At 41.1% G+C, this 144,179-nt stretch overlaps 5 protein-coding genes across 21 annotated transcripts; 2 read left to right on the top strand and 3 right to left on the bottom strand.

Moving 5' to 3' along the window:
• Window positions 1-33: 33 nt before the first annotated feature.
• ZNF260 (zinc finger protein 260) lies at window positions 34-17,010 on the bottom strand. 2 transcript variants are annotated; one of them, XM_030820059.1, is made up of 3 exons: window positions 16,883-17,010; window positions 13,557-13,773; window positions 34-4,272 (listed from the first exon to the last, which is right to left on the bottom strand). In XM_030820059.1, the coding sequence occupies exon 3, from the start codon at window positions 3,878-3,880 to the stop codon at window positions 2,585-2,587; it is 1,296 nt and encodes a 431-aa protein (XP_030675919.1). In that variant the 5' UTR covers window positions 3,881-4,272; window positions 13,557-13,773; window positions 16,883-17,010; the 3' UTR covers window positions 34-2,584. The 2 variants fall into 2 exon arrangements, with proteins under 2 accessions (XP_030675919.1, XP_030675920.1); XM_030820060.1 differs by lacking the exon at window positions 13,557-13,773 and having other exon boundaries at window positions 16,883-16,963.
• Window positions 17,011-35,803: 18,793 nt separating this feature from the next.
• On the bottom strand, window positions 35,804-95,773 carry ZNF529 (zinc finger protein 529). 3 transcript variants are annotated; one of them, XM_012499932.2, is made up of 5 exons: window positions 95,623-95,773; window positions 78,987-79,073; window positions 45,835-45,928; window positions 44,716-44,842; window positions 35,804-37,897 (listed from the first exon to the last, which is right to left on the bottom strand). In XM_012499932.2, exons 3-5 carry the CDS (start codon window positions 45,886-45,888, stop codon window positions 36,441-36,443), a joined length of 1,638 nt encoding a protein of 545 aa, XP_012355386.1. In that variant the 5' UTR covers window positions 45,889-45,928; window positions 78,987-79,073; window positions 95,623-95,773; the 3' UTR covers window positions 35,804-36,440. The 3 variants fall into 3 exon arrangements, with proteins under 3 accessions (XP_012355386.1, XP_003259837.1, XP_030675916.1); XM_003259789.4 differs by lacking the exons at window positions 78,987-79,073; window positions 95,623-95,773 and adding exons at window positions 61,672-61,731; window positions 62,471-62,626; XM_030820056.1 differs by lacking the exons at window positions 78,987-79,073; window positions 95,623-95,773 and adding an exon at window positions 61,672-61,811.
• LOC105738331 lies at window positions 66,537-84,109 on the top strand. 6 transcript variants are annotated; one of them, XR_004031947.1, is made up of 3 exons: window positions 66,537-66,578; window positions 67,149-67,230; window positions 83,226-84,105. XR_004031947.1 is itself a non-coding variant. In XM_030820057.1 (3 exons), exons 1-3 carry the CDS (start codon window positions 67,107-67,109, stop codon window positions 83,929-83,931), a joined length of 303 nt encoding a protein of 100 aa, XP_030675917.1. In that variant the 5' UTR covers window positions 67,067-67,106; the 3' UTR covers window positions 83,932-84,109. The 6 variants fall into 6 exon arrangements, 1 of the variants encoding a protein (XP_030675917.1); XM_030820057.1 differs by lacking the exon at window positions 66,537-66,578 and having other exon boundaries at window positions 67,067-67,230; window positions 83,243-83,328; window positions 83,839-84,109; XR_004031950.1 differs by lacking the exons at window positions 66,537-66,578; window positions 67,149-67,230 and having other exon boundaries at window positions 82,809-83,328; window positions 83,553-83,696; window positions 83,839-84,109.
• Window positions 95,774-95,809: 36 nt separating the features above from the next.
• ZNF382 (zinc finger protein 382) lies at window positions 95,810-123,017 on the top strand. 9 transcript variants are annotated; one of them, XM_030820055.1, is made up of 7 exons: window positions 95,812-96,219; window positions 98,018-98,088; window positions 100,091-100,124; window positions 100,550-100,676; window positions 101,285-101,377; window positions 114,971-116,387; window positions 120,766-121,100. In XM_030820055.1, the coding sequence occupies exons 4-7, from the start codon at window positions 100,643-100,645 to the stop codon at window positions 120,821-120,823; spliced, it is 1,602 nt and encodes a 533-aa protein (XP_030675915.1). In that variant the 5' UTR covers window positions 95,812-96,219; window positions 98,018-98,088; window positions 100,091-100,124; window positions 100,550-100,642; the 3' UTR covers window positions 120,824-121,100. The 9 variants fall into 9 exon arrangements, 6 of the variants coding, with proteins under 6 accessions (XP_030675912.1, XP_030675914.1, XP_030675915.1 ...); XM_030820050.1 differs by having other exon boundaries at window positions 100,525-100,676; XM_030820052.1 differs by lacking the exon at window positions 100,091-100,124 and having other exon boundaries at window positions 95,810-96,219.
• A 4,431-nt stretch (window positions 123,018-127,448) lies between these two features.
• On the bottom strand, window positions 127,449-129,071 carry ZNF461 (zinc finger protein 461). Its single transcript, XM_030821841.1, has one exon. It carries the CDS (start codon window positions 128,976-128,978, stop codon window positions 127,671-127,673), a length of 1,308 nt encoding a protein of 435 aa, XP_030677701.1. The 5' UTR covers window positions 128,979-129,071; the 3' UTR covers window positions 127,449-127,670.
• Between the last annotated feature and the right edge of the window lie 15,108 nt (window positions 129,072-144,179).

The raw sequence follows: 144,179 nt of genomic DNA, 5'->3' as shown, positions 1-144,179 counted from the left end.
CAAAGCGGGTGGATCACCTGAGGTCGGGAATTCGAGACCAGCCTGGCCAACATGGTGAAACTCTGTCTCTACTAAAAATACAAAATTAGCCGGGCATGGTGGCGCATGCCTGTAACCCCCCTACTCAGGAGGCTGAGGCAGGAGAACCACTTGAACATGGGAGGCGGAGGTTGCAGTGAGCCAAGATTGTGCCATTCCACTGCAGCCTGGGCAACAAGAACAAAACTCCGTCTCAAAAAAAAAAAAAAAAAAACATTAGTAGCTTTCTCTGTCAATTTATTGTGGAAAGAAATCAAGTAAACAGAAATTCTCAAAAACATTTGCTTCAAATAAAAGAACACTGTTTAGGTGGAAGATCTCCTTTTTCAGCACTATCTTCCCAAGGTAACAAGGGGGTTGCGATTGACTTGGGTGTGTCTGACATAATTGAGAAAGACATTTAGTCTGCAGGTTAAAAGTGAAGATGAAATCCAGGAGTTAATGTTTTACTCAATGGCTTATAAAAAAAATTTAAGAGTGACACAGTTTTCTTATTTTAAAAGTGGCTAATTTCTAATGCTAATACTGGTTATGCAGAGTATTAAAATTTCTGATAAATGTTTTAGTAAAAACTAATTCTCTCCATGTCTGTGCATATATTATTTAATAATATGATCCTTAAATGTATGTGATCCAACCAACCTGTGGCAAATCATAACCTCTAAGATTATATACAGATTACAACTACATACAGATTATGTAAAATTTACTCTTGTGACACGTTAGTTTAATTGCATTTAAGTTGCCACCCCAATTAAAAATTATTTCATATTTTAAAGATATGATTTTAGAAATATCTTCTATAGAATATTAGTATCTGACTAGGAATGTAAGTCCATTATGTTTCATGTACAGCTTCCTCACTCCTATCTGGACTTTTTAATTTTCAGAAGTTTAAGGAAATAAATAGCATGAATGATAGAATGAACACAAATATTACCACCACCCAGAATTAACATTTCCTTATGTTTACTTAGAATGTTTCTTTTCAATAAGAAATAGATACAAAATTGAAGTATCCTTTAACTACCATGCTTGGTAACATTTCCCCTCCACCTCCTTTCTTCCTAGAGGTAACCACTCCACTTTTGGGAATTGAGTACATACATATCCTTTCAATCCATTCTTTAGTTTTACATCATTTATCCATAACCAATTCTTAGTACGAGGGCTGGTTAGTGTTGATTTTATTGAAATTCACAAAAGCATCATTACAATATGTTCATCATTTTTCTTCACTCTAATTTTTTAAATATTTCTGTTAATATATAGACTTAATTTGTCACTTAACTGCTAGAGAGTACTCTATTATGTTACTATATCACATTTTATTCATCTATTTCACAAGAGACAGCATTTGTTTCCAAACTTCTGGCTACTATAACTCATGGTGCAATGAATTATACAGCTACACACCAGTACATGACTCCCTGTGTTCATGTTTCTTGGGTATATGCATATATATAGTAGTTCCCCCTTATCCACAGCTTTGCTTTCCATGGTTTCAGTTACCTGTGGTCACCACAGTTCATAAATAGTTGAGAACAGTACAATAAGGTATTCTGAGAGAAAGATCATATTCACATAACTTTTATGATTACAGTATATTGTTATAATTGTTCCATATTATGTTTATTATTGTTTTAAATCTCTTGCTGTGTCTAATCTGTAAACTAAATTTTATCATAGGTATGTATATATAAGAAAAAAACATAGACATAGAGTTTGGTCCTATCTGGGTTTCAGGTATCCACTGGGGGTCTTAGAGTCCATCCCTTGCAGAAAATAGGGGACTACCATACTCAAGAGTGGAACTACTGGGTATTCTGGAATGTTTTAGAAATTCTTCCCTGCCCTAAGGTTTTAAAAACATCTTCTTTAACACTGTTATATTATTAAGTATTGCTTTTTGCATTTTAGTCTTCGGTACTTCAAGAATTCATAATAAAAATATTTTATCATAGGATGATGGGAGAGATTATTTTTCCATATGAAGAGTCAATTAATTTTTAAATAATCCATGATTTCCCCACCAATCTGGGATACCATCTCTATCAATTACCAATTCCCCATATATTCATGCACATATTTCTGAATTCAATATTCTGTCTCAGTCTGTTTTATGACTGCTTCAACAACAAATAATGTTGATAATTCTAGTTTTACAAGTCATATATGTAGCAAAACATCACAAAAATGATAATTTTGTCTCTTAATTTCAAATCCTCATACATCTCATATCTATTTCTTATGCATCTGTAGGCCTTCCAGGAACACATTAAGTAGCGTCCATGACTAGATCCTAACTTTAACGAGAATACTCCTAGAAGTACAGCATCGATAATGCTTGTTGTGGGAGTTTTGGGGGTATGGGTTTTCTTTATACTATAATACTTATTAAACATCATAGTATTTAAGTTTTGAATTGCTGCTGAAGGACTTCCCACATTCATGTCACTTTAATGTAAAATGAATTTTCCAAATACACTATTAAGTGTAAAATCTGCTGAACGTTTTGCTAAATCCAAGGCATTCATAGAGAACTTTAATGAGTATGAATTCTCTGGTGTCTAATGTGATGTGACTTTTGGCTGAAAGCTTTCCCACATTCACTACACTGATAGGGTTTTTCACCAGTATGGATTCTCATGTGCAGAGCAAGGGTTGAGAACTGAGAAAAGGCTTTCCCACATTCATTACAACCATAGGGTTTCTCACCTGTATGGCTTCTCATATGCACAGTAAGAGATGAGCTTTGACAGAAGGCTTTCCCACAGACCTTACACTCATAAGGCTTATCACCCGTATGAATTCTCACATGTACAATAAGTGACGTGATTCGAGAGAAGGCTTTTCCACATTTATTACATTCATAGGGTTTCTCTCCTGTATGAATATTGTGATGTTTAATGAGGTATTGCTTCTGCCTGAAGATTGTTCCACATTCATTACATTTGTAGGGTTTCTCTCCAATATGAATTTTCTCATGCTCAGTGAGATTTGATTTGCCACTGAAGGCTTTCCCACATTCCTTACATGTATAAGGTTTCTCTCCTGTGTGACTTCTCTGGTGTCTAATGAGGCTTGACTTCTGAATGAAAGCTTTCCCACACCCTTTACATTCATAAGGTTTCTCTCCAGTATGGATTCTCTGATGTATAATAAGGTTTTCCTTCTGGCTAAAAGCTTTTCCACACTCACTACATTTAAAGGGCTTCTTTCCAGTATGGATATTCTGATGTTTAATGAGGTATTGCTTCTGGCTGAAGGCTCTTCCACACTGATTACATTCAAATGGTTTTTCTCCAGTATGAATTTTCTCATGCTCAGTGAGATATGCTTTGCCGTTAAAGGCTTTGCCACATTCCTTACAAGCATAGGGTTTGGTTCCTGTATGGTTTTTCTGGTGTCTGATGATGGTTGGCATCTGAATAGAAACTTTTTCACATTCATAAGGTTTCTCTCCAGTGTGATGTTTCTGATGAGAAAGGAAGTTTTCCTTCTGGCTGAAGGCTTTTCCACATTTATTACATTTGTATGCCTTCTTTCCTGTGTGACTTCTAAGGTGTAGAGTGAGGGATGAAACTCGAGAGCACACTTTACCACATTCAGTGCATTCATGAGATTTCTCTCCAGTATGCATTTTCTTATGCTCTATGAGGTTTTGCTTCAGGCTAAAGGTTTTTCTACATTCATTACATTCATAAGGTTTCTCTCCAGTATGAATTTGATCATGCTGAAGGAGATCTGATTCATGCTGAAGACTTTCCAACATGCCTATCATGCATGTGAATTTAATCAGGAGATTTCCCTCATAATAAGGATGAAAGCTTTCCCACATTCACAAAATTCATATGGTGTATTTTCAATATTAATTCTCGGGTATCTAATGAAGTTAAATTTATGATGGAAGACTTTTCTCACATTGATTACCCTGAGATGAGATGATTACAAAAAGGGATAAAATGTAACATTCTCTTTATATTCTTAATGTTTCTTATACAGCTTCTCTCATATTTAGGTATAAATTGTGTGTAAATTATGTTTCAAACTCTTTTAAACTGAGTCCCATACACAGAAGGGTAGTCTTGAAGAATCAGTGACTGTGTTCAGAGGAAATACTTTATTTCCTAAATTTTCCCTCAGTCCGTATTTTCACAGAGAAAGATGAGACTTAACTTACAAGTCTTTCATGTTGTGTCTTTATCTGTTTATAAACTTCCCAGGCTTCTTCTAAAAGGAAGTACAAAAAAATCATCATTGAAAAAGAGTTAATATAATATATAGTGCCTAGCATGTAATAAGCATCCAATAAATTAGGTTATCATTATCATCAACATAACATCACTAACACTTTTGAAGTTTCCCAATATTAATATAATTTCAGAAATGTGTTACTATAAAATAGATTCTTTTTTTTTTCTGAGACGGAATTTCGCTCTTGTTGCCCAGGCTGGAGGGCAATGGTGTGATTTTGGCTCACCACAACCTCCGCCTTTTGGGTTCAAGCAATTCTCCTGCCTCAGCCTCCCGAGTAGCTGGGATTACAGGAGCCCGCCACCATGCCTGGCTAATTTTTGTATTTTTAGTAGAGACGAGGTTTCTCCACGTGGGCCAGGCCGGTCTCGAACTCCCGACTTCGGGTGATCCACCCGCCTCAGCCTCCCAAAGTGCTGGGATTACAGACATGAGCCACTGTGCACGGCTGTAAAATAGATTCTTTATCCAAGCCTAGTCTCATTATAAAATAAAGTTCAAATACAAATAACATTCCCAGGTATGTGTAATTTTAACTGCTTTTAAATGTAACGCAGCACACTTCATAAATCAGTAAAATGAAAGAAAACAAGGCTAGGTATGGTGGTTCACACCTATAATCCCAGCACTTTGGAAGGGTGAGGCAGGAAAATTGCTTGAGGCCAGGAGTTTGAGAGCAGCCTTGGTAACATAGCCAGACTCCCATCTCTATAAAAAATTTAAAAACTAGCCAGGCATGGTGCCTATAGTCCTAGCTACTAAGGAGACTGAGGTGGGCAGAATGCTTAAGCCCAGGATTTCAGGGCTGCAATAAGCTATGATTGTGCCAGTGTCTGGGTGACAGTGCAAGACTCGATCTTTTATTTTATTTTTTTGAGTCGGAGTCTTGCTCTGTCACCTAGGCTGGAGTGCAGTGGCACGATCTCGGCTCACTGCAAGCTCTGCCTCCTGGATTCACACCATTCTCCTGCCTCAGCCTCCCGAGTAGCTGGGACTACAGGCACCCACCACCATGCCCTGCTAATTTTTTGCATTTTTAGTAGAGACGGGATTTCACCATGTTGGCCAGGATGGTCTCGATTCCTGACCTTGTGATCTGCCCGCCTTGGCCTCCCAAAGTGCTGGGATTACAGGCGTGAGCCACTGCACCCAGCTGACTTGGTCTTTAAAACATAAAGAATAGGTGAGAAACAGGATGAAAGGACAAATACTTAAAAGACTGGGAGTGCATAGGAAGACAGGGCAAAAATAAAATGAACAGAAAAGTTTAAATAAGGTGCTTATTTCTATGTCTTCCTGCAACACCATTAAAATGACAGTAAAAGGGTGAAGAGGGACACATAAGAACTAAAAGGTTAAGAAGATATCAGTAGACAAAAAGTATTAGGAGGACTAGGGATAGTGGCTCATTCCTGTAATCCCAGCAGTTTGGGAGGCCAAAGCAGGAGGACTGCTTGAGGCCAGGAGTTTGAGATAAGCCTAAGCAGTACAGCAAGGCTTTATCTCTACAAAAATTTAAAAAATTAGGTAAGTGCGGTAGCATACACCTGTAGTCTTAGTTACTTGGGAGGTTGAAGTAGGAGGATCGCTTGAGCCCAGGAGTTAGAGGCTACAGTATGCTATGATCATGCCATTGTAATCCAGCCTGGGTGACAGAGTATGACCTTGTCTCTAAAAAAAAAAAAGTATTAGGAAATTTTGGGAAGAAAGTAAATAGAGAATTGTAAATTAACAGCAGAACTGAGTGGTTTAAAGAAAAGCCAGCAGATGTGGGTGCCACCTTCACAGGTCTGTAACACAGATATTGACAGGCTCTATTAGTGGAGAAACTGGGCAAGAGTGGAAGGCAGGGCTTACAAAATGACTGTGAAAGGACCAGCTAATGCCCTGAACTCTCCTAGCTGGAGAGAAATGTGAAGTTTATCATCCAGACAAAACCAAGAGGCTCCAAATTTAGTGATGACCAGCAAAGTAATGAGAGCATCCTAGTAAGAGAAGAATGAGTAAAAGTTTATACGTGTAACAGAGGCTCTTCTACTGTTAGATTCCGAGAATGCTGGTGGTTGCTAGGTGTCAGATGATGGAATAATTATTTTCTTTTTTCTTTCTTTTTTTTTTTTGGGACGGAGTCTCGCTCTGTTGCCCAGGCTGGAGTGCAGTGGCACGATCTCGGCTCACTGTAACCTCTGCCTCCCGGGTTGAAGAGATTCTCCTGCATCAGCTGCCCGAGTAGCTGGGATTACAGGCACCTGCCACCGCGCCCGGCTAATTTTTTAATTTTTAGTTAGAGACGGGGCTTCGCCATGTTGGCCAGGCTGGTCTTGAACTCCTGATCTCACGATCCACCCGCCTTGGCCTCCCAAAGTACTGGGAATACAGGCATGAGCCACTGCACCTGGCCCAGAAGAATTATTTTCTGAAAAAATGAGAAGACCATGAGAACACCTACAGATGCTAACATTTGGAATCATCTAACGAAACACATCTATATTACTGATTGATGCACAGTGAAAACCACCATTTTACAAGCCCCGCTTATGTACACAAATTAATGTAGAGCTAAAGATCAGAAAACATTTGATGAAAGCCCTAACATCAAAGCCAGATCAAACAAAATACAAGGTAAACAGCAGAAAAACTCACCCATATAACACTACAATTAATATCATGGAAAGTTAGGAGATTACTATTATCACTGCAATGAAATATTAACAGTGTTCTATAAAGAGGTGTTTTTAGAAATAAACAATATTAAATTGATCTTAAAAATTCAGTATGTTGGGGAAAGAAAGTCTAGAAAATCTCCTAGAATAAAAAAACGAAGAATGGAAGAAGGGAGAAAGAAAGAGTGTAATGACTGGAACATTAGTGGGTTAGTGGAAGAATCTAGAAGGTCCAACATCTACTAAAGAAGTTCCAAAGAAAGTATGAAGAAAAATGAATACAGGACATTTTCAAAGAGCTAATAAAGAACACTTCCCAGAATTACAAATCATGAGTCTACATACTTAACAGGCCCATTGAGTACAATGAACATTCCATTTAAAAAGATCCCAGCGAAAGCACATCAATACAAAATTTCAGCTAGGGATAAAAAGAGGATCCTAGTTTGAGACCAGCCTGTGCAACACAGTGTGATCCTGTCTCCACTAAAAATAAAAAAGATTATCTGGGTGTGGTGGCATATACCTGTACTCCCTCCTACTTGGGGAGGCTGAGATGGTAGGATGGCTTGAGCCCAGGAGAGTGAGCTACGATTATGCTACTGAACTCCAGCTTGGGCAAGAGTGAGACCTTGTCTTAAAAGAAAAAAAAAAAAAAAAAAATCCTAAATGTTCCAAAACATTATTTATCATTTAAAAGGAAATAAAAGAAAAAGACATACCACATCAAAAAGGCATCAGATTGCAAGACAATGGATAATCCTAACCATAAGTTACTTCCAACCTAGACTTCTAGGTTTTACAGTTCTGTTTGAAAGCTTGGGAAGAATCAAAATGCAAAAATGGGAAACTAAGCAAACAAAACAAAGAAGCGAATATTAATTAAAAGAAAAGCAAAAGGTTACACAAGAAATCAAACAGAATCATGGCAAATCATTTGGTTTACCAGTCTACAATGCTTACAATGTTATAGTTATGTAAATGCTTACAACTGCTTTAATAAAAAAGCAGTGATCTTACTAGTATCAGAAGTCAGAAGGGGAAGTATGGGTATAACATACTGGGGGTAACATTTCAGAATCCCGTTAGTAACCGAGAAAACAACCACTCTCAACCTCTGAATTCAAATCCATAAAATACAATATAAAGAAAAATGTATACACATTTATAACATATTTTATTAATCAGTTTATCCTATATCTTGAAAATAGATTATAAACCACCTTTTTAAATGCCCAAAGAACATTCTCAAAATCAGCCCATATAGTAGCCTATTCCACAAAGTAGTAAAGGATGGACAAAATACTCTGACCAAAAAAACAAAAAACCCAACACATAGAAATGACAAACAAAAACAAAACCTTTCACTTGTAAATTTCAAAATCTATTGGTTTGAACAAACCCTTTGGCCAGGGAAAATTAATGCTTGGAGAATGAAGTTTTAGCATAAAAGCTTACATCATTTTAAAAAAAGTAATAAAATAAGCACTCAAAGTAATTAACATAAGAAAAAGTAAATATAAGAAAAACAGACTGGGCGCGGTGACTCACGCCTGTAATCCCAGCACTTTGGGAGGCTGAGGTGTGCAGATCACTTGAGGTTAGGAGCTCGAGACCAGCCTGGCCAACATGGTGAAACCCCATCTCTACTAAAAATACAAAATTAGCCGGGTGTGGTGTTGTGCGCCTGTAATCCCAGCTACTCGGGAGGCTGAGGCAGGAGAATTGCTTGAACCCGGGAGGAGGAAGTTGCAGTGAGCCAATATTGTGCCACTGCACTCCAGCCTGGGCAACAGAGTAAGACTCTGTCTCAAAAAAAAAAAAAAAAAAAGAAAAGAAAAGAAAAACAGAAAATTAGTAAAAATAGGAAAAAGAAATTAATGTATTACAAACAGAAAAAGAGAAATAATAAATTCATGAGTGGATTCTTAGGGAAAAACTTAAAAGAAGTAAGAGTAAAAGAGAAAAAGATATTTGGAAATAACTATAGATAGAAAATCTGGACAGTACAGACTATTTTGTTAAACCCCATGCAAATAGAAAACTTAGCAAGTATAACCTATGCAAACTGAAACCAGAAAAGACAGAAAACCTAAACAGAAACATAAACATGGTACAAAATAGGGCTGTGTGTGGTGGCTCACGCCTGTAATCCCAGAACTTTAGAAGGCTGAGGCAGGTGGATCATTTGAGCCCAGCAGTTCAAGACCAGCCTGGGCAGCCAGGCACGGTGGCTCACGCCTGTAATCCCAGCACTTTGGGAGGCCAAGGCAGGCAGATCACAAGGTCAGGAAATCGAGACCACTTTGGCTAACACGGTGAAACCCTGTCTGTACTAAAAATACAAAAACAAAAAAAATTAGCTAGGTGTGCTGGCAGGTGCCTGTAGTCCCAGCTACTCGGGAGGCTGAGGCAGAAGAATTACTTGAACCTGGGAGGCAGAGGTTGCAGTGAGCCAAGATAGCCCCACTGCACACCAGCCTGGGTGACAGAGCGAGATTCTGTCTCAAAAAAAAAAAAAAAAAAAAAGACCAGCCTGGCCAACACTGTGAGACCCTGTCTCTACAAACAATTTAAAAATTAGGTGGGCATACTGGCAGGCACCTGTAGTCCCAGCTGCTCACAAGGTTGAGATGGGAGGATTACTTGAGTCAGGAGTTCAAGGCTGCAGTGAGCTGTGATCATACCACTGCACTCCAGCCTGGGAGACACAGTAAGACCTTGTCTCAAAAAAAAAAAAAAAAAAAGAAAGAAAGAAGAAAAAGGAAAAAATAGAGCTCTTGCTCCTTAAAGCCCAAGGCATGGATGGCTTAGCATGTGAATTTTACCAAACTTTGATTAGATAATGGTATTATTTAAGTTTTCCAATTACTTTTTAAAAATTCATGAAAATTGGTATGATGCATAACAGATCAGGACTTATGCTACTATATTCCAAATCCAAAAGAAAATTAAAAATTACATCTCCTTTGTAATTAAAACCCTAATCCTTCACACACTTATCAGAATTGAATTTTTAACACTGTAAATGACAATGCTGAACTGAACTAGAAAACATAATCAGAATAACAAGTAAAATGGTTCTTTCAACACTTATCCCATGGTTTAAAAAATATTCTCAGGACTGGGCGCAGTGGCACATGCCTGTAATCCCAGCACTTGGGGAGGATGAAGCAGGCAGATCACTTGAAGTCAGGAGTTTGAGACCAGTCTGGCCAACATGGTGAAACTCTGTCTCTACTAAAAATACAAAAATTAGCCAGGCATGGTGGTGGGCACCTGTAAATTCCAGCTACTCAGGAGGCTGAGGCAAAAGAATCGCTTGAACCTGGGAGGCAGAGGTTGCAGTGAGCCAAGATTGTGTCACTGCACTCCAGCCTGGGTGATACAGCAAGACTCTGTCTCAAAAAATAAAATAAGGCTGGGTGTGGTGGCTCACGCCTGTAATCCCAGCACTTTGGGAGGCGGAGGCAGGCAGATCACAAGGTCAGGAGTTTGAGACCAGTCTGGCCAACATAGCGAAACCCCGTCTCTACTAAAAATACAAAAAATTAGCTAGGCATGGTGGTGGGCGCCTGTAATCCCAGCTACTTGGGAGGATGAGGCAGCAGAATCACTTGAACCTGGGAGGCAGAGCTTGCAGTGAGCCAAGATCGCACCACTGCACTCCAGCCCAGGTGACAGTGTGAGACTCCATTTCAAATAAATAAAAAAAAAATAAAATAAAATAAAAAATGCTTTCAAAATATAAGTCAAAATGCTGTAATGGCAAGCAAACTCTTAATTGTATTATGTGTAAATAGTGACCTGTTAAAACAAGGGTTGGCGCCAGGCTCGGTGGCTCACGCCTGTAATCCCAGCACTTCGGGAGGCCAACGCGAGTGGTTCACCTGAGGTCAGGAGTTCAAGACCAGCCTGGCCAACATAGTGAAACCGTGTCTCTACTAGAAATACAAAAAATTGGCTGGGCATGGTGACATGTTCCTGTAGTGCCAGCTACACAGGAGGTGGAGGCAGGAGAATTGCTTGAACCTGGGAGGTGGAGGTTGTAGTGAGCCGAGATCGCACCATTGCACTCTGGCCTGGGCAACAAGAGCGAAACTCCATCTCGAAAAATAAATAATAAAATAAAAAACAAAAACAAGAACAAAAACACCACAAGGTTGGCAAACTAAAAGAATTTTTCTGGAACATGGCCATGTTTATTTATTTTCTTGTCCATGATTACTTTCACAGAATAATGCTTGAGTTGAGTAGCTGCAATGGAGACCCTGTAGCCTACAAAGACTTAAATATTAACCATCTGGCCCTTTACAGAAAAAGCTTGCTGAACTCCTGTCCTAGAGTAGCAATTCCTCCATCTTCTATCTGGGTGAAACCAGGGTGCATTGTTGATCCAGCTCCAACCACAACCAGATAATAAAGAGAGAACCTGGGAGGAATCCATATCCTTCAGGGACCATAAGCACCAAAGTTAGCATGCAAATATTGACTATTCACCACATGAGTGTTATGTGACCAAGAAATCAATTCCTATATTCCTTAAACTGGCATTTTGAGGTTTATTATAGTCACTTAGCTTTACTGTGATTAGTACACTTTTTATTGCTTTATATATCATGAATCTGAGATGCCTAACAAATACTAATCACCAGCCTGGACCTCTCTCCTCCACAATCAATTCAAATATCCAGCTGACTACTCAACATTTCCACTTGGATGTCTAATAGTGATCTAACTTACCCTGCCCCTATTCAAACTCTTGCTCCAGCTCCCAAACCAACTCCTCTCAAATTCTTCTCATCTCTTTAAATAGCAATCTCATTCTCCTTGTTGCTCAAACGATACTTCTCTTTCAGTCAGATTACACACTTTTTACAACCTCGTAGCTTACTGGCTATTTTGGACAATCCTCACTGTGACCACCAAGGTCTAAGCCACATGTCTTGCCTGGATTATTTAACAGCCTCCTTACCAGTCTTGCTACTTTAGCTTTCACCTCTTTACAGTTCTCAACACAGCAGCAACAGTAATCTTGTCACAGTCAAATCATGTCACTGCTCTACTTGAAAGCCTTTTTGTATCCTCATAAAAACATTTAGAAGCATACAGCAGACACTGTTAACAGTGGCTGCTTCTGGGAAACAGAGGATTGAGGGCCAGAAATGAAGAGACATATCTGATTGTTTTAATTTTCTATCAAGTATACATATTAAATTTTGAGAATAGTATTATTTCTTTTTTTTTTTTGAGATGGGAGTCTCACTCTGTCACCCAGGCTGGTGTGCAGTGGTGCGATCTTGGCTCACTGCAACCTCCGCCTCCTGGGTTCAAGTGATTCTCCTGCCTCAGGCTCCTGAGTAGCAGGGATTACAGGCATGCACCACCTCGCCAGGCTAATTTTTGTATTTTTAGTAGAGACGGGATTTCACCATGTTGGTCAGGCTGGTCTCGAACTCCTGACCTCATGATCCACCTGCCGCGGCGGAATTAAGTGCTGGAATTACAGGCATGCGCCACCATGGCCAGCCATTATTATTTCTTTTTAAAATTAACAGGGAAATGAACTAATAGGAAGTCAGCACTAATCCCCAAGCCTGTAATATTGTTAAAAAGCAGGAGGTGACACAGTGTTGGCCTATGATGGCTGGAGGTAGGAAGACAATAGAAAACAAGAGTAAGGAAGTAAAATTCAATTCTGAGGAATATAACAATGGAAGGAGAAAGAATGATAGAAAGTTAAAACGTAAAGAAAAGAATCTACTTGCTAGTTTTTGAAAGTTTTTTTTATTGATACATAATAGTTGCACATAGAATGATTAATTTTTTTCATTTATTATTATTATTATTATTATTATTTTAGACAGAGTCTCACTCTGTTGCCCAGGCTGGAGTGCAGTGGCACAATCTCAGCTCACTGCAAGTTCCACCTCACAGGTTCACGCCATTCTCCCGCCTCAGCCTCCTGAGTAGCCGGAACTGCAGGCGGCCGCCACCACGCCCGGCTAATTTTGTTTTTGTATTTTTAGTAGAGACAGGGTTTCACTGTGTTAGCCAGGGTGGTCTCGATCTCCTGACCTCGTGATCTGCTGGCCTTGGCCTCCCGAAGTGCTGGGATTACAGGCGTGAGCCACCACGCCTGGCCAGAATGATTACATTTTAAAGAAAATAACTTACATGCTAGTTTTTGAAAGCTAACAGATCTATGAAGGACTGAATGCTTAACGAAATGCATCTGGGCATACAGGGAAAAGTGAAAAATGGAGAATGTTAGTGAAAGGAAGAAAAGTGAAATTGAGGCTGTAAAAAAATCACAAAATTGAGGCTGCAAATGATGTAGAATTACTGGCATCCAGAATAGATTTTAGAAGAGCGATCAGTCCTCTAGAATCTGATAAAAGGGATGCATAGATTCAGGAAGATAGTCTGGAAATGTCATTTAGGTATCTAAAGAATTCCCAGCAACAGTCACACTAAAAGACAAAGGCTAGTATGAAAATCTCAAAAACAAAACAAAACAAAAAAAAACCCCACAACTCAGAAGCTGCAAATTCTCACTGAATAACTGCAATAAGTCTTTATCTCATTCATACCTACCAGGTTCTTGCTTACTCACACAAAGAGAACCTTGTTTACATTTCTTTCTCAATCATCTGTTGCTGTTCTTAAGTGCTGACTTTAAACTTGTGAGCAGAAAAATGACACTGGACTTGGATGTTATCGTTGGGGAACAAAGCAGCATCCCAAAATTCAGGGAGAGCCCTTAGAACTCTAAGAGGTTTTGCAGCTCCTGAGGATGTACAAGGAAGCAGGCCTGTGAAAAAGAACAAAGTAATGATGACTCTTTGGCTTTGGCCTACATGTGAGCAAATGGAAAAAGAGTATTTGTACATAACTTCTCAGGCCAGATCCATTATGCCATTCAAAAGCTCTACACATTTCAATGGCCGGGCACGGGAGCTCACGTCTGTAATCTCAGCACTTTGGGAGGCCGAGGCGGGCAGATCACTTGAGGTTAGGAGTTCAAGACCTGCCTGGCCAACACGGTGAAACTCTGTCTCTACTAAAAATACAAAAATTAGCCAGGCATGGTGGTGGGCACCTGTAATCCCAGATACTCAGGAGGCTGAGGCAGGAGAATCACTTGAGGCCAGGAGGCAGAGGTTGCAGTAAGCCAAGATCACGCCACTATACTCCAGCCTAAGCGACAGTGGAGACTCCATCTCAAGGAAGGAAAAAAAAAGTTCTAAGCATTTCAAAAATGAGAAACAGAAGGGACCTTATTTTCAGAATTTAGGTTACACAGAGAAACTATGAGAGACTAAGATGCCAGAGTTATCCACAATCACAACCTGTGCAGGTTCCTTCAAGCAGGTGTCACTTGTGACCTTGCTCCTGACTGAAGTCACATTTTTGAATATAATTTTTCCTCATAACACTTTTCTCATAAATATGAAGTAACCAATCTTGAGTGATATGGAAAAAATACAGGAAATTATTCTGATGGCATTTATAGGTCAGAGCTCTAAAAAATTTAGAGGACTAGTATTTTACTTAACTAGGAGAAGTTAAATATAATAAGTGTCCTATAATAATAGTTTTCCCTTGATATCACAGGAGATTGGTTCCAGGATCACTGTGGATACCAAAATCTGCAGATGCTCAAGTCCCTTATACTTTAAATATAAAGCCAGGCACGGTGGCTCACGCATGTAATCCCAGCACTTTTGGAGGCTGAGGCAGGTGGACCACCTGAGGTCAGGAGTTCGAAACCAGGCTGGCCAAGATGGTGAAACCCTGTCTCTACTAAAAAAACAAAAATTAGCTGGGCGTGGTGGCACACACCTGTACCCCAGCTACTTGGGAGGCTGAGGCAGGAGAATCGCTTGAACCCAGGAGGTAGAGGTTGCAGTGAGCAGAGATTGTACCACTGCACTCCAGCCTGGGTGACAGAGTGAGACTCCATCTCAAAAAAATAAAAATAAAGTGAATGGGGCCGGGCGCGGTGGCTCACGCTTGTAATCCCAGCACTTTGGGAGGCCGAGGCGGGCGGATCACGAGGTCAGGAGATCGAGACCACGGTGAAACCCTGTCTCTACTAAAAAATACAAAAAATTAGCCAGGCGTGGTGGCGGGCGCCTGTAGTCCCAGCTACTCGGAGAGGCTGAGGCAGGAGAATGGCGTGAACCAGGGAGGCGGAGCTTGCAGTGAGCCGAGATTGCGCCACTGCACTCCAGCCTGGGCGACAGAGCGAGACTCCGTCTCAAAAAAAAAAAAAAAAAAGAAAAAGTGAATGGAAGTATACTTACATATAACCTATGCACATCCTCCCATATACTTTAAAATTATCTCCAGATTACTTATTATACCTAATACAATGTAAATGTCTGGTAAATAGTTGTTATACTGTATTGTTTAGGGAATCATGACAAGAAAAAAAAATCTGTACATGTACAGTACAGACACAACCATCGCAAGCTTAACAACAGTTATGATTCATGTTTGTTGAATCCGTGGAAGCAGAGCCTACAGACACAGAGGGCTGACTGTATGTTCATTCACTGATTCAGCAAACATATACATTTATGATTATGTGTGCTGAGAAACCTTAGTTTACAATTTGTAATGTGATATAACAAATGAAAGGATCAAACTTACTCAGAAGCCTTCTCTAAGATTTAAGAGCCTTAGAACATGGCTAGACAGTGCTATGAATTGCTGAAACAGGTACAGAGGGAAATAGATGGAGGCAGACTGCAGGAAGGAGCTCTTTAGACATAAAGAGCTTGAAGTTCCCTTGCAACTTCCAGGTGGACTGCACATTGGGCAATTAGATAATATGGATTAGGAGCTCAGGACAAGCCTCCAGCAGAAACAGACATTTATTAGTCATCTGTATTAGATGAAGCCATGGCAGTGTAATGTTGTTGCTGATAGGAGTACTTAGAGGTGAAAAGATGATCAAGGCCAGAAACTTAGAAACACCAATAGTTAGGGGTTAAAGCAGAAACTAAGTCCTGTCTTCTTTGTATCTTTTACTTTTTCTGTATATTTCAAAACTATTAACCCTGTTACTTTTTTATTTTATTGAAAAATATGTTAAGAATAAGTGTGACAAGATACTTGAAGATAGAATACTTCTATCTTTGTGTATAGAAGAAAAAAATTTCCCCATATTTACAAAAGGCTGGGGAAACCCTGATTAAATTAGGAGTCAGATTGCTGCCCTCATTGACGAACTAGGGAGTTTCTTGACCTCTGCGCTAAAGGTAGGACAAGTAGCTTCCCAATTCTGTGCCGTCTGCACTATTGGAAACTACCTCTTAAAGATATTCCTTAGTTCTGGGTTTCTCCAAGCAACTGCACCAAAGTTTCTCCAAAGTGTTAAGAAAAGTCAATGCCTACTGGGTGTACAGGCACCCAGTAACAAGTTTTTCGGAAATCTTTCCTCTTTAAAAAAATAGTGGAAAGGTAATGCTGATTTTGTTTTCTACTCCACAGTAGGTCTGCTTTTATATAAAAAAATCACGTTTAAAATTACTAATCCGCTCAATTCCTTAGCCTTTTCCGTTTCCTATTTTCCAGAAAACGCATCTTTATTATTTTAGAAATGAGAAAAGTGAGGCTTAGAGGTTACTACCTCACAAAGCCATCCGTCCATCCTCACAAACTTGGAACCAGTTTCTCACTAACTCTGCACCCTCAACACCCCCTCACACTCTCGGTCACCCACCCGCGAACCCACCCATACTGTACCCCTGCCCCCAGCCACACAAGCTCGGATCACCGCACATCACAGAAGGCGATTCCTCCCCTCCATGCTCCCAGCCCCGTTGCAGGCACTGCAAATCCTCCCTTCCAGCGTCCCTGGCCCGTTTCAGTGTCCAGAAACCCAAGTCCCACAGGGCCGAAACCCAACTCACCAACAGACAAAGACGACCATGGCGAGTCGGAGATTCCGCGCCTGCGCACTCCTTCGGCGGGCAGCGCTCCCAGAGGTCCCCTGGGCTGGGCCAGGCCCCGGCTCAGAACCGGACGGAATCGACAGATCTTGGCCCGTCCTCCGTGCCACTCTTTTGAGAGTAGACTACATTTCCCAGAAGGTTCAGCAGTTTGAGTCAGCTTTTCGCGCGAACTTTTCCTCCGCCGGAGCTTGTGGGACTGTCTCCCTGGCCGGGGCAGGGGTGTAAGGCCTTAGTCTTAGTTTACTCTATCCCTGGGATTGGGTAGTGGAGTGCCACAGATGTAACATCAGCTTAAATACGCTGTGCTGACTTTATGTAACAGCCACGGTGCGATACTAAGCCAGGACACCCAGGAGACTCTCAGACACGGTTCGGGAATAATGGTAATCCCTTTGGCTGGGCTCCAGCCGGGCGCCATCTTGCTCATCGCGGGCGTGGCGCTGAACTACATTTCCCAGAAGGCGCCGCGCCCTCGGCCCCTCCCCTCGCGACTCCCGCGGCTCCGTGGAGAACTGCACGCGACCCAGGTGCTGGGCTGAGAGGGTCGGCTCGGAGACTACTGGATCCGGAGGAGGTTGGAGGTGAAGCGTCTGGAATCCGGTGTGGAGGTTGAGACTGAGTATTAAGTCTGTTCAGACGGAACGGGCCGAGGAAGGGCGGTTGTGAAATTGTGATTTTGTGACTGTATGTCCTAGCACAGTGTGTGTGTGATTGTGATTGTGTGTGACACCTTGTGTACGGATGTGGGGAGGACTCTGCGGGTTTCCCGTGAGTCCCTATGTTAGGACTGTTAATGTATGACTGTGTAACGCTGTGTGAGGGTGTGGGTTAGCTGTGACTGTGTGCCCGCGGTGGGTGTGTGATTGTGACTCTGTGACCATATGTATGTTCGTCTGTGTGCTGATATAGGGAGCTTTGTACTTGTGTAGTTGTGACTGTGTGTCCTTGTGTGGGAGTATGGAGGGTGGGTGCTTGTGACTTTGTGTCCAGTGGTGGGTGTGTGACTGTGAAGCACTGGGTGTGCGTGGAGTTGAGACTGTGTTTGTGTGTCTTTGACCAAATGTCACACATAGCCATATGTGAGAGCAGAAGACAGCTCGGCCCCGTGATAGTAAAGGGGATTTTTCTATGACACTGAGTTTTGAGTTGGAAGCCCCAGTTTCCTCTGATAGCCCTCCCACGGCGGGGGAGGGGAACGCAGAGTAAGCTCTGGCCTTGTCATTTGGGCCCCAGCGGAGGTGTATTGTCTCCCTTCTCACTTCTGTCCTCCACGAGAGGTTCCCCAGAGAGGAAATAATGGTTGTGATATCTAAAAGCCATGTTTAAGGCGCCTTGAAGTTTTCTCTTTGTTCCTGAAATGCTTTATTTTTCCAAGACCTGATTTTTTTTTTTTTTGAGATGGAGTCTCGCACTGTCGCCCGGGCTGGTGTGCAGTGGCGCGATCTCGGCTCACTGCAACCTCCGCCTCCCAGGTTCAAGCGATTCTCCTTCCTCAGCCTACCGAGTAGCTAGGATTACAGGTGCCGGCCACCACATCCGGCTAATTTTTTTTTGTTGTATTTTTAGTAGAGACGGGGCTTCAGTATGTTGGCCAGGCTAGTCTCGAACTCCTAACCTCGTGATCCGTCCACCTCGGCTTTCCAAAGTGCTGGGATTACAGGCATGAGCCACTGCGCCCGGCTGATTTTTTTTTTCTTAGCAAATGCCTAAAAGGACTTACCAAGTAAGCTGGAATCTTCTGTTTCTCTTTGGAAATATCTTCCTAATTTTCTCTTATTATAGCAAATGGTTCAGTTTATCATGTATGCTTAGTTTGGTTTTACCTATATACATATGTAGATATATATGCATATACATACAAATACATACACATTTGTATATGCACATATTGAAATGTATCTCATTTTAAGTGATATTTTAACTTCCTACATAATTGAAAGCTATTTGAGAACATATTAAATCGTAGATACTGTTAATTGTTTTGCCACATGTGTGGCTAACCCAATATCCATTCCCTTCTTTATTGCTATAAAAGTCCTGATCTTGTTTGTTTGCTCTGCTTAAAGAAAAACAAACAGAAAACAAAAAACCCAAACTCTACATGTTCTAGCTTCTCCTGTTGATGTAAGTTAAAGTTCTTGGATTGGGCTTCTCAGTTTTTTTTTTTTTTTTAATGGAGTCTTCACTCAGTCACCTAGGTTGGAGTGCAGTGGCATGATCTTGGCTCACTGCAACCTCCACCTCCCGGGTTCAAGCGGTTCTCCTGCCTCAGGCTCCTGAGTAGCTGGGATTACAGGCGCCCGCCACCATGCCCGGCTAATTTTTGTATTTTTAGTAGAGAAGAGGTTTCCACCATGTTGGCCAGGCTGGTCTCGAACTCCTGACCTTAGGTGATCCGCCCGCCTAGGCCTCCCAAAGTGCTGGGGTTATAGGCGTGAGCTACTGCACCTGGCCACTCAGGTGGTTCTTTAAAGGTGTGGGGATGGGGTGGGGCAGGCTCGGTGTGCATGCATTCTTTTTCCCCTTTCTGTCTGGAATGTGGATATCGTGCTACGTGCAGAGCAGCTATCTCATAACCATGCATTTTTTTTTTTTTTTTTTTTTTTTTGAGACAGAGTCTTGCTCTGTCACCCAGTCTGGAGTGCAGTGGCGCAATCTCAGCTCACTGCAGCCTCTGCCTCCTGAGTTCAAGCGATGTTCCTGCCTCAGCCTCCTGAGTAGCTGGGACTACAGGCGTGCACCACCATGCCCGGCTAATTTTTGTAGTTCTAGAAGAGACGGGGTTTCACCATGTTGGCCAGGCTGGTCTCAAACTCCTGACCTCAGGTGATCCGCCGGCCTCGGCCTCCCAAAGTGCTGGGATTACAGGTGTGAGCCACTATGCCCGGCCATAACCATGCATTTATAATGGAAGGAAGGGGATGAGAGTTTACAATGTCATATTAAATGAAAATAGAGGATTTTAAGTTATATATGTTGTGTGAAAGCAATTTGATTAGAAGATATGTATATTCTACCTATCCATGCATGAAATGTGTAGTTGCACTTTAATTTTCTTCATTATAACTAGACTCAAGCTTGTGAAAGAAGGGACTTGTCTTTTTGTTTAGTTGTTCCATCTTCACCATTTACAATGGCTAGCACATAGTTGGCTCTCAGTAAATATTTGATTAATGAAAGAATAGTAAGTAGTTAATAAATGATAGCAGTGCTACTTAGTTTCTTCTTGGTTGCACAGAGGAAACATGCCCAGATTGCCTTAGGTTTCTGTTACTCTCTGAGATTACTCTGTGTTAACTCTACCTCTGGGGTAGGGAAGAGGTATGCCAAGGGGTATTATAAGCCAACATTCTTCAAACTGGGTATAAGTTCTTCATCATCCATAGGACTTTTGATGTTGGGCGAAAGATATTCACTGCTTTGATTATTTATTGTTTTCTTTGATTATTGTTTCTGTAAAGCATAAAATATCAATTTTTCTCACATTTAAACTTGATTATTAATTTTGATTAATACGTATTTCTTATTTATTTATTTATTTATTTATTTATTTATTTTTTGAGACAGAGTCTTGCTCTGTTGCCCATGCTGGAGTGCAGTGGCACACTCTCGGTTCACTGCAACTTCTGCCTCCCGGGTGCAAGCGTCTCCTGCCTTAGTCTCCTGAATAGCTGGGATTACAGGTGCACACCACCACGCCTGGCTAATTTTTTGTATTTTTAGTACAGACGGAGTTTCACCATGTTGGCCAGGCTGGTCTCGAACTCCTGACCTCAAGCAATCTGCCCACCTTGGCCTCCCAAAGGGCTGGGATTACAGGAGTGAGCCACCGCACCCAGCCAATTCTTTTTTTTTTTTTTTTTTTTGAGACGGAGTCTCACTCTGTCATCCAGGCTGGAGTGCTGTGGCACTGTCTCGGCTCACTGCAACCTCTGTGTCCCAGGTTCAGGTGATTCTCCTGCCTCAGCCTCCCGAGTAGCTGAGATTACAGGTGCCCACCAACACTCCTGGCTACATTTGTATTTTTAGTAGAGATGGGGTTTCGCCATATTGGCCAGGCTGGTCTTGAACTCGTGACCTCAAGTGATCTGCCTGCCTTGGCCTCCCAAAGTGCTGGGATTACAGGCATGAGTCACCGCACCTGGCCAGATTTGGATTCTTAAATGCCAATTGAGTTCTTAACAGGGAAATACTAGAAGCATTTCAGTTACATAAGGAAAGAGACAAGAATATATATCACCATTACTATTTAACTTTTTTTTTTTTTTCTTGAGATGGAGTTTTGCTCTTGTTGCCCAGGCTGGAGTGCAATGGTGCAATCTCAGCTCACCACAACCTCTGCCTCCCAGGTTCAAGTGATTCTCCTGCCTCAGCCTCCCGAGTAGCTGGGATTACAGGCTTGCGCCACCAGCCTGGCTAATTTTGTATGTGTAGCAGAGACAGGGTTTCTCCATGTTGATCAGGCTGGTCTCGAACTCCTGACCTCAGGTGGTCCACCTGCCTTGGCCTCCCAAAGTGCTGGGGTTACAGGTGTGAGCCACCATGCCTGGCCCTTAACTTCTTTTTTTTTTTTTTTTTTTTTTTTTTTAAGAGATGCTTGGCAGAGTAATTAAACAAGTAAAAAGATTTAGAGGCAAAAAAATTCTGAAAAGAGGAAATAATAATGACATTAAATGCATAATTCCATAGGAAGGATGTCTGGAAGATAAATGTTTATGTTTATATTTTTAATCACCCTCTGAACCTGAACTTGAGTTAATCAGACTCATTTATTACTAATCTTTACAAGGGCTCTATTGATCTGTTTCCAACACCATACTCTACTTCCATTCTCCTTCTGCTGTAGACACTCATTCAAAATGATTAATTTGTTGGACGTGGCGGCTCACGCCTGTAATCCCAGCACTTTGGGAGGATGAGGCAGGCGGATCACCTGAGTTCAGGAGTTTGAGACCAGCCCATCCAACATGGCGAAACCCTTGTCTCTACTAAAAATACAAAATTAGCCAAGCGTGGTTGTGCACACCTGTAATCCCAGCTACTCGGGAGGCTGAGGCAGGAGAATTGCTTGAACCTGGGAGATGGAAGTTCCCGTGATCCGAGGTCATGGCATTGCACTCCAGCCTGGATGACAGAGTGAGACTCCAACTCAAAAAAAAAAAAAAAAAAAAGATTAATTTTATCTTTATGCTTGAAAATGTTCTTACAAAACATATATTTTACATACATGTATTTAAAAAATATATATAAATAATGTCTCCTGTTCTTTTTCACTAATCACAATGTTTTTACAATTATCTGTTACTATGTAAACATTTATTTCAAGGCATTGATCACATTATCTACCTACTCTTCCAGGGAATGGACATGCAGATTGCCTCCATACCCTCCCACCACAGGAAATGCTGAAATTAATAATATCATACATATCCCTTTGTGGGCCAGTTTGAGAATTTCTTAGGCCACAGAATTTCTGGGTCATAGGATATGAGTTTACTTGACTAAGTGGTGCCAGATTCTCTCCAGATTGGTTGTACCAGTACAGACTACCACCAGTATGGAATGAGTTTCCATATCCCACATCTGCATGAACACAGCACTGTGTAGCTCTCTCATAGTTATCAGTCTAAAAGGTATAAAGTAGTATTTCTTTGTAGTATCAATGTGCATTTCTCTGATTGCAAGTGATTTTGAATATCTTTTATGCTTGTTAGCTTTTTCAGCTTCTTGTTTGTAAATTGCCTTTTGTGCCTTTTGTTAAAATGTAATTGGGATTAGTCTTTTTCTTGTTAATTTGCAAATGTTTCTTACGTTTTCTAGATATTAACTCTGACAGTTTTAGACTCTGCTGATATCCTCTTATGTATTGTTTAATATACTTTTTATTAAACAGAAATACTTATTTTAATATTATGTGTTCGTGTATATTTATGTGGCTTATGGTATTATTATTTAAGAAACACTTTTCTGGCTGGGCACGGTGGCTTACGCCTGTAATCCCAGCACTTTGGGAGGCCAAGGCGGGAGGATCACCTGAGGTCAGGAGTTCGAGACCAGCCTGGCCAATATGGTGAAACCCCATCTCTACTAAAAATACAAAAATTAATTGGGCGTGGTGGCGGGCGCCTATAATCCCAGCTACTCAGGAGGTTGAGTCAGGAGAATTTCTTGAACCTGGGACATGGAGGCTGTAGTGAGCCAAGATCGTGCCACTGTACTCCAGCCTGGGCAACACGAGCAAAACTCTGTCTCAAAAAAAAAAAAAAAAAAAGAAAAAAGAAACATTTTTCTTCTCTAAGGTCACGAAGAAATTCTTCTACATTTTTGTCTCTTGACCTTGTAGTTCTACCTTACACAGTTAGGTCTTTAACCTATTCCAGAGTAAAATTTTGTATTTAAAAAAAAAAAACTATTCTCCCATAATTGTCTCTTTCAGCCCTTCTCTGTGAGATGGTATTTTTTCCTGCCTCTGGATGAAATGTCTGTCAAGTGTCATTATAGTCATTCTTAAGTAATAAAAAATCCAGTAGACAAGATCAGCCTTAATTTGCTAAATGAAATACCTGGTATATTACAATGATTAGTACTCTAAACTGTTTAAAATTAAGACTTCTTCCTACAACTGAATCTTAGGTAAAAATGGACACCTGCCTGAGGGAAGGAATATGTGAGCAGCTTCCATTTCCCCTCCATGGTCTTCTCAGCTTCCTCCAACAGTAGATTGTTAGGCCTCCCTAAAGTAGGAGAAGAGGAAGGGGAAGGAAGAAAGGTAAGAGACAGGAAAGCTCTTACTTAACTGGTATTGTTATAATCAGTGTTTGGTTCTCTCCTGCCTTCATGGATAGTCAAAGCTGACCCTTTTTCTTATTGTTAGGTGTTTTCCCAGGTTTCTAAGCTAATACCTTGCTGCAGATCTTCAACTGCAGGGGAGGCCATGTTGCCAGAACATCGTGTTTACAGAGGCCACTTAAAATCCTTACGTTAACCCTAGGCATACTGTGGTCATCCTTTTCTGGTGGGTCACATTGACCCTCCAGAAGTTCTCTAGAACAGGATCCGAGATCTCCTGAGGTCAGCTCACTCCATATGGTCCATATCCTGTCACCACGTAGGAATTAAGTTCCTATCTCTGTTTCTCCTAAATGCCAGGAAAAAAGGTAAAGTTCTCCTAAGAACTCTCTTAACACACTCCCCTTTGGATCTTAGAGGGACTGGGATGGATCGGGTCCACTTGCTTGGTTTGATTAGAGGAGGAAACACTCACCTCCTTTCCTCAAGGTGCTGAAAACACACCCACAGCTCTTCCCAAAAATAGTCCCACCTCACAAAAAGTCCTCTTAGCCTCCCCAGCCTCTCACGTGTCCTTGAGGTATGTTGAACTGTAGCAAAAATTGTTTATAGCCAGTTTCTTTTAATTTTAATTTTTTAAAATATGGTCGGCTGGGTGCAGTGGCTCATGCCTGTAACCCCAGCAATTTGGGAGGCCCGGGCGTGCGAATCACCTGAGGTCAGGAGTTCGAGACCAGCCTGACCAACATGGAGAAACCCCGTCTCTACTAAAAATACAAAATTAACCAGGCATGGTGGCACATGCTTGTAATCCCAGCTACTCAGGAGGCTGAGGCAGGAGAATTGCTTGAACCCCAGAGGCGGCAGTTGCGGCAAGCTGAGATCGTGCCATTGCATTCCAGCCTGGGCAACAAGTCTTAAAAAAAAGAAAAAAGGAAAAAAAAAGATAGGGTCTTGCTCTGTACTCCAGGCAACCTTGGCTCACTGCAGCCTCAACCTCCTGGACTCAAGTAGTCCTCCCACCTCAGCCTCCTCAGTAGCTGGGACTACAAGCACATGCCACCACAGCTAGCTAATTTTTATAGTTTTTTCCTAGACGGCACCAGGCCTAGAAAGCAATTTTAAACAATGAGAAATTTCAAGAAAGTGGCTGGATATAAAATATGCCAAAATAGTATACATAATGTATACAATATACATATATATATATGAAAACAACAAATAGAAGATTCAATTGAAAAAGTTGTAAAAGACCCCAGCAATGATAGACATAAAAATATAAGTTACTAAGGAATGCAATTAGCAAGAATTGGTATAACCTTATGAAGAGAACTTGAATATGGAGGGACTAATCAGAAAACAAGTGAAAAAGCATAGTATAGGATGCCTCAAACTCCCAAGGGTTTAAAACTTAATTTGTAATAATTTAATGTGATCCCAATCTGGTAATTATTTTATTAATAAATTAATAATTATTTTTTAAAGACAAGTTAATTCTGAAGTTCATGTGGAAAAGTCAGTATGGCAGAATAGCCAGGAAAATTCTGAAAATGAGTAATTCAGAACATTTACTCTACCATATGTTTAAACATAAAATAATAGCCTTGGCTGGGTGTGGCGGTTTATACCTGTAATCACTAAAAGCACTTCGAGAGGCTGAGGTGGACAGATCACTTAAGCCCAGGGGTTTGAGACCAGCCTGGGCAACATAATGAAACACCATCTCTACAAAAAATACAGAAATTAGCTGGGTATGTTGACACATGCATATAGTTTCAGCCATCCTCCCAAATGCTTTGGGAGGCTGAGGCAGGAGGATGGCTTGAGCCTGGGAGGTCAAGACTGCAGTGAGCTGTGATTGTACTACTGAACTTCACCCTGGGTGACAGACTGAGACCCTGTCTCAAAATAAAATAAATAAAATAAAAGTCTTAAAATAGCATGGTTCTGACAGATGAGCAGACGGATCAGTGGAGCGGAATAGAAACTCCAGACCCAGTAGGTAGTGCAGTATTCTTCATATGATAAAGACAGCATTTCTAATTAGGGGCACACATGGATTTAGTACTTCGTTTATAATATACAACTGTATATTGTAACCACTGTGGAGGGAAAGAATATAGGTCCTTAACATTTCATATCTATTATTCCAAGTGAATCAGAGATTCAAATGTGAAAGATGAAATCATAAAAGTTCTTGAAATAATGTGGAAAAAATGTTAGCCTCAGGACATGGAAATCATTCTAAGTCTTAACACAAATCCTAGAACCCATAATTGAAAATAACAATAAATTAATTTTTTTCTTGGCAAAAACTATTAATGCTAAAACTCCAAAAGAAAATTGATAGCCTAGGAAAACTTACCTGCAACATATATCCCAGAAAAAGTTAGTTTTAATGAAATGAAAGTACTGCATGTCTAATAAAGAGGAAAAATAATCAAAAAGAAAATGAGCAAGGGATACAGAGATGGTTCATAGAAAAGGAACAAAAAATGGCTTTTTGGTATGCATGTTTTCATCTGTTTGGACAGTCATAACAAAATATCACAGACTGAGTAGCTTAAAAAACATAAATTTATTTTCTTATAGTTTTGAAGGCTGGAAGTTCAAGATAAGGGTGCCAGTAGGATTGATTTCTGGTGAAGGGCTGTCTTTCTGGCTTGTAGATGGCCACTTGCTTTTTGTGTCTTGACATGGCTGTTGTTCTGTGTGTGGGAGGAGAGAGAAATCTCTGGTGTCTCTTTCTCTTCTTGTAAGAACACTATCAGATTAGGTTCCCACACTTATGACTTTCATTTAACCTTAATATCTCCTTAAAGGTTCTATCTCCAAATCTAGTCCCTTCAGTCATTAGGGCTTTAACATGAAATACAGGTAGACACATTTCAGTGTATAATAATGTGAAAAGATAATTATCCTTGCTGATAAGAATAAAATGTAAATTAAACCTACAATTTTTACCTAGTAAAAGTTTAACGTGAACTAGATTTTTTCAGATGTAAGGCCAGGCACGGTGACTCATGCCTGTAATCCCAGCACTTTGGGAGGCCGAGGTAGGCAGATCATTTGAGGTCAGGAGTTCAAGACCAACCTGACCAACATGGTGAAACCCTGTCTATAGTAAAAATACAAAAATTAGCCAGGCGTGGTAGCATGTGCCTGTAGTCCCAGCTACTCAGGAGGCTGAGGCAGGAGAATCACTTGAATCCAGGAAGGGAGGTTGCAGGGGGCCGAGATCATGCCACTGCATTCCAGCCACCTTTTTTTTTTCCCAATAGTGATATGCTTAGGATCTGTGTACCCGCCCAAATCTCATGTCAAATTGTAATCCCCAATATTGGAGGTGAGGCCTGGTGGGAGGTGATTGGATCATGGGGTCAGATTTCCTCCTCGGTGCTGCTTTCATGATATTGAGTGAATGTTCGTGAGATTTAGTTGTTTAAAAGTGTGTGGCACCTCCCTGCTCTGTCTTCTTCCTGCTTTGGCCATGAAAGATGTGCCTGCTTTCCCTTCACCTTCTGCCATGATTTTAAGTTTCGTGAGGCCTCCCCAGCCATGCTTCCTGTCGCGCCGTGAGCCAATTAAATCTCTTTTCTTTATAAATTACCCAGTCTCAGGTATTTATAGCAGCATGAAGAATGAACTAATACAAATAGCTTTTGAGGTACATGTGGTTTTTGGTTATGTGGATGAATTATATAGTGGTAAAGTTTAAGATTTTAACTTTTTAAGGCCGGGCGCAGTGGCTCACGCCTGTAATCCCAGTACTTTGGGAGGCCGAGGCGGGCGGATCACAAGGTCAGGAGATCGAGACCATCCTGGCTAACACGGTGAAACCCCGTCTCTACTAAAAATACCAAAAATTAGCCGGGCGTGGTGGCGGACGCCTATAGTCCCAGCTACTCGGGAGGCTGAGGCAGGAGAATGGTGTGAACCCAGGAGGTGGAGCTTGCAGTGAGCCATAATCATGCTACTGCACTCCAGCCTGGGTGACAGAGTGAGACTCCATCTCAAAAAAAAAAAAGATTTTAACTTTTTAAGAAACTGCCAAGTTAGAAACTTAAAGAAACTAGAAAAGAGCAACTAAATCCAAAGCAAGCAAAAGAAAAACAATAAAGATCACAATGGAAATCAAAGAAATAGAAAACATTAAGACACATACTAGAAAATGTCTGAAACCAAAAGGTAGTTATTTGAAAAGATCAACAAACTTGATAAGGAAAAAACACAAATTACCAAAATCAGAAATGAAAGAAGGGAAATCACTATCAAAAACCTACAAAAATTAAAACTTTATGTTAACAAATCAGGCAAATTAGATAAAAGGGAAACATTTCTGATAAGTCATAAACTACGAGAACCAACTCTAGAAGAAATTTCAAAACTTGAATAGACCTATAACTAAAAAAGGACTTTATTAAAATTTTTAATGAATAGTCCATAAATAGAAATCTATAAAATATTTAAAGAAAAAAATAATACCAATACTTCACAAATTCAGGAAACAGACAAGGAGAAAGAAACAATTCTGAAGTCATACTATGAGGCCAGTATTAAGCCTATACCAAAGGCAGATTTTAAATATCAAAAGAAAGACTGGGTGCAGTGCCTCATGCCTGTAATCCCAGCATGTTGGGAGGCCGCGGCAGGCGGATCACAAGATCAGGAGTTCGTGACCAGCCTGGCCAACGTGGCAAAACCCCACCTCTACTAAAAATAGAAAAATTAGCCGGGCATGGTGGCTTGCGACTGTAGTCCCAGCTACTCAGGAGGCTGAGGCAGGAGAATCACTTGAACCCAGGAGGCGGAGATTGCAGTGAGCTGAGATGGTGCCACTCCAGCCTGGGCGACAGAGAGACTCCATCTCAAAATAAATAAATAAAATAATATAAAAATGAGCTGGGTGTGGTGGCTGGTCCTGTAATTCCAGCTACATGGGAGGCTGAGGCAGGAGAATTGCTTGAACCCAGGAGGTGGAAGTTGTAGTGAGCCAAAATCGCACCATGCACTCCAGCCTGGGTGACAAGAGCAAGACTCCATCTTAAAAAAAGTTAAAGAAATAAAATAATAAAATAAATAAATATCAATAGAAAAACTGCAGACCATGAACTACAGGCTCTCATGAACACAGACACAAAAATCCTGAACATGGCTGGGCACAGTGGCTCACACTTGTTATCCCAGCACCTTGCGAGGCCAAGGCAGGCGGATTGCTTGAGCCCACGAGTTTGAGACCAGACTGGGACCCATGGTGAAACCCTGTATCTACAAAAAGTAAAAAACTAGCCAGGCATGGTGGCGTGACTGTAGTACCAGCTACTCAAGAGGCTGAGGTGAGAGCATCATCTGAACCCATGGAGGTTGAGGCTACAGCGAACCACAATCGCACCACTGTACTCTGGTCTTGGCAGCAGTGTGAGACCTTGTCTCAAAAAAGAAAAAAATCCTTAAACAACAACAACAACAAAAAACTGAAAAAAAGCATCTAACAGAATCCCAAACCCATTGATAATATAAGCTCTCAACATACAAATAAGTTGAAAATAGATGATTTCAATAGACACAAAAAATTATTTGATACAGTCCCACATACATGCATGATTTAAAACTTTTGAAATGCTAGGAATAGAACTAGGAAAATAAAGGAGTTTCCTCATCCTGATGGAAGGTATTGTTATCAGTCAGGCTTGAATAAGACAAGCAGAGTCAATAAGAGATATATACATACTGTATCTGTATATTAAGAGATTTATTAGAGGGGATTGGCTTGTGCAATTATGGGGGTTGGTTAAGCAGTCTCTGTAAGGCTGTATCTCTCTGATGCTACAGCTTAAAGTCCAGGCATGGTACCTGGAGTCCTAGCTACTCAGGAGACTAAGTCAAGAGGGATTGCTTGAGCCCAGGAGGTTGAAGATGCAGTGAGCTGTGGTTGTGCCACTGCATTCCAGCCTGGGCAACAGGGTGAGACCCTGTCTCTAAAAATATAATAACGAAGTAAAAATAAATAATGTATAGGTGGGAACTGAACAATGAGAACTCATGGACACAGGAAGGGGAACATCACACTCCGGGGACTGTTGTGGGGTGGGGGAAGGGGGAGGGACAGCATTAGGAGATATACCTAATGCTAAATGACGAGTTAATGGGTGCAGCAAAACAACATGGCACATGGATACATATGTAACAAAGCTGCACATTGTGCACATGTACCCTAAAACCTAAAGTATAATAATAAAAAAAAAAATAAAATAAAAAAAAAGAAAATAAATAAATAATGTAAATGTTTCATGCAGAAATGAAAAGATACTAGAAAGTAACACAAAGCTACAGGAAGAAATAAAGAACACTGGTAAAGAGAACTACATAACTATGTATTTACATAGGTAAATACAAAAGCCAGCAATATTGTATTTTTGGCATGTATTCCTGTCTTCTTCCTGTATGACTTAAAAGAAAAATGTAGCTGGGCACGGTGGCTCATCCTGTAATCTCAGCACTTTGGTAGGCCAAGGTGGACGGATCACTTGAACGCAGGAGTTCCAAGACCAGCCTGGAGAAACATGGTGAAACCCTCTCTCTACAAAAAATACAAAAATTAGCTGGGTGTGGTAGCAGGCACCTGTTGTCCCAGCTACTCGGGAGGCTGAGGCAGGAGAGTCGCTTGAACCCAGGAGGCAGAGGTTGCAATGAACTGAGATCGCGCCATTGCACTCCAGCCCAGGCGAGACTCCCATCTAAAAAAAAAAAAAAAAAGGTAAATGCATAAAACAGTAATTATAAGTCTCTGTAAATGGGCACACAATGTGTAAAGATGTAATTCCTGTCAATAATAATATAAATGGGGAAGGACAGAGATGTATAGGACCAGAATTTTTGTAAACTATTGAAGCTAAGATAGTATTAATTCGAAGTAGAATATGTGTTAACTCCAGGGCAAACACTGAGAAAATGAATACAAAATGTACAGAAAATAAAGGAACCAAAATGATACAGTAAAATAAATTCTAGCCAGGCATGGTGGCTCCTGCCTGTAAGCACCTTGGGAGGCTGAGGCGGGTGGATCACCTGAGGTCGGGAGTTTGAGACCAGCCTGACCAACACAGAAAAACCCTGTCTCTATTGAAAATACAACATTAGCCGGCCATGGTGGCACATGCCTGTAATCCCAGCTACTCAGGAGGCTGAGGCAGGAGAATCGCTTGAACCTGGGAGGCGGAGGTTGCTGCGACCTGAGATTGCGCCATTGCACTCCAGCCTGGGCAACAAGAGCGAAACACCATCTCACAAAAAAAAAAAAAAAAAAAAAAATTCCATTAAACACAAAAGGTGGCAATATTGGGAGAATTAAGAAACAGAAAGAGACATACACAAAACAAATTAAAATATGGCAGAAGTTAGTCCTTCTTTACAAGCAATTAATTTAAATGTATATTGATTAAACTCTCCAATTAAAAGGCAGATATTACCAGATGGATTAAAAAAAAATGATCCAACTATATGCTGTCCACAAGAGACTCAGTAGAAATCCAAAAGTGTAAATAGGTTGAAAGTGAGAGGAGTGGACAAAGATTCCATGCAAATAATTAAGCAAAAGAGAGGTAGGGTGGCTATGCTAGTATCAAACAAAATAGACTTTAAGTCAAAAATTTTTACAAGGGACAAAAAAAGGCATTATATATTGATAAAACGGTCAGTGCATCAAAAGATATAATAGTTATAAGCACAAACACACCAAACAGAGCCCCAAAAGAAGTGAAGCAAACACTACAAAAAGTTGCAGGCAAAAAAAAAGTTCTACAGTAGTTGGAGTCTTCAATACTTCACATTCAATAATGGATGGAACATCTACACAGAAGATCAAGAAGGAAATAGAGGACTGGAAGATTATCAACTAACAACACCTAACATGTACACAATGCTCTACTCCAAAACAGCAAAATACACATTTCCTCATTTTTCCCCAGTGTGGTTATGTTAAGAATTTCCCAAATCTTCACATTTTAGTTTCTTATTGCTTAAGAATTCCTCCTTCAATTCATCTCTCTCCTTTCCTGTTTTATATGCGCAATAAAGAGAACCCAAGCCACAAGTTCAATAATTAGAAATCTCCACTGCTATTCAGTTTTCATTGGTTGGAAGCGCTACCTTCCACAAAACACTAGAACATGATTCAGCCAAGTTCCTTGCTACAATAAACTATTCCTCATTTCTGAGACTAAACTATTATGGCCTTAAATGTCCATATTTCTACCAACATTTTGTTCGTGATTGTTTCTTTAACATGAATACCGTTCATGACAGTATTCTTTAAAATGGAAGCTTTCTCTCCAGTGGTCCTATTTTTTTTTTGAGTCCTCCCCAGAATCATTTTTACATCCATATTTCTAGCATCCACCCTTAGAATTCTTCCAGCCTATTTGCCCACCACCCAGTTCCAAAGCTTGGACTTGCACATTTTTAGGTTATTTGTTATAGCAGCACCCCACTTCTCAGTACCAACAACTGCCTTAGTTTGCTTAGGGTGGTGTAAGAAAATGCCATAGACTGTGAGGCTTAAATACAGATATTTATTTTCTCACTGTTCTAATTAAAATAGGGATTAGCAGGTTTAGTTCCTGGTAAGGGCTATCTTGGCTTCTCCTTGTGTCCTCATGTGGACTTTCCTTTGTGTGTTAGCATAGGGAGAGACATCTCTCCTTCCTCTTCTCATAAGATCACCATTTCTGTCAAATTAGAATCACATTCTTATGTCCTCATTGCCCTATATCCAAATACAATCACAATGCAGGTTAAGGGATGAATTCTGGCAAGTTGGAGTGGGGAGGGGGATGGACGCAGTGGGTTATATAACTCCAGAAATCTCAGTCACGGGCTCTTTACCTGTCCCTAACATACATATATTAGTCGCCATTAAATAGAATTATAATTCCTTCACTGGACATATAAAATTTAACGGTGCAGGACAGCAGAAAACAGGATGAGACTGCAATATCCTATCCTATCGAATATGAGAATAAAGCTCCTATGCAGGCTAGAGAAAAGTCAGAAAGAATAAAGGGGCAAATGAAAATGGAAAGAATGGTGAAGTTTTATATTTTTGAGTAAAAATAGTAAAAACCAAACTAATACCACCAACAATAATTATATTATGGTTTCGAGTAAGTGTGAAATGCCATAAGTTCATAACAAAGTTAAATGAAAAATGTTAATATGATAAAAATATAGCTGTAACTACAAATAAGGAAAACATAATAGGGATACATTTTATTCATTAATTTATTATTTGTTAATGACTTCAAAAAAGTAAAAGCCAAGACACAAGGATATTTTGTTTCTCTCACTAATTTTAATGTCTGTATACAAGGTTTAGATATTTAATTTTAATTTAAGCTGGAAGGACAAAAACACACACAAAGAAATATAGGACAAGTTCTCTTGGAGAACTATACCCAAAAGAGGAACATTAGCACTGATGGTAACTCAGGATAAAAAGGTAGAATGAGATCCAAGAGTAAATTAGCTGTGTTGTCACATAAATAGAATTTAGTTAGAAACAGAGCTACTACTCTATTTCAAAGGTATGAAATAGCAAATATCCTGACAAAAAGGTTAACATACTCTTGTTCTTACTGTATAGGACATGAAACAACAACCAATTACATATCTTTTAAAACTACCTGAATAAGCAATACTTACATAAAACATAGCTCAATATATCAGATGAGAAAATGGCTTAATACTGGTAATCATTCACACCTTTATAGAGTGCATAAATTCTGGGAAAGACACCAGTTTCAAAAATTAAAATGTAATGAATGACAGTGACATAAATTTATCGGAAAATAATAGTAAAATTTTCTTATGAAAATCAAATAACCAGCCAGGCATTGTGGCTCACACCTGTAATCCCAGCACTTTGGGAGACCGAGGCGGGGGGATCACGAGGTCAGGAAATCAAGACTGTCTTGGCCAATATGGTGAAACTCTGTCTCTACTAAAATACAATTAGCTGGGCGTGGTGGTGCGTGCCTGTAATCCCAGCTACTTGGCAGGCTGAGGCAGGGAAATCGCTTGAACCTGGGAGGTGGAGGTTGCAGTGAGCTGAGATGACGCCACTGCATTCCAGCCTGGCGACAGAGCAAGGCTCTATCTCAAAATAAATAAATAAATAAATCCAATAGCCAGGCTGGGTGCGGTGGCTCATGCCTGTAATCCCAGCACTTTGGGAGGCTGAGGCGGGCAGATCACCTGAGGTCGGGAGTTTGAGACCAGACTGACCAACATGGAGAAATCCCGTCTCTACTAAAAATACAAAATTAGCTGGGCATGGTGGCACATGCCTGTAATCCCAGCTACTCGGGAGGCTGAGCAGGAGAATAGCTTGAACCTGGAAGGCAGAGGTTGAGGTGAGCCAAGATTGTGCCACTGCACTCCAGCCTGGGCAACAAGAGCAAAACTCTGTCTCAAAAAAAAAAAAAAAAAAAAAAAATCTAATAACCAGTGGCTCGTGATCTCATTGACTGCATAACCAAGTCAGCAGTCCTAAGAGAGAGATGATTTTGGAGTTAAATGAGATTAGTTAAACCAAAGAAGGTCTGCTGATTGTTGAAATGCCCAAACCTAGTAAGGCAACTCTGAGAGGGAATAAAAAGAAAAATAATGGTAATAGATTAAAAATCAATTGAAGCCATGTTAATATATAGTTGTAAATCCCCTTAATGCAAGTTCAATGGTTATTTTTTCTCCCCTTTTAAAGGTGTTTGACAAATTTAAGAGTGATAATTTAAGAGAATGATAAATTTTAAGAGACTTACTGGGTGAGTAGTTTTATCAAATATTTAAGAGTTCTCTTCATTTGGATCCTGGTTGGTACAGCCTGCAGGTAAAAAGACTGCTTAAAGGAACTGGTTATATTCCAATATAACACACATACACACTATATATGTGTATATATATAGTGCCCAGTATATAGTGTATATACTATATACACATAGAGTGTGTGTATATAGTGTTATATAGTGCATGTGTGAGTATAGTATACATCACATACTATATACACATAGTATATGTGATATATATAGTATACATCACACATACATTATATACACTATATGTGAAGGGGTGGGTTGCCCCTCCACACCTGTGGGTGTTTCTCATTAGGTGGAAGGAGAGACTTGGAAAAGAAAGAGACACAGAGACAAAGTATAGAGAAAGAAAAAGGGGCCCAGGGGACCAGCGTGCAGCATACGGAGGATCCACGCCGGCACCAGCCTCTGAGTTCCCTTAGTATTTATTGATCATTATCAGGTGTGGCAGGATAATAGGATAACAGTGGAGAGAAGGTCAGAAGGTAAACAGGTGAACAAATGTCTCTGCATCATAAACAAGGTTAAGAAAAAAGTACTGTGCTTTTGATGTGCATATCATAAACATCTCAATGCCTTAAGGAGCAGTATTGCTGCCAGCATGTCCCACCTCCAGCCCTAAGGCGGTTTTCCCCTATCTCAGTAGATGCAATATACAATTGGGCTTTACACCGAGACATTCCATTGCCCAGGGAGGAGTAGGAGACAGATGCCTTCCTCTTATCTCAGCTGCAAAGAGGCATTCCTTCCTCTTTTACTAATCCTCCTCAGCACAGACCTTTTACGGGTGTCGGGCTGGGGGATGGCCAGGTCTTTCCCTTCCCACGAGGCCATATTTCAGACTATCACATGGGGAGAAACCTTGGACAATACCTGGCTTTCCTAGGCAGAGGTCCCTGCGGCCTTCTGCAGTGTGTTGTGTCTCTGGGTACTTGAGATTAGGAGTGGTTTGAGATGAGGGAGTGGTGATGACTCTTAACAAGCATGTTGCCTTCAAGCATTTGTTTAACGAAGCACACCCTGCACAGTCCTTAATCCATTTCACTCTGAGTTGATACAGCACATGTTTCAGGGAGCACAGGGTTGGCGGTAGGGTTACAGATTAACAGCATCTCAAGGCAGAAGAATTTGTCTTAGTACAGAGCAAAATGGAGTCTCCTATGTCTACTTCTTTCTACACAGACACAGTAACAATCTGATCTCTCTTTTCCCCACAATATGTATATATACACTATATGTATATAGTGTGTGTGTGTTATGGTGGAATATAACCAGTTCCTATGTATGTGTTTTTTTTGGGGGAATATGTTGTATCAAAATAAAGTAGAAATTTAAAGAGAAGTCAACAATTTGATGAAAATGGAAAGGAGATCACACTTCTATCATTCAAAATGAAACAAGAACATTACACAAAATGATGAGCTGTTAAGACTGTAAAAATACATTGTATCTGACTAGGAGTTCTAACTCTCTGGAGGAAAATAAGTAAGTATAGATATCACAAGCAAAGAATTACAATGCAGAAAAGATACTGAAGTAATATTACAATTAAAAAACTGAATAGTCAAAAGAGCAATAATACAAACATCAAAAGCTATTGTAAACAAAACATGCCAGGATGAGAAACTCATGAAAAAAACTCTTTTTAACATAAAAAGGAGAAATATTTGGCAACATCTAACAAAGCTATAAGTATATATCAGCTATGACTAAGCAATTCTACGTCTACATACAGAATGACCATGAAGTCTAAAAACAGACTTTAAAAGAGGGAGATACTGAATTGCCTTGATTACCTATTAAATCCATCCACAGTATTTTCCTGTGAAAATCAGAAAAAACCACTTTATACATTTATTTCAGTCAAATAATTTCTCACCAGTGTAAATTTTCGGTTGGCAAGTAAGATGCCCAACAACACTAAAGGAATTCCCACATTCCTTACATTCATAGGGTTTATCACCAGTATGAATGCGCTGATGTTTGGTAAAGGACGAACTATGTCTAAAGGCCTTCCCACATGCCTTGCATTCATAGGGTTTTTCTCCAGTATGAATTCTCTGATGTTCTGTAAGGGCTGAACTATGTCTAAAGGCCTTCCCACATACCTTACATTCATAAGGTTTCTCACCACTATGAATTCTTTGATGTTGAATAAGGGCTGACGTAAGTCTAAAGAACTTTCCACACTCCTTACATTCATAAGGTTTTTGACCACTGTGAATTCTTTCATGTCGAGTAAGTTCACTACCTACTCCAAATGCTTTCTCACATTCTTTACATTTATAGGGTTTTTCACCAGTATGAATCCTCTGATGTCTAGTCAGGGATGAACTATTTCTAAAGACCTTTCCACATGCTTTGCATTCATAGGGTTTCTTACCAGTATGAATTCTCTGATGACGAGCAAGTTCTCTACATACTCCAAAAGCCTTCCCACATTCCTTACATGTATAAGGTTTCTCACCAGTGTGAATTCTCTGATGTTCAATGAGCTGTGAACTAATTCTAAAAACCTTCTCACAGTGCATACATTTGTAGGGTTTCTCACCAGTATGAATTCTCTGATGTTCAGTAAGCTGTGAATGAAATCTGAAGTCCTTGCCACATTCCATACATTTGTAAGTTTTCTCATCAGTATGGATTTTCTGATGTCGAGTAAGTTGTGCATGCACTCTAAAGGATTTCCCACAGAATGAGCATTCAAAGTGTTTCTCACCATCATGAACTCTTTGAAGTGGAGTAACTTCTCCAACTCTTTCAAAGGTCCTTCTGTATTCCTTACATTTATAGAACTTCTCATTACGAATTTTCTGGTATACATTAAGGTCTTTGTAAAAACTACATGTATTCCCATATTCCATATATTTACAAGGTTTCACACCAGTATGAATATTCAGTTGTAACATATTGGAGTTACCTATCCCAAAGGTTTTCCAACATTGATTACATTCATAGTTTTTTCCACCAGTATATATTTTCTGATATTCATCAAACTCTAAGTCACAGCTGAAGACCTTCTCATATTCCTTGTATTCATAGGGCTTCTCACTGTCATGACTTCTCTGAGGTAAAGTAAGAGATTCATGAGTTTTGTAACTGGGCACATTTTCAGAGATGATTTTCATTTGACTGAAATATCCCACTTCAGGTCCTTGTACTTCAATCTTGCTTTTGCTTTGCCAGTCATTTTTCAAAATGGAACTTTCAAGGCCATGTAACTTGCTATTTTCCATTACCTCACACTGAGAACCAGTGTTTTTAATAATATCTTTTCCTATGGATAAATGCTTAGTCTCATTCCTGGACTCCAAATCTGAAAGAAAGGAAAAAAATAATTTTCATGTACTACAAAAATAAGTTATAGAAAGAAGAGACAATTTAAGAATAATTCACCATATACATGAATTGGTTAAAATACTGTTATGAAAGATAAAGAGAGCTCACAGAGTAACAGCAGAACATAAACATTATGAGGATTGTGATAAAGGTAAAAGATTAAGTCAGTGGATCTGAAATTTGTGTGTTGGTCATCACCTGGTAAGCTCATTGGTTAAACGGAATCAAAATCTGTAGATGTAGAACTAGTCACTAGCATCTTGTAGAGGTAATGCTAATGCAGATCAAAATTTGATAATCCATATATACCAACACTTTCGTGGTTTTCCTCCCCAAAAATAAACTTTACCGAGGATAATAACAAGGTGCGGTTTGTAAGACCTCATTTTGCCCAGGCATGTTGGCTCACGCCTGTAATTCTAGTACTTTGGGAGGGCAAGGTGGGTGGGTTACCTGAGCTCAGAACTTTGAGACCAGCCTGGGCAACATAGTGAAACCTGCCTCTACTAAAATACAAACAGCCGGGCATGATGGCATGCATCTGTAGTCCCAGCTACTCAGGAGGCTGAGGCACAAGCATGGCTTGAACCCTGGAGGTGGAGGCTGCAGGGAGCTGAGATCACACCACTGCACTCTAGCCTGGGCAGCGGAGTGAAAGTCTGTTTCAAAAAAAAAAAACACCTCATTTTAACCCATTCTCCTAATCATTTTTCACCTCCTAGATCGAAACAAATTTCCTATCATTTAGAGCTATCCACAGGACATTTCATTTCACATAAATGGTCTCTTTGTATGCCAGCTTCTTTTCTTTGTTAAGGTCTCAAGATATCCTCAGAAAGGGTATATTAGTTGACCCTAAATAACTTCATTTCTGTTTCTAATCCCGTATCTAGTGCCTTACCCTCATATATTTTTTTTCAGTTGTGTATTCAGTACTTTTCTCTTACACCATTTACTTCCTTATTCCTTAAATTCCACAAGGACAAATGTAATAAATTTTCATGTGCCAATCTATAACAAGCCCTAAGGACATAGTATATGATAATTAGAGGAAAAGTAGATCACTATATGAATGAATCTAAATAAAAATAAAAGCATATAAACAAAGATAAGTCACTAGGAAACAATAATTATCAAAATAATTATGTAACTATAAGAATAATGCCAGTTATCCGGGCGGATCACGAGGTCAGGAGATCGAGACCACGGTGAAACCCCGTCTCTACTAAAAATACAAAAAAATTAGCTGGGCGTGGTGGCGGGCGCCTGTAGTCCCAGCTACTTGGAGAGGCTGAGGCAGGAGAATGGCGTGAACCCGGGAGGCGGAGCTTGCAGTGAGCCGAGATTGCGCCACTGCACTCCAGCCTGGGCGACAGAGTGAGACTCCGTCTCAAAAAAAAAAAAAAAAAAAAAAAAAGAATAATTCCAGTTATCAATGCCTCCCAACCCTCACATTGTATTAGTGATTACATGTGTATATTTATAATACAGTAAGATACATAAATATGGCAAACATTCATATGTATTTATTTTCCAACTGCTTCTCCACCTACACATATTGCCCACCAGTATTGCTTATTCCCTCCTATGCAGAGCCACGATTGACATGTGGAATGAAGACATACGATCAAGATGAGATGTGTTATTTACTTCTCTTCAACAGCATATTTACATTTACTCCACTGTCCTCCTAAAACTTTCGTCTATTTCTTTTTTTTTTTTTTTTTTTGAGACGGAGTCTCGCTCTGTCACCCAGCCTGGAGTGCAGTGGCGCAATCTCGGCTCACTGCAAGCTGTGCCTCCCAGGTTCGTGCCATTCTCCCACCTTCGTCTATTTCTTTTATGTTCTTTTACAGATATTCCTTTCCATTTTCTTATAGTGAAAGTCAACTAATGCTGTACTTTCCAAAAATATATTTCAGATATTAAGGAGCATATGCTAACAGAATCATATGAAGAATGTGGTCTAGGTAGACAAGATTGGAAGGCACTTTGTAGCAAAGGATTTTATGGACATCATCTGGAGGCCAACAATGAGAGAAGAGAATGCCTGAGGAAAACTCAGAGCAACACATAAACACTGCATGATAAAGGGCAAGAATAATTTTCTGTGACTTAATTATGTATAAGATGAAATAATGCAGGCATCAATATCTGACAACAACATTAAAACCAGAGTTGAGTGCCAGTATCAGTAAATCAAAAGAAGTTTCAGTTAGAAATAAAGCTCTCTACTAGGCTGGGTGCAGTGGCTGTAACATCTGTAATCCCAGCATTTTGAGAGGCCAAGGTGGGCGGATCACTTGAGGTCAGTAGTTTGAGAACAGCCTGGCCAACATGGCGAAATCCCGTCTCTACTAAAAATACAAAAAAACTTAGCTGGGCCTGGTGGCACATGCCCGTAATTCCAGCTACTTGGGAGGCTGAGGCAGGAGAATCGTTCAAACCTGGGAGACAGAGGTTGCAGTGAGCTGAGATTGCGCCACCGCACTCCAGGCTGGGCAACAGAATGAGACTATGTCTTTAAAAAAAAAAAAAAAGAAGAAGAAAAAGAAGCTCGCTATTAAATAACTGTTGAGTCAATGTGGAAATGTAACTGAAATCACAAAGTTTGTAGAGAACCATGATGTTGAAAACATTTCTAACTGACATCTATGGAACGCAAATACATTTGTCTCATAAAAAGTAAAAACTTAAATGCTTTTTTTTTAAAAAAGAAAAAGTAAAAATAACCAATGTATATATCCTACTAAAGACAAAACAGTGACCTAAAGAAAAGGTGAGAAATTAGCAATCACAATGTGATAAAAACATACACAAAATGTTATTAAGACTCCTATGCTAATAAAGCTGAAAATGCAGACTAATGAATGAATTTCTTGGTAAAGGGATATTTAAAACCAACCCAAAAAGCAACAATAGTTGGAAAAAAACCAAATTCCTGGAATGAGATAAAATTTTCAAACACTCACTCCATGAAACAGAAAAATCATAACCATGCCTTATTGTCTTTGTTATTGAAACAAACCAGATAATAAGCCAGGAATCCTAGAACAAAGACCTGAATCATGATCTGGACCAGGGGAGGTATGAGATGTAACCTGTAATGTTTTGCCAGAAAGAAAAAAGTTTTACAACAGTGGGTCACATCAAAGGGACACAAAAATAGCTTGAGAGAGCTAAAGTGCCACCATTTTGACAATACAAGAGTTAAATGGGAAAAAAGTTTATGTACTGAAACATGCTAAACTAAACAAAACCAGAAAAATGCACTCATATCCAATTCAATGCTAGGTCTGGGATAGGGAGGGTATGGAATGAGCCTTGGATAAGCTTTTGACAAAAAGTGAGAATAAATTCAAAGATTAAAGGATAAAGCCAAAGCGCACAGAAATCACCATAAGAAACATGGTATCAGTATATCAAAATTTCATCCAATATTCATACAGCTGGACATCGAAAATCAGACTCTGGTGGGCTAATGTATACTGAAACAATAAAATCAATAAACATAATGAGACTTAATAGAAGGTATGAAAATTTCTAGTGCAACATTTGAGGTGGCTACTTACAGTAATATAAAAGACATGTAATTAAAAAAGCCTCTTTGCCTTTCCTACTAGAATTACAAAAGTTTACCAAAGAACATGACAGCAACTAATATATAAACGGAATGACAAATTGAAACAAACTGATTCCAATGAGGACTTCCAATTGCAAAAACATTAGGTGAATCACTGAAAAGGAACTGTATATCTATAAAATGCCAAATTAAGACCAGACAGATTGGTTTCTGACCACACTGTCTGAATTAGCTCTTTCTCCATCATACTGTATCCCTTTATTCTTACACATATCACTATATATATTCTCTACTTATCTGTTTACTTGTTTATTATACATCTCAAGAACTAGTATGTCAATTCCAGGAGAGCAGAGTCTGTATTGGTCTTGTTCACCATTGTACTGATATCTGTCTCAATATAGACACTGAATAAATATTGAGAATATGAATGAGCACTTTTTTTTTGGTCAATATATACATACGTAAGTCTAAATACAAGATGAACTGGAAAACAGTTGGTGGCATTGAAGATCTTAATTTCCTCCAAGTGCCAGGCTTTTGTTTCTTTTTAAAAAAAAAACAAAAAAAACAAAAACAAAAACACAGTCTGGGCTGGGTGCAGTGGCTCACACCTGTAATCCCACCACTTTGGGAGGCCGAGGCGGGCAGATCACGAGGCCAGGAGATCGAGACCATCCTGGCTAACACGGTGATACCCTGTCTCTACTAAAAATACAAAAAATTAGCTGGGTGTGGTGGCGTGCGCCTGTAGTCCCAGCTACTTGGGAGGCTGAGACAGAATGGCATGAACCCAGGAGACAGAGGTTGCAGCGAGCTGAGATTGCACCACTGCACTCCAGCCTGGGTGACAGAGTGAGACTCTGTCTCAACAAAATAAATAAATAAAATAAAACAACAACAACAACAACAGCATCAAAATAAAAACAACAGCATCAAAATAAAAATCAAAATAAAAAAATAAAAAAAGGTTTTATTTTTGAAGGGATTTTCCCAACGGAATCACAGGGGCTAATCTCCCTCCTGGACCAGATGGGCTTTGTGCTTTGGCAATGACTTTCTATCACTCATTGGCCATCACTCACCTGGCCCTGTCTTCTTTCACATCCCATAAACTCTATAGAGCAACTTCCCTTCCTCCAGTAAGGTGATCCCAATTGGATTAGAAATGGAAGACTGCTTACAACAAAGAAATGTAACAACGTATTTTTTTATTATAGCCAATTTTTAAAATACAGCTTTGAGAACTGGCTAAAGTTTTTTTTTTTTGAGACGGAGTCTCGCTCTGTTGCCGAGAATTGGCTAAAGTTTTACTAAATAAAATCAAAATTATATTGATAAAGATGTCAGAAAAGAGAAATGTGAGGGAACTGGAAAAACATTCACCTTAGAGTAACCACAGAATTATCAAATATAAAGAGACTAGACAGGTAAAGAAAGCTCTTATGTTATTTAAACCCATACTAATTCTTTGTCTGGAGAAGCAGTATAACAGTTAAAAAATACTGTCTTTGGTGCCAGATTGCCTGAGTAGAAAGCCTACCTCTGCAATTAAGTGGCTGTGTAGCCTTGCAGAAGTACCTAAATACTCTCTGTTGTAAGCAGCCTCTTCTGTACAACAATAATACAAATAGCACTTATATCACAGAGTTATTGTACGAATTAAACAAGTCTTTTTTTATGAGATGGAGTCTTGCCCTGTTGCCCAGGCTGGAGTGCAGTGGTGCCATCTCGGCTCACTGCAACCTCCACCTCCTGAGTTCAAGCGGGTTCAAGCAATTCTCCTGCCTCAGCCTCCTGAGTAGCTGGGACTACAGGCACATGCCACCATGCCTGGCTAATTTTTTTGTATTTTAGTAGAGATGGGGTTTCACCGTGTTGCCCAGGCTGGTCGCGAACTCCTGAGCTCAGGCAATCCACCCATCTCAGCCTCCCAAAGTGCTGGCATTACAGGCGCGAGCCACCGCGCCCAGCCAAGAGTCAGTTATGTAAAGTGCTTAGGACGGGGCCAAGTAGAAGGCAAGAACTATGGAAGCTGAGAGGAAAGTTAGTAACTTTCTGAGCTATTAAAAGGTCCTTGGTGAAATACTAATTTAATGTTAAATGCAAAGTTCTTTAGCCATAAAGCAGGTGGGAGGAAATGAATATGAACTCTTTATCAATCCATCAATATATAAATGGTAGAGATTCTTTTAACGATCATAACAAATCAGGACACACAGTATGTTAAAAGTTCTCCCAGACGGCAGGTAAGAATATAAAGTATTTATAGCAATTCTGACCTCAAACACAATGTACAGGTTGTACATGCCTAATCTACAATCTGAAATTCAGCTACAAAATCCTAAACTTTTTGGGCACTGACATGATGCTACAAGTGAAATACACATAACTACTTAACACAAACTTTGTTTCATGAATGAACGAAACTATTAAAAACATTGTATAAAATTACCTTCAGACTATGTGTATAAAGTGTACATGAAACATAAATGAATTTTGTGTTTCAATTTGGGTTCCATCCCTAAGATGTCTCATTATGTATATGCAGATATTCCAAAATCTGAAAAAAAATCCCAAATCCAAAACACTCTCATCCCAAGTATTTTGGATAAGGGATACTCAACCTGTAATGTCTCAGTGATATGCTATATGTGTCCCATAAGTCAAATCTAGCTTCTTGGTATCAAAGAAGGTAGAAATTATACGAAGGGCCTGAGAAGGTAAGAATATCATGAAGAATGTTAAAGACTAATGGAGATGTCATTTGCAACACGACAATACTGAAAGCATGTGTTTGAAATCAGAAGTTCACCTAGTTTCTTAAAACATAGCCTTGAGGCCGGCGCAGTGGCTCACGCCTGTAATCCCAGCACCTTGGGAGGCCAATGTGGGCGAATGACAAGGTCAGGAGTTCAAGACCAGCCTGGCCAACATGGTGAAACCCTGTCTCTACTAAAAATACAAAAAATTAGATGGGCATAGTGGCGGGCACTTGTAATCCCAGCTACTCGGGAGGCTGAGGCAGGAGAATCGCTTGAACTCGGGAGGCAGAGGTTGCAGTGAGCCAAGATCATGCCACTGCAGCCCAGCCTGGGTGACAGAGTGAGACTCCATCTCAAAAACAAAACAAAACATAGCCTTGAGTTCACTGAGTATCAGCTGATAGTCTAGAGAGTATATTCTAAGTTATTTGAGGCAGATAAATTTACCCAGTGAGAGTAAGTTGCTGTAGTTCTCCATCATCACATCCCAGTATAAGTTCCTCTGAGCAGAATCCAGATATTCCCATTCCTCCTGAGAGAAGTTGATGACCACATCCCTGAGTGTCACCAGTTCCTGAAACAACAAACCCGTACATTACAGGTAAAATTTAAGGAAATATTTTTGAGAAAAAGACAAGAGGAATTGCCTTATAGCAAGGGGATTGGACAGTAAACAAGGAGGCCAAAAGAAGACTGTGACATGGGAAGTAAGGAAATTAGTGCTTCCAAACCAGACTATCATCTTTCAAGACTCCCTCTGATCCACTGAAATCTTTGTGCATACTTATGGGATCTCTTATTTAGCCAACCATGTCTGGAAATTAATAACCAGTTTACAAATTAAAAGAAGTACTATATACAAGCATATTTCATGCTATGTGCCTGCCTCATGAATCATCAATAAAGGTAAGTTTCTACACTGTCATTCCCCTGTACAGGAGAAAAATATCTAACTTTGAAAATGGGGTATGAACAAAATTAAAGATTTCTTGTAGCTCCAAGTTCATTACTATGTGACATATTATTTCACATTATATAATAAGAATTATTACTTCTAGCGATAAAGTTTTTAGTAAGTGTTTTTTAGTGGCTACAGAGTAGTTTTCTTGTTAAAAATATAATAGCCTTAATTATTTTCCCACGTTTAGGTTAGACAAGGTTGTCTCCAATTCTGCGTCTACAATCATCATCATTTTGTATGACTTGAGGCCATTCAACATCAAATCCAATCTACCTGGAAACTCAAGTCTGTGGAGAAGGTCAGAGTATGCCCAATTATCAAACAGATCCATCTGCTTTTTCCCTATCCAAGAATATGACAAGGAAAAGTCTAGGGATTCAACTTTTGCTTTATATCTGCTCTTGACAAAGGACTGAACACATAGGATTGTTGAACATTCTTTGGGGAATAGAGGCACACAGGAGGGACACTGTGCTGTTAGACTCCAGCCCTTACTAGAAAGTGAAGAAGTATGGGGTTGTGGTACAGGTTCTTTGACAGAGGTGTTTGGTAGGAAGAATCAGAAAAAGGAAATATCACAAAGAAAAGAGAAATAGTTAACTTACATGGTCCATGGTTAGAATTGTAAAGAATTGGTCAGGGAATTCCACTTCTGGCATGACAGCATGAGGAGCTCCATGGACATGATCCCCAATGAAACTGTAAAAATTATTTTTTAAGAAAGAACCACCATTTAAAGTCTCTGGAAATGGTGCTAGGAATGTACAGCAAATGAAGAAACATTAGTTTAAGAAAATCTCAAAAAACATGTTAAGAACTCTGAGAGTCTAGACTCCGTGAACCAAACCTGAGCCCCTCCATTGTCCATTCTATCTTGGTGACAAAGACTCCACTCCAGACAGGATAGCCAAGGGCACGGGGCTTCTTCACCACTTTTCAACCCTTGCCCCAGTCGGATATCTATCTTCCTAGGTGGGGTAAGACATCATCACTTTTCACTCTGCCCCAGTTACCTGTTGCACAGCTGAAGAATGAGGACTCCCTTCCTCTGCCTAGCCCCAAAACATGAAATATAGGCTTTAACTTGGATGTGGTACTGCTGAGCATACTGAGGTTCCAACTGTTGTGTCCTGGCTTCCGGGGCAGGTGTTCCATGCCCAAACAGGCAAGCCAGGGAGACCTGGCTGCTGCCCCATCTGCCATCTACCAAGCACTCAGCTCCTAAAGCAGGGGAATCACTCAGAGAGATGCATGCCATTGTCCCTACCTCCAGCACTAGAATGGTGGCTCTGAGATTTTGTCCAGGGGGAGAAGTAGGCCATAGAACAGAGAGTTCTGTATTGCTCCTCAAAGGAACTGAATTGACTTGCAACAGAATGTGGAGAAGTTTAAACCTAAGGGCAATGTCAAAAACTGAAAGTTTTGGTGAAGGGCAATTGGGAGGAGGTTGATAGATTAGAGATGTATGTTATACTGTAGGGTGGTTTGTTTGCCAGACAGAAACTGATAGACACCTGGGAAGACATTCTATTGTCAGAACAAATCTCAAACACTGACCTCAAAAAAGCCCCAGTTTGATTACATTAGCCTGTGAAGCAATGTATACTCCAGGGCACTTATGAAAGCAATACTGCCATTAAATTGCAATTAGTGGTGCTTAACAGCTGGGGGTGGTCAGGGAGCTGTTCAAAGACACCCTGTCAAAACCACTATCATCTAATGCTGTCTGTAAAAGTAGGCAAGGCTGTACTCCCAATGAGCAACATCAGAGATTTTATAACATGGTGGGAATAGACTTCACTAAAATAATCCAGAGAGTCCTTTCTCATGCTGCTATAAGGATATACCCAAGACTAGGTAATTTACAAAGGAAAGAGGCTTAATTGACTCACAGTTCTGTGTGGCTGGGGAGGCCTCAGGAAACTTATAATCATGGCAGAAGGCACCTCTTCACAGGGTGGTAGGAGAGAGAATGAGAGCCGAGCTAAGGGGGAAGCCCCTTATAAAACCATCAGCTCTTGTGAGAACTCACTCACTATTACAGGAGCAGTATGGGGGAAATCACCCTCATGATTAAATTATCTCCACCTGGTCCTGTCCTTGACATGTGGGGATTATTACAATTCAAGGTGAGTTTTGGGTGGAGATACAAGAGCCAAACCACATCACAGTCACTAAGCAAGGAAATAAACAAGTACCAATAACAAGCCCTGAGGCAGAGGGTGTGGACAAAAGTACTGGAGTTCCAACAATTGTCTATAATGTCCACTTTCCACAAACAAAAGACAGGCAAAGAAACAGGAAAGTATGATTTACACACTGGAAAAGAAGCCCACAACAGAAACTGCTTGTGAGAGCAACCAGATTTAACAGGCAAAGACTTAAAATTATAAACAGGCAAAGACTTCAAATTATACATTATAATACATATTCAAGTAGACAAAGGAAACCATAAAAAAGTAAATGAAGGTATGATCATAATGTTGCATCAAAAGGAGAATATCAACAGAGATAAAATTATTAAAAATAGACATGGAAATTCTGAAGTTACAAAGTATAATAACTGAAATGAAATTTTCACTAGAAGGACTCAATAGTAGATATGAACTGGCAGAAGTATTAGCAAAGTTGAAGATAGATTAATAGCAATGGTGTAATCTGATGAACAGAGAGAAAACAAGACAAATTAACATTTCAGAGAAATATGGGACCCCATTAAGCACACTGATATAAACAGGAGTACCAGAAGAAAGGTGAGAGAGGAAAAAGAAGGATTTGAAATTTACAAAGAGATAATGGATTTAAAATTCCCAAATTTATTGAAAAACATCAAACTGCACATCCAGGAAGCTCAACAAACACCAAGTAGGATAAATGCATAGAGATCCAAACATAGATGCATCATTATAAAAGCACTGAAATCCAAAGAAAGAAATGGAGAAAATCTTGAAAGCAATAAAAGGAAACTGCAGGCTAGAAGTGAAACTAATACAAAAGTATTAACTGCTGATTTCTCATCAGAAAAAAATGAAGGCCAGAAGGCAGTGGGATGATATATACAAAGTACTCACACAAACAAAATCCTTCAACCCAGAATCCTAAATCCATCAACATGTAAAAAAATGAAGCGACCCCCTACCTCACATCACTTACAAAAATTAACTCAAAATGGATTAAAGTCTTAAATATAAGGCCTGAAACTATAAAAATCCTCGAAGAAAACATAGTGAAGCTCTTGACATTGGTCTTGCGATGATTTTTAAAAATATAACACCAAAAGCACCGGAAACAAAAGCAAAAACAAAGAAATGGGACCAAATAAAATTAAAAAGCTTCTACAAAATAAAGGAAACAATTTAAAAAGTGAAATTACATTCTACAGCATGGGAGAAAATATGTGCAAATTACATATCTGACAAGGGGTTAATATCTAAATACACAAGAAATTCATTCAACTCAATAGCAAAAAAAAAAAAAAATCCAATTAAAAAATGAGCAAAGAACCTGATAGACATTTTTGCAAAGAAGATATACAAATGGTCAACAGGTATATAAAAAGGTGCTCAATATCACTAAACATCAGGGAAATGCAAATCAAAACCACAATGAAATATCACCTCACACCTGATAGGACTGCTGTTATCAAAAAGACAAGAAAGAAAAAAATGTTGACAAGGATATGGAAAAAAGGAAAGCCTGGCACACTGTCAGGGATGTAAATTGGTACAGTCCTTCTGAAAAAGAGTATGGAGGTTCCTCAAAAACTTAAAAATAGGACAACCATACAATCCAGCAATCCTGCTTCTGGCTATACAGTCAAAAGAAATGAAGTCAAGAACTTTTCTCCCCCTGCACCGAGACGGAGTCTTGCTCTTTCACCCACGGTGGAGTGCAGTGCCACAATCTCGGTTCACTGCAACCTCCGCCTCCCGGGTTCAAGCAATTCTACTGTCTCAGCCTCCTGAGTAGCTCGGATTACAAGCGTGTGGCACCATGCCTGGCTGTTTTGTATTTTTAGTAGAGACGGGGTTTCACCATGTTGGCAGGCTGGTCTCAAACTCCTGAGCTCGTGATCCACCCACCTTGGCCTCCCAAAGTGCTGGAATTACAGGCATGAGCCACCACACATGGCCAAAGTCAGTAACTTGAAGAGACATTTGCAGTCCTTTTCATGGCCGCATTATTCATAATAACCAAGGTATGGAAACCTAAGTGTCCATCAATGGATAAAAGTGTTTGTATGTGTGTGTATACATACACGTATGTGTCAATTATACATCAGTAAAACAGAGTGGGGTGGTTATCCTTATGCAACCTTATGTATAAGGTTATCCTTATACAAATCCATATGAAAAAACAAAGAGAAGCAGCTGGGTGCGTTGGCTCACACCTGTAATTCCAGCACTTTGAGAGGCTGAGGCGGGAGGATCACCTGAGGTTGGGAGTTCGAGACCAGCCTGATCAACGTGGAGAAATCTGGTCTCTACTAAAAATAAAAAATTAGCCAGGTGTGGTGATGCATGCCTGTAATCCCAGTTACTCGGGAGGCTAAGGCAGAAGAATCACATGAACCCGGGAGGCAGAGGTTGCGGTGAGCCGAGATCACGCCATTGCACTCCAGCCTGGGCAACAAGAGTGAAACTCCGTCTCAAAAAAAAAAAAAAAAGAAAAGAAAGGCAATTTTATGTAATTATAAAAGACAGTATACATATATATCTCTTCTCTTAACTGATATACAAATTTTATGAAACATGAGTATTTATGTATTATTGGGCCCATAACATACAGAAATGTAATATATTTGCTAATAACAACACAAAGAAGGCTGCTCCTCCCATCACAGGCCCACAGTGCAAGGGCCTTGAAGGCAGGATGGTTTCAAGGGAAGGGCCTAGAACACTCATGGAACTTTGTGGCTTGCTGCCCGGGGCTGCCTCAAGTCTCTGCTCCCCACATCCCGGCACAGTGCTCCTTGGCTGCCATAGTTGTGGCTCCAGTAGGCCCAGGTGCAGTTTGGTCCCTGCTCTGGACGGCAAAGTAGTGAACCTTAGCATCCACATGGTGCTGATTTTGCAAGTGTGCAGAGTGCACAAGATGTGGAAGCATGGCATCCTTCAAAGAGATTTCTTTCTTTTTTTTTTTTTTTTGAGACACAGTCTCACTGTATTGCCCAAGCTGGAGTGCAGTGGTGCGATCTTGGCTCACTGCAACCTCCGCCTCCTGGGCTCAAGCAATTCTCTTGCCTCAGAATCCCAAATAGCTGGGATTTCAGGCACGCGATGCCTTGGAGAGCCTCAGGGCCTAGACAGAGACCTACTACAGAGGCAGAGCCACTGCAGACAGTCCCCACTAGGGCATTGTCCAGTGGAGTCATAGAGGCTGTGCCACTCCCCAAACCCTAGACCTGTAGAGCCAGCAGCATGCAACATGGGCCTGGGAGAGCCAGTGGCACCTGACTCCAACCCATGAGAACTGCAGTATGAACTGTGCACACCAAAGACATGGTGGCAGGGTCCCTTCAGGCCTTTGGGGTCCAACCCCCATCCCAGTGTGTCTGGAACGTGCGACAAGAGTCAAAGATGATTATTCTCCAGGCTAAAGGTTTATTGTTGTTTGCCCTGTTCAGTTTTGGACCTACTTGAGACCAGTGACCCGTACTTTCTTATTTATCTGTTTTGGAATAGAAATGTCTGTCCTGGCCAGGTGCAGCGGCTCGTGCCTATAATCCCAGCACTCTGGGAGGCTGGGGCAGGCGGATCACCTGAGGTCGGGAGTTCAAGACCAGCCTGACCAACATGGAGAAACCCCGTCTCTACTAAAAATACAAAAAAATTAGCCAGGAATGGTAGTGCATGCCTGTAATCCCAGCTACTTGGGAGGCTGAGGTAGGGGAATCGCTTGAACCTGGGAGGCGGAGGTTGCGGTGAGCCGAGATCGCACCATTGCACTCCAGCCTGGGAAAAAAAAAAAAAATGTCTGTCTTATTCCATTATTATTCCATTGTAGCTTGGAAGCACATAACTAGTTTGGTTTCACAGGTACAGGACTACAGAGCAATTTGCCTCAGAATGAATCACCACATGATTTAGATAATACCTAGATGAGACTCTGCCATTTAAGTTGACTTTAAAGTTTATGCTGAAATGAGTTTTAATACTTTGGGAGCTATTGGAATGAAATGAATGTCTTTTGTATGTGAGAAAGACATGAATATAGCGGGGGTCCAGGGGCAGAATGTAACATGGCCTCTCCAAAATTCAGGTGTTACCAATGTGATAGTATTAGAAGGTGGAGCCTGGCCGGGCGCGATGGCTCATGCCTGTAATCCCAGCACTTTGGGAGGCCGAGACGGGCGGATCACGAGGTCAGGAGATCGAGACCACCCTGGCTAACGTGGTGAAACCCCGTCTCTACTAAAAAAATACAAAAAAATAGCCGGGCATGGTGGCAGACGCCTGTAGTCCCAGCTACTCGGGAGGCTGAGGCAGGAGAATGGCGTGAACCTGGGAGGCGGAGCTTGCAGTGAGCTGAGAATGTGCCCTCCAGCCTGGGCGACAGAGCGACACTCTGTCTCCAAAAAAAAAAAAGAAGGTGGAGCCTTTAAGAGGTGATGAGGGCTCCTCCCTTTGTGAATGGGATTACAGCCTTCATGAAAGAGGCTCAATGCATACTTCCTTGTCCTCCCTTTTGCATGTGAGGACACACGTCCTTTCTGGAGGATGCAGCATCAAGGCACCCTTGGAAGAGGACAATTGAACCTGATGATGCCTTGATCTTGGACTTCATAACCTACAGAACTGTGATACATTTCTGTTCTTTATAAATCAGGTATTTTGTTATAGCAGCACAAACAGACAAAGTTGTCTATGGGTGCCGGGCACGGTGGTTCATGCCTGTAATCCCTGCACTTTGGGAGGCTGAGGCGGGTGGATCATGAGGTGAGGAGTTCTAGACCAGTTGCCAACATAGTGAAACCCTGTCTCTACTAAAAATACACCAAAAATTAGCGGGGCATGGTGGTGTGCGCCTGTAATCCTAGCTACTCGGGAGGCTGAGGCAGGAAAATCGGGTGAACCCAGGAGGCAGAGGTTGCAGTGAGCCGAGATCTCACCACTGCACTCCAGCCTGGGCAACAGAATGAGACTGCGTCTCAAAAAAAAAAAAGAAAGTTGTCTATGGGTGACTCAGCTGCAAAGCTGCAAGGAGATTGACAGTAAGACGACGGAAACAACAGTCAAGCCGAGAACCAAATCAGGAACACAATCCCGTTTACAATTGCCACTAAAAGAATAACATACCTAAGAATACAGCTAACCCGGGAGGTGAAAGATCTCTACAATGAGAACCACAAAACACTGCTCAAAGAAATCAGATGACACAAATGGAAAAACATGGTAGGAAGAATCAGTATCATTAAAATGGCCATACTGCCCAAGGCAATTTATAGATTCAATGCTATTCCTATCAAACTACCAAGGACATTCTTCACAGAACTAGAAAAAGCTATTTTAAAATTCATATGGAACCAAAAAAGGGCCTGAATAGCCAAGGTAATCCTAAGCAAAAAGAACAATGCTGGTTACATCACACTACTTGACTTCAAGCTATACTACAAGGCTACAGTAACCAAAACGCAATGGTGTTGGTACAAAAACAGACACACAGACCAATGGAATAGAATAGAGGACCTAGAAAGAAAGTCACACACCTACAACCAACTGATCTTTGACAAAGTCAACAAAAATAAGCAATGAGGAAAGGACTCCCTATTCAATAAATAGTGCTGGGATGACTGGCATATGCAGAAGAATGAAACTGGACCCATACCTTTCAACATATACAAAAATTAACTCAAGTTTGATGAAAGCCTTAAATGTAAGAACTAAAACTAAAAATCCTAGAAGAAAACCTAGGAAATACCCTTGTAAACATCTGCCTTGGCAAATAATTTATGACTAATTCCTCAAAAGCAACTGAAACAAAACAAAAATTGACAAATGAGACCTAACTAAAGAGCTTCTGCTCAGCAAAAGAAATTATCAATAGAGTAAACAACAACCTACAGAATGGGAGAAAATATTCACAAACTACGCATTTAACAAAGGTCTAATATCCAGAATCTACAAGGAATTTAAACAATTCAACAAGCAGAAAACAATCCCACTAAAAGTGGGTAAAGGAGATGAACAGACCCTTCTCAAAAGACATACAAGCAGCCAACAAACATACTTTTTTAAATGCCCCACACCACTAATCATCAGAGAAATGCAAATCAAAACCACGAGTTAGCCATCTCATATCAGTCAGAACGATTATTGTTAAAAAGTCAAAAGTAACAGATGTTGGTGAGGCTACGGAGAAAAGGGAATGCTTATACACTGCTGGTGGGAGTGTAAATTAGTTTAGCCACTGTGGGATGCAGTTTGGAGATTTCTCAAATAACTAAAAATAGAACAACCATTTGACTCAGCAATCCCATTACTGGGTACATACCCAAAAGAAAATAAATCATTTTACAAAAAAGACACATGCCCTCATGTTCATCACAGCACTATTCACAATAGCAAATACACAGAATCAACCTAGGTGTCCCTCAACAGTGGCTTGGATAAAGAAAATGTGGTATACATATGTCATGGAATACCATACATAAAAAAGAACAAAATCATGTCCTTTGAAGCAACATGGATGTAGCTGGAGGCCATTATTCTAAAAGCATTAATGCAGAAAAAGAAAATCAAATACTACATGTTCTCACTGCTAAGTGGGAGCTAAACACTGGGTACAGATAGACATAAATATGGGAACAATACACACTGCGACTACTAGAGGTGGGAGGAAGGGAGAGAAACAAGAGTTGAAAAACTATTGGGTACTAGGTTCACTACCTAGAAGACAAGATCAATTGTACTCCAAATCTCAGCATCATGCAATATACTCATGTAACAAACCTGCAAATGTACCCCCTGAATTGAAAGTAAAAGTTGAAAAAAGAAACCAAAAACAAAATGGAGGAGAAACTAAAACATACCCAAGTAAACAAAAACTGAGGGACCTCATTCGAAGACATGCCATAATAGAAAAGTTAAGGGGAGCCCTGCAAGTTGGAATGAAAACACAGTAGAAAGTAACTCAAAGCCATGTACAAAAATGAAGAACAGGCCGGGCGCGGTGGCTCATACCTGTAATCCCAGCACTTTGGGAGGCCAAGGCAGGTGGATCACGAGGTCAGGAGTTCGAGACCAGCCTGGCCAACATGGTGAAACCCCATCTCTACTAAAAATACAAAAATTAGCTGGGCATGGTGGTACACACCTATAATCCCAGCTATTTGGGAGGCTGATGTAGAAGAATTGCTTGACCCCAGAGGCAGAGGTTGCAGTGAGCAGAGATTGTGCCACTGCACTCATGCCTGGGCGACAGAGTGAGACTCTGTCTCAAAAAAAAAAAAAAAAAAAAAAAAAAAAAAGAAAACAATGATAAAAGTAGCTAAATAGGCAAATACAAAAGTCTATTGCATCTTGGGCTTGTAGGTCCTCTTTATTTCCCCAATATGATTTAAAAGTCTAATGTGTAAAACAATCATTATAAACCAATGTTAAAGGGCACACAATGTATAAAAATGTAATCTGTGACAAAACAACATGAAGAGGAGGAGAACTGTACAGGAACAGAGTTTTGTATACAGTATTAAAGCTAAGGAGTGTGCAGCACAGTTTTGACTCAACAGGTCTGGAATTCTGTTTGTTTGAGACAGGGTCTCTCTTTTGCCCCGGCTGAAGTGCAGTAGTGTCTGGAATGTTTAAACCCTGCCTATTCCAAAGAAAGTTCTAGCCCTTGACTAACACCTAGAAGATAAATTCTGGCCCCGGAATAGCCAGCTTTTATTAATTTTAATGTGATCCTTTCACTAGTGGGAAAACAACAACAACAACACTTTTCTGAGTTGTGTGAGTCCATCTAGCAGTCAGTGAACCTGAAAGTGGTCTTGGAGTTCCCTGACCAAAGTCTATTAATTCAAACCAGTTATTTGTAAATGTAAAATATTCACTGTAATCTTCAGAACACATGCTAAGAAAACAATCAGCTTACATAAAAGAAATGACACGGGAATTAAAATGGTACAGTACAATAAGTCAATTAAAAACAAAAGAAGGCCAGGTGTAGTGGCTCATACCACTTATCCCAACACTTTTGGGAAGCTGAGGCAGGCAGATCGCTTGAGCCCAGGAGTTCAAGACCAGCTTGGCCAACGTGGTGAAACCCTGTCTCTACCAAAAATACAAAAAATTAGCCAGGCATGGTGGTGCTCACCTGTGGTCCCAGCTGATGGGGAGGTGGGGGGTGCGGGTGGGTGGGGGCTGGGTCTGGGGTGGGAGGATCACTTGAGCCCAGGAGGTTGAGGCTGCAGTGAGCTGTGATTGCACCACTGAACTCCAGCCTGGGTGATGGAGTGATACCTTGTCTCAAAAAAAAAAAAAAAAAAAAAAATGGACCAGGCCTGGTGGCTCATGCCTGTAATCCCAGCACTTTGGGAGGCCAAGACAGGTACATCACCTTAGGTCAGGAGTTTGAGACCAGCCCGGCCAATATGGTAAAATCCCATCTCTACTAAAAATACAGAAATTAGCCTGGTGTGGTGGCAGTCACCTGTAATCTCAGCTACTTGGGAGGCTGAGGCAGGAGAAGGGCTTGAAGGAGGCGGAGGTTGCAGTGAGCTGAGATCGTGCCACTGCATTCCAGCCTGGGAAACAGAGTGAACCTGTCTCCAAAAAAAAAAAAAAAAAAAAAAAAAATTCATATGACATTGCAAGAGATTCAGAATACCCAAAACAAAGCTGGAAGACTGATATTTCCCAATTCAAAACTGACTATAAAACCACAATAATCAAGACTGTGGGGCACGGAATATGGATAGATATACTGATCAATGGAATAGAACTGAGCGAAAATTTAAACCATTGTAACTAGGGTCAAGTGATTTTTGACAAGGGTGCCAATCTAATGAAATACAGGAAAGAACAGTCTTTTCAACAAATGGTGCCAGAAAAATTGAATATCCACATGCAAAAGAATGAAATTGCATCACTCCTTAATAACACACAAAAAACATAACTGAAAACAGATCAATGACCCAAATATAAGAGCTAAAACTATAAAACTCTTAGAAGGAAATGTAGGGGTAAGTCATCATGAACTTATATTTGGCAATGGATTCTTTTTTCTTTTTTTGAGATGGAGTCTCACTCTGTCACCCAGAGTGGGGTACAGTGGCGCCATCTCCGCTCACTGCAACCTCTGCCTCCCAGGTTCAACTGATTCTCCTGCCTCAGCCTCCTCCCGAGTAGCTGGGATTACAGGTGCCCGCCACCATGCCTGGCTAATTTTTATATTTTTAGTAGGAGATGGGGTTTCAACGTGCTGGCCAGCCTGGTCTCAAACTCCTGACCTCAAGTGATTCACCCATCTCTGCCTCCCAAAATGCTGGGATTACAGTCTGAGCCACTGCATCTGGCCTATATTTGGCAATGGATTCTTAAATGATGACACCAAAAGCATAAGCAGCAAAAGAAACTTTTGATAAATTAGGATTTATCAAACTAAAAGCTTTTGTGCATCAAAAAATCATTATAGAAGAAACTGATAAGACAGCCTGCACAATGTGAGAAAATATTTGCAAATCATATATCTCATAAGCATTTCACATCCAGAATACATAAAAACTCCTACAATTCAGCCCAACAAAAAGACAAACAACCCAAGTTAAAAACTGGCAAAAGACTTCAGTAGACATTTCTTCATAAAAGATGAACAAATGGCCAACAAGTACATGGAAAGATGCTCAAAATCATTAGACAATAGGAAAATAATAACAGAACCATGAGAATAACATCAGCAAGATGGCAGTTGAGGAAGCTTCAATTCCCTATTCTCTATTGAAACACTTAAAAAACAACTAAAGACTAGCTAAAATATCTTTGTAAGGGTCTGGAAATCACTCAAAGACTATAACTATCAAACAAATGCCCAGTCAAGAGAAAGCCACATTCAAAATGGTAGTGAATTTGTTGATTATGTTACTTGTGTCCTTACTCCATCTCTAGTGCAGCCTGGAAGAAGCAGCCCAGTTCCCATTTCCTTCCTTCAGGCCAGAAGGAACAAAGCAGAGCTTATCTGGAACATGCTAATCTGTCTGTGGGCTCCTTGAGGTACTGAAGTACTCGTTTCTGGTTTCTGTTTTGTCTGATTTTCTTTTTTTTTTTTTTTAAGACAGAGTCTCGCTTTGTCATCCAGGCTGGAGTGCCATGGCATGATCTCGGCTCACTGCAACCTCTGCCTCTCGGGTTCAAGCAATTCTCTTGCCTCAGCCTCCTGTGCGGCTGGGATTACAGATGCACACCACCACACCTGGCAAATTTTTGTATTTTTAATAGAGACGGGGTTTCACTATGTTGGCCAGGCTGGTCTTGAACTCCTGACCTCAAGTGATCTGCCTGCCTCGGCCTCCCAAAGTGCTGGGATTACAGGTGTGAGCCACTCTGACTTTTGAGTTTCAATATGTAAAAAGCTGCACAGCTCAGATCTCAGGCAGGTAAAGGCCACAAAGGACAGTGGTTGGCACTGCCGTGCATCAAAGCTAAAACACTATTAAAACTAGAAATAAGTGCAGCAGCACTGCAGGGTATAAGATCAATATGCAAAACTCAATGATATTTTAATTGCCTGGACACCTGTGGATACTTGGAGCAAACGATTACAGGTGGAAAAATATAACATCTAGGGCCTAAGAAGCAGGGGTGAGACCCTATGGAAATTAAGGCATTTGAAAGCAGCTATGCATATTGGGGAAACTGGTAAAAGCACATACACAGGTATAGGCACAGGCACGCTACAGACCCAAGAAAAACATAAGACCTTAGACTTTCACCCTGAGATGATCCCAAGGCCTTAATTAGTGAAGATCTTCTCCAATGGTCTGCAAAAATTAGGAGAAGTAGCTGTTTCTTCAAATGCTCAGTTTTCAACAAAAGACTGCAAGGCATACAAAGACACAGGAAAACAGGGTCCATTCAAAGGAGCAAAATAAATTATCCTTGAAGAAACAAAAGCATTGGAGTAACTAGAAAAAGGCTTTGTAAAAACTGTCTTAAATATGCTTATAGAGCTAAAGGAAAACAGAGAAAGAACTAAAAAGGAAATCAGGAAAATGTCATATAAATAAGTGAGATATCAACAAAGAGAAATAATTACTTTTTAAAAAACGGGCTGGGTGTGGTGGCTCATGCCTGTAATCCCAGTACTCAGGGAGGCTGAGGCGGGCAAATAACATGAGGCCAGGAGTTCCAGACTAGCCTGGCCAACATGGTAAAACCCTGTCTCTACTAAAAAAAAAAAAAAAAAAAAAAAATTTAGCTGGGTGCAGTGGTGCACACCTGTAGTCCCAGCTACTCAGGAGGCTGAGGCATGAGAATTGCTTGAGCCTGGGCGGCACAGAGGTTGCAGTGAGCCGACATCACACAACTGCATTCCAGCCTGGGTGACAGGGCAAGACTGTTGCAAAAAAAAGAAAAAGAAAAAAACGAAGAATTGGCTCAGAGTGCTCAAACCCTGCACATTCCAAAGAAGAAATGGTCCTTGACCAGCTCCTGGGAGATAATCTCTCAGCAGTTAGAGTATCCTGCCTGATTAACAGAGTCTATGTGTATCTGAGGTCTTAGCCATGCCAGATAGCTTTTGTTAACAATGTGGTTTATGGTAAATACCTGTATCAATCTGACTTCTGGGTAGGCTTGACTAAGAAGGTAAGGTCAGTGCACAGAACCTTCATGCCCACATGACTGATCGTCAATAAAAACCCCAGACACGGGCCAGGGCAGTGGCTCACACCTGTAATTCCAGCACTTTGGGAGGCAGAGGCAGGTGGAACACTTGAGCCCAGGAGTTCAAGACCAGCTTGGGCAACATGGCAAAACCCCATCTATACAAATAATACAAAAATTAGCCGGGTGTTGTGGTGTGCGCCTGTAATCCCAGCTACTCGGGAGATTGAGGTGGGACGATCTCTTAAGGCCGGGAAGTAGAGGCTGCAGTGAGCTGTGACCACACCACCGCATTTCAGCCTGGGCGAGAGAGCGAGACCCTACCTTAAAAAAAAAAAAAAAAAAAAAAACTCCACAAGAAAACAAAGCAAAACAAAAAACTCTGGAAACCATGGCTTAGGAGAGCTTCCCTGTTTGGCCACGCTTCACATTTGTATTTGCACATTGTTGCTGGGAGAATTAGGTGCTGCCTGTGCAACTGCACTGGAAGCTTGCACCTGGTTTCTCCCGGTATTTGCCCTACGCAACTTTTCCCTTTGCTGATTTTAACGTGTACCTTTTCATTATAATGAACAATAACCATGAGCATAACAGCTTTTCTGAGTTCTGTGAGTCCTTCTAGCAAATCATCAAACCTAAGACAGTCAAATTGCCTTAAGTTAATAGAACATTTGGCCGCGCGCGGTGGCTCACGCCTGTAATCCCAGCACTTTGGGCGGCCGAGGCGGGCGGATCACGAGGTCAGGATATCGAGACCATCCTGGCTAACACGGTGAAACCCCATCTTTACTAAAAATACAAAAAAAAATACAAAAAATTAGCCGGGCGAGGTGGCGGGCACCTGTAGTCCCAGCTACGCAGGAGGCTGAGGCAGAATGGCGTGAACCCCGGGGGGCGGAGCCTGCACTGAGCCGAGATTGCGCCACTGCACTCCAGCCTGGGTGAAAGAGCGAGACTCCGTCTCAAAAAAAAAAAAAAGTTAATAGAACATTTGCAAATCTGGCTTTAAAAAAATTCATTTCAAGTGCCCATCAAAATTATATTTTCATGCTCTTGATTTACAGAAAATGTATGGGGAATACTAAGAATCTTCACAAACCAGCTTTTTTCTTCCCTTGCAGATAAGGACTTAAAGTGCCAGGGCTTTATTAAATTCTCTGGGGTTATGTCCATATTAATGTATCTAGGCCTCACAAAGACCCTAAAGCACTAATATAATTATTGTCTACATTCTACAACGAGAAACTGTAAAGCGGAAAAATGAGTAACTATTAACCCCTTTGAAATGTAGTGTGAACATATAACTGAATTTTAAATTTTTTTCTCTTTTACTAAGCTAATTAACGCAGGATTACATTTAATTTTAATTAATTTAAATTTAAATACAAAAGCAATATAAATGTTTTTCTATTAAACGCAACTTTATTGTTTTGGTAGGACTATAATTCACCTAAACACTGAAAATTTAGCATCCACACTGAGACATGCAATAACAACAAAACATATACCAGATTTTGAAAACTTGGTATAAAGATATGAGTGTAAAGTATTTCAGTGTATTTATATCATCACATGTTGAAATAATATTTTGGATATATTGGTTTAAATAAAATACATTACCAAAATTAACTTCAGCTGTTTCTTTTCCTTTTTAAAATGTGTTTAAAGCTGGGCGCAGTGGCTACGCCTGTAATCCCAGCACTTTGGGAGGCCGAGGTGGGTGGGTCACCTGAGGTCAGGAGTTTGAGACCAGCCCAGCCAACATGATGAAACCCTGAAACCCCATCTCTACTAAAAATTCAAAAATTAGCCAGGCATGGTGGCGGGCGCCTGTAATCCCAGCTACTTGGGAGGCTGAAGCAGGAGAATCACTTGAACCTGGGAGGCAGAGGTAGCAGTGAGATGAGATCGCACTATTGCACTCCAGCCTGGGCAATAAGAGTGAAACTCTGTCTCAAAAAAAAAAAAAAAAGTGTCTAATGGAAATTTTTAAATTACCTAAGTGGCTTTATATTATATTTGCATTAGACTGTGATGCTTTAGACTCAAACACCACTGTATCAGGCTGCCTCTCACAATCTACACCAATATGTGGTCTGAATTAGTCACACTGCCAAATCTCAAACAAGATTTGGTTGTCACGACTTAAATCCCCTCATGAATGTTCTGGAAAAACTCCCTGCCCTTGTTGACATAGCGTTCTCTGCACAAAACTATCACATTCCCACTCCTAAATGTCTCCAAAGCCAACTTTGTCACTTACTGATTAATACCTACCATCTCCTATCTTGCTTTGCTTGCAAATCAAGTCTGTAAATAAGATCAAAGGTATCTAGTGTGCTATTCTACTTAATCACTCATCTCCTCCTTAACAAATTACATTCTAAAAAAAAGTTTTAACTTCTCCTCCAGGAGTTGTATTTCTATACCATAAGAATCCTTTGGAAAAAAAGCAGCACATGGGAGAACTGAATGATTTACCTAATGGGTATGTGAATATTCAATGAAAAGGAAATGGGCATTTGGAAAGGCAATGGAGGACAAGGGGACCCATCTCTACGGTCTTGTTAATTGGGAAGGGAAAGCCAAGGGACCAGGTAAATGAACAAAAAATAAACTAACCTTGAGTTGGCCATTAGTACCAGTGCTGTCTTCCACTTCAGGGGGCCTTCACTTGCAGAACTACATAACCAACAGGGAGAAAGGACTCATGACATCCTGGACCGGTTAAATAAGAACATGCTGTCCACCACCAGAAAAGCCCATCACACACAACAAACACACCCAGATCGAAGAGGGAAACTAGAATACTGTCGACTCCTCCCCACATCCGAGAAAAAGGTACGACCGATGCCTAGAGGTGTACTCTTAAGTTCACAGCAGTTTCTAGGGAACACAGCTCAGGAAATACTGTAGTTCTTTAATGTATAAATGGCCTCCAAATTCATGCAAGGGGAGTTATTCCAGGAATGAATACTAGACCTATGCCTTCCCCTTCACGTCTTCCCAGGAAACTTCATTTATCTATCTTATCTATTTACCTATCTATTATTTATCATTTATCTACCTTTTATATATCATCTATCTAATCTATATGCTTGTGTGTGTGTGTGTGTAAGACCTCACGAAGAGATTACATCACAGGCATCACAGAGTCGGAAAAATGACGCTTTACCCAAAACAAACTCCTACAGGCTCATGGAAAAAAAAAAAACACACACTTCTACCCCGTTCACGCTTACAGTTGGTCACAACAGTGCTGTCACACAATCACGTCACAGTAGACCAGGGTCACACGATGGGCCCCGCCCCTACTCACCGTCCTATGAGTCCGATAAAACAGCACCCACGGCTCACACTAGGGTCTCCGTCTCACACACACAGACACCACAATGACGTCGTAACAAACAATAGCACTAACAACCAACGTCCGCAGCTCCCCCGTACAGAGGCCTCAGGCTCCCGGCTCCACGTGGACCGACCTCGCCCGGCAGCGCGGGGCCACTTCACCGCGAGCTCCTCCCGCAGCACGGCCCGGGTTACCTGGACTCACCAGGCTTAACTCAATAACCACAACACCGGAAAGGGAAGCAAAGGTCGAAGTTCATCCGCGGCCCTGGGGCCTGTGGGAAACGTAGTCCAACAACGAAAGCGCCCTGAAACTCAAGCGGAGCCCGCTGGCCGCAGGAGCCGCACCACGCCCCAGACACCGGAGTTTCCGGGTGCGCAGACCCTTGCCCTCAGCAGAGGCTGCCGCTGCGCGTTCCCTAGGCGCCGAAGAGGCGGCCGTTGGTCCCCGACGGCAAGGTGAAGTCGAGGCAGTAATCGGGAACCCAGGTTGGGAGGACAGAATGGGGAACAGGAAGCTGGGGCGAGGGTGGCCTTTGGGGAGGTGGGGGGCCGCGGAATTCTAGGTGGCCCCTGCCTCACCTCTGGAAAGAACCGGAAGCCCGGGCCGGAGAGGGTGAAGGGAGTCGCGGACCCGGCTGCTCAGCCGAGGAAGAAACCCGGAACCCAGACTGAGGGAGGCCGAAGAAGGAACTGGAGGGCCGAGTTGGGAAGGCCTGAAGCAGGTACCGGCTTTAGGCTGGGGAAGGTCGAGGGGAGAACTCGGAGCCTGAGTCGGGCGAGGTTTTGCTCCACTCTGGCTTCGAAGTGTGGGGGCCTCAGGATGTGACCCGTGGTCGTAAACCTGAGGGTTACTTGGAGTTTTTGTCCGTTTTGCACCATGAGAAAGGCCCCAGATGGAATCTGGCAGGTAGCGGCGGCTCAGTGTGTGTGTGTGTCTGCCTTAGGGCGTGTTTTACACTGTTGACGAAAAGACTCAAACTCTAAAGTATTTGAAGAGACTTATTCTGAGCTAAATATGAGTGACGAATGGCCGGTGGCCCAGCCCTCAGGAGATCTTGAGAACCTGTGCCCAGGGTGGTCGGGTTATATGTGGTTTTATACCTTTTAGGGAAACATGAGACACCAAATACATGTAAAATGTACATTGATTCCCTCCGGAAAGGTGGGACAGCTGGAAGGTGGCTGGCCTTCCAGTTCATAGGTAGATTCAAAGATTATTTGATTGGCAATGGTTGAAAGAGTTATTGAGGTAAGACTTAGGAATGTCTCCAGGTAGCAGGCGTCACAGAGAGTAGGTTGTAAATGTTTCTTTTCAGACTTGGGGTCTTTTCTATCAGTAATTCCAAAATGGAGGAGGGTATAATGAGGCATGTCCGACCCGCCCACCCCCGCCTTTCCATCATGGCTCTACTAGTTTTTCAGGCTAGGAATGCCCTGACCAAGAGGAGGGGTCCATTCAGATGGTCTGGGTGTGCTTAAGATTTTATTTTTGGTTTACAACACCACCACCACCGGAAAGTTTGCTGGTGTCCTTTCCAGTCAGTTTCAAAGCAGAGACAGCCATAGTTCTGATTTGTGTCACTGTAACTGTCATTTCCGGAATTCCATATTTCTCCTTTAGTTTACTCTAATGTCTGTGAGATTTCATGTGTAGTTCATTTTTCTTTTTCTGAACAGCAGTCCATTGTGCAAATATACCACAATTTGTGTAGTCATTTTTCTGTTGTTGAACATTTGGTATATTTACAGGTTTTATACATTACGAATAAAGCTGGCACGTTTCCATTTCTTCTGGGCAAATATTTAGAAGAAAAGTTGCTGGGTAATTGGTAAGTTTACATTTAACTTTCCAAGAAGCTGATAAGCCTTTTAGAATGATTAGTTGTGATTTGTGTGTGAGATTGTGTAACTGGAGTAAGTAGTTTCTGAGTTTGCTTTGCTATTTTCGTATGGAATTACGAGATGGGCTCAACAGGGTTGTGAATGTCATGTAGGGTCCATAGGATTGTGGCTTTGTGGAGTAGGTGAGAGCACAGGAAACTGAATGTGTCTGTACTAATTGTTATTTATCATGGTTTTGTGCGTACATTCCATGATAACAAAATGGATCACTATGTATGTGATGTTAATGACTGAAGAACTCTGTGTCTCTGGTGTATTTCATTTTGCTTGCAGAATTATGACAGTTTCTAATAACTAAAATATCATAAGCATTGGAAACTAAGAGGTAAAATTATAATTTCTAGATGACAGGGTTGCATTACCTGGAAACATCATACAAACTAAATCCAATATGTTGAAATGAGGAGGACTCCATATGTAACACAGAAGAAAAATACTTTCATCCCTACCACTTTCAATAGTTATATAGATTTGAGGTCCCCTCCCACCCCTCACCCCCCACTTGCCCCTGGATGAAATTGAGGGTGATTTAATGCCCTCCTAAATCACTTTAAGCCAAGTAAAAGTCCTTGAAATACTAAAAATCACAAGGTCAGCCTTGTAATTAAAATAGTCATTTTCTAATTAAAATATTTACTGTAAAAATCAAATTTCAAACTTCATTTAAAAGAAAAATTTCTTTCAACTGTCTGGAGTCTACAGTGTAATTACTTTCTTCTCTACTTCCCCAACCTGTATTACTAAATAGTTACTATCTCGCATAATGATTAATATTTAATAGTAAATGTTTATTAGTTAACTAGGCAGGTTTAACCAAGTTATTATAGAAACTCTAAGAGGTTTCATGTGTTTTTTTTTGTTTTGTTTTGTTTGTTTTGTTTTGTTTGTTTTTTTTGAGATGGAGTCTCGCTCTGTCGCCCAGGTGGGAGTGCAATGGGGTCGTCTCGGCTCACTGCAACCTCCGCCTCCCCGGTTCAAGCAATTATCCTGCCTCAGCCTCCTGAGTAGCTGGGATTACAGGCACCCGCCACCACGCCTGGCTAATTTTTGTATTTTTAGTAGAGAGGGGGTTTTACCATGTTGGCCAGGCTGGTCTCCAACTGCTGACCTCTTGATCCACCCGTCTCCGCCTCCCAAAGTGCTGGGATTACAGGCGTGAGCCACCACGCCCGGCCTCACGTGGCTTCTTTTGCTCCCTTCTCTCTGTGTTGTTCACCTTAAAAAAAAAGAAAAAAAAAGAATCCAAAAGAGCAAGGGTCCTTTCCTGCAAATTATAAAAGCTATGGCTGAGAATGTTTCTTCTCACCTTTCTGAAATACCTTTCCCCCAGGATACCTGAGCATTTGCCTACCATGAAACTTCCATGAGATAGGATTCTCCATTTTCTTTTATTCTAGTCAGATAACCATGTTGCCTTCTCCAAGTTTCCCTTCTAATTGTAACTACTGTTCACTTAATAATTGGATATTTCAGCCGGGCATGGTGGCTCACGCCTGTAATCCCAACACTTTGGGAGGCTGAGGCAGATGGATCACGAGGTCAGGAGTTCAAGACCAGCCTGGCCAACATAGTGAAACCCCGTCTCTACTAAAACTACAAAAATTATTCAGGCGTGGTGGCCCGCGCCTGTAGTCCCAGCTACTCGGGAGGCCGAGGCAGGAGAATTGCTTGAACCTGGGAAGCAGAAGTTGCAGTGAGCGGAGATCGCGCCATTGTACTCCATCCTGGGTGACAAAGCAAGACTCCGTCTCAAAATAATAATAATAATAATAATAATAATAATAATAATTGGATATATCACTCAGCACTCCTTTTCACTCCTATAAACAGAAACATATTCCCTTGAATTAAATAAGCATATATTCCTTTCATAAACCTTTTTTATACAGATAGTGATTTGATATCTATGTAGTGAGTACTCAGGAGAGCCCATACAGGGGAAAGCCTCATCATGTCCACATATCTCAGTTTACTAGTGAGTGATTCTACTTTTTCTTTTTTTTTTTTTTTTTTTTTGAGACAGGGTCTCTCTCTGTCACCCAGGCTGGGGTGCAGTGGTGCAATCATGGCTCACTGCAGCCTCGACCTCTCAGGCTCAGGTGACTCTCCCATTTCAGTCTCCTGAGTAGCTGGGACCACAGGCATCCACTACCATACCTGGCTAGTTTTTGTATTTTAGGTGGAGACAAGGTTTCGCCACATTGCCTGGGCTGGTCTCGAACTCCTGAGCTCAAGCAACCCGCCCTCCTTGACCTTCCAAAGTGCTAGGATTACAGGTGTGAACCACGGTGCCCGGCCCTGCTTTCTATTGAAGTAGAATGGGTAGATCACATTATTATTAACAGTATATGGAAAGAGGGAGGTCCTTCCACGTTACATTGTCCTCCCTTTCCCTTCTGGGTCATGTTGTACCACTGTTTCCCTTCTAGTCATATCCCAGGGGGCCTTGTCCCATTTATACAGCTCCATTCTAGTGGTCACCAGAGGCATGGGAGTAATCTGATTGAAAGATAAGATAGAAGAGTGTACTCTCTTTTTTTTTTTTTTTTTTTGAGACAGAGTCACCCAGGCTGGAATGCGGTGGCATGGTCATGGCTCACTGCAGTCTCAAACTCCTGGGCCCAAGCAATCCTCCCACTCAGCCTCCCGCGTAGCTGGGACTACAGGCACATGCAACCACATGCAGCTATTTTTTTAAAATTTTCTGTAGAGATAGGGTCTCACTGTGTTGCTCAGTTTATCTCAAACTCCTGGGCTTAAGTGATCCTCCTGCCTTGGCCTCACAAAGTACTAGGATTACAGGCATGAGTCACCACACTCAGCTGAACTCTACTCTTTATGTTCAGGAAAGCACTGGAGAAGAGAGAGGACAAGAGAAACAGGTCTGTGGTGACAGGAGCCTAGGAATAGAGCAGGCCTTCAGTCTTGGTGAAAAAATAAGTGGTATTCTAAGCCTTCCTTTGGACACTAATTCAGTACTACCCACTCTTTTTGTCTTGTCCATTCCTTCCTTACATTTTTTTACAAATTGAAGAACTCAATCTCTTATTTTTTTTTCTATCCTTCAAGTGAGGGGCAAGAACAAAGAGTGTGGAGGAGATTTTTTTTTTTTTGAAACGGAGTCTTGCTCTGTCACCCAGACTGGACAGTGGTGCTATCTCGGCTCACTGCAACCTCTGCCTCCCAGGTTCAAGCAATCCTCCTGCCTCAGCCTTCCAAGTAGCTGGGACTACAGGCATGTGCCACTGCACGGAGCTAATTTTTTGTATTTTTAGTAGAGATGAGGTTTCAACGTGTTGGACAGGATGGTCTTGATCTCTCTTTTTTTTTTTTTTTTTTTTTTTTTTGAGACGGAGTGTCACTCTGTTACCCAGGCTGGAGTGCAGTGGCGCGATCTCGGCTCACTGCAAGCTCCGCCTCTGGGATTCACGCCATTCTCCTGCCTCAGCCTCCCGAGTAGCTGGGACTACAGGCGCCTGCCACGATGCCCGGCTAATTTTTTGTATTTTTAGTAGAGACGGGGTTTCACCATGTTAGCCAGGATGGTCTCGATCTCCTGACCTTGTGATCCCCCCGCCTCAGCCTCCAAAAGTGCTGGGATTACAGGCGTGAGCCACTGCACCCCGCTGAGGGAGTTTTTTTTTGTTTTTTTTTTTTTTTGAGATGAAATCTTGCTCTGTCACCCAGGCTGGAGTGCAGTGGTGCGATCTTGGCTCACTGCAACCTCTGCCTCCCGGGTTCAAGCAATTCTGCTGCCCTAGCCTCCCTAGTATCTGGAATTACTGGCATGCAGGTGCCACCACACTTGGCTGATTTTTGTAGTTTTAGTACAGTTGGTTTCGGCATTTGGCCAGGCTGGTCTCAAACTCCTGACTTCAAGTGATCTGCCAGCCTTGGCCTCCGAAAAGTGTTGGGATTACAGGTGTGAGCCACTGCACCAGGCCACATGTAGTATTAAGTTGGGTATTTGCGCCCGGAGGCAGTGGCTCATGCCTATGACCCCAGCACTTCGGGAGGCCGAGGCGGGTGGATCACCTGAGGTCAGGAGTTCGAGACCAGCCTGGCCAACATGGTGAAAACCTGTCTCTGCTAAAAATTAGCCAGGCATGGTGGTGGGCGCCTGTAATCCCAGCTACTCGGGAGGCTGAGGCAGAGAATTGCTTGAACCTGGGAGGTGGAGGTTGTAGTGCGCCGAGATTGCACCATTGCACTCCAGCCTGGGAGACAGAGTGAGACTCCGTCTAAAAAAAAAAAAATACTACATGTGTGAATTAGAAATTCTAAGCTGAGAAATCTACTTAAAATTGGTCAAGAAAAAGATACACATTAAGTATAAGAAAGTTGGCGTGGCTATAGTAATATCAGATAATAAGCCTCAAAACAATGTATATTGCAGGAGATAGGTAACAATCATAAAAGAGCAGGTCATTAGGAATTTGTATATACATTTGTCACTACAGGGATACATTCTGAGAAATGTGTCATTAGGTGATTGCATCATGCAAGCATCAGAGCACACTAACACAAACAGAAATGGGGTAGCCTACTACATACCTAGGTCATATGGTATAGCCTGTTGCTCCTAGGCTACAAACCTGTATAGCATATTATATGGCATATACCTGTATTGAATGCTGTAGGCATTTATAACACAGTGGTATTTGTGTATCTAAACATAGAAAAGGTACAGTAAAAATACTGTATAAAATATTAAAAAATGGCACACCTGTACAAGATACTTGCTATGAATGGAGCTTGCAGGACTGAATTTCTGGGTGTGTCAGTGAGTGAGTTGTGAGAGAATGCTAAGGACTAGGACATGACTGTATACTACTGTAGACTTTACAAGCAGTACACTTAGGCTTCACTAAATTTATTTTTTAAAGTTTTCTTCAATAATAAATTAACCTTAGCTTCCTGTAATATTTTTACATTATAAACTTACTATTTTTAATCTTTCTGTATTGTAATAACACTTCACTTAAAACACAAACACATTATATAGCCACACAAAAATATTTATGTCCTTATTCTATAGGCTTTTTTCTATTTAAAAATTTTTTTATTTTAAAAATGTTTGTTACTTTTTAAACTTTCTTGTTAAAAACAAAGACACACACACTTTAGCCTGGGCCTACACAGGGTCCAGAGTATCAGTATCACTGTCTTTTACCGCCAAATCTTGTCCAACTGGAATGTCGTCTTCAGGGTTAAAAATATGCATGGAGCTGTCATTGCCTATGAAAACAATGCCTCCTTCTGGATACCTCCTGAAGGACTTGCCTGAGGCTGTTTTACAGTTACTTTTTTTTTTAATAAGTAGAAGGAGTACAGTCTAAAATAATAATACAAACAGTACAATAAATTACATAAACTAGTAATGTAATCACTTAGTATTATCACCTATTATGTACTATATATAATTGCATGTGCTATACTTTTATACAACTGGAAGCACAGTAGGTTTATTTATACCAGCGTCACCACAAACACCTGAGTGACATGGTGCATGACAACGTCCACAAGTGATAGGAATTTTTCAGCTCCATTGTAATCTTATGGGACCACCATTGTATATGTGTCCATCATTAGGTAAAATGTTGTTTACATGACACATGACTGTATGTGTTCATCAGGAATATGTATGCTGGTATGAACCTATGATGAGAGTGTTAAATTTCTTGAAGCAAAAACTAACAGAACAAAAGAAATAGACAGATCCACAAGCATAATTGGAAATCCACAATTATAGCTCAGTAATTGATAGCACTTGTAGGCAAGAAATTCAGTAATATATGTAATCAGCTCTTCATATATGCAGATTCAACCAATGGCAACACACAAATATTCAGAAAAAACACAACGACAGTAAAAAAAAAATACAAATTTTAAAATACAGTATAAAATTATTTACATAGCATTTACATTGTATTAGGTATTATAAAAAAATCTAGAGATGGTTTAAAGTATACAGAAGGTTGTGCATAGGTTATATATGCAAGTACTACACCATTTTATATAACAAATTTGGGCATCTGCAGGTTTTGGTGTCCTGGAACCAGTCCCCTGTGGATAGCAAGGGACAACTGTATAGAAGATCTGAACCACACCAGTCAACATGACCTAATTGTTGTTTACAGAACACCATACCCACAATTGAAAAATTACATTCTTTTCATGTACATGAACAGTCCCCACGGAAGACTATAGGCTGGACCATAAGTCACAATAAACTTCAAAAGATTGCCACATTACAGGGAATGTGCATTAGAAACCAGTAATAAGAAACCTATACAATCCTTCAATACTTGGAAATTAAATAACACACTTCTGACTACAGATCATTGAATAAATAAGGGGAAAATATTTTGAAATACGAAAAAATGACAACACAGCATACCAAAATTGGAAGGACACAGCTAAAGCAGAGTTGAGAGGAACTTTAAGTACTTAAATAAAAAAAGGAGAAATTCATAGCAGCATTATTAACAATAGCCAAGAAATAGGTACAACCCACATGTCCATCAGTGGTTGAATGGATAAACAAAATGTGGTAATATGATTTGGATATTTGTTCCCTCAAAATCTCACATGGACATGTGACTCCCAGTGTTGGAGGTGGCGCCTAGTGGGAGGTGTTGGATTATGGGGTGGATCTCATGAATGGCTTGGTGTCCTCCACATGGATATGAGTTCACCCTATAGCTAGTTGTTTAAAAGAGCCTGGCACCTCCTCCCTCCCCCTTTTGTTCCCTCTTGCCATGTGATATGCTAGCTTTCCCTTTGCCTTCTGCCATAATTGTAAGCTTCCTGAGGCCTCACCAGAAGCAGATGCTGGCACTATGCTTCTTGTACAGCCTATAGAACCATAAGCTAAATAAACCATTTTTCTTTATAAATTACCCAGCCTCAGGTATTCCTTTATAGCAACACAAAACAGACTAATACATGTGGCATATACATACAGGGTAATATTATTCAGCCTTGGAAGGAAATTTTGACATATGCTACAATGTGGCTGAACCTTGAGGATATTCTAACAAGCCAATCACAAAAAGATAACTACTTATGATTCCACTCATATGAAGTATCTAGAGTAGTCCAACTCGTAAAATCAGAAAGTATTACTGGTCTCCCACTTTTTGGCTATTAACGCTTGTAGTGAGAGAGTTTGTAGGTTTCTTGTCGTGGTTGCCAGGGGCTGGGGGCAGGGGGAGAAGGGTAGTTATTATTTGATGGATATAGTTTCACATTTACAGGATGAAAAAGTTGTGGATATTGGTTGTACAAAAATGGGAATATACTTAATGCTACTGAGCTGTACACTCAAATAGTTAAGATGGTAAATTTTATGTTACATGTATACTTTGCCATAATTTTTAAAAATGAAGAAAGGCTTAAACAAGAATAACAAACATGCTATATGCTAAACCAAAAGTCCAAAAAAAGAAATAAAGATGGGCATAAATCGGCCAGGCGTGGTGGTTCACGCCTGTAATCCCAACACTTTGGGAGGCCGAGACGGGCAGATCACAAGGTCAGGAAATTGAGATCATCCTGACTAACACGGTGAAACCCCGTCTCTACTAAAAATGCAGAAAATTAGCTGGGAGTTGTGGTGGGCACCTGTAGTCCCAGCTACTCAGGAGGCTGAGGCAGGAGAATGGCCTAAATCCGGGAGGTGGAGCTTGCAGTGAGCCGAGATCGCGCCACTGCACTCCAGGCTGGGCGACAGAGCGAGACTCCATCTCAAAAAAAAAAAGAAAAAAAAAAAGACGAGCATAAATCAATTAAGTAGAAATAGAAAGCAGACCATTAAGAAAATGAACAAAACAGAAAGTTGTTTATTTGAAGGTATTTTAAAAATTGATAAATCCCTAGTAAGCATAATTAATAAAAGATAAAACACAAATTACCCTTGTCAGGAATAAAAATGAAGATGCCACTACAGATCCTACAGACAGTAAAATGATAAGGCAATATTATGAACAATTTTATGCCAATAAATTTGACATTTTAGATGAAATTCATCCATTCCTTTGAAAGCACAGCTTCTCAAAACTCTTGACTGAAGATGAAATAGAAAAACAGAAAGTCTGTATCTAATTTTTTTTTTTTTTTTTTTTGAGACAGGGTCTTGCTCTGGCACCCAGACTGGAGTTCACCCAGACTGGAGTCCAGTGGCATGATCATGACTCACTACAGCCTCAACCTACTAGTATCAAGTGATTCTTCTCCTGTCTCAGCCTCCCAAGTAGCTGGGACTACAGGTGGGCACCACTATGGCCAGCTAATTAAAAAAAAAAAAAATTTAGAGACAGGGTCTCACTTTGTTGTGCAGGTTGGTCTTGAACTCCTGGGCTCAAGAAATCTTCCCACCTTGGCCTCCCAAAGTGCTGAGATTTCAGGCATGTGCCATGACACCTGGCCTAAAATTTTAAGTTTTAATAAATAAAAATCCATACATACAGAACCAGGTTCAGCTCCACTGAAACCCCTGCAACTCAGCCAAAAGTAAATGTAACATGGTTTTGAACACTCTCTTAATCCAGGGCACATGAAAAACCCTTAAAAACAAAAACAAAGCATACCTCTGCCCCACCGAGATGAGCTCAAAAACAAAAATTACAAACAACAAGGAAATAACCATCATAGGAGGGTCAGCAGAGTAAATAAATAATAAAGTTGGCACCTACAAGAACTGCATATGACTATGAAAGAATATGAAATGTTTTAAATGGAAAAAAACTCATAATGAAAGCACAATACTTAAAAAGAATCAGTAGATTTAAAAAATAACCAAAGAAAATTTCTAGAAATAAAAAAGATCTTAAATATAGAGAACATAACAAGCACAGCTCAAAATTAATGAACTTAAAGATATATCTGAAGAGATTACCTATAATGCAGCACAGAGATAAAAAGTGAAATACAGATGAGAAACTGAGACATGGAAGAAAATAAGAGGGCCCAAGACACATCTAATAAATATCATAAAAGGAGAAAAAGGAGGAGAAGCATCAGAAGAAAAAGTGGTTTACAACTTTTCATAATTAAAGTCAATTTTAAGATGAGGAATCAAAATGAGTGTCAAGTAGGATAATGAAAGTGGATCTAACACCTAGACACATCACAGTGATAATGCAGAACAGAAATCTTGAAAAGAAAGAAGGGAGGGAAGGAAAGAAGAAAAACAGAAAAGACATGCTACCTAAAAGGAAAGATGATTGGGCACAAGATGTCAGAAGACAGGAGAATAATACCTTCAAAGTGATATAGGAAAAGTAGCAATTAAGAGTGGGGCAAAATAAAGACATTTTCAGACAAAGATAAGGTTTTTTTCATAGACTCACTGGAAGAATTTCTAAAGGATGTGAATCAGCAAAAAGAAAAACCCAGAAAGAATGAGATAAAATTTTAAATGATGAGCAAGGAAATTGGTAAATATGTTGGGGATTCTGTTTACTAAGTAATGATGATTACTTTTTATAGAATTTCAAAACAAATTAGATCAAAAGCACCAGACAAAAATAAAAAGAGGCCGGATGCGGTAGTTCACACCTGTAATCCCAGCACTTTGGGAGGTCAAGATGGGCAGATCACTTGAGGTCAGGAATGGAGACCAGCCTGGCCAACATGCTGAAACCCCATCTTCACTAAAAATACAAAATTCAGCTGGGTGTGGTGGTGCTCACCTGTAATTCCAGCTACTCAGGAGGCTAAGGCAAGATAATCGCTTGAACCCAGGAGGTGGTGGTTGTAGTGAACCGAGATCGCCCCACTGCACTCCACCCTGGGTGACAGAGGGAGACTCTGTTTCAAAAAAAAAAAAAAAAAAAAAGAATGTACCTACAGCATTCTAAGGTCTTTTTTTATTGCTCAAGAAGGAGATACCAATTAGTCATTAAGTCAAAGATGCAAGGTTAAGAGTAACTTCCGATAGTAAAGCAATACAATATCTTATTTTTAATCCAGTGCAGGGGAAAGGAGAATAAAGAGCACTTAATTGATCTCATAGAAGTCAATAAAGCATAAAGGCAGCAGCAAGTATAAGCCTGATGAAAAAGAAAGTGGGGAAGGAGATGGGTCATTGAGCTAAGGGGAGGCCTGGTGACAGCTCTTGGAAGATGAAGTCTGACCAGAATAGCATGTAAGTCAATCAGGTTGCTGTGGCCAAAGTGCATGGTCCTTGCCTCTGAGTTTGTGGTGGGGAGAAACAACAAAGCAACACTAAACATGGAGGAAAGAATTAAAGACTCAGGCCTATCAGTTTCCACTCCCTGCCCTCCCATTACTTCCAGTTTAAAGGTTTACAGGGGCTCATGGATGAGTGGGAAGTTTTTGCGAAGTTTGATAGAGAAATGAGCTGCCTCTTGACCAGCAGAGAGCCCCAGATTCATTCTCATGTGGAGTAACTGAGCTAAAGGGCAGTCAGTGTTCCAGAGCCCTGTGCTCGCAGATCTAGCTACAATCCCCACTTGCATTGTTTTTAGTTGTGTATATCCCTTAATGTTACTGAACCTCATTCTCTTCTGATGTAAAATGAAGACAGGCATTTCTGCTCAACCCATTTCATCTGTAAATGGAGGGAATAAGTCTTTATGAAATGAGACAAAGTATATTCAGTGTCTGCAGTGCAGTCAATAAATAAGTGTCTTTCTACCTGTTTCTCACAAAACTGAAATAAAAGCTGGAAAATTGCTTTGTAAACCGTAAGGCACTATGCATACAAGAGAGATTACTATGAATTTTTCCTAAGTGATTAACTCATGACTCCTTTTCATACTCCTCAGCAGTGGCAACATTGGGAGGCTGGATTTTGGTGGGATGGAAGGTAACGAGGAGACTCTGGTTTCTGGACAGCTCCAGGACTGGATGTGATGGTTAACGATACTTAACATCACCACACAGCTCATTCCCTAGCTGGCTCAGTACCTATGGATCTCTAAGCAATGTCTTAACATTTACGCTTACATCTGCTAAGCTAAGTATGTACTGTTCCTTGATTTACATGCCACATCGATTATTTAAGGGGTTCCAACTGTGGATCATGAGGCAGAAGAGGTGACAGTGAAAGGTCAGGCAAATACAGGAGTGTCCAGTGTGGAACACAAAATCCCATCCTGACTATAAAACATTATATGCTGTTTATTACATTTTAACTTCAAAAATTATCGACTCCATTTTCCATTTCCTTGTAATATATATTGAGCTTTTCAGTCCTGTTTTGTCATCATGCAAACAAGTAAAATTCTTAAGGATGCAGACCCACCTAATAGTACTAAAAAGGAATCTTTAAAAAATATGGACATGTCTTCTCCCTATGGAGCTACAGGGGAAAAGACACCACTCTGTGTCATAAAATCTATTTAAACAGTTGCCGGGCGTGGTGGCTCACACCTGTAATCCCAGCACTTTGGGAGGCCGAGGCAGGTGGATCATGAGGTCAGGAGTTCAAGACCAGCCTGACCAATATGATGAAACCCCGTCTCTACTAAAAATACAAAAATTAGCCAGGTGTGGTGGTTCGCATCTGTAATCCCAGCTACTCAGGAGGCTGAGGCGGGAGAATTGCTTGGAGCCGGGAGATGGAGGCTGCAGTGAGCTGAGATCACGCCATTGCACTCCAGCCTGGGCAACAGAGCGAAAGTGAGACTGGGTCTCAGAAAACAAACAAACAAACAAACAAAAAAGCTATTTAAAAGAACCTGATATGATAAAGTATTGAATTGAGAACATTCATTGAATATCAGCATTACTCTCCTGTTCAGTAGAGAGATAACTCTGATCATCCTCAGCTATTTTCCTGTCTATAATTTGCTTATTTGTATTATTTGTGCAAAGGAGTCTTTAAGACCTCATATTTCAACAGTAATCCTAAATCCTGTTGTTTATGTCATAATTCGCTGCCCTGATAATGCTTAAACTCATCTCTGTTTTTCTAAAAGACATAAATATGTATAAGGTTTCTATATTAAGAAAAAAGACAAGTATGCAGTTTCTGTTTACTCCTATCATGCATAAAGGTATAATAAAATCCCATGAGTGGCTGGGCGTGGTGGCTTATGCCTGTAATCCCAACACTTTGGGAGACTGAGGCAGGTGGATCACTTAAGGTGAGGAGTTTGAGACCAGCCTGGCCAACATGGTGAAACGCCGTCTCTACTAAAAATAGAAAAATTAGCCAGGCGTGGTGACGAGCACCTGTAATCCCAGCTACTCAGGAGGCTGAGGCAGGAGAATCACTTGAACCCAGGAGGCAGAGGTTGCAGTGAGCCAAGGTCATGCCACTGCACTCCAGCCTGGGTGTCAGAGCAAGACTCCGTCTCAGAAAAAAAGAAAAAAAAAAAAAAATTCCCATTAGGGAAATGCACAACAAAACAATAATGAGATACTATGAATACACCTACTACGATGGCTATAATTTATTTTAAAGTGTTGGGAAGGATGTTGAGAAATAAAAACTCTTTTACCCTGCTGGTGGGAATGTAAAATGGTCCAGTTGCTGTGAAAATCAATCTGGCAGTTCCTGAAATGGTTAAACATAATATTAGCATATACTCTCCAGTTCTACTCCTCAGATCTACCTGACAGAAATGAAAAAATTTCCACACTAAAACAGGCACATGAATCTTCACGGCAGCATTATTCACAGTAGCCAAAAAATGGAAATAACCTAAACATCCGTCAGCTGATGAATGGGTAAGCAAGATGTCATATCCTTATCACACCTTAGAATATTATTCACTCATAAAAAGGAAGTAATAATGATACACATTACATGGATAAACCTTCAAAACATTATGGTAAGTTAAAGAAGCTAGTCATGAAGGATTTACATACTGCATGACTCCATTTATATGAAATGTCCAGAACAGGAAAATCTGTCAAGAAAAAGCACATTAATGGTTGCCTAGGGCTGGAGGGCATAGGGGTTTGGAAGTCAGAGTTAAGGGGAGCTGGATTTCTTTGGGAGGTAAATACGATCTAAAATTGTGGTGATGCTTGAGCCCAGGAGTTTGAGACCAGACTTGCCAACATGGTGAAACCCTTTCTCCACTAAAAATACAAAAATTAGCTGGGTGTGGTGGCGTGTGCCTGTAATCCCAGCTATTTGGGAGGCTGAGGCAGGAGAATCGCTTGAACCCGGGAGGAGGAAGTTGCAGTGAGCCGAGATGCCACTGCAGTCCAGCCTGGGTGAAAGAGCAAGACTCTCTCAAAATAAAATAAAATTGTGGTGATGAATGTATAACTCTGTGAATATACAAAAATCCATTGAATTGTACCCTTTAAATGGGTGAATTGTATGTGAATTATGGCTCAATAAAGTGGTTTTAACGTGTCTCATGCCTTAAGGGATTACTCGTTTAGTATATGGCCTCCAGTAGTGGTTTAATGAAATTCCGTGGGAGATCTCTTCAGCTTTATTCAGAGCGTTGTTTTACCCTCCTAGCGTCCACTCCCTGCTGTCTTTGCATAGGAGAACCACAGTCCTGTATTCAGAGGTAAAGGTGGATAAGTACCTCATGATTTGAGGGTGGGTGTGATGGAAAGAGAGTTGTCATTCACTTGGTCTGCCCTGTTCCCTAAGTGTACGTTTGCTTCCCACACCTCTGTCATCCTTGGTCTGAAATGAGTGCTATTCCACCTCAGGAACATACTGATGACCCCCAGCACTGTGAAAATCAGAACAGTGAATGACAAGATTCGAAAGGGCCATGACAAATATTAGGGAAATGGAAAAGTAGAATGAGATCCATTCATTGTGGATCAAACCTAACAGACAATGGCAGCAAGAAGTGGGGAGAGAAGAGAAACTTTCTCTGGAGTCTTGCCTATTCTGTGCCTCCAACAATATGCCCCTTCCCCATACCTTGCCCAATGAATCTCTTCATCTGTATCCTTTGTAATATCCTTTATAATAAACCAGCAAACATAAGTAAGTGTTTCCCTGAGTTCTGTGAGCCACTTCAGCAAATTAATTGAACCCAAAGAGGGGGTTGTGAGAACCCCATCTTTTTTTTTTTTTTAAGACAGGATCACGCTCTGTCGCCCAGGCTGGAGTGCATTGGCACAGATCACTGCTCACTGTAACCTTGAATTCCTGGGCTCAAGTGAGCCTTTCACCTCAGCCTCCCAAGTAGCTAGGACTACACAGGCTTGTAGCTCCATGCCCAGCTAATTCTACTTTTTATTTTCTTGAGACAGGTCTCATTATGTTGCCCAGGCTGGTCTTGAACTCTTGGCCTCAAGTGATCCTCCAGCCATAAGCCACTGTAAATGTCTGAGAACGTCAACTTGAAGCCCAGCTGGTCAGAAGTTCTAGAGGCCCAGACTTGCAACTGGTGTCTGAAGGGATGGCAGTCTCGGGGACTGAGCCCTCAACCTGAGGGATCTGATGTTTTTTCCAGGCAGATAGTGTCAGAATTAAATTGGAGGATACGCAGTTAGTGTCTGCTGCAGAACTGATTGCTTGCTTGCTGGTAGGGGGAAATCCCCACATATCTGGGGGTCACTGAAGTCTTTGGTGTTGACTCTTACTGTGTTTGTTGTTTTCATGTGAGAGCAGAGGAAAAGCAAGGAAACGTTTTCCTCTGGTCTGTTTTCCAGACCAGTCTTTACAGAAACACACACAGAGCTTCAAACAACACTGTGCTTACACAACCCTAAAAGTTAGTAAGTACCTCTTTCAGTTCTGCACTCCAAGCACTTCAGTGATTTCAGACTTACTGTAGTCCTGGCCTTGATTTTTAATATCCACCTCTCAGCAACTGGCAAAAAAAAAAAAAAGACAAAAAATATCAGTGAAGATATATGGATTATCAACCAACTTGATAAAATTAAGATTTTGCACAATAATGCACCCAACAACTGTAAAATACATGTCCTTTTCAAGTGCACATGTTATATTCAAGACAGACCACATATTAGGCCATAAAAAAAGCATCCATGAATTTCAGAGGATCAAAATCGTGCACAATGTGTTCTTCCGTCAAATGAAATTAGGAATCACTGACAATGAAGTACCTAGAAAACCCACAAATGTTTGGAAATTAAACATGCTTCTACATAATCCATAGGTTAAAGAAGAAATCAAAGGGAAAAAGAAAATAGTTTGAACTAACTGATAATGAAAATGCACCATATAAAAATTTGTGGGGCCAGGCATGGTGGCTCATATGTATAATCCCAGCACTTTGGGAGGCCAAGCAGGCGGACCGCTTGAGCTCAGGAGTTTCAGACCAGCCTAGGCAACAGGGTGAAACCTCATATCTACAAAATAAAAAAATTAAGAGGATGTGGTGGTGTGCAATTGCGTGGCTGTGGTCCCAGCTATGCGGGAGGCTGAGGCAGGAGGATCACTTGAGCCCAGGAAGTTGCAGTGAGCCATGATCGCACCACTACACTCCAGTCCAGGTGGCAGAGTTGAGACTTTGCCTCAAAAATAAATAGGTAAATACATAAATAAATAAATAAAAAGAAATTTGTGGAATGGAGTTAAAGTAGGGATTCTGGATTTAAATGCTTATATTAGAAGAGAAGGCCTAGAATCAATAATTACAGGTTCTACTTTAAAAGGCTAGAAAAGGAAAAGCAGAGTAAACCCTCAGTACCCAGAAGAAAGGAAGTGAGAGAAAAAAATAAATGAATAAATGAGAGAAAAAAATAAATGAAATAGATATACAATTAGCCAAAGTGAATTCTCTGAAAAATCAACAAAATTGATAAAACCTTGGGTGGGCATGATGGCTCATGCCTGTAATCCCAGTACTTTGGGAGGCCGAGGTGGGCAGATCACCTAAAGTCAGGAGTTTGAAACCAGCCTGGCCAACATGGTGAAACCCCATCTCTACTAAAAATACAAAAATTAGCCAGGCATGGTGGCATGCGCCTGTAGTCCCAGCTACTCTGGAGGCTGAGGGAGGAGAATCGCCTGAACCTGGGAGGTGGAGGTTGCAGTGAGCTGAGATAGCGCCACTGCACTCTAGACTTGGCAACAGAGCAAGACCCCGTCTCAAAAAAAAAAAAAAAAAAAAAAAAGTTGATAAAACCTTAGCTAGAATTATCAATTTAAAAACTGCCGAGACAAATTACCAACATCAGAAATGAAAGAACTTATCACTAAGGAGCATTTTAGATATTAGAAGTCTAACAATTATTATTGGGAGGCCAAGGTGGGCAGATCACGAGGTCAAGAGATTGAGACCATCCTCCCAACATGGTGAAACCCCATCTCTACTAAAAATACAAAAATTAGCTGGGCATGGTGGTGCGCGCCTGTAGTCCCAGCTACTCGGGAGGCTGAGGCAGGAGAATCACTGGAACCCAGGAGGCAGAGGTTTCAGTGAGCCGAGATCGTGCCACTGTACTCCAGCCTGGCAACACAGTGAGACTCCATCTCAAAAAAAAAAAAAAAAGAATTATAGACAAGTCATTATATTTGAGAATTCAGATGAAATGGACAAAATTCCCCCCCCCAAAAAAAAAACAGCTTACTAAAACACACAAGTTGAAACAGATACATTAAGGAAATTGAGGCCAGACGCAGTGGCTCACACCTGTAATCCCAGCACTTTTGGGAGGCCGAGGTGGGCGGATCATGAGGTCAGGAGATTGAGACGATCCTGGCTAACATGGTGAAACCCCGTCTCTACTAAAAAATACAAAAAAATCAGCTGGGCGTGGTGGCAGGCGCCTGTAGTCCCAGCTACTCAGGAGGCTGAGGCTGGATAATGGCGTGAACCTGGGAGGCGGAGCTTGCAGTGAGCCAAGATCGTGCCACCGCACTCCAGTATGGGCGACAGAGCGAGACTCCATCTCAAAAAAAAAAAAAAAAAAAAAGGAAATTTAATTTGTTACATCAAAAAAAGAAATCTCCAGGCCTAGATGGTTTTGCCAGATAATTCAACCAGAAGTTTAAGGAACAAATAATACAAATCTTATACAGACTTTTCCAGAAAATAGGGAAGGAGAGGACAGTTCATTTTTTGAGGTCAGTACTACCCTAATACCAAAACCTGATAAAGATATTACAACGAAAGAAATGACAGACCAAAAACCTCATGCAAAAATTCTTAAGAAAATGGTAGCAAATTTGGCTGGGCATAGCAGCTCATGCCTATAATCCCGCACTTTGGGAGGCCATGGTGGGTGGATCACTTGAGGTCCGGAGTTGGGAGACCAGACTGGCCAACATGGTGAAACCCTGTCTCTACTAAAAATACAGAAAAAAAAAAAATACTAGCCGGGCATGGCAGTGCATGCTTAAAATCCCAGTTACTTGGGAGGCTGAGGTGGGAGGATCACTTGAACCCAGGAGGCGGAGGTTGCAGTGAGCCGAGATCATGCCACTGCACTGCATCCTGGGCAACAGAGCAAGACTTTGTCTCAAAAAAAAAAAAAAAAAAAAGGCCAGGCACAGTGGCTTACACCTGTATTCCTAGCACTTTGAGAGGCCAAGGCGGGCGGACTGCCTGAGTTGAGGAGTTCAAGACCACCCTGGGCAACGTGGTGAAACTCCGTCTCTACTGAAATACAAAAAACTAGCTGGGCGTGGTGGCACGTGCCTGTAGTCCCAGATACTCGGGAAACTGAAGCAGGAGAATCGCTTGAACCTGGGAGGCGGGGGTTGCAGTGAGCCGAGATCACGCCACTGCAATCCAGCCTGGGCGACAAAGTGAGACTCTGTCTTCAAAAAAAAAAAACAAGAAAGAAAGAAAATGGTAGCAAATTTAATCTGGAAATATGTAAAAAGGTTACAAGATGAACCACTAATACAAGATTTAACAAAAAAAAAAAAAAAAAAGAAAGAATGTGCTGAGCTAGAAGCAGTTGGGTTGGCTGGGAGGCAGGATTCCATGTAGGCCAATGACATTTTGAAATGGCATTATTTTCTGCTTAACATTTTAAAAAATCAATTGTATTCATATTAGTTGAATAAAGGAGAAAAAAATGTGATCACTTTAGTATACAAAAAAATTATTGGACAAAATACATTATCCCTTCATGATGAAAACTCTCAGCAAGCTAGAAGTAGATGAGAACTTGTTCAATTTGATAGTCTATGAAAACCTCCAGCTATAATATAGTGATGAAATATTAAATACAATCCTATGATTAAAAAAAGGCAAAAATGCCTATCTATGACTACTAATGCAAGTCCTAGCAATTACAATAAGGCAACAAAATAAATGAAACCTATAAATACTGGCAAAGAAGAAAACTTCCTCTGTAGATGACACAAGTATTTACTTAAAAATCCCAAGGAGTAGATTCTTTTTTCTTTTGATAGACAGGGTCTCAGTCTGTCACCCAGGCTGGAGTTCAGTGGTGCGATCACCGCTCACTGCACCCTCGACCTCCCCAGCTCAGGTGATTCTCCCACGTCAGCCTCCAGAGTATCTGGGACTACAGGCATGCGCCACCTCACCTGGCTAATTTTTTGTAGAGATGGAGTTTCCGCCATGTTGCCCAGGCTACTCTTGAACTCCAGGGCTCAAGCGATCTGCCTGCCTCGGCCTCCCAAAGTGCTGGGATTACAGGCAGGAGCCACTGTGCCTGGACAGGTCCCAATCTATAATCGAATGAAATCATCTTCTTTTAATCATCCCTCCACCATCTTTTGGATGGTCCAATACCTCTTCAAGAGCTTTCATTTTACTGTTCCGAGAAAAAGGGCTGAACCTATAGTGGATGCTAAATATTAATGGGAAAATAGAGGGATCCATTAGGAGAATCTTGGGCTGTTTGGCATCATCGCTCACTGGAACTGGGGACAACTTCTTAGATCTCTGTTACATAGGACATTTCAAGATAAGGTAATGTTTACATGATCTAAAATATGACTATGTTTTAGAAGTAGAGACAAACAGTTCACCAAAACCATGGCTAAAAATGATTAAGAACTTGTCAGTCCTCCTCAGGGGTCCTCTCTTTGCAGAAGCACAGAGACCACAGAGGCAAGAGCTGGGGAAGGAAAACTGCCTAAGAGATGAGATATGCCTCTCAGCTTCCAAAATGGGGGAGGTAAGAGGGATTCTGGACAAAATGAAACCCTGCACCCACAAGGAGTCCAGCAGACAGTTGTAGACACCAAGCAGACACCCTCGTAATCTAAAAGTAGGGTCCAGACAGCAAGTTTCTGGCCCATCCCCCACTCTGCTAATGCTGACCTGGACCTAAAATTAAGCCAGTCAGCCCTATCTTGAGATAACAGAGGGAGAAAATCCTCCCTCCATTTGACTCTCTAGGGTTGCAAAGAGATGACACCATCCACACCAGAACTGCATGAATGGCATCAGGGATGATCAGAGACCATAAATTCCAGTGAGACCAATAACACCATTTCTGGTCCTGCATGCTCTTCCAAACTTTGCCACTAACCCCTTCAAGAGGTACAGTCTATTTCCCTTTCTCTTGAAATTGGGTAGGCCTTTGGGAGTCCCTTGATAAACAGAATACAACAGAAATGACACTGTGTATCTAACAAGGCTAGGTTAGAAAAGGCAACAGAACTTCATCCTAATCTCTCTCAAGATGCCCCCCATGGAATCTAGCCATCATGCTGTGAGGAATCCAAGCAGCTACATAGAAAGGCCACAACTAGATATTCCAGCTGTAGTCAGCTGAAGCTCCAGCCAACAACTAACATCAACCACCACGCGTGGAAACGAGCAAGCCTTCAGATGATTCCAACTCCCAACCTTCAAGCCACCTCAGCTGAAGCCAAGTAGAGCAGAGACTAGCTGTCCCCCAATGCTCTAATATGCAGATTCATAATTAAAAAGAATGTTATTGTTCTAAGCCACGAAGTTTTGGGGTGGTTTGTCATGCAGCAACTGGAACCGCCTGATCACACCACACACACAAAAGCAGAAAACAATGCCATTTCAAAATGGCATTGGCCCACATGGAATCCTGCCTCCCAGCCAACCCAACTGCTTCTAGCTCAGCACTTCCTATTTCTTTCTTTCAATTTTTTTTTTTTTTTTTTTTGAGATGGAGTCTTGCTCTGTCGCCCGGGCTGGAGTGCAGTGGCGCGATATTGGCTCCTTGCAACCTCCGCCTCCTGAGTTCAAGTGATTCTCCTTCCTCAGCCTCCAAAGGAGCTGGGATTACAGGCATGCACCACCACGCCCGGCTAATTTTTGTATTTTTAATAGAGACGGGGTTTCACCGTGTTGGTCAGGATGGTCTCGAACTCCTGACTTTGTGATCCACGTGCCTTGGCCTGCCAAAGTGCTGGGATTACAGGCGTGAGCCACCACGCCTGGCCTCCTATTTCTCAATCACAATCACTACACTGCTTCCTTCAGTAGCATCGGTCACCACCTCTTTTCTCAGTATCCAAGTTGAAGAAGAGTGAATTTATGACCTCTGCAGCTTGACAATATTTACAAAGAACTCTCTTGAGAAGTGCTTTATAAACCTTATCATTTAATCCTCATTGCTGCCCTATAATTTAATATATTATTTCCATTCAACAGGTCAAGACACAAAAGGTAAAGAAGGCAAGTAAGCCAGGTGAAGTGACTCATGCCTGTAACCCCAGGATGCTGGGAGGCCAAGATGGGAGGATTGAGGCCAAGAGTTCGCGATTAGCCTAGACAACATAGCAAGACCCTGTCCCTACAACAAAACATAAAATTAGCCAGGTGTGATAGTGTGCATCTGTAGTCCTAGCTTCTTGGAGGTTGAGCTACTTGAACACCTGAGCCCAGGAGTTTGAGACTGCAGTGAGCCATGATTGTGCCACTGCGCTCCAGCCTGGAAGACAGAACAAGAGTCTGTCTCAAAAAACAAAAAACAGAGGGCGAGAATTTGCCTAAATTTCAATAAGTGTTAGACTTATATTCTCTAGTTGAATGTAGCATATACCTACAATATACATATAATATCATCTAGTTGGAGATAGTATATTATCTACATTATACAGATCTATATAGAAGTATAAATAAATATATATGGTACTATATCTAGTTGGATACAGTATTCTATATATGTCAATTAGGTCGTTTGCTCACCTCCATCATTAATAATTTCTAGTCTCCTTATTCTAACAGTTATTGAAAGGTGTGCTAAAATCTCCAAAGATGACTGTGAATTTGTCAATTCATCCTTTCTCTTTTATTGACCTTTTTATATCCTGAAGCTCCTTTTTTTGAGACAGAGTCTCACTCTGTCACCCAGGCTGGAGTGGAATGGCATGGTCTTGGCTCACTGCAACCTCTGCCTCCTGGGTTCAAGAACATCCCATGTTCTCCTGCCTCAGCCTCCTGAGTAGCTGGGACTACAGGTGTGTGCCACCACACCTGGCTAATTTTTATATTTTTAGTAGAGACAGGGTTTCACTATGTTGGCCAGGGTGGTCTCGAACTCCTGACCGCGTGATCTGCCTGCCTCAGCCTCCCAAAGTGCTGGGATTACAGGCGTGAGCCACCGCACCCAGCCTTGGGTGTAAACTTTTTTTTTTTTTTTTGAGACCGAGTCTCTCTCTGTCGCCCAGGCTGGAGTGCAGTGGCGCAATCTCGGCTCACTGCAAGCTCCGCCTCCAGGGTTCACGCCATTCTCCTGCCTCAGCCTCTCCAAGTAGCTGGGACTACAGGCGCCCGCCACCACGCCCGGCTAATTTTTTGTATTTTTAGTAGAGACGGGGTTTCACCGTGGTCTCGATCTCCTGACCTCGTGATTTATCATTATGAAATGCCTCCATGTTATCTCTCATTTTTTGCCTTAAAGTCTATTTTTTTTGACATAAATAAACATCAGCTTTTGTTGGTGTTTGCATTACCTCTTTCATACTTTTGCTTTCAACTTTTCTTTTCTTTTTTTTTTTTTTGAGATGGAGTCTCGCTCTGTCACCCAGGCTGGAGTGCAATGACTTGGTCTCAGCTCACCGCAGCCTCTGCCTCCCGGTTCAAGCAATTATTATGCTTCAGCCTCCAGAGTAGCTGGGATTATAGGCATGTGTCACCACACCCAGGTAATTTTTTTAATTTTTAGTAGAGATGGGGTTTTCACCATGTTGGCCATGCTGGTCTTGAACTTCTGACCTCAAATGATCTGCCCGCCTCGGCCTCCCAAAGTGCTGGGATTACAGACGTGAGACCCCGCACCAAGCCTTGCTTTCAACTTTTCTGTGTCATTATACTTAAAAGTGTGTCAGCTACTAAAAGCATAAGGTTGATTTTGTTCTTTTCGTCCCTCGCTCTGTCACCCAAGCTGGAGTGCGGTGGCTCAGTCACAGCTCACTGCAGTCTTGACTTCACAGGCTCAAGTGATCCTCCCGCCTCAGCCTCCTGAGTAGCTGGGATTACAGGCATGCACCACCACACCCAGCTAATTTTAATTTTTTGTAGAGATGGGATCTAACTATGTTGCCCAGGCTGGCCGCTGGTCTCAAACTCCTGGGCCCAGGCAATGCTCCCATCTCACCCCTCAAATGCTGGGATTATAGGCATGAGCAACTGTGCCCAGCCAATATTTAATCTTTTTATTGTTTAGTCCACTTTCATTAAATTTCTTTAATGTAATGTAAATTACTAATTTAATTACTATGTTGGAGGTAAGTTCATCAACATTTACTTCTATGTGTCCCCCTCTTTTTTTGTTGTTCTTTTATTCCACCATTCTTACCTTTTATTTTATTGGTCAAATAATTTTATTATTCTAGTTTGCCATATTAGTTCATACTGTCATGCACTATTATTTTAGTTACCATAAAGATTATAATACTGTGCTTAACTTGTTACAACTAAAATTCTCATGCAGTGCTTCTGACAGCATAAGTACAACCACAATGGAAATCTGTTTAGCAGTATCTACAAAAACTGAACATACATACATCATACAATCCAGCAATTCTACCCCTGTTTATCTCCATAGCAAAAATGAATGTCTGTGTGCAGGGGTGGGGGAGAGGATTAATACTTATGTGCATGTCTTTGTCCATATTTTGACAATAATGGTCATACTAGCAGTATTTCTATAGAAAAATTTGAAACAACTCAGATTTCCAACAACAGAACAGATAAATAATCTGTGCCACATCCTACAATGGAATACTACACAGCAAAAGGAAGGAACAGGTACCTGCTATATGGAACAACATGGATGAATTTGACACAGATATTGAGTCGAAGATTATTTTACTTATGAGACGTTCAAATAGGTAGATATTAAAAGGAGAGGCACACGAAGGAAATATTTTTATTCAGTGGGACCCAGGAGACTGGATAAATTATCCAGATCCTACATTATATGCCTGAACAGGTAGATTTGAACAGGCTGGAATAATCTGTTCACCCAGCAAAAGTCCATGCCACATTCCTGTAGATATCTATACTTAAAATGACAAAGACACATGTTCCTAGAGGGTCTTGGAAGCGGGTATAAAGTTGGTCAGGTCACGAGAGCTGCATAGCCAGTACAAGGAATTGCCTGGGTAGGATTCAGCTTTGACTCTAGTAATAGCTGACTGGTTATGCATCCTTATATTAGCATTGCTTCTCTGTATTCTCTATGGTTTTCTTTTCATTTAAGACTACTTCTTGGCTGGGTGCAGTAGCTCGCCTGTAATCCCAGTGCTTTGGGAGGCTGAGGCTGGAGGATCACTTGAGACCAGGAGTTCAAGACCAGCCTAGGCAACATAGTGAGACACTGTGTCTACAACAGCGAAAAATATTAGCCGGGCCGAGTGACATGCGCACCTCTAGTCCCAGCTACTCAGGAGGCTGAGGTAGGAGGGTAGCTTGAGCCCAGGAGTTTGAGGCTACAGTGTGCCATGATTGCACCACTGCAACCCAGCCTGGGTGACAGAGTAAGACCCTGTCTCTTAAAAAAAAAAAAAAATCGTCGGGAGGTTATGTACAGTTGCAAATAAGAACAAAAGATGTGATTAAAACTTTCAATATGTTAATCTTAGCTCTGAAAGTTACTAATTCTGTGCTTTGACAAGTATTTTATTGGCATTACCTAGATTTCCTCATCAATAAAATTAGAAAAACAACAGCACCTAGTACCTCACAGAGTTGTCAGAATTAAGTGGAAAAAAAAACTCTAACAACAAATCACTTCCATGGCACATAATAAGTACCTAAAAATCACCTAATAAATATCATCTATTTGTATTGATGATGAAAACACTATGTCATGTCATATAATCTATTAGTATTAAAGTGTCTTCTGTCCTTAACATGATTTCTGAGGCCTGCTCTTTCTTATAAAGCTAATATCTTACAAAGCACAGCCTGCAAATGTAGTCTTCACTAACAACATTACCCACAGATTTTTTCAAAAAGAAAAGGACAGCAGCTAGAGAGAAATCATTCGGCTTATAGCTCAGAGAATCTGACCCAATTAGTTAACAAATTGAAAATATTAACAAAAGATCAGTCTTGCTCCTTGTCCAATCCAGTCTTTTATGCCTATTTGTAACTACTAACATCTAATTCTGTTATCAGAAATCATAAACCCATCCTCAGCAGTGTGATTTATATAACGAAGTCTCCTAAGACTTATGGTCTTGAAAGATTAATGCTGTCTTGTGAAAGTTACCTAAATCTGTACAAATACATACATACATACATACATACATACATACATACATACATACATAATTCTGACTGGCTACCTTACTTAGCTGCCTACCTGTTCTCCTGGTAATTATGCGTAAATTGATATGTGTATAATTCTAAAAGGTGTAAATACTCAGAATGTTTGTCAAATCAGTTGGGCATCAATGACACTTCCTTTTTATCCCTACACACGTGGAAGTATAACAAAAGCATGACTGATTTGAATTTCTTTTTCAAACTAAGAGTAGAGAGGTCTTCTCTCATTCAAATGACTAATTCATGTGAATCTTTCTGAAAAAACAAGAACATATTAACATATCTACAAGGAAAAATTAAGAAGAATGTACACCAAAATATTAACAGTGAATATTTTCTAGATAATAAAACTATGACTACTTACAACTTTCTATTTTATAAGTCAACTTAGGTTACTGAATTTTTTCAGTTAGACTGCACTAATTCCATCATCAGGAATGATAAAACCTAAAGCATTTTTCTAAAGAGCTGGGAGGGAAAGCTATCTTCTACTTATTAAGAAAACTGTGAGCAAACAGGCTGGCAAAATGACATAGAGCAGCACTAAAACCAAACTGACCAAAATAAACAAGCCTACCAAGTCTTGTACATTCTTTTTTTTTTTTTTTTTTTGAGAAGGAGTCTCACTCTGTTGCCCAGGCTGGAGTGTAGTGGCACAATCTTGTCTCACTGCAACCTCCGCCTCCCTAGTTCAAGTGATTCTCCTGCCTCAGCCTCCCAAGTAGCTGGGATTACAGGCATGTGCCACCATGTCCAGCTAATTTTTCCATTTTTAGTAGAGACAGGGTTTTACCATGTTGGTCAGGCTAGTCTCGAACTCCTAACCTCAGGTGATCCACCCACCTCGGCCTCCCAAAGTGCTGGGATTACAGGCATGAGCCACTGTGCCTGACCAAGTCTTGTACATTCTTTTACCATATTTCATCAATGTACTGAGACATTTCCAATATTAAGATTTTCATTCAGATGTGCAAAATTGTGGTAGGTGGCCCTTTCACACTGAATAAATACTGTTTGGGCCACAGTGGAGGCTTAACAAATGTGGTTTTATCATTGCCTTTCTTTACTGAATGACCAGTTAATATAATCCTTGAAAAGCTGCTAATAAATGCCTATCATAGTTCAACTGATTTATAATTTAGCAATTCATTGGGTACTTTTGCTCATAAATATGAACATTATATGATATTCCATCTTATATTTTTTATATTAGTATCTCCTCCTATTTCTTATTATCTGTGTAGTATTACATCACTTGGATGTAAACTGACTGACTTAATATTTACATAATACAGGAAATTGTTTTTGAACAAACTCCTCCTAAAGTTCATTTCCAGGTGTTATAGATCAGTGGTTCAAAACATTTTTGGGTTGTATATACCCTTAATACTCTCATAAAATTACAGACTTTTTTTTTTTAATTAATTTATTTTTTTTTATTATACTTTAGGTTTTAGGGTACATGTGCACAATGTGCAGGTTTGTTACATATGTATCCATGTGCCATGTTGATTTCCTGCACCCATTAACTCGTCATTTAGCATTAGGTATATCTCCTAATGCTGTCCCTCCCCCCTCCCCCAAAATTACAGACTTTTGCTGAGGAAAAAATATGCATGAATAAAATAAACATACAATAATTAGGTATATAATTCCAAGGCAAATTATTCCAGGTGAAGTATCCCTGTTCTAGACAGAGCATATCTGTGAGCCATTGCACTTGAACTCCACAAACTTTTAATTGATCAAATTCAAAACTTTATTAATGGACACAAATTTGAATTGCATATAATTTTCACATGTCATGAAATATTATTCTCCTTTTGATTTGTTGTCAACTATTAAAAAAGTTAAAATCAATCAGTTCACAAGCCATATAAAAATAGGCTACAAGCAGTGTTTGGCCCATAGAGCCATAGTTTGCAAACCCATGCTATAGACCCAGAGACCATTATACCATACACAGTCTACACAATTATGTAACTTGGAAAAAAAAAAAAAGACACCTCATGCTGCCAAACCTCATGCAAGACCTAGCTGGGTACCACATCTCCATCTCTTAACATCTCCATATCAAACACGGGCTGTGCTTTTTCAGTTGGAACCTTCATCCTATTTCCTTAATTACAAGTGTAATTTTTTTTTTTTTTTTTTTTTGAGACTGAGTCTCGCTCTGCCTCAGCCTACCCGAGTAGCTGGGACTACAGATGCCCGCCACCACACCTGGCTAATTTTTTTTGTATTTTTAGTAGAGACGGCGTTTCACCATGTTAGCCAGGATGGTCTCGATCTCCTGACCTCGTGATCTGCCTGCCTTGGCCTCCCAAAGTGCTGGGATTACAGGCATGAGTCACTGCGCCTGGCCACAAGTGTAATTCTTAATTACAACTGTATTCCTAGCTACTTGGAAGGCTGAGGTGGGAGGACTGCTTGAGCCCAGGAGTTCCAGGCTGTAGTGAGCTATGATCGCACCACTGCCCATCACAATTAACCTCATATTTTCATTGCACCTTATAGGTGAATGTGGAATGACTTAGAATATCCACATAATAATAATAAGGTTTTAAATTTAAGCTTAATAATTTATTATTATCAGCCACTGTTTTGTTACTCTGTTAATAGTAACTTTGCTAATCCTCATAAAAATCCTTTGAAATTGGTACTATTATTATATAAATAATAAACTATAGAACAGAAAGATACTGAGTATATTGCCCAAACTCACACATAGTATTAATAATTAGCAAAACCTTAGATTTTAATTCAGATACTATAGAATAGGGGTTGGCAAACTTTTCTGTAAAGGACTAGATAGTAAATATTTTAGGCTTTGTGAACTAAAAGGCAAAATTAAGGATATTATATAGGAGTTTATATAAAAGAGAGATGAAAAATTTACCCTTTGTTTTTCCTTTTTTTAGAGATAAGGTCTGGAACTCCTGGCTTCAAGCAGTCCTCCCTCCTCAGCCTCCCAAAGTGCTGGGATTACAGGTGTGAGCCACTGCACCTGAACTCTACACATTTTTTTTTTTTTTTTTTGAGATGGATTCTCACTGTCTCCCAGGCTGGAGTGCAGTGGCGCGATCTTGGCTCACTGCAACCTCTGCCTCCCAGGTTCAAGCTATTCTCCTGCCTCAGCCTCCCGAGTAGCTGGGATTACAGGCGTATGCCACCATGCCCAGCTAACTTTCGTATTTTTAGTAGAGATGGTGTTTTACCATGTTGGTCAGGCTGGTCTTGAACTCCTGACCTTGTGATCCGCCCACCTTGACCTCCCAAAGTGCTGGGATTACAGGTGAGAGCCACCATGCCTGGCCACCTCTACAAATTTTTAATTGACAAAATCCAAAACTTTATTTATGAACACAAATTTAAATTGCATATAATTTTCACATGTCATGAAATATTACTCTCCTTTTTTTTTTGTGGTCAACTATTAACAAAAAGTTAAGGCCGGGGGCGGTGGCTCACGCCTGTAATCCCAGCACTTTGGGAGGCCAAGACGGGCAGATCACGAGGTCAGGAGATCGAGACCATCCTGGCTAACACAGTGAAACCCTGTCTCTACTAAAAATACAAAAAAATTAGCCGGGTGCCATGGCAGGCGCCTGTAGTCCCAGCTATTTGGGAGGCTGAGGCAGGAAAATGGCGTGAACCCGGGAGGCGGAGCTTGCAGTGAGCCGAGATCACGCCACTGCACTCCAGCCTGGGCGACAGAGCCAGACTCCATCTCAAAAAAAAAAAAAAAAAAAAGTTAAAACCAATCAGTTCACAAGCCATACAAAAATACAGGCTACAGGCTGGATTTGGCCCACAGGGCCATAATTTGCAAACCTCTGTTCTAGACCCAGAGACCATTATACCACACTCACACAGTCTACACAGTTATGTGACTTGTGGGAAAAAAAAAAGAAAAAACAAACACCTGGCCGGGCACGGTGGCTCACGCCTGTAATCCCAGCACTTTGTGAGGCCGAGGCAGGTGGATCACCTGAGGTCGGGGGAGTTCAAGACTAGCCTGATCAACATGGAGAAACCCCGTCTCTACTAAAACTACAAAACTAGCCAGGCATGGTGGCGCATGCCTGTAATCCCAGCTACTCGGGAGGCTGAGGCAGGAGAATCGCTTGAACCTAGAAGGCGGAGGTTTCAGTGAGACAAGATGGCACCATTGCACTCCAGCCTGGGCAACAAAAGTGAAACTCCGTCTCAAAAGAAAAAAAAAAAAAACACCTGATGCGGCCAAACCTCACGCAAGAACTAGCTGGTACCATATAAATCTCCTAAGGTATTCCCTCGGAAAAACTTCCTGCCCTTCTTAACAGCTTTCTCTGCACATACTCCGCAATAATATTCTAACTCCTAAGGTCCTCTAAAACAAAAAAAGTTACTATAACCATTCAAACGATCTCCTATCTTGCTGTTTTTCCACTCATGTCTCTGAAGAAAATCTAAAATATCTAATGTGTAATTCTACCTAAGCAATTGGTCTCCTCTGTAACAAATCACTGTGTGAAGGCAGACTATATGTCATGAGAATGCTTAGACAAAAAGAGCACACAGGAGAAGTGAACATACTGTCAAGGTGTTATATGAAAATTAACTCTAGGAAGGGCATCTGATGAGGTACTGGAAAGAAGATCTGTCTTCATAATGTCATCAGTAACTGGGAAGAGAAGGACTAGAGACCAGGTAAATAGATAAGTCACTATTTGGTGAGCATTTCAAATGAAGTTATTCCACATCCTGAAAAACAAAAATGCATTTCATAAAACAAAGAAAAAATTCAAAACGACCTCTAGCTCGGCTGTAAAATGTGCAACTACAGGCCGGGCACGGTGGCTCATGCTTGTAATCCCAGCACTTTGGGAGGCCGAGGCAGGCGGATCACGAGGTCAGGAGATCGAGACCACGGTGAAACCCCGTCTCTACTAAAAATACAAAAAAAAAAAAACATTAGCCGGGCGTAGTGGCGGGCACCTGTAGTCCCAGCTGCTCGGAGAGGCTGAGGCAGGAGAATGGCGTGAACCCGGGAGGCGGAGCTTGCAGTGAGCCGAGATTGCGCCACTGCACTCCAGCCTGGGCGACAGAACAAGACTCCGTCTCAAAAAAAAAAAAAAAAAAAGTGCAACTACAATGCTTTCCTTCTCTCAGAGCTCTTCTCTTGGAATACAGCAAAATGTGGAAAGAAAGGGAATCACAATATACCCAGCCTTTCTTGGATCCCAGACAGGCTAAATAAGAACACATTCTTCACCACCGGCAAGCTTCCATAACCCATGCTGAACATGCCCAGATGGAAGTATGAGAAAGACTGGAATATTGTTGACTCTTCCCTTCATAAAGAAAAATCAGGTTCACCAAAGCTTGAGACTGAAATGTTTCTGTATTCACAATAATTTCCTTTAGACAGCTATGAAAATGCTGTGGATCTACAATATTCAACTTGCCCCCACAGAGCTTCCAAAAGGGATCTTTTGGCTAGGCGCGGTGGCTCATGACGGTAATCTCAGCACTTTGGGAAGCCGAGGCGGGTGGATCACCTGAGGTCAGGAGTTCGAGACCAGTCTGACCAACATGGTGAAACCCAGTCTCTACTAAAAATACAAAAATGAGCCGGGAATGGTGGCGCATGCCTGTAATCCCAGCTATTCGGGAGGCTGAGGCAGGAGAATTGCTTGAACCCGGAAGGCGGAGGTTGCAGTGAGCCAAGATTGCGCCACTGCACTCCAGCCTGGGCAACAAGAGTGAAACTCCATCTCACACACACACAAAAAATCTTTGGAGAAAGGAATCCTATTCTTGGGGCCTCAATATCATATCTTCCCAGGACCTTGCCTTGGGAGCAATTCTAGCTCTAACATCTCCATATCAAACACAAGGCTGTGCATATCAGAACACAGGCTTGTCCATGTGAAACACAAGGCTGTGCTTTTTCGTTGGAAACTTCATTCTGGATCTCAAATATCCAACTTCCTTTTCGATAGCCATTTGACTGCACACTGTGCAATGTGGTTATAAGGTGAAATGACTGAGGCAGTGAAAGAAATCCCAGTATAACAAACTCCAAGAAACCACATAACTTAAAATTGGCCCCAGAGGTTGGCGAGGCTGCATGCCACTGTGTATTATGCATTATGAAAGCGACAGGGGCCATGCTTTAGAACAGAAGGTCTCGGAGTATTCCACAGACACAGATCGAGCCATACGGGGATCTTGTCCACGTATTCCCGAGCCCCAGAATTGCAGAAATCAAACTTTACAAAAGCTGCACCAGGCCAGTTTTGATCACAGTCTCCAGTGGGTCACAACAGCGCTGTCACAGGATCACTGATAACAGCATGACACATTCACAGTCACCGCTCAGCGCCGTCACACAAACGGCTCCGCCCCCACTCAGTCCCGCCGGCCCAATCGGGGACAGTCAGGGCTGTCCCGGCTGTGCACCTGCTGTGCACACACACCACTGCTGTGCACACCCCTCGCTCCCCCCGGGGCCGTCACAGGCGCGCCCACTCACAATCACACCACACACAGACGCAGCCACAGAACTGCACACACAAACACCATCACACAGTCTCCCTCCCCAGCAGGTGACTTGCACACAGGCCTGGGGCTTCTGCCTCCACAAGCCCTCTCCGCGTCCCAGGAACCCGGGTCCCCTGCCGTGAGCTCCTCTCGTATCCAGACCCGGGTCACCTCAACTCACCACACGGAAAACGACCACCAGGTCAACGGAAAAGGGAGCCGGGGTCCTGGGAGAACCGTAGTGCCAGCCACAATAGGGCGGGCGTGGGTGCAAACGGAGGGGAGCGCCGGCAGCGAGCACCGCGCAGCGCCTAACGGGCCGCCCCGGAGACTCCTGGGAGCTCAGGCCCACGCGCGAGTGCGCAGGCGCAGACGACTCACCCTGGGCCGGGGGTGAGGCTTGGTGGGTGCCAGGGGTGCTGAGGAGGCCGAGGAGGGCATTGGGAGCTCCGTTCCGGGAGAGCTGTCTAAGGACGCGGAACCGGGTGGGGAGGCCAGGGAGGTAACCAAGAGTCCGAGCCGAGCCTGGTAATTCTGAGGAGGGAACCGGGACCGCGGTATCCAGACGCTCCGATATGTACGAGCCGGGCCTCGGGCGTGGTCCGTGGGCGTGACCTTGAGGGTGACCCGGAGCGAGCTCCGCGAAGGGGGATTTTGCCCGTTCTGATCCCGCGGAAGCGCCATCGCTGGCGTCGGGTCCCCGCGAGGAGCGGGCGCTGCGTGTTCGCGCGCGCGCTGAATTGGGGTGGCCTCCTGCGCCCAACCTGCTGCATTTTAGGTGCTTGCCTCTCTTTGGGATGTTGTGGCCAATTGTGTGTGAAAAGTGGACGGAGTAGTGTTGCTGCGCGAGGTTTCCTCTGCGTGTGTCTATTTTTAGATTAGGTGTGAGTCGCATTTGAGACTGCCTTTGAGTGTGGAGAATTGAAAGTGATTTGCGGATGTGATTGTGACTGCCTGGAGTCGTGTTAGCTGCTGTCTGAGGTTGTGAATGACAAGTGGGGCCTGTAGGTTGGTGGTTCTCTGAAGGATGTTTGGTTGACTGTGACTCTGCATGTGTTTGTAACCTACTGTTACTTCTGGTGGTTTTGTGGCCTTGGTGACCTAAATATTTGAAGATTGAGGAACCCTGTTATGACCATGGCTGGTTGGTTTTGTAAGACTTGATTATCTGAATAGTAGCCATCAAGCCTGCCTCCAAAATTGTAACTAAGTAGCAATTTAGCAAATAAAAGAGAGATAACAGTATCAGAAGGGAAGAGGTGATTTTCATAATTCCCAGATTCATTACCTGGAAACACCATATTAACTAAACCCAATATGTTGAAATGAATAGCATTCCACTGGGGACATGCAGGAAAATTTTTTTTTTTTTTTTTACCATAACTACCACTTTTGTTGTTGTTTTTTGTTTGTTTTAAGACGGGGTCTTGCTCTTTTGCCCAGGCTGGAGTGTAGTGGCATGATCTCTGCTCACTGCAACCTCTGCCTCTGGAGTTCAAGTGATTCTCCTGCCCCAGCTTCCTGAGTAGCTGGGACTACAGGCTTGTGCCACCACGCCCGGCTAATTTTTGTATTTTTAGTAGAGATAGGGTTTTACCATATTGCCCAGGCTGGTCTCGAACTCCTGACCTCAAGTGATCCGCCCCCCTCGGCCTGCCAAAGTGCTGGGATTACAGGTGTGAACCACTGTGCCTGCCATAACTACCACTTTAACACTTGTATATGAGTGAGATTTCCTACTCCCTTAGGCTTGCTAAGATAATAAAAAGTATTTGATAGATTTTTAATAAATCCAGTCTCACTGTAGTAATTAAAATAGTTATTTTGTGGGCCTGGCATGGTGACTGATGCCTGTAATCCCAGCATTTTGGGAGGCCAAGGTGAGCAGATCACCTGAGATCGGGAGTTCAAGACCAGCCTGACCAACATGGAGAAACCCCATCTCTACTAAAAATACAAAATTAGCCGGGCGTGGTGGTGCATGCCTGTAATCCCAGACACTCGGGAGGCTGAGGCAGGAGAATCGCTTGAACCTGGGAGGTGGAGGTTGTGGTGAGCCAAGATTGTACCATTGCACTCCAGCCTGGGCAACAAGAGTGAAACTCTGTCTCAAAAAAAAAAAAAAAAAAAAAAAGATTATTCTTAACTACAATATAGACCAGATAGGCAAAGATTTAAAAGTTGTCAACTGTCTTCATCAGGGCTTGGGAAGGTATTCTCATCCACTACTATCAGTGAAAATTGGCAAAAAGTCCAAGAAGAACCATTTGGAAATACACAGTAAACCTGTGGTTAGTGGGAGATGGAAGGCAGAGCTGCAGAGGGAAAAACACAATGTTCTCTCTCTTCAAGCTAAAGCAGGTTCCTCAGAATCCTGTCTACTTTACCAAGAGACTGGGTTTCTGGTGTTTGTGAGGGAGCCTGATTTGTCCTACCATCCTGGACATCTGAAGGGTACGCAAGGTGGACAAGTGCTGAAATAGTAAACATTCATGCAGATTTAACTGAGTTAATTCTGGGAGTTCTGAGTCAAGTATGGTCTCACATACGTGTATCCTCCATCTTTGCTTTCTCAGGACTGTTTCTTTTTTCAAAAGAGGAGCTCAGAAGAGAAAGTTCATCTAGAAATCTCAAAGCCATGTCTCAGGTGAGATGATGTTTCCTCTCTTTCTGAAATAACTTTTTTTCATGGTGTATGAACATGAGCTTCCCTATCCTTTAACCTTCCTGGGTATTGGGATTTGCTTCCATGAAACTAGTCTTCAGTCAGGGCCAGATTAGGATGAGGCAGGCAAGTGGCATGAGGTAAAATATTTAAGGGGTACCCTCAGGGCTGTGCCCTCCTAAATTTTGCATTCTAGGTGCCTCACCTGCCTCACCCTATATCCAGCCCTGTTCACAATTTCTCCATTCCAACCAGATCAACTTAAGCCTTCCCCAAGTGTACCTTCTGGTTGTACATATTCATTGGGTACATCATTCATCATCTCCTTTCTCAGTCTTCTCACAAACAAACTGCTGGAATAGAAAGGTATTGTCTTGATTTAAATGGGAATATATGGCTTGAATGAATTTAACTTGTCCTGATGCTGATTTGAGATCTAAGCTGTGAGTAGTCATAGAGCAGACGTAGAAATACCTTGATTATCTCCGCTAGCCTAGGTTTTGCAATGATACGTTGGGAAATAGAAGTGGTAGATCCCAGCATTAGTTTCTGGAAAGATGTCCTGCTTTGTGAGGTGTTTAGGATAGCAATTTGATTGCAGGCTTGTAAAGGAAACAGGTTTTATGTTCCTCCTCTCTGATCTTCTTCTTTTTTTTTGTATTTTTAGTAGAGACGGGGTTTCACCATGTTAGCCAGGACTCAATCTCCTGACCTTGTGATCCGCCTGCCTCAGCCTCCCAAAGTGCTGGGATTACAGGCGTGAGCCACTGTGCCCGGCCTTCCTCTCTGATCTTCTTGTTTCATTCATGTCTGCTAGCCATTCCTACAAATTGTGGGCTGCCAGTGAAAACCTTTCCAGTATTCCAATGCTGTTAGAGATTTATTATTTTCTTTCTAGTTTCTTATAATTTTTTATATGCGGGTGCAGGAGAAGGAATTCCATATGCCAGGCTGCTCTTGAAATATTCTATTGTTGATCAAACAGTACTTTGTCCTCTTTTCATATCTTTCAGAAAATTCCTCTTTAGCTCATCCACCAACCTTTAAAATATTGGTTTTCCTCAGATGCTAATTGGTTCTCTTCTTCTTCACAGTCCATTTTTCTCTATGCACAGTCAGATTCACTCTGAAGGCTACACTTAGTGTGATTCTAGTGACTCCCAAATACCCATCTCCACTCTAGACCTCTGTCCAGAGTGTCAGAACCGAATATCCGACCTCCAGTAGCTATCACCACCTGTATGTTCCACAGACACTTAAAGTACATTTCCAAAGTTTACCTCATTACTTCCTTTGGTCCAGCCTGCATTTTCTTCTGTTTCCCATTTTCACTTTCTAGTCCCAGCAGCCATGCATTTGCCTATGCAGATAACATGCCTGTATCTTTTCCACTCTACAGCCAATTTACGACCATCTCTGTTGTAATGGTGGTCATGTAGGAGCAGTTGTCCTCTGTCAGCCCGCTGACACTTCGTTAATCTAGGAGACATCTCTAACCATGGTTACTTAATTGTCATTCCCACCTAACATATGATAAGCCTTTTCTAGTCTTCGGGAGTATTGCCTCAAAACTTTTATCACATAACACGTGTGTCAACTTATGTTTATTGATGTTCTTTACATTCCTTAAAGCAACAGACCCAAAGTAGGGCATGCCTCACAGTAGAATGTACAAGACGGTCTATTGGAAGGAAATAAAATACTAACAATTTACATCGAAGAGCAGTATTCATTAACAATGTAGATTTTCATAAATGCCTATTGATGGTTTATAAATAGCTACAATGTTGGGGATGTGTTCAGTATATCTTTAAGACCACTGTTCTGTAGGAAAAAAATCTAGTATCATGTCATAATATCCCCACTGCCTACCTCCATATACCTTTTCTTTCTTAGAGCTCAAAGACTGTTTCCTAACATACTGTGCCTTTTGCTATTTCCTGATTTACTAACTGATTTTTTTCTCCCCATGAATTTTTAAAAGCTGATGCCCTGTATTCCTACAAAACAAATTCGTTGTGAGTACAAAACTTTTATGTCCTCAATGAAGCCTCAGAGTACAAAATGAAATTTTTCCTTGTTTTGTGACACTTTACTTTGTACGTATTTATGTCATTGCATCTGTAAAACCTACTAAGTGCATGTATTTACATGTATGCCCCTCTCTTAGCCTATAACTTCTCATGAGCAAGGTCAGGGTTTTATTCATTTTGGTCTACCAGGCAACCAGTCACATTCAGGACAAGTAGTGTGATCTCAGTATGTTTAGCATGAGATTATAAGTAAATACAAATGGATGTATTTTCAGAGAGAATTTTATACAACATAAAACATAAATAAGGAAACTAGTCTGACCAGTAAACATCGTCAGTACTAGGTCTCCAATATCTAGTTCTCACACATTTCCGATCACTTCAGGATGAACTAGAGTATGCCCTTACAGGGATCAGTGTCATTCAAGGATGTGACTGTGGACTTCACCCAGGAGGAGTGGCAGCAACTAGACCCTGCTCAGAAGGCGCTCTACAGGGATGTGATGTTGGAAAACTATTGCCACTTCGTATCTGTGGGTAAGAAACACTCTTGAATCTTTCAATGTCATGCATCTCCTTCTAAGAATTCCTGAAACATACAGAACTTTGAATTTCAGGGATTAGAGGTGATTTTTTTTTAGCAGAAAATATTATATTGCCAGGCACAGTGGCTCACGCCTGTAATCCCAGCACTTTGGGAGGCCGAGGCAGGCGGATCACTTGAGGCCAGGAGTTCAAGACCAGCCTGGCCAACATGGTGAAACCCCGTCTCTACTAAAAAGTACAAAAATTAGCTGGGTGTGGTGGCACATGCCTGTAATCCCAGCTACTCTGGAGGCTGAAGCACGAGAACCACTTGAACCTGGGAGATGAGGTTGCAATGAGTTGAGATTGCACCACTGTACTCCAGCCTGGGTGAAAGAGCGAGACTGTCTCAAAAAAAAAAAAGAAAAGAAAAGAAAAAGAAAGAAAGAAAGAAAGAAAAGAAAATATGATTATATCATCACTTGTGTAGTGTAAGGTATTAACTTTGGTAAGACATTAATGTATACCTCATTTACCACCTTGAAGTTGTATCTTTATCTTACTTCAATAGTTTTAAAGTCGAAACAGCTTAGACCAAGAGTCTCATTTTCCATCATTAGGGTTTCACATGACTAAGCCTGATATGATCCGCAAGTTGGAACAAGGAGAAGAGCTATGGACACAGAGAATTTTTCCAAGTTACAGCTACCTAGGTGAGTCTAAATGAAGTCTAGTGAACATTAAATGTCAAGTAGTTGATGCCTTTGAATGTTTTTAGGGATCTATTTTTGTTATTGTGGTAAAATACATAACATTAAATATACTCTCTTAAACTTTTTAAGCATATAGTTCAGTAGCATCAAGTACATTCACACTGTTGTGCAACCATCACCACCATCCATCTCCAGAACTCTTCATCTTGCAAAACTGAAGCTCTGTACCCATTAAACAATAACTTCCCATGGCCAGGTGTGGTGGCTGACACCTGCAATTCCAGCACTTTGGGAGGCCAAGGTGGATGGATCATGAGGTCAGGAGATGGACACCATTTCTGGCTAACACAGTGAAACCCTGTCTCTACTAAAAATACAAAAAAATTAGCCGGGCATGGTGTTGGGCACCTGGAATCCCAGCTACTCGGGAGGCTGAAGCAGGAGAATTGCTGGAACCTGGGAGGCGGAGGTTGCAGTGAGCCAAGATCATACCACTGCACTCCAGCCTAGGCGACAGAGTGAGACTCCATCTCAAATAAATAAATAAATAAAAATAACTTCCCTTTATCCCTACTCCCTAGCCCTGCCAACCACTATTCTACTTGCTGTCTCTGTAAATTTGACTACTCTAGGTACCTCTTATAAATGCAATCACATAGTATTTACCTTTTTCTGACTGGCTTATTTTACTTAACATGATGTCCTCCAGGTTCATCTATTTCCTTCATTTTTAATGCTGATTAATATTTTGTTGTATATATGTACTACATTTTGCTTATTCATTCATCCATCAGTGGTCAGTTGAGTTCCTTCCATCTTTTGGCTATTGTGAATATTGCTGCTATGAACATGGGTGTACAAATATCAGTTTTAGTCCCTGCTTTCAGTTCTTTTGGGTATAATCTCAGAAGTGGAATTGCTGAATAATATGGTAATTCTGTGTTTATATTTAAGGAGTCACCATACTGTTTTCTATAGCAGCGGCATCATTTCACATTCCCACCAACAGTGTACAAGGGTTACAATTTCTTCACCAGCACTTATTTTCTGTATTTTCATAGTTTCCATCCTATTAGTGATCTATTTTTAAAGACCTGAGATCTGTAAAGTGCTATACATGGCTGACTTTCATGCCTCTAAAATGTAAATTTTAGGTATGAATATCACTCCCCATGTAAATCTTTTTCTTGTTTGCCTGGGTTTGTGGAAATATTGCTGCTATTCCTTACTAAGAATCTATTCCATGTTTTATAGGTATAATGTACATAGAGATCTAACGTGTAAAGTTCTTTGAATTCTGACAGAAGGATAAACCCATGTATCTCACACTCCAATCAAGAAAAAAGACAGTTTCGTTAACCCATTAAGTTCCACCAGGCCTCTTCCAACTCAGTCCCTCCCGATGGTGAAACCGCATCTCTACTAAAAATACAAAAATTAGCCAGATATGGTGGCAAATGCCTGTAGTCCCAGCTACTCGGGAGGCTGAGTTAGGAGAATTGCTTGAACCTGGGAGGCGCAGCTTGCAGTGAGCCAAGACCGCGCCATTGCACTCCAGCCTGGGCAACAGAGTGAGACTCCATCTCAAAAAAAGCAAACAAACAAATGAAAACAACTTTTAGCTATTGTATGTCATTTTCTTCTCAAATTCATTTTGGAATCAACTTCTTGATTTCTTTAGATAAATGTGCTAGGTTTTTTATTAGTGAGAACTAATGTCTTAGCAATATTGAGTCCTATGGTTCATGACAATGCTATAGCTTTCCATTTTAGTTAGCTTCTCTAGTTCCTATAAGCAATTCCTATTTTTAGTATAGAAGTCTTACGTATTGCTCATTAAGTTTCTCTCTAAGCTTTTAATACTTCTGATGCTATTGTAAATAGTAAGAGTGGCTGGGCGTGGTGGCTCACACCTGTAATCTCAGCACTTTGGGAGGCTGAGGTGGGTGGATCACCTGAGGTCAGGATTCAAGACCAGCCTGGCCAACATGGCAAAACCCCGTCTCTACTAAAAGAATACAAAAATTAGCTGGGCATGGTGGCACACACCTGTAATCGCAGCTACTCAGGAGGCTGAGGCAGGAGAACTGTTTGAACCCGGGAGTCAGAGGTTGCAATGAACCCTTTCTTTCTTTTTCTTTCTTTCTTTCTTTCTTTCTTTCTTTCTTTCTTTCTTTCTTTCTTTCTTTCTTTTTTTCTTTCTTTCCTTTCTTTCTCTCTTTCTCTTTCTTTATCTCTCTCTTTCATCCTTTCTTTCTTTCTCTCTCTCTTTCTCTTTCATCCTTTCTTTCTTTCTTTCTCTCTCTCTTTTTTTTTTTTTTTTTTTGACAGTCTCTCACTCTGTTGCCCAGGTTGGAATGCAGTGGCATGATATCGGCTCACCGCAACCTCCGACTCCCGGGTTCAAGTGATTCTTGTGCTTCAGACTCCTGAGGAGTAGCTGGGATGACAGGTGCGCACTACCATGCCCAGCTAATTTCTGTATTTTTTTAGTAGAGACGGAGTTTCGCCATATTGGCCAGGCTGGTCTCGAACTCCTGACCTCAGGTGATCCACCACAGCCTCCCAAAGTGCTGGGACTACAGGCATGAGCCACTGCACCCCGCCTATTTTTAGTAGTTTTAATTACATATAGTGATTATAATTTTAACCATTAGTAACCTTTTAACAGAGTAAACTCAGAAGTAGATAGTTGTGAATTATCTGCTACATACTAGCATTCTATAACAGATTAGCAAATGTTACTAATACATCATCTCACAACTTTATAGATAGATATTTCCTCACAGTACAATTTTTTAGTGTTTAACAGATCCAAAGATATTTAATCTTTCTATTCTGTTTAAAATTAAAGAGCCAAAAGTATGTAAATTTAAACTTATGTTCAATAATGCATGTTTCAGTAGTTTATCTCAGAAATTATAAATGAATATCTATTATTTAACTTAGCATGACTCTTAGGTTGCAAGTTACCAAGAAGATTTTGGAAACTGTTTCTGGCAGATATTATGAAACAACTATGGAAAAGCCTATTTATAAAACTCTTATTCCACTTATGTTGACCTACACAAATAGTATTTATTATGTTTGGATTATTCATGAAAATTTCATAATATATTAAACAAAACTAGCCATCCTCTCAAGTAATTTCCTTGCTAACTGTTTTTATAGCATATACAAGTAAAAGGCAATTAAAAGCAAATCAAGAAAACCTGAAAAGTTAAATACATAGGTTTGTTTATTTTGTTTTCCTGCCGTGTTTGATGTATATGAAATAATGGATATCAGACAATTCATTTTTACTGTATGTTTATTTATTTTTTCTTAAGTTGAATTTATAGTTTTTATAGTTTTAAACATAGTAAATATGATAGTAACTTATTTGACTAGTAAAGCCAAGTAGAATAAAAATATGTGCTCATAGATGCACCTCTTTTTATTAAACCAACAATATTAAACTCATCTTAGTTATCAAAATTTTACCCCAAGTCACATGAACTTGAAAGGCCTTTGGGTTAGTTCCTACATTTCTGGGGGTGTTAGGAACATTTCACTTATATAAACACTCATTTTTCTCTTAAAACAATTTGAATAAACTCTTTAAGGGAGTTTATAAGTTAATTTGGCCAAGTGTTGTGGCTCACACCTGTAATTCCAGCTACTCAGGAAGCTGAGGCAGGAGGATTGCTTGAGGCCAGGAGTGTGAGGCCAGCCTGGGCAACATAGCAAGACCCAGTCTCTGAAAAAAATGTATCCTAGTGCAGTGGTGTGCACCTATAGATCCAGCTATTCAGAAGGCTGAGGCAGGAGAATCACTTAAGCCCAGGAGTTCAAGGCTGCAGTTAGCTATGCACTACTGCACTCCAGCCTGGGCAAGAGTGAGACCTCATCTCTAAATAACTGAAATGTTTAAATAATTAATTAATACCATCTCGAGGTAAGAAAATATCACATATACATAACATACATACATAGACATACATAGGCGGACAGTCCAAAACAGAGATCTTATAACTTTCATTCTAAAATGTTAGCCAGGAGTCAGTAAAATAGTATTACACTCTCATCTTTGCTCCACTTTATATTTTTATCTGAATCGTGTTTCTGACACATGGAACAAGGTTAGCTGTTCAATATGTGGGCTAATGCTTTTTAGCCAATATTTGTGGAGATTTTCAGATTTTTTGGAAGCTGTGGACTAAATTTTAGGTGAACGACTGAGCTATCTGGATGTCTCCAAAGCTTGGTTGAGTGAATAAAATATCCACTTTGTTTCCAGTTAACCCTTTTTTCCTTCTCAGCCACAGGTAGTTTCTTTTGGGGACCCCTTGAATGCCCCCAGTGTGGGGCAGGGCACCTAAAGTTCAAGTGACTGTAGGGGCTACAGTGGGAAGGGAAAGGTCTGGCAGGGTGGACAGAGGGATGAAGGAGTTCTGAAGGGCCACCTGTCAATGGGATTCAGGGGAACTGAAGGGATGATCAGAGGTGGTGAGAGGAGGAAGGAGGAGTGGAGCAGTGGGAAAGGAGAGGTCTTACAGGAGCCAGTTTAAAGAATCCTTAGTAAAGTGATGCCAAGAAGAAAGGAAGTAGAGGGAGTTGGCAGAGCGTATACCAACAGGGGAACATACACCATCAATCAACTGAGAAGTTCCCATGGGAGAAACAGGATCAAACAGGCCTCATAGAGTCAGGAATTTTCTAGCCCTGAGAGTCAGGAAGTGGATTCCCACCCAAAAGAAAAACCCAGGAAGAAAGACTTCTAGCCCAGCAGGTACCTTTTAAACAAAGAAGCCGGCACCTCTAACCCAACTTCATATAAACAGAGGAGCCTAGGATTCTAACCCAGCCTCTAGAGTATGCTTAGAATCTAAGGAATCAAAATGTTGTACCATCTTCAATGGGAGTTTGTCCAGAGTAGTGGACCAGGAGTCTGACTCACCAGTGGGTCCCCAGTCAGTCAGGAGTGAAGACCAAGTCTCAAAAGGTGTGCACTTGGGGTCCTGGTTGAGACACCAAGGGGTCTAGTAATCAATCTGTTCTTATCCAAGCTGTGTTACTATAAATACTAAAGAAAAACATTATCCTGACACTTGTAAGGCAGATCTCAGGGACTGCTACAATGGGGTTTTGAAGTAGTGGGGAGAGAATGGGCCAACTCTGAATACAATAAGGAAGAGAGAAAATTTATAGTTGAGGGAGAGGGGCAGTGATGGGAAATTACTGAGTGGATAGGGTAATCTTGCTTAGCTGACCTACCAGGATTCCTACTGAAAGCAGGTCATGGTGATCAGATATCACCTGGAGGGGTTGGTGAGGAGAGAGATCAGATATTGAGAGTGGGGGATTCCAGCTAAACCGACTTGACAGAATTCTTGCTAAAACTGGGCCCTTTGGTGGACATGCCCAAGGACTGGGCCTAGTTGGTTAAAGTTTAATGGTGTTGTCCTGAGTCCTGGGATGCAGTCTTTACTCCTGAGACGTGGTCCTTCTGGAGTCTCGATGGAAAGACCAAGGTTGTTTTGTTTTGTTTTGTTGTTTTGTTTTGTTTTCACCTAGCCCAGGACAAAGATGAATGGACTGGGATTTTTTGCTCTTTTGTTTTGTTTTGTTTGCCTGTTTTTCCACTCTGCTTTAAAATTTTCAGTGCATTTAAAAATACCAGAAAGGGACTGCCCCATATTGGTCTTCATGAATCCATGCTGAACTACTCTCTTTTAATATCACATTTCCAGTTTGCTTATATTGGGACCAAGGTTTTCACAAGTTTCCTGTTGGCACAGGGCTGGAATTGCAAACTCTTTTTCAGAGCTAAGCAGCCACTAAACTCTTTGCCCAGTTCCTTCAGGGCTCTAGCTTTCTTTCCCCTTTGGGCTCCTTGCAGTCTTGCCCTGCAGCAATGTAGTTAACCAAGGCTTTGAGGGTGGCTTATGCCAACTTTGGGGCTCTGCTTTTTTGACTTCTTCGTTCCCAGATTTTGTCTTCAAGTTACAGTAGCTCTGAACTCCAACCTCTGATTCCCTTATACAGATGACTTGTGCTTTCTCTTGGAGATCTAGCTCTTCTGTGCTGCCTGAATTATTGAGAACATACACCTGGCTAAATGTAGCTCTTATGCAGTGTGGTTTCTTTCTTTCAAAGATTGCATCCACTTCAGCTTCTGGGTACTTTTGGTCATTCTTTAGTGCCTTCAAATAAGTGGAGTTTTTTTTTTTTTTTTTTATCAGCTGGAGGATGGTTTTGATACAAACTTCTTTGTCATTACCAAAATCTAGATGTCGGCTGGGCACAGTGGCTCACGTCTGTAATCCCAGCACTTTGGGAGGCTGCGATGGGAGGATCACTTGAGGCCAGGAGTTCCAGACCACCCTGCCCAACATGGCGAAAACCCATCTCTACTAAAAATACAAAAATTAGCTGGGCGTGGTGGTGCCCACCTGTAATTCCAGCTACTCAGGAGGCTGAGGCACTCAAGTTGCTAGGACCCGGGAGGTGAAGGTAGATCGCGCCAGTGCACTCCAGCCTGGGTAACAGAGCAAGATTCTGTCTCCAAAAACAAATAAATAAATACATAAATAAATCTAGATGTCCAGACCAGCAGTTCTCAAACTTTCTAGTCTTAGACATATTTAAAATCTTAAAGTTATTAAGAATTTAAAAGAACTTTGTGCACATGTGTCTGTGTGTATGGCATTGTAACTGGCCTAAGTCCAGCTGCTCACTGCTTAGAGGCCACAAACATGAGAACTGGGGAGTGGTGAAAGGAAAGCACCTTGACTGATTAAATGCCAGCAGATGGGAGTTGGCAAGGCTTCTGCCTCAAAGAAGCCATCTCTACCTTTTGGGCTGAGTGAAGGAGGTTGTGAAGGAAAGGATGTGGAAAGGGTGGTGCAGGAGGGCACAGGCCCGTGTGTCTTGTTCTGATCCTTATCTTGAGTAATCGCTCTTCCAGAGGTCCAGTTTGCCTCATTCTGGCTTTGGCCTGGTAGTGGTGGGCTAACTATTTGTAACCTCCACTAAGTGGGGAGGATTCTGCAGCTGGGTCTGTCTTCCTGGTTTGTTTCAAAATTGGCCCCTGGAATTCCTAAGCAAGCACATAATTAGATAAGTAAACACTGTTCACATGGAAGTGCCAGGTGAGAAAGCAACAAAGAGTTTCAAAGGGTCTCAAGGTTGAAAGCAAGAAAGGAAAAAATGTTTTAAAGTACGTTTGAGGCTGGGTTACTTGGTTACACTATCAGAAATTAAAATAGATTTTTTTTTTTTTTTTGAGATGGAGTATCTTTCTGTCACCCAGGCTGGAGTGCAGTGGCACGATCTCGGCTCACTGCAAGCTCCGCCTCCCGGGTTCACACCATTCTCCTGCCTTAGCCTCCCGAGTAGCTGGGACTGCAGGCACCCACCACCATGCCCGGCTAATTTTTTTGTATTTTTAGTAGAGACGGGGTTTCACCGTGTTAGCCAGGATGATCTCGATCTCCTGACCTCTAGATCTGCCTGCCCCGGCCTCCCAAAGCGCCTGGCCTGAGAGAGCATTCTTAAACCTATCAGAAAAATAAAAATCATTTTTTAATATCTATCTTCCTCATAGTTTTCACTTTCTTCTCTTTCCCTGGGCAAAGAAAGATTATTTCTTTGTTTCCCACCTGAGTCTCACATCCCATTCTCACCATGAGACCTACCGCCAGGTTCTAAAATCCATATGCCTGGGACCAAAATGGTAATTTCAAGACCATGATTTCTTTCCAGTAAACTTTTTATGTTTCATATCATAATGCTGAGCATCATTCTTAATATCTGCCAGGGATAGTTGTGGGATTTGGGTGAAAAATACTACCTCATTCTCATCCTATTTCTGTGAGTACGTTTTCACATCTTGTTTGCTTTTATCCCCTTTATGTACCTTGTCTAGGACAATAAATATTTGTTGACTAAATGAATCTTGTTTCATTAGGCCTCTCATTGGTATCTTTCTGATGTGTCCTTAAAGCATTTTCTTCACTCTCAGTTCTTGATGGGTTATAAAGTCCTACAAGGTACAATCATCTGATGAATTCTCAAATTGATTTCCTTGTTTTATGGGAATTGCTTTCAAATAGACATTTCAGCCCATTTCTCCCTTGTCAACTCTAGTGGTATATTTTAATCTGCCAGTAGGAATATGACTATCAATTGTCCTATCCTTTTTGGTTTCCAATATATCAGAAATAATAATTGCTATCTTTACTCTTATTTGTTTATTCTTTTGTTCCCATAATTTTTTTTTTTTTTAATTGAGATGGAGTCTCACTCTGTTGCTCAGTCTGGAGTGCAATGGTGTGATCTGGGCACACTGCAACCTCCACCTCCCGAGTTCAAGTGATCCTCTCTCCTCAGCCTCCCGAATAGCTGGGATTACAGGCACCTGCCACCACGCCTGGCTAATTTTTGTATTTTCAGTAGAGGTGGGGTTTCACCATGTTGGCCAGGTTGGTCTCGAACTCCTGGTCTCAAGTGATCTGCCCACCTTCGCCTCCCAAAGTGCTGGGATTACAGGCATGAACCACCACGCCCGGCCTGTTCCCATAATCTTATTTATTATTGTTTGTTTCTGTATTCTCTTGTTCCCATAATCAGCCCAAGTAGTATAAAATTGAGTCCATCATCTCTGTTATACTTTCTTAATGATCTCTCCACAATGTGTTATATTATCTCACTCTGTAAAATATCTTTGTATCTTCTTATATTCTCATTTGCCATTGACAGCTTCCAAAATGAGAGCCATATCATTTCAGGTGCGGGCTACTGTAATTAATCTTTGGATTTTCCACGATTTTTCCCTAGTTTTTTTTTTTTTTTTTTTTTTCAGTTTTTCTGTCATTATGCTAAAAAGATAACACTTTTTAATATGAAATTTAAATCCCTCTTTTCAAGGGTGACAGGATCATACCCGATTTGGTCATTCCAAATGTATTTCTGTCTGTGACTAGGAACTTTTGATAATCTCTATTTGTTCAAGACTCCTAAATACACTTCATATACAGTCAGACCCCTGAATTCATGGCTTCCACATCAGCAGATTCAACCAACTGCAAATAGAAAAAAATACACACACATACACACACACACAAAATAGAAATAAAAATCAGTATAACAACTGTTGGCATAGCATTTGCATTGTATTAGGTATAAGTCATCTAGAGATGATTTAAAGTATACAGGAGGATATGTGTAGGTTATATGCAAATACTACACTATTTTATATGAGGGACTTGAGCATCTTTGGATTTTAGTATCCTTGGGGGTTTCGGAACCTGTCCTCTTGGATTGGATAATGAGGGAAAACTAATTGGTTTTATTCATCACAGCTGGACCTTTCCTTATATGGTGGATACTATATGTTCCATATATACTTGTAAAATTAGCCAACTAGGAAGTTAGAGGGTACGGTAATCCATCCAAGACTGCCGTTACTTCTGACAGCAGCTTTAAATTCAGGGATCCTCAAGACTGCCCTTGGGTTCAATAATTTTTTTTTTTTTTTTTGAGAGAGAGTCTCACTCTGTCACTCAGGCTAGGGTGCAGTGGTGCGATCTTGGCTCACTGCAACATCCGCCTCCCAGGTTCAAGCGATTCTCATGCCTCAGCCTCCCAAGTAGCTGGGATTATAGGCATGTGCCACCACGCCCTGCTGATTTCTGTATTTTAGTGGAGACGGGGTTTCACTATATTGGCCAGGCTAGTCTCAAACTCCTGACCTCAAGTGATCTGCCCGCCTCGGCCTCCCAAAGTGCTAGAATTACAGGCGTGAGCCACCGCACCTGGCCAGGTTTGGTAATTTGCTGAAAAGACCCATGGAACTCAGTGAAAGCTGTTATACTCACAGTTACAGTTTGTTACAGGAAAAGATTAAAATCAATCAAGGGAAGAAGGAAATGGGCAGAGTCCGGGAAAGTGCCAAACATGCAGCTTCTAGTTGCCCTATCGCTGTGGAATCATGGATATCAATCCTGGCAACACTATGTGACGATACATACAGAGTACCACCAACCAGCAAAGCTCAGCACAGCCTCAGTGTCCAAAATTTTTATTGGGGCTCCATCAAATAGGCCTGATTGCCCATGTGGCCGAGCTCAGTTTCCAGTGCCTTAGGAAGCTGAGCTGATGCTTGCTGCATGACTCAAAGCCCCTACCCTCAAACACATTGTTACTGTCTGGCCAGCCAAAGACTCCCCGGCGAACAAATAAACTCTTATTAGCCATGACATTCAAAGACCTTAAAAATTACTACCCTGAAACTGAAGTTAAAGGTTCGGCCTCTCATTTGGCAAGGTTAAATTCTTTACCACACAATACTATATAATATATCATTTAGCTCAAAAATCAAGTTTCATTTCCTCCATGAAATACCTTGACTACTGTATAGACTATGTCTATTTCAGTTTTTTATGCATTCCCATTGTATTTAACATCTGTAACATGTGAGCAGACACATCCTCTGATATAATCTAGTAATTTGGTACCTAATTCAACATTGTTTTATATGACACTTCTTTCTCCATTTGGTTATAATCATTCCCCAAAATAAGGTCCTCTCTTTTGCCTTTCCTTACTGCAGCTTGTAACAGAGGCCAGGTATCCAGTAGTTATCTTATTGATTGTCGTACCATGCAAGCGAAAATGTCTTTCTCATCCATTTAGAAATCATTTACTACTAAGTTCTTTTTAGATGTACCTGCCAGCATTGTATCCCTTAACTTCAGATAACAGTGTGTAAACGTATACTCAGAAGATTTTACAGAAGATCATCAATAAAATATTGACCTCCAAAAACATGAGTTTTAGTTGGGAAAGCAATATTATATTATCAAATAGAGGACTTTCCATAGAATGATTGTGTTAAAATCCCAGGCTGTTGGAAAATTTCTTGAAGTGAATGTTCCAGACTATAATTATATTACAATTTCAGACAGACGGCATACTGAAAGGTAGAAAAACTATGTGAAAGCTTAGCCAGGAGCAGTCACTCACGCCTGTAATTTCAGCATTTTGGGAGGCCAGGGCTGGTGGATCACTTGAGGTCAGCGGTTCAAGACCCACTAGGCCAACACAGTGAAGCCCCATCTCCACTAAAAAATACAAAAAACATTAGCCAGATGTGGTGGCACACACCTGTAGTCCCAGCTACTCAGGAGGCCAAGGCATGAGAATCGCTTGAACCTGGGAGACTAAGGTTGCAGTGAGCCGGGATTGTGCCACTGCAGTCCAGCCTGGGTGACAGAGTGAGACTCTGTCTCAAAAAAAAAAAAAAAAAAAAAAAAGGGGCTGGGCGTGGTGGCTCACACCTGTAATCTCAGCAATTTGGGAGGCCGAGGTGTGTGGATCACAAGGTCAGGAGTTCGAGACCAGCCTGGCCAACATAGTGAAACCCTGTCTCTACTAAAAATACAAAAATTAGCCAAGTGTGGTGGCGGGCACCTGTAATCCCAGCTACTCATGAGGCTGAGGCAGGAGAATCACTTGAACCTGGGAGGTGGAGGTTGCAGTGAGCCGAGACCATGCTGTTGCACTCCAACCTGAGTGACAGAGTGAGACTTTGTCTCGAAAAAAAGGAAAGACTGTGTGAAAACTTTAAGAAAAATCGGATAGTAGCATATACTTGGAGGTGTTTGAAGTTCTTAGGGAGGCAATGTAACTCCAATTACCAATACAGATTAGTTTTACATGTCCAAACTGCACATAAGTGGAATTGTATAATATGTATTCTTTTTCATAAAGCTTACATTCTGCAAAATATTTGAGATTCATTCCTGTTGTCATTGTGTATCAGCATTGTTTGTTCTTATTGCTGAGGTAGTATTCTATTGTGTAATACCTGACACAGTTTTACCTGTTCATCTTTTTATGGATATTTGGGCTGTTCCCAATATGGGGCTATTATAAATAACAATGTTAATCATAGGTAAGATGAATCCATCTTTAAATTGCCCTCCCAAATATGGATGGTAGTAAGTCAACAATAGTAAGATATACAATAATTTTTTTTAAATTGTTAAGATTAATTAGTGCTCTGCACATACATTGAAGAATCCAGTCCTTTACAGCTCCAGTAGGGAATAGCAGAGTTAAGGTAGGTGATGTATTGGGAGGAAAACTCAAACCTATCTTTCCCTAAAGCTGAAAAAAAGTAATTTGGCAAATTTAAAGAATGAAGTTAGAATTGTTGGTCAGGAGAATTTCATTATTGACCATCTCTGGCAGAATAAATTGATGGTAACAGCAATCAGAATACTACAGTTTCCGGGCACTGTGGCTCATGCCTATAATCCCAGAACTTTTGGAAGATCACTTGAGGCCAAGAATTTGAGACCAGCCTGGTCAACATAGGAAGACCCTGTCTGTAAAAACAAAAAAAAAAAATCAAAAATTAGCTGGATATGGTGGCACACACCGGTAGCCCCAGATACTTGGGAGGCTGAGGTGGGAGGATTGCTTGAGCCCAGGAGATCAAGGCTGCAGTGAGCCAGGATCACACTACTGTATTCCAGCTTGGGGGACAGAGCGAGACCCTTTCTCAAAAAAATAAAAATGAATTTAAATATATATATATATAAAATGTATACACAACAGTGATTATATTCATGTTGGAAATATATTTTGTCTTTTGCTGTATTTTATAATTCCCCATGGGAATATGTTTTCCAGATTCTCTGCTTTCAAGAGAAAATAAGTTACGGTTATATGGACATCTAGGGCCTAGACTATAGACTAATGTTTCTGTAAACACTAGGAAATGAGCTGAGAAAGTTCATTTACCATTCATGGTAAATGCAAGTGAAGAAGAAAGAATTGGAAGCACTTATAACACTTATTTAGTTGTGAGGGGATAAATGTATAGCTTTTCATCTCTTCCTAAATAATTTTTTGTCACATTGCCTACTGTTCAGCACCCTTGGTAGACTCACTTCAGCAGCTTTGAATCTTCCATTCCAAGTAGAATCCCTCTTTCATCATTCTTTCTCTTCTGCTCACTTATCTTTTTTTTTTTTTTTTTTTGGGGAGTGGGGACAGAGTTTCACTCTTGTTGCCCAGGCTGGAGTGCAATGGCACAATCTCGGCTCACCACAACCTCTGCCTCCCGGGTTCAAGCAATTCTCCTGCCTCAGCCTCCTGAGTAGCTGGGATTACAGGCATGTACCACCATGCCCAGCTAATTTTGAATTTTTAGTAGAGACGGGGTTTCACCATGTTGGCCAGACTGGTCTCAAACTCCTGACCTCAGGCGATCAGCCCGCCTTGGCCTCCCAAAGTGTTGGGATTACAGCCATGAGCCACCGCACCCGGCCATCCTTGTGTTTCTTATACCTTCTCAGTTCAGCCTATATTTATAACATGCCAAAGATATGAGTGTTTTTTGCTTATGCCAGTTTTTCTTCATTTTAACAGAGTAGCAAGATTTGTATTTATGTTTATACATTTTCCCTACCAAGAGGTAATTTATTCTGGCCTTTTTGTAGATCATAGTAGTGAGATAGTCCCACCATAGTTTGTCTGTATGTACACCCAATCCATAGCATTTATGTGAAGACTCACAGTGTTAATGGTATTCTTTTCTAGAAGCAGATGGGAAAACTGAAGATGTCTTAGTGAAGTTCAAAGAATACCAAGACAGGCATTCTAGACCCCTCATATTCATCAACCACAAAAAACTAATTAAGGAGAGAAGTAATATTTATGGTAAAACACTTACTCTAGGCAAGAACCATATTTCAAAAACAATACTATGTGAATATAAACCTGATGGAAAAGTTTTGAAAAATATTTCAGAACTAGTCATTAGAAATATAAGCCCCATAAAAGAGAAGTTTGGTGACAGTACTGGATGGGAGAAATCACTCCTCAATACCAAGCATGAGAAAATTCATCCTGCAGTGAATCTCCATAAACAAACAGAAAGAATTCTCAGTGGTAAACAGGAGCTTATTCAGCATCAGAAGGTTCAAGCTCCAGAGCAACCATTTGACCATAATGAATGTGAAAAATCCTTCCTGATGAAAGGAATGCTATTTACACATACTAGAGCTCACAGAGGAGAAAGAACCTTTGAATACAATAAAGATGGAATTGCCTTCATAGAAAAGTCAAGCCTCAGTGTCCATCCAAGTAATCTTATGGAAAAGAAGCCCTCTGCCTACAACAAATATGGGAAATTCCTCTGCAGAAAGTCTGTTTTTATTATGCCTCAGAGACCTCAAACAGAAGAGAAACCCTTTCACTGTCCTTACTGTGGGAATAACTTTAGAAGGAAGTCATACCTTATTGAACATCAGCGAATTCACACAGGCGAAAAACCTTATGTTTGCAATCAATGTGGAAAGGCCTTCCGTCAGAAGACAGCCCTCACCCTTCATGAGAAAACACATATAGAGGGGAAACCCTTTATTTGTATCGATTGTGGGAAGTCCTTCCGCCAGAAGGCCACCCTCACTAGACATCACAAAACACATACGGGGGAGAAAGCCTATGAATGTCCTCAGTGTGGAAGTGCCTTTAGGAAGAAGTCATACCTCATTGATCACCAGAGAACTCACACAGGAGAGAAACCATATCAGTGTAATGAGTGTGGGAAGGCATTTATCCAGAAAACAACCCTCACTGTGCATCAGAGAACTCACACAGGAGAGAAACCCTATATTTGCAATGAATGTGGGAAGTCCTTCTGCCAAAAGACAACCCTCACTCTCCACCAGAGAATTCACACGGGGGAAAAACCCTATATTTGTAATGAATGTGGGAAGTCCTTCCGCCAGAAGGCAATCCTCACTGTTCATCACAGAATACACACAGGAGAGAAATCCAATGGGTGTCCTCAGTGTGGGAAAGCCTTCAGTAGGAAATCAAACCTCATTCGTCATCAGAAAACTCACACAGGAGAGAAACCATATGAATGTAAACAGTGTGGGAAGTTCTTCAGCTGCAAGTCAAACCTCATTGTCCATCAGAAAACTCACAAGGTAGAAACCATGGGAGTTCAGTAAGTAATGTGGCTTTTTTTGTAAAAAAAATGTTAAGTCATAGTAAACCCTGTAGTAATATTGCTTGCAAGTGTAATAACATCCAACAGTTTAAGGTGCTATACTGCATGGTAACCTACTGTTTGCCAGCCTCTAAAACACACACATACACATACACACACAAATATTATTAGACAAATTACATGACAAAAATCATTAAAAATTCCAAATTTTTTTTTATTACTAGTTTCAGCAGAAAAAAACTTTCTCTGTTAAGGCGTTATAAACATTTAAAATCACATTTTCCATTTCAATACATATCTTTTTGTTCATCAGTAATAATTAGTTGTCCAACTGACTGTGGTCCATGGACTACACAGTGAGTAGAGTTTCTTTAAAAGAAGGAGGTATGAACTGTATTTCTTATTGCAAATACAAAATAAAAATTAGTTGTTACCCCCTCACAGTTGACCACGATTCTGATGTCTAACATTACAAATTAGTTTTTACATATTATAAACCTTTCTATGAATTGGATTATATATCATGTATTCTTTCATATATGGCTTATTACATTCATCATGTCCCTGAGCCTAATCATTAGTGCATATGGCAGAAGTTAATTTATTTTTATCCAGTATAGAATTCGATTATATGATTATATCACAATTTATCCATTCTACTGTTGATGGACTTTTACATTGTTTACAGCTTAGGGTCATAATAAATCATGCTTCTGAGAACATACTTGTCTTGGTGTACATACATGTATTTCTCTTGTGTATATACTTAGGAATGGAATCGCTGGGTCTTAGAGCATATGTGTATTCAGTCATGTACGGGCAGACGATTCAGAACTTTCACCACATGAGATAATTGACACTGAAGGGAAACAGCTATAAATTTTATCAATATGCTGCTGCTTCAAACCAGATAATTCATGCTGCAGGGAAACTCAATCAATGTTATTGTGAAAACTGGGAATGTGAATGTAATATATGTAGAAAGACGTTTAGCCACAGCCCAAATCTTCCAGGCAAATGTAATAAATGTGAGATTGCTGTTAGCCATAGTAAATGCCTTATTTGAAAGCAAAAAGTCTGCTAGAGAAGGAGAGGCATCCAGCATTACCCTTGTTCAACGTCAGAGAATTCCAACTAGAGAAAAGTCCTGTGACTGTGTTGAAGTTGGAGCATGGGGAGGAATATAGTCTTTACCTATGGTCTGTGTCTTACTGGTCAAGTACAAATGATGAATATGGAAAAGCTTATAGCCATCATTCATATATTATACTACACCAGGGAATTCACATAGGATGAGAACTCTTCAAATGAAATGATTGTAAGAATGACTTTAACTGTTGCTCATTTCTTTTACACCATCAAAGAATACTAAAGAAAGGAAGATTAAAAGGAAACAAATGGGGCTTAGGACTTTTTTTTTTTTTTTTTTTTGAGACAGACTCTTGCTCTGTCACCCAGGTGGGAGTGCAGTGGCATGATCTCGGCTCACTGCAGCCTCTGCCTCCCAGGTTCCAGTGATTCTCCTGCCTCAGCCTCCCGGGTAGCTGAGATTACAGGCACGCACCACACGCATGGCTAATGTTCATATTTTTAGTAGAGACAGGGCTTCATCATGTTGGCCAGGCTGGTCTCGAACTCCTGACCTCAGGTGATCCACCCACCTCGGCCTCCCAAAGTGCTAGGATTACAGGGACTTTTAACTCTGGGGAAAGCTCTCTTTCATGAAAGAAGTGTAGCCATACCGAGACCATAATGCTGGGAAGTCTATGTGTAGGCCCCCTGGTCAACAGCCACAGCTGAGCTCACAGCCATCAGCTAGCATCAGCTGCCAACCATGTAAGTGAGGCCTCTTGGACATCCAGTCAAGCCTTCAGATGACTGTGGACCCTGCTGACACCCAAATGGTACCACAAATGAGACCTCAAGCAAGAACTGCCCAGTTGAGGTCTTCCCAAATTCCTGGCCAACAAAATGGTCAGGCTTTTTAACTAAAAACAGTTTTATTTTTTATTTAATGAAAAAGTTTTTATTTAACTTGATTGTTTTATTAAAAGGGAAAAGTAATTTTTTAGTATCTATTCACATATAATAAAAACAAAGGTATAAGACTGGGCTTGGTGGCTCATGCCTGTAATCCCAGCACTTTGGGACGTGTTAGGAGGATCTCTTGAGCCCAGGAGTTCGAGAGCAGCCTGGGAAACATGCCAAAACCCCATCTCTACAAAAAATTAGCCAGGCGTGGTGACACATGCCTGTAGTCCCAGCTACTCGGGAGGCTGAGTGGGAGGATCGCTTGAGCCTGGGAGGTGGAGGTTGCAGTGAGCCAGAATAGCGCCACTGCACTCCAGCCTGGGTAACAGAGCGAGACCCTGTCTCATAAATAAATAAGTTAAATAAATAAAGGTATAAATATTTGGGTTCCAGAGTCAATGAGCAAAGATACAGTGGTTACTAATAGGTGATTTTGGCATGAAGAAAAACTGGCCATAAAATACAGTTGAAGATTTGGCTGCATTTTTGGCTTATGATTACATACCTTAATAACAACTCAATTGAGGGGTCTATATATGTTCTTTTTCATTTTCTGGCAGTAAATCATATTCATCATATACATCCCAATTTCACACACACAAAAAATGAAAATAGCCCCCAAAAGAAAGGCTGTGGATAAAGTGATCCATCCTCAAAAGGCCCCGTGCTGTCATTTCTCAACAAAGGCGCAGAGAGAAATCAAGGTATGGAATCTAATGAATGTCCGTGAAGGAGGTACTTCTGAATGCTTTAAAGCAAGTCTAAATAAAGTTGTGTTTTCTTTTCTTTCTTTCTTTCTTTTTTTTTTTTTATGAGACAGTTTCACTTTTGTTTCCCAGGCTGGAGTGCAATGGTGCAATTTCGCTCATTGCAACCTCTGACTCGAGATTCCCCTGCCTCAGCCTCCCAAGTAGCTGGGATTACAGGTGCCCCCTACCACGCCCAGCTAATTTTTTTGTATTTTTAGTAGAGACGGGGTTTCATCATGTTGGCCAGGCTGGTCTCCAAAGCCTGACCTCAGGCGATCCACCCACCTCAGCCTCCCAAAGTGCTGAGATTACAGGAGTGAGCCACTGCGCCCGGCCGAAGTTGTGTTTTCTAAAGCTATTTACATGTAAGCTGCTGCTCCTTAGGAAAATTTGGTCCTGTGGCTTATATTTTGGCATGAAACAGCATTGGGCTGTATTCCAGAATCCTGCTTGAAGATTTCTTTTGAAGAAGTCAGAAATTTTCTTTGCATTTTTGTTTTTTGAGACAGGTTCTCCGTCTGTCACCTAGGCTGGGAGTACAGTGGTGCCATTATAGCTCACTGCAGACTTGAATTCCTGGACTCAAGCAATTCTCCTGCCTCAGCCTCCCAAGTAGCTAGGACTACAGGCATGCGCCATCCCACTCAGCTAATGTTTTTATTTTTTATACATATGGGGTCTCGTTGTGTTGCCCAGGCTGGTATTGAACTGCTGGCCTCAAGCAATCTTCCCTCTTCGGCCTCCTAAAATGCTGGGGTTACAGGTGTAAGCCACTTCACTCACTTTAGAAATTTTCACTTTATGAATTGATAAATACAGCATTGCATCACTTAATAGAGATACATTCTGAGAAATGCATCATTAGGCAGTGTCATGATCGTGCAAGCATCACAGAGTACTGATAGAAACCGAGATGGTACAGCCTACTAAACACCTAGGCTATATGGTATAGCCTGTTGCTCCTAGGCTACAAATCTGTACTGCATGTTACTGTGCTGAATACTATAGGCAATTGTAACACAATGGTAATTATTTGTATATGTAAACTTATCCAAACACAGAAAAGGTACAGTAAAAATATGGTACTATAATTTTTTTTTTTTTGAGACAGAGTCTCACTCTGTTGCCCAGGCTGGTGTGCAGTGGTGTGATCTCAGCTCACTGCAACCTCTGCCTCCCGGGTTCAAGTGATTCTCCTGCCTCAGCCTCCCGAGTAGCTGGGACTACAGGTGCGCACCACCAAGCCCAGCTAATTTTTGTATTTTTAGTAGAGACAGGGCTTCACCATGTTGGCCAGGATGGTCTCAATCTCCTGACCTCGTGATGCACCTGCCTCGGCCTCCCAAAGTGCTGGGATTACAGGCGTGAGCCACCACGCCTGGCCGGTACTATAATCTTATGAGACCACCGTTATATATGCAGTCCATCATGGACCGAAATGTCATGTGGTGCATGAGTATTTTTCATCTAACTTATATATTGCTCAATGAAGTTTGGGCAGCTCTAAGGAGCAAACATGTTCATAGAATCTAAGTCAACTTGGCCTAAATATATACAACAAAATAGGAGTGATTTTACAAATTCATATTTTGTAGACCTAACTGCAAGGTCATAAGGCATATGCAAAATGATTTCATCAGTTCAGAGGACTAACAGGACTCCACAGAGCATACCCAGGAAATGTTTTTACTTAGAAGCAAAGGATGTGGCTCAGCAAAAGAAAGGGAAGGTAAGCGTTGGGGCTCAGAATCGTCTAGCTGCACGTTCCTCAGTGGTTTTAATTCACACACGGACTGCACACTGTCTCTGAACTGAAGCACTGAGATCTGTATCAAACTTGATTTGGGGAGAGCTGACAGCAGAACTTCTCTACATGGGTTTTGTTGTTGTCATTATTTTGTTTTTTGAGACAGTCTTGCTCTGTCGCCCAGGCTGGAGTGCGATGGCGCAATCTCAGCCCACTGCAACCTCCGCCTCCCAAGTTCAAGCAATTCTCCTGCCACAGCCTCCCAAGTATCTGGGATTACAGGCATGTGCCACCACGACCAGCTAGTGTTCGTGTTTTTAGTAGAGACAGGGTTTCTCCCTGTTGGCAAGGCTGGTCTCGAACTCCTGACCTCAGGTAATCCCCCGCCCACCTCGGCCTCCCAAAGTGCTGGGATTATAGGCGTGAGCCACCGTGCCCAGCCACCGCATGGGTATTTATGCCTCTCTGTTCCCTGGTTACATAGTCAAGACAGGCTATCTAACTGGTTGTGTGAGTTTAAAAAAGTTAAAAAGCCATCATAAACAAATTGGCTCTGGGAGTCTCCCAGAGAATATCAGACTTTAACCAGTACCTCATATAGCTCACTGGCCTTATTCCAACCAAGAGTCAGAGCCAGACATCTGGGCATCATGGAGATAATGTTAGAGCTTTGCAGTCTGACTGTAAATCAGCTCCGTCTTATAAACATGGTTCCTATAACTGCTGTGTATTTCCTGATAATGTATGTGAACAAGCATATCTCCTCACCCTCTATGTCCCCGGTATCAGATAGTGCACAGTACATCTCAAATGTGATCATTTCTTGTCAGCTAATGCTTCAATTTCTCCACTCAGTTTCTGGTCTAGCAATAGAGCCAGGTTTGCCATGTCCTGCTTCACAAGTAATGTGCAACAGCAAAAGCACAGGCTCCAACACTAGTCTACAACATTCACCTGGGATGTTCTACCATTTGAGATATTCATCAGTTTATAATCGGGCTTTTTTTTTTTTTTTTTTTGAGATGGAGTCTTCGCTCTGTCGCCCAGGCTGGGGTGCAGTGGCACAATCTCGGCTCACTGCAAGCTCCACTTTCCGGGTTCACACCATTCTCCTGCCTCAGCCTCCTGAGTAGCTGGGACTACAGGCACCCACTACCACGCCCAGCTAATTTTTTGTGTTTTTAGTAGAGATGAGGTTTCACTGTGTTAGCCAGGATGGTCTCTATCTCCTGACCTAGTGATCCACCCGCCTCGGCCTCCCAAAGTGCTGGGATTACAGGCGTGAGCCACCGTGCCTGGCCTATAATCAGGCTTTTCAAAACATTAGATATGTGACAATACCAAGTGCTGACAAGAATGTGGAACAACTGGAACTCTTTCTTTTTTAACTTTTGTTTTAGATTCAGGAGTGCAGGTGCGGATTTGTTACTGGAACTCTCATACACTGCTAACAGGAAAGGCAAAATGGTAAAGCCACTCTGGAAAACAATATGCCAGTCTCAAAAAATTACACATCCAATATGGCCCAGCAATCCCACTTATAAGTGTTTATCCAAGAGAAATGAAAAATTATGTGCACATAGAAACCTGTACATGAGTGTTTGTAAGTATCATTTATAATTAAAAAAAAAGCTAGAGACAAGCAAATGTTCTTCAGTGTATAAATGGATACACTGTGGTACATCCACAAGATGGAATTCTACTCAACGATAACAATAATGAGCTACTGAAACATGCAACTATGTAGATGAACCTGGAATGCGTTATGCTAAAGGAAAGAACCCAGTCGCAAAAACTTACATACTGTATGATTCCATTTATATGACATGCTGGAAAAGGTGAAAATACAACAACAGAAAACAGATCAAAGGTTGCTGAGTGTCTGGGGTGGGGTGGGGTCTGAATACAGAGGGGGTGCACGAGGGAATTCTTTGAGGTGTTGGAATTGTTTTGTATCCTGCTTGTGGTCATAGATAACAAAAATCTATGCATGTGTAAAAAATAGAAGTATACATACAAAAAAGTGAATTGTACTGTCTGTAATTTTTTTTAATAAATAAAAATCCCTAGCTCTGCTTCATCAGCAGCAGTACCTCCTGATTTGTGTCTCCAAAGATATCTTTAGACTGGCTTCTGAATTACATATCCAGAAGTAGTCAGTCTAAACACACACAGGCCTTGCCACATGGTCTCATCATTGTTCCGCAGGTCAACTCACAACACAAGTAACACATTACAGTTAGCCCATATTTGTAAACTCCATCCAGATAATCAACCCCCCATTGGAGTGGCAGGCTTCATGTCTGGGGGTGGCACACCTTTGGAACTCAGTGTGTGTGCTCTGTTGGGTGTCTCCATCACATCTAACAGTGGCTGACAAACCAGCCAATACATAGTCATCCGGGCATATGCAATCATTGGGAATAATACTAAGTGGGGCCAATTCTGCTATCCCTTGGTTCTCATTGGTATTCTTAATTCCAACACAGTGCCATTTAAAAGTCCCTGATTGTATATGTGCAGTGGCACAATCTCGGCTCACTGCAGCCTCCGCCTCCCGGGTTCAACCAATTCATCTGCCTCCGCCTCCCAAGTAGCTGGGATTACAGGCATGTACCAGCATACCTGGCTAATTTTTGTATTTTTAGTAGAAATGGGGTTTCACCATGTTGGCAAGGCTGGTCTTGAACTCCTGACCTCAAGTGATCCCCCGCCTCAGCCTCCCAAAGTTCTGGGATTACAGTGTATGTTTTTATTGATGCATAATGATTATACATATTTATGGGATATGTGTGATATTTTGATACATGCATACAATATGTAATAAATCAGGGTAATTAGGATATCCACCTCAAACATTTATCATTTCCTTGTGTTAGAAACATTTCAAATATTATCTTCTACCTATTTTGAAATATACAATAAATTATTGTTAACTATAGTTATCCTCCTATCAAACACTAGAACTTATTCTATCTAACCATATATATATTTTTTTGAGACAGAGTCTCGCTCTGTTGTCAGCCTGGAGTGCAGTGGCGTGATCTTGGCTCACGGCAATCTTTGCCTCCTGGGTTTAAGCAATTCTCCTGCTTCAGCCTCCTGAGTAGCTGGGACTACAGGCACGAGCCACCACACCCAGCTTATTTTTGTATTTTTGGTAGAGACAGGATTTCATCCTGTTGGCCAGGATGGTCTCGATCTCTTGACCTCATGATCCACCTGCCTCGGCCTCCCTAAGTGCTGGGATTACAAGCATAAGCCACTGCACTCGGCCCTATCTAACCATATTTTTATATCCATTAACCAACCTCTCTTCACCCCTAGCCCCTCACTTCCTAACCTCTGGTAACCATCATTCTACTCTGACCTCCATGAGATCAACCCTTTTAGCTCCCACTTATGCATAAGAACATGCCAAGTTTGTCTTCTTGTTCCTGGCTTATTTCCCTTAACATAATTAACCTCCACTTCCACCTATGTTGCTGCAAATGGTAGGATTTCATTCTGTTTATGGCTGAATAGTATTCCATTGTGTATAAATCCATTATGCATTGATGGAGACTTAGGTTGATTCCACATTTTGGCCGTTGTTAATAGTGCTGCAGTAAACATGGGTGTACAGATAGCTCTTAGATATACTGATTTCCTTCCTTTTGGATATGTACCCAGCAGTGAGATTCCTGGATTATGTGGTTGATCTATGCTTAGTTTCTTGAGGAAACTCTATAATTTTTTCTGTAGTGTACTAATTTACATTCCCACCAGCAGTGTACTAAAGTCTTCCCCTCTCTCTGCCCTCACCAAGATCTGTTATTGTTTGTCTTTTTGATAATGGTCATTTTATTTTTTTATTTTTATTTATTTTTTTGAGACAAAGTCTCGCTCTGTTGCCCAGGCTGGGGTGCAATGGCGTGATCTCAGCTCACTGCAACCTCTGCCTCCTGGATTCAACTGATTCTCCTGCCTCAGCCTCCTGAGTAGCTGGGATTACAGGTGCGTGCCACCATGCCAGGCTAATTTTTGTATTTTTAGTAGAGAGAGGTTTCACCATGTTGGCCAGGTGGCCACCATGTTGGCCAGGCTGGTCTCCAACTCCTGACCTCAGGTGATCCACCTGCCCCGGCCTCCCAAAGTGCTGGGATTACAGGCATGGGCCACCACACCCAGCATTATTTTTTGAGAGAGAGTTTCGCTCTTTCACCCTGGCTGGAGTGAAATGGTGCGATCTTGGCTCACTGCGACCTCTGCCCTCTGGGTTCAAGTGATTCTCCTGCGTCAGCCTCCTGAGTAGCTGGGATTATAGGGGCCTGCCACCACACCTGGATGATTTTTGTATTTTTAGTAGAGACGGAGTTTCACCATGTTGGTGAAATTTGCATGAGATTCAGAAGGTGGAAGTGAAGCAGTGCCACTATTCTTGGAAGGTTTTCATGGATGAGCAAATGGCTACATGTGGCATGTTCTTCTCATGGCCAATAGCAAAAGCCGAATCATAATATGAAAGCACATGTAAAGTCCTGTTGGGGACCAGCCTCAACACCACCCGTAGGGTACCTGAAGTCTGGTGGCGACAAAGGAATGAGAAGGGACAGGTTAAGAGTTCATAAGGGTGGGAGCCAAGGGGCCAGAGCAAATCAGAGGCTGCAAAGGCACCAAGCTCTGGTCTCCACACTATTTATTGAGTACAATCACTTAGATCTAAGAAGCAGATGTTCAGGGGTGAAACAGTGAAAGGGGGGCAATGGTGGTTTAGGTAAATTTTCTTTGTGCTGAAGCAGCATAAATTTAACTACTGATTTATTCTTTTACTTATCAGAGAGCAGCTGTGGGGAGTGGGCCTAACTAGAAGCCAGCATATCTGGCCACATTCCAATACTTCAAAGGAGTGTCTTTCTCCTTGAGCACAGTGTTTATAGATAAGAGAGCAGGTCACACTCTGGTCATGGGAACGTGATGGCAATTAGGAGGCTTTCCTCCTCGGAGGCCTCTTGTGGCTTTCCACAACTTATTGTCCCATATTTTTATGGCCAGTTTATGCAGGCACCCCACAAGCCCTTTTCCCAACAGTTCTACCAAAAATGACTTCCACTCACATTCTATTCGCTAAATCCAATAAATTGCATGTTAGAATGCATGTTAACATTATCTATTGGTTGTGTTTTGACAATTTTCTTTTTTTTTTTTTTTGAGACGGAGTCTCACTGTATTGCCCACGCTGGAGCGCAGTGGCGCGATCTCGGCTTACTGCAAGATCCATCTCCCAGGTTCACGCCATTCTTCTGCCTCAGCCCCCCGAGTAGCTGGGACTACAGGTGCCCACCACCACGCCCAGCTAATTTTTGTATTTTTTTTTTAGTAGAGACGGGGTTTCACCGTGTTAGCCAGGATGGTCTCGATCTCCTGACCTCGTGATCCGCCCGCCTCAGCCTCCCAAAGTGCTGGGATTACAGGCATGAGCCACCACGCCTGGCCAGTTTTGATAATTTTCATCCACATCAAATAAGAATAAATATAGCTTATTGGCTGGGCATAGTGGCTCACACCTGTAATCCCAGCACTTTGGGAAGCTGAGGCAGGTGGATCACCTGAGGTCAGGAGTTCAAGACCAGCCTGGTCAACACGTTGAAACACTATCTCTACCAAAAATACAAAAATTAGCTGGGCGTGGTTGCGCACACCTGTAGTCCCAGCAACTTGGGAGGCTGAGGCAGAAGAATTTTTAACCTGGGTGGCAGAGGTTGCAGTGAGCCAAGATTGCACCACTGGACTCCAGCCTGGGCATGTCCCCCCCCCCAAAAAAAAAAGAAGTAGGCCAAATGTGGACTAATGATGAGAATGTGTAATAAACCATGTTATGAATAACCTACTTTTGTCCAAAGAATTTATGAAATTTACATGAAATATTCCCATTAGAATAAAAGGAAACCGATAGCAGTTGTTGCACCTGTGGAGAGAAAGTGAGTGGCTACAGAACTGGATGTTAGGGAGACTTAATTTTCACATTTTTGGTAATTTTTGAATTTTTATAACGCGTGCTTTTATTAAACAAAAAATTTAGAAGGTTTTAAAAAATAAATGTAATGTCAAAATACATACGCCAGATACTCTTTAATCCCACTGTTGGGAATCTGCACAATAGAAACAAAAGAAGGTAAAATTAGAGTTCTAGGTGAACGTTAGAAACAACTTCAATGTCTGTAGTAGGTAATGGCCCAAAATACGGACTTACATTCCATTCTAGAAATATTCTGAACCTTACAAAGAATGGGTTACATCTTTATGTACTGACCCGGAAAAGTATTCCTGATTATTACGAGAAGGACAAGACGCCGTCAAATGTCTGTATGGGGGTAAAAGCTCCTCCAAACACATGCAAAAAACGCTTTCTGTGTACAGGTTGTTTGAGCATAAAGGAAGAAGAAATACACATACTGGTTATCTCAGAGATTTGAGGGAAGGGAGAAAATTGTTTTCATTTTATTTATGCTATATTTCACTGGTTTCAGTGGAACATGTAATTTTAGAAAATTTATCCTCAATAAAAAAATTTATTCTCAATAATGGTTAATACAATAACTCAGAAACAGCATTAAAATGAGACCAAAATTTACACTTTAGTTTTCCATTTTCTCACTTAAAAACATTTGATTTTCAAGGATTACTTAAATAAATCAATACTAATGAAATTGGTGGCTTACCAACTTTTTTCTTAAATAAAACAAAGACAATGTATATTTCCATCAATAAATTTCATGATGCTAGACTAGGATGGGGAGGGAGGAGAGGAAACCTGACTGGCTTCTCACCAGTATGAAGAGTCTGATGTAAGTTAAGTTGCAATCTATGATTAAACGCCTTCCCGCATTGATAAGGTTTCTTTCCAGAATGAATTCTCTGATGGTGTGAGAAGCTTGAATGATAGCTAAAGGCCTTCCCACATTCCTTACATTCATAGGGTTTCTCACCAGTATGAATTCTTTGATGTTGAATAAGGTGTGAATGAAGTCTAAAGGCCTTACCACATATCACGCATTCATGTTTCTCACCAGTATGAATTCTCTGATGTCTTTTGAGGTGTGAACACTGTCTAAAAGTCTTCCCACATTCCTTACACTCATAGGGTTTCTCACCAGTATGAATCCTCTGATGTAGGGTTAGTTGTAAGCCATCACAAAAAGCCTTCCCACATTCATGACATTCATAAGGTTTCTTTCCAGAATGAATTTTCTGATGGTGCGAGAAGCTTGAGTGATAGCTAAAGGCCTTCCCACATTCCCGACATTCATAGGGTTTCTCACCAGTATGAATTCTCTGATGTATAGTGAGATGTGAGCGATGCCTAAGAGTCTTTCCACATTCTTTGCATTCATAAGGTTTCTCACCAGTATGGAGTCGCAGATGTTCAGTAAGTTGAAAGCCACGAATAAAAGCCTTCCCACATTGCTTACATTCATAGGGTTTTTCACCAGTATGAAGTCTCTGATGTTGAGTAAGCTGTGATCGCTGTCTAAAGGCCTTCCCACATTCTTTACATTCATAAGGTTTCTCACCAGTGTGAATTCTTTGATGTAGAGTAAGTTCTGAGCCATAATTAAAGGCTTTCCCACATTCGTTACATTCATAGCGTTTTTCACCATTATGAATTCTTAGATGTTTAAGTTGTGAGCAATGAACAAAGGCCTTCCAACATTCTTTACACTCATTGCATTTGTCACCATTTTCAATTGTCTGTTGTTTAAAAAGGCATGGTGTATTAACAATTTCTGTGCATTCTTGACATTCAGAAAGTTCTTTAGAATGAGTTCTTTTGTGGTGACTAAAAAATAAATGGTAACTGAAGATTTTTCTACACTTTTTACATTCAGAGATTTTCTCTCTATCATAAAATTCTTGAGTGAGTAAAGTATGTTGGCTAAAAATGGGCATGTTTTCATGGTTAATCATAAGTTGTCTAAAATAACCCTCCTCTTGTCCCTGATGTTGCTCAAAATGACAGTTGCCTTCCCAGATATCTCTGAAAATTGATCTCTCAGGACTATGGCTTTTAAATTCTTCCATGTTAACCCACTGGGATAATTCTGTTTCATAAATATCCCTTTTTGGAGATAACTTCTGGGGCTCATCTCTGGATGCCAAGTCTGAAAGATAAGAAATATATTTTAACTCCTGATTTTGTACTATAAGAGAAATAAAATATCTATGGTAGCAATGAGAGATAACTGCAAATAATTCATATAAGAAATAAAAGGCTTGGAGAACTCTTAAATGGGTAAAGCAGCACAGGGAAATGACAGCACTCAAATGAAGTAGTTAACTGGGGAAATAAGCCAATTCAATGGTGCTGAAATTTTGATCCGCCTCTGAATTACCTTGAGAGTTTGTTGCAATTATAGATGTTCAGGAAACATTCTAAATCAACTCAATCAGAATCTAAGAGAGTTGGTCTTCGAATGAGGTCAACTGAGTCAGAGTCCATATGTTTAACACTATCAGGCCAGAGGTTTATGCGGCAGATTGTCAGCTGTTGCCAAATAACTATTTTTTTCCCTTTTTAAAAAATAACAATTAAACCCATGGCTTTTTATTTGAGAATAAAGCTGACAATATAAACTCTGCATTTCCCAAGCTCCTTTACAGCTGAGAATGCCATGCAACTGGGTTCTGCCTAAAGAAATACAGAAACATTATGTAATACCATCTGAGTTCTTTCCTTAAGAGCCAGGTGGCCCATGCCCTATATTGCTTGTTTTCCCTCTTCCTCAACAAAGCTGATGGCAATATTGATTTGCTGTCATGTCTATCAAATAATGGCTTTGCAGAGTAGATACCTTTCCAGCTTGGATTTTAATGCAAGAGAAAATTAAATTTATATGCCTGGGTTATAGACATTGTATCAAAAAAGAAAATTAATTTAAACATCTAGATGGTTTCAATAGCTATTGTTCTGGGTCTCTGTCACAAGCAGCTTAACCTGCATGCATACAAATACAGCTTCCCATGGAAATTTTAAAACTTCAGCTCCTTGGCATGAGAATATAGGGCTTCTGCTAACCAATATAATCTCATTTTGAGCCCAATTCCCTTTTATTCATTAAGCTGTAACCAAATTAATATGTCAACAACTAGGACATGCCAAAGCCTTTTCCTATGTTAGAGCTTCATAGCTTCTTCCATGTGCTAAGAATCTTTTTGCCTAGATTTTTTGTATAGTGGGCTTCATTTCTTCTAAGTCTCAGAGTAAAAGTCACTTCCTCAGAATTGTATTCCCGATAATATTATCTAATGAAGTCCTTCCTGAAGTACTACTGGATTACATATTCATTTTATTATTCATCTTTTTAATATTTGGCCAGACATGGTGGTTCATACCTGTAATCCCACAACTTTGGGAGACCTAGGCGGGTAGATCACTTGAGGTCAGGCACTGGAGACCAGCCTGGCCAACACGGTGAAACCTGTCTCTACTAAAAATACAAAAATTAGCTAGGCGTGGTGGTGGATGCCTGTAATCCCAGCTACTCAGGAGGCTGAGACAGGAGAATTGCTTGAACCAGGAGGTGGAGGCTGCAGTGAGCAAAGATCACGCCACTGCACTCCAACCTGGGCGACAGAGTGAGACTCTGTCTCAAAAAAAAAAAAAAAAAAAAAAAAAAAAAAAAATAAAATATAATATATATATATATATATATATGTATGTTTTTTTACCCATAAAGCTACTCAAGGATAGAGAAATCACTATAAAACCAACCTTTACAATATAATAAGTATTCAATAATCAGTTGCTGAATAAATGAATTAAATTATTAAGGAAAAAGAATTAACATGAAGAGAAACAATACAAAGATAACAGTTGACAATCATAATCATTTAATGAATTAAGATGAAGAGAAACAATACAAACAGTTGACAATCATAATCATTTAATGCCGTTAAATTTGTAATAACTACTGAACATCTCTCCATGCTTCTATTCACTCCTACATCTACTGCACTGATTTTATATATAAACACATACATAAATAAACCATGTACTTGCTTATCTATAATAAGCCACTCCAAGTGAGTGGCTTAAAACAGTAAGTCATTTATTATTATTATTACTATTGCTATTGTAATTATTAGTGAAGACCAAATCATGCTCTGTCACCCAGGCGAGAGTGAGCGCAGTGGTGCAATCACAGCTCACTGCAGGCCCAACCTCCTGAGCTCAAGAAATCCTCCTACCTCACTCAGCTTTTGGAGAAGCTGAGACTATAGAGGTGTGCCACTCTGCCCTGCTAATTTTTAAATCATTTTTTTGTAGAGAAAAGATCTCACTTTTTTGCCCAAAAAAAGGCTTGCCAAAAACACGAAACAAAGCCTTAAACCCCAAACCTTTAATATTATAAAAATAACAAGGCTCAAGTCATAAACATTGGATTTCCAGAATTTAAAAAGATAATTTTTGAAAAGGAATTACATTTAGAAAAGATTTTTTTTGAATTGACCGTCTTCTAAAACAAATTAAAAAAGCAAAACAAGCAATAACAAAAAACAGTTGCTAATCATCAATCCAGAGAAATGGATGGATTCCAGCGTTTTATTCACAAACAAGCTTCATCCAAACGGCAGAACAACAGGGGTCTGGCCTTCTGCATGGCTCAGGCCTGAGTTTCTGAACTGGAGGGTATATGGTGAGGTTGGGATTAAGGGTTTTCCTGCCTCATTTAATCAGGGCCTAGTCACAGTTGCACCAGCAGTTGTTTTCATATCCAATTCTGTTGGCCTTATAGTCTGGGAAAATTCTCCCAACTCTAACAATGAACTGATTTGGAACTTGAGACTCTGAGGTGCTGATATTGACACCAGAAAATCTGGACACTGCTCCAGGGTTCTTTCATAAAGTCCGAGAGGTCATACTATTTTCATAGCAACATCAGGGCGTGATTTGCCTTTTTCACTCTCATTTTCTCACAAGTATACAAGGAGGTTTTCAGAGGCTGCATAATGTGTGATATCACAACAGATTGAACGCAGGAGCATATAGGAGAACCCAGCTGTCTTCTATTAAACCACATATGAAAGAGATTTGCAAAAATGTAAAGCAATACTGCTCTTTCACCAAATATTTTTGTTTTGGAAAATGTGGTTGTTTTTCATAGAATCTTATTTATGATAATGGCTTTATTGTATTTTTAAAAGAATTAAAATAGTTTTACTTTACTTATAATACACTAAATAAAAGAGATCATGTATAAGCTCTTTAGAGTCCTCATAATTTTTAAGAGCTTATGTGAAGTTTAAAGTTTGTCTAAAGAGGTTCAGAGACCACAAATTTTGAGAATTATGAGTCTATGGGATAGTGAAGGAAGATAAACACAAAATAACAATTAATATTTATTGAGTGCTTCCTCTTTGACAGGCACTGTGCTAAAAGCCTTACATGGATTGCCTCCTTTAATTCTCATAACCACCCCTCAGAGTAAGTACCAGTGTTTCTTCTTTTATTTTTAAGAGACAGGGTCTCATTTTTTCACCCAGGCTGAAGTGCAGTGGCACAATAATAGCTCAGTATAATCTTGAATCCTGGGCTCAAGTGATCCCCCTGCCTGGGCCTCCCAAAATGCTGGGACTACAGGCGTGTGTCACCACGCCTGGCTTTAGTGTTCCTTCTTCTGCAATAGATGAGGAAACTGGAGCTTGGAGAGGATGTTACTTTCTCAAGGTCATAGAGCCGGAGAGTGGCAGAGGATGGAACTGAACCTGGGAGTGCGGCTGTAGCTCCCTTATTCTTAACCACTTGGTGGCGGTCCTTCTAAAAGCCTGTCCCCCTCAACTCCCAAACCACTGTACTAATGTGATGTAATGGAAGATTGTGATCTGGGAGGCAACGGGAGAGGATATTGTATTACAGACACTCAGAAGATCTTTCCCTCTCAGAGTCAGGGTTGGACTGGAACAATTGCTGGCCTCTCATGGTGTATGGACACCACATGGGCAACTAGATCCTAAAATACAGTGACCCACACTGGTGTCCCTCCTCTTTTAAGTTGCTTTGGGAACAAAAAGGCCATGATTATTAAAATGTCATAGTTTTGCAGGAAATGAAAGCCAAGACCCATTAACAGGGGTACAGCTAATGGGCATGGTGTATGAAAGAGGCAAGGGCCGCTTGGCATTGTTTTTCACTCTTAGATAAAGCTGGAAAGGACCTCAGAACAATGGCATGTTTTAGCCTAAAGAGAAAAAAACAGTGTGTTTCTAATCTGAGGGAAAAATGATGGTGTGTTAAAAGAATATGAATTAGTGGATGCTAAAGAGGTCTGTTATTACTCACAAGGACTAATATTTACACAGAATTGAATTTGACTAGGCCGGCAGAAAAACTTGCAAATATTCCTTTCTGTCCAATGCAGGGATCAGGCATTATTGCCCCAAGGCAGATTAGCCTTAATTGGTCCTACATTTGCAAATATTAGCATAATGCCTTTCCATTTCTTCTACTACCTTAATGAATTGCTTTACATTGGCTCTCCTATTGCCTTATCTTTCTTGCCAATAGCACTTGATGGCCCAATGAAAGGCACTTGACTTCTCTAAAGATATGCAAACTTCATTAGCCTTGGTTCTTTAAAGGTGTTAGGCTACGTTTTCGGGTCAAAAGTCTGGGATAGTGTCAAGGGGTAGGGTGGACTGTCACAGTGAGAGACACCATGGGTTTGCTGCTTGGCTTCCTTAGTTAACACACTGTGTTTTGCCATGTGAAGGGAGAACTGACAAGGTATTTGGGAACTGAAAAATTGTAGTTACATCTGAGTTCACAAAACTCTGAGCTGGAGTTGGACATGACATTACTGGCTTCTCCTGGTAGACGACCTGTGCTCCTCAGGGTCTCCCAAAGGCATGACTAACCACTCTCCTCGGTGTTATCCCGATTCTCCAGTGAGCCACGACCTCATATTATTGACACTAAGAGCAATGTTCTCAGGCCAGGACAGCACTCTGGAGCTTCACAGACCAGTAAAGTCACATTCCTTCCCTCACGGAGTTTAAAGTCCCACAGGGAAGGATAGATGGGTGAGCAAAAGGCAAACACCAAATGGTAAATGCACACTTGGGAGCTTCCTCTTCTTTGAGATAAGAAGGAAGGCTGAAGAAACAGAAATGTTGAGAAGCCGGTGTGGGGAAGTACAGCAGGTAGAGGTGGGAGAGAGTGACGGAATCTCTACTCCATTTGAACAGGAGATGGGAGTTTGGGCTGTAAGTGAAGGAGGTGGGGGGAAATTGCGCTGCAGCAAAGTGAGAGAGAGGTGAAATGAAATAATTGCAGTGGGCGTTGGAAATTTAAATCAGATTTAAAAATACTCCTGCCCCCTGGCTTAGGAAAAAAATGAACATAGGTAAGCCTTATCTAAATAACCATCTTCCTTCCATTTCATTTGTTCCAGTTTATGTTTGGAGAATTTGTATTTGATCAGATAGTTAATAAACAGATGAAATATGAGTACAAAGAGAAAGAGTTGCCATTCCTATAAAATCTAAGATGAAAGCTTTGGAAAGGCTGGATAAAACTGAGTTACCAAAAAAGCATCATTGAATAAAAGGTGAGAGAAACAACTATAAGAGAAAAAAAATGATACAAATCGGTGGAGGGAATTTTGTTTCACAAGTGACTTAATGTTCTCACCATATAATAAGCAAACGCTGGGCATTGTATATGATGTACAATGGTTTGATTTGTGCAACAGAGACTAGCAGCAACTTGGTGGATCTGCATTCAGGAAAGAGACCCTGGCCCTGCATCACATGATTGGTGAATAAATGCATAGTTAGATGTATGTTCTAGGTTAAAGTGCTTAGTGAGCTCTGCATGTATCATTTTAATGATTCTCTGTTTTACTGACTTTTTTGATTTTTCAACCAATTCCCTGTCAGGTATGGTTGGATAAGAGGTATAAAGGGAGAGTCAAAAGGCTTGGGGTTTTGTTTTTTTCCCCCTTCACTTGAAGTGAGCAGGAGTGTGATTATTTTATCTGATCACTAGATGCCACTATTGCTTCATGGAAATATTTTCCAGATGCTTTGGCTCTAGCAATTTACTCTGGACATTTTACTCTTAACTGAGTGCTTGTGTGAGGAAGGGCAGAATGGGTCCCGTTGTTACCTCCTTCACCTGTGCTCAAATTTAGTAAAGTTTAAAAAGTATATAGACGTGGCATTTGAATAAGGGGCACCCAGGTACAAAGTTCCCAGCCAAGGGTCATTATCTCTTGAAGAATGACTTCGAAAACGGCTTCCTTTTATTTTATTTTTATTTTTATTTTTTGAGACGGAGTCTTGCTTTGTAACCCAGGCTGGAGTGCAGTGGCGTGATCTTGGCTCACTGCAACCTCCGCCTCCTGGGTTCAAGCAATTATCCTGCCTCAGCCTCCCAAGTAGCTGGGATTACAGGCGAGCACCACCCTGCCCAGCTAATTTTTGGATTTTTAGTAGAGACAGGGTTTCACTTATGTTGGCCAGGCTGGTCTCGAACTCCTGACCTCAAGTGATCCGCCTGCCTCGGCCTCCCAAAGTGCTGGGATCACAGGCGTGAGCCACCTCGCCTGGCCCAGCTTCCTTTTAAAACAAGTAGAGTGATTTATTGTAAGTAAGGGAAAATAAATGTTCTGTCTGATTTAGGGCATACACACTACCTTGTGTCCAGTGCAGGTCACTCTGTCATAACAAGCCCCACCAGGTGGCTATCTCTGGCTGCACAAAGGGTAAAGCTGCCACTGAAGCCCAGCACTCCTCCCCAATGTGAGCCCCTACTCTATATGCTGAGGAATTCCTCAGGTCAGTAAAGTCACCTTCTGAGGAATTCCTCAGCATATAGAGTAGGGGCTCACATTGAGGAGGGAGGAGGGCCAGCCCTACAGTGTCCTGAGCTGGCCATGGAGATCCCCTCTATAGACCCTGACATCTGTTTCAGGGACCTCAGAGCTGAAAGAGCTCTTGGAGGTCACCTGCTTCAGTCTCCCACTTACTGCAAGCAATCCTTTGGTAACATCCTTGGTACAGGAGCGCTCACCTGCTGGAACACTCCCTGTACTAAGATCCCTACTTGGTTGAGCGTTTCATTTCCTTGTGGGGCAGCACACTGCTAGAAAGCACATTCTATATTAAGCCAAAATCTGCCTCCCTTCAACTTCCCTTAATCATTTCTCATGATTTCCAGACTCCTCATCAATTCAGGAGATAAGAAGGGAGGAGGAAGGATTGATTCGGGATAATTCAGTCCTTATTTATTGAACAGCTTTAGGGCCAAGGCCCTGTGCTAAGCAATCCAGAGCATCTCCTGGAGACAGTTGGGATTATCAGTGTTCTTACTGTGTCTTTCCTGGAATGAGACATAACATTCCAGGTGAGGTCCAATTCATGCAAGGTATAGGGACAATTACTGCACTCGATCTGGAAGGTTTCATTGAATAAGATTATATTAACTTTTTATATACTATAACAATACTGGTTCATTTGCGGTTGAGGTATATTTAAATTCCCGTCTTTTTTTTTTTCCTCAGGATCCGTGTCAAGCAAGTTTTTTTTTTTTTTCCATTGTGTACTGCTTATTTTTATTTATTTTTTGGAGACAGGGTCTCACTTTGTCATCCAGGCTGGAGTGCAGTGGTGCCATCCTGGCTCACTGCAATCTCTGCCTCCCAGGGTCAAGCGATCCTCCAGCCTCAGCCCACCAAGTAGCTGGGACCACAGGCATGTGCCACCACACCCAGCTCATTTAAAAACATTTTTATAGAGCCGCAGTTTCTCCATGTTGCCCAGGCTGGTCTGGAACTCCCGAGCTCAAGCAATCTGCCTGCCTCAGCCTCCCAAAGTGCTAAGATTACAGGTGTGAGCCACTATGCCTAGCTGTATACTGCTTGTTTTAAAATTAAAATTTAATTTAATTAATTTTTTTTTTTTTTTTTTTTTTTTGAGATAGAGTCTCACTCTTGTCTCCCAGGCTGGAGTGCAATGGTGTGATCTCAGCCCACTGCAACCTCCACCTCCCGGGTTCAGGCGATTCTCCTGCCTCAGCCTCCTGAGTAGCTGGGATTACAGGTGCCCTCCATCATGCCTGGCTAATTTTTGGTATTTTTAGTAGAGACGGGGTTTCACCATGTTGGCCAGGCTGGTCTTGAACTCCTGACCTCAGGTGATCCACCTGCCTCGGCCTCCCAAAGTGCTGGGATTACAATCAGTTGTGAGTCACCATGCCTACCTAATTTAATTTTTTGGGATGGGATCTTATTATGTTGTCCAAACTGCTGTCAAACTCCTGAGCTCAAGTAATCCTCCTGTCTCAGCCTTCTGAGTAGCTGAGATCCATCCGGTACTTTATTTATTTATTTATTTAATTTAACTTTTATTTTAGGTTCAGGGGACCGTGTACAGGTTTGTTATATAGGTACACCTGTGTCATGGGGCTTTTTGTACAGATTATTTTCTCAAATGCTATTTCTATTTTTAAGCCTTTGAGGAATTGCCACACTGTTTTCCACAATGGTTGTACTAATTTACAGCCCTAACAACAATGTATAAGTGTTCCTTTTTCTCCACAACCTCACCAGTGTCTGTTATTTTTTTGACTTTTTGATAATAGCCATTCTGACTAGTGTGAAATGGCATCTCATTGTGGTTTTGATTTGCATTTCTCTAATGATCGGTGATGTTGAGCTTTTTTTCATATGCTTGTTGGCAGCATAAATGTCTTCTTTTGAAAATGTCTATGCCCTTTGTCCACTTTTTAATGGAGTTGTTAGTTTTTCTCTTGTAAATTTGTTTAAGTTCCTTATAGATGTTGGATATTAGACCTTTGTCAGATGCATAGTTTGCAAAAATGTTCTCCCATTCTGTAGGTTGTCTGTTGACTCTGTTGGTAGTTTCCTTTGCTTTGCAGAAACTCTTTAGTTCAATTTATCCTGTAGTTTTTAAACAAAAATTTTCACCACAAACCTAGGTCTTTGTTCATCCATTCATTCAATTAGTGGCTATTGAGTACTTCACAGTTATACCTGCCACTTAGCTAGGAGATAAGACAATTAGTCTACCCTTTGTTCATTTCTCGTTTTAGTGGACTCTCCCAGGGTCCTGTCATTCACAGATTTGAAACGTATGCCTGCTCTGACTTCATCCTAATTGCTAAAACATGACTGCTTGTGCTTGTTTGTTCTACAAGAACTTTAGATGCATCTGACTCATTTTTATGGACTCTGAGTCAATACCAAGGAATATGAATGAAATTTAGCTTGGATTTGAGATTCTATTTATCATCATGTAAAAATGATGCTTTATAATTTTTTTTGAATGGTGACTTAGTTCCACACTTTTAGTTAAATATGGTACACATAGATATGTGATTATGCTCAAGGAACTTGCAGAATAATAGTGTGTATCAGGGAAATCAGAAATAGGTAATATGAAAGCATGTGCCATCCTCCACTGCTGATAGTTCCTGGAGCTCAATTATTGTTTGAGGGAAATATGGCCTTGAAGACCTTTTTGGGAATAAACTCTAGAAGCTTCTTCTGATTTAAAAGGGTGATCATAAGCAAAGAAGAGGCAGCCTCAGTTTTATGGGGGACTAAATGTTACTGAGAAGCCACTTATCTGTTGTGAGCTAGAACTATATCACACATCTCTTTTCTTACAAAGACATTGACTGGTTCCAAGTCTGGTTTTGTTTATGCCTTGCTACAGTAACCCATGAATGTCACACTGGCCAGCTAAATACTAATCTATGTGACTGCAAGAAATAACCAAGTCAAGTGGTTCCAAGAACTCGGTAAGTGTCGGTCAAAACCCTTGAAATTAACTGAATAATTAATATATTGTCTGACAAAATACCAGATTATTAAATATTAGCCATTATGTGTTTAAAAATGTTTGTTATGATGAAATTTAGAGTTAGAAATAGCTCCCCCAAGTTTTGGTCCTGAGCTACTCATTTTGGTAAATGACGAGATTAATATCATTAGACAATGTAATTACTATATTTCAGATATTAGTCATATGTGTCAGTTTGATATTTCTACATATATATTTCCTATTCATATTATACCTAAGCTTCCAGTTTATTTAATTAAGTTGTGACCATCATAAGTAGGAAAACAGATATTAAATGAAGATGAGAATCTGAACCACAAGAACTGTATGTGATAAATTAATGGGCAATATAGTGCAGTGATGAAAGAGATATTTACATTGCAGGCTACATTTGGAATCCAAATAGTTTGATATAGATTTCCTGGAAAAGTCTCTAAGAGGAATCTAGAATTTGAGGGAAACTTTTGACTCAGATTTTGTTCATAGACAGACTGTTTTTTTACTCAGCTTATAGGATGTGACACACACTTGGTTTTCCTTCTACCTCACTGATTCCTGCTTTTCAATCTCCTTTGCTGGTATTATATCAAATTTAGCCTAAAGCTGACTCCTTACATATTTTAAGTTTGGCCTAAAGGTTTCTCTGTACCTTGTGAACTATAACAAGTGGAGGTGTAAACAGACCCATATCCTACACTTGTGCCAATCACCGAGTCTTGGCCAATCAAATGTAGCCAACTGTTCAAACCATGTTCAAATAAGGCAAATGCTGAGCCATAACCAATCCAGCTGTTTTTGTACCTCACTTTCATTACCTATACATCACTTTCCTTTTTCTGTCCATAAATCTTCTTCCCCCATGTGGCTGCACTGGAATCTCAGAGCCTATTCTGGCTCAGAAGGCTGCCTGGTTCACGAATCATTCATTGCTCAGTTAAACTCCATTACATTTAATTCAGCTGAAGTTTTTATCACTGGTTTCTCCTTTTCTTCCCATCCATTTAATACTGAGGTGCCTCGGGGCTCAGCCCTAGCCCCTCTTTATCTAGATCTACTCCCTTGGTGACCTGTTCCAGGTTCATGTCTTTAAATACCGTCTTTATGCCAACAAGTCCCAAATGTGTGCCTTTAGTCCAGAACTCTCTCTGAGTTCCAGACGTAAGAACATCCAAATATGAACTCCTGATCTTCCTTCCAAACCTGCCCACCTCAGCTTTTTCATCTCAGTTGATGATAACTAAGCGTAGCAGTTTATTAGGTCAGAAAAGTGACAAGGGGCTGGGCGTGGTGGCTCACGCCTGTAATCCCAGCACTTTGGGAGGCCGAGGGGGGCGGATCACGAGGTCAGGAGATCGAGACCATCCTGGCTAACACGGTGAAACCCCGTCTCCACTAAAAATACAAAAAATTAGCCGGGCGAGGTGGCGGGCGCCTGTAGTCCCAGCTACGCAGGAGGCTGAGGCAGCAGAATGGCGTGAACCCTGGGAGGCGGAGCCTGCAGTGAGCCGAGATCACGCCACTGCACTCCAGCCTGGGTGAAAGAGCGAGACTCCGTCTCAAAAAAAAAAAAAAAAAGAAAAGTGACAAGGGACTTGCAGAGACCTGTGTGAAGTTTGAGTTTTCTCTGAATAAGATAAGAAGACAGAGGGTTTTAAGCAAGAAGTGGAATTATTTGGCATATTTTAAAGGGATCATTCTGGCTGCTTTGCAGAGAGCAGACAGTGGAGGCACAAAAATATATCAGGAGAGACCAGTTAGGAGGCTGCTGCAATGACCCAGGTGTGAGATCATGATGACTTGGATCAGGGTAGTAGTAGTAGTGGTGGTAAGAAGTGGTCAGATTCTGGATGTGTTTTCAAGGTAGAGTTAATAGGATTTCTTGGCAGGATGCAGGAATGTGAAACAAAGAGAAGTCAGGGATTATTCCAAGATTTTTAGTTTGAGCAACTGGAAGAGTGGTGTTACCTTCAACTGAAATGGGGAAGATTGCATAGTGAGTTTGAGATGTCCACTAGATATTGAAGCAAAATGTTTGAATTGGAATTTGAACATTTTAGTCCATTTGAAGTTCAAGAGAGAGGTCTGGACTGGATATGTAAAATTGGGAATCATTGGCATATAGATAGTATTTAAAACCTCAGACTGGAAGAGATCACTAAGGTCTAAGATACTTACAGTAAAGAGAATTTCCTATAGACCTAGAGCATTTGTTCTCAACCAGAGGTGCTTCCCCTGGGGATATTTGACAATGTCTAGAAACATTTTTGGTTGTGGGGAGTGTTTGCTACTGGGACCTAGTGGACAGAGAGCAGGGATGCTACTATATATATATATCTATCCTATAATGCCTAGGACAGCCCCCAACAACAAAGAATTATCTGGCCAAAAAGTCAGTAGTGTCAAAGTTGAGAAACCCTTGTGTAGATGGAGAAGACCAAGGACAGAGCCTGGGACACTGCAATATTTAAGAGGTAGAGAGGAAGAGGAGGAACCAGCAAAGGAGACAGAAGAGTAATCAGGCAAATAGGAGGAAACTAAAAGTTGTGGATCCTGGAAGGCAAGTGAAGAAAGTTTCTCAACAAGGAGGTGTGTCAAATGCTGCTGATTAGGGGCATGGCATCTGGTGCCTGTAGTCCCAGCTACTGGGGAGGCTGGGGCAGGAGGATCACTTGAGCCCCAGAGTTCAAGGCCAACCTGGGCACCATAGTGAGATGATGTCTCCAGAAAAAAAAAATGCTGCTGAGTCAAATTGGTTGATAACTGAGAATTATTCATGTATTTATCATCATGCATGTCATTTATGATCTTGAGAAAAACAGTTTCAGTGTATGTGTTGGGTGGACTTAAGACAGAACGGAAGGAAAGGGAGATTGCAGACAACTAGTACTTCAAAGTTTTGGGAGAGGCTTTGCTGCAAAGGAAAACAAAGAAATGGGGCAGTGGCTGGCCAGAGATAAGTATCAGAGAATTGGGCATGAGTTTAGAGTGCTGACTATCAGACCACGTCAACGGCCTTAGAACCAAGGACAAGGCAGATCCAGGTTGAAATGATTCTGGACACAGGTCTAGAATGAGAAAAAGGCCTAGTAATTAATTATTTTTGTTGCGTGATGGCTTCATCAGTCAGAGGCAGGTCTGATGGCTGGGGCCAACTGGACCAGACAGTTCTAAGACACACTATTCTTTATATTCTATCCTTTTCAGTCTAAATAAAGGACTGGAGCTGGCATATGAATTCTTCGCAATACCTCAGTACAAGGTTCCCTGCTGTCACTGACTCCTAGGGGTAGGCTTATTTTTATTTTATGTGGCTCCCAGGGTGCGGGTAAGTTTCAGGGCCCTCTCTGTCTGGACTATTGCAGCAGTCACTTATCTGACTCCAGCTTGCTGCCTTTCACTCCCTTCTCTATTTCCAGAGTGATCTTTCTAAATGCAAATCTGAGTCTATCATTACCCGTCTAAAAACTGTGTATGGCTTCCCATTCTAATCAAGAAAAAATTCAGGCTCCCTTGTGTGGCATACAATGTTATCTCAGACTTAGTTTTCCCCATGTTTTCCAGGCTTGTGTCCAGCTTCTCTGTGCCTTGCAGCAGATATTGGACTTCTCCACATCCATGTTTCCATGTACTCACGGTGCAGAGTCACACCTCCAAACCTGTGCTTAACTTGTTTACCCTTCTATAACACCCTATCTACTTTTCTGTGCTTGGTTAACTCCTGCTCATTGTTCAAGACTAATTTCCTTTAGGAAGCTGTATACATTAGAATTCAATTTGGTTACAAGTGACAAAAAATAACAGTGGCTCTGTTGCTGCCCTGGAGTAAACATGAGAAAGAAAAGGATATTCTGGGGTCCGTGGAGAGGAACATCAGATGCTTCCACAGTCTGTTCTTGGAACCACTATTATTCAACTGGGACTGGCAAATCCCAGCCTGATCTTTCTTAGATTTCAGGACTATTCAACTCTAGGGAATTAAAGTCATGTATTTTACTTTGTTTTGTCTCATATTTTGCCCGAGCCTTGTTTTAGATTAACTTGTCACTTCATTAATTCATTCAATGACTGATTCACATGTGAGTTTGCTGTAACTTACTATATAAAAAGTCTGTTTCTTCTGGTTTAATCATCAGGGTTTCTGGAGGTGTGGAATAGCAGACTAATTATCCCTCTGTAACCACTCATGTTTTTGAGATGAATTACCTGTAGTATGAGTTATTTGCTCATTCACCCTATTATTTGTTTAAAAATAACAATTGGGCACTTGTCACTTACCACACACAGTGCTTGGTGCTCAGGATGCAGAATGAGAGACATTCTTTGTCCTGAAGGAGCTGCAATCTAGTGTCAGGGTAGACAAGGAAAGCTAGAGTGGAGTGTAATAAGTTCTTAGGTCAAGGTATACCTGAAGTGTTATGAGAGTCCAGAAGAGGGGCATGTGATTGAGACTTGGAGTCAGGGAAAAACCACAAGAGAAAGTAGTGCCTGAAGGTTGCAGTGAGCAGAGATCATGCCTCTGCACTCCAGCCTGGGAGACAGAGTGAGACTCCATCTCAAAATAACTAACTAACCAACTAACTAACTAACTAACTAGCTAACTAACTAACTAAAGTAGTGCCTGAACTGAGTGATGAGAGACCTAGGAGTCAACAGGAAGCTAACATGGGCTGAACCAGCTTGATAAAATAAAACTCTCCACAGTTTCATCAACCCTAACCCACACCATTTCAAATAAATATTCAAAGTAAAAAAAAAGTGCTTGGTAGGTAACTTTATCACAAGTTCCCTAATCTCCATCAACCCACCCCAGTGTTACCCCAAATAAATATATAATACAAGTTCCTCAATTTCAACTAGATCCCCACCTGGATTCCTATCCCTCCTCTAGAGACTTCTGGAATGTCACTGCCCTATTTTCTTCAGCCCACTCCATCCCTCAAACTCACCCCTGTCCCTGATACCTACAAATCAGCATCATCCTTGGGGTCATCTAAAGAAAGTAATGAGAGATGGGTGGAGTTAAAGGATAAGGCAAAGTTCAGGGGCGAGATGAGGCTTTAGGATGAAAAAGGACCAGGAATTGGGTGGGGATAACTGCTGCACATATCCTGTGGTATTGTGTGGCATTAAGAATCTGCCTTATACCTTAGAAGAACTCTTTCTCCATCTCTGGTGGTAGGGTAGAGGATAAAGTGGAGAGAGTCTTACTAGTGCATCTTGCCAAGGGCTTTTTTTAAAAAGACAGGTTCTAGCTCCATCAACCCCGGCTGGAGTGCAGTGGTGTGATCATAGCTCACTGCAATCTTGAACTCCTGGGCTCAAACGATCCTTCTGCTTCAGCCCCTCAAGTTGCTGGGACTACAGGCACATGCCACCATGCCTGGCTAATATTTTGATTTTTGTAGAGATGAGGTCTCA

Source organism: Nomascus leucogenys, chromosome 10 (assembly GCF_006542625.1).
Source record: "Nomascus leucogenys isolate Asia chromosome 10, Asia_NLE_v1, whole genome shotgun sequence".
In the NCBI taxonomy this organism is placed as follows: Eukaryota; Metazoa; Chordata; class Mammalia; order Primates; family Hylobatidae; genus Nomascus; species Nomascus leucogenys.
The sequence above is the reverse complement of the archived record's forward strand: the minus strand, read 5'-3'. Positions and strand labels throughout refer to the sequence as shown.

Excerpts from the sequence above, each read along its gene's own strand:
- ZNF260 (XM_030820059.1), bottom strand. The coding sequence starts at position 3,880 with ATGTGGGAAAGCTTTCATCCTTATTATGAGGGAAATCTCCTGATTAAA.
- ZNF529 (XM_003259789.4), bottom strand. Across the intron at positions 44,843-45,834 it reads CAATTCTAACCATGGACCAT|GAACTGGTGACACTCAGGGA; the intron begins GTAAGTTAACTA and ends TTGTTGTTTCAG. Across the intron at positions 37,898-44,715 it reads CAGCAACTTACTCTCACTGG|ATTTGGAGTCCAGGAATGAG; the intron begins GTAAATTTATCT and ends CCTTTCTTTCAG.
- LOC105738331 (XM_030820057.1), top strand. The coding sequence starts at position 67,107 with ATGAGTCACCACACTCAGCTGAACTCTACTCTTTATGTTCAGGAAAGC. Across the intron at positions 67,231-83,242 it reads AGAGCAGGCCTTCAGTCTTG|AAGCACAGAGACCACAGAGG; the intron begins GTGAAAAAATAA and ends CTCTCTTTGCAG. Across the intron at positions 83,329-83,838 it reads CAGCTTCCAAAATGGGGGAG|ATGCCCCCCATGGAATCTAG; the intron begins GTAAGAGGGATT and ends ATCTCTCTCAAG.
- ZNF382 (XM_030820050.1), top strand. The coding sequence starts at position 100,538 with ATGCCCTTACAGGGATCAGTGTCATTCAAGGATGTGACTGTGGACTTC. Across the intron at positions 100,677-101,284 it reads TTGCCACTTCGTATCTGTGG|GGTTTCACATGACTAAGCCT; the intron begins GTAAGAAACACT and ends TTCCATCATTAG. Across the intron at positions 116,388-120,765 it reads GTAGAAACCATGGGAGTTCA|ACCTAACTGCAAGGTCATAA; the intron begins GTAAGTAATGTG and ends CATATTTTGTAG.
- ZNF461 (XM_030821841.1), bottom strand. The coding sequence starts at position 128,978 with ATGGAAGAATTTAAAAGCCATAGTCCTGAGAGATCAATTTTCAGAGAT.